This window comes from Acomys minous (assembly GCF_964271855.1).
Source record: "Acomys minous genome assembly, chromosome: 9".
NCBI classification, from domain to species: domain Eukaryota; kingdom Metazoa; phylum Chordata; class Mammalia; order Rodentia; family Muridae; genus Acomys; species Acomys minous.
In genome coordinates, this window is record NC_140490.1 from 92,631,888 (window position 1) to 92,747,919 (window position 116,032).

Consider the following 116,032-nt stretch of genomic DNA (forward strand, 5'->3'; position numbering starts at 1 on the left):
TTGCTGGAGAAAGCACACCAACGGGGGTGGGCTTTCAGAGTTTATAACCTTGCCTACTTTTAAATTTTATTTATTTATTTATTTATTTATTTATTTATTTTATTGGGTTTATTTCGAGACAGAGTTTCTCTATGTAGCCTTGACTGTCCTGGACTCGCTTTGTAGACCAGGCTGGCCTCGAACCCGCATCGATCCTCCTGCCTCTGCCTCCTGGGTGCTGGGTTAAAGGCATGCACCACCGCACCTGGCTTGCCTACTTGCCTATTTCTAATTCACTCTTTCGGTTTTCTCCCCATGGTTGATGACGTGATCTCTTCTACTTCAGGCCCCCGGACGCCATGCCTCCCCTGATGTTAAGGGCTCTCCCTCCGGAACTGTAAGTCAAAAATTCCGTTCTTCCATCACTTGGTTTTAGTCATGGTGTTTCATGACAGCAACAGAAAAGTAACCAATACAACTCTCATCCTCAAATAACTGCCACATATTGTACTGGACCTTTGAGCCCGTGAGGGCCCGGGAGCTTTCTAGGACAGTTGTGAAACAGGAGCAGCTCTGCAGCCTGTGCAGAATGCCCAGCAGTGCAATCATGGCTTCTGGATGGGTGATGTTCTGTCTGAGGGACAAAATAAAATAAAATAAAATATAAAATATAAAACAGTGGAAGGAATTTGATTATGCATATGAAAAGATGCAGACAGCCAGGTACAGTGTTACATGCCTTTAATCCCAGCACTCTGAACGGCAGAGGCAGGCTGATCTCTGTGAGTTCGAGGCCAGCCTGGTCTACAAAGAGGGTCCAGGACAGCCAAGGCTACACAGAGAAACCCTGTCTCAAAATAACTGAAGTGGGAGGGAGAGAGAGAGAGAGAGAGAGAGAGAGAGAGAGAGAGAGAGAGAGAGAGATCTCCAGGCTCTTCTAAAATCCTGGGAATTATGGTTGTATAGGGAGCTACAGGCCCAGAGGATTACGCCAGAAAGTGCTGGAACCACACAGGAAATCTCATTCATACTTGCAAGCCAGTTTAGAGCTAGAGAAATTCAAACTTAGCCATGTGAAATATCAGCTGTATAATTTCACGGCCAACATACATGGATAAAATACATGCAAAAGTCATGTACCCCAAGTATTCACATATGTGGGTCTATAAATGGTTTGTTGCTCCAGTTCAAGCAGCGATTATTTTGGAATTTCTCCTGTCTCTAGAAGAAAGAGAATATTCTACAAGGCTAAACGCTGCTAATTGCTCTTATATTTCAACCCAAATGCATCTTCTGTAAGTTACTACCATTTGGTGCTGGCTGGGACTTTAGGTTTCTTCCTTAGCTCTTTCCCCAACCCCCCCCAACTTTTTTCCCCTCTATCTAGCTAGGGCCATAGGCATATCAATGTTCATGGCTTCTACTGTCTTTCACCCCGTATGTTCACAAGCCTTAAAAAACGTACTTCCCCAGGATACTACATCTCTCTAGTGCTTTACAGATGTACTCTTCTTTGTGCGGGTTCCTAGACATTATGTAAACATGGCGTCTTAAATTCAGATGACAGGCTCATAGTAGCCTGCAAAGAAATGTTGGCTCACTTAAACTATTTGCGTTTGTTATTTTTCTTGCATAGTTCTGCCAAATTCCATTATATCTGGTGCGTTCTCTTGGGAAAATGGCATAAAGATCACATTCCCCTATTATCATGAGTCTTTGGACGTAATTATTGGTGCACCCAAGGAAAAACTCAGTTCCTCTAAGTCTGCACCATTTGGGTGATTATTGAAAGCCCTATACATGTACACAATATATTTTTATCTTACTGACTCTGCTATATCCCACCAACACCCTTAGGACCCCTCAACTTCTCTTCCTCCCAACTTCAAGTCTTCTTTTTTATTGTTATTATCAATAGATCCCTGAGTCCAGTTTGTGTTGAACATATGCAAATGGATGTGGGGCTATCCAGTGGATCATAGGCGGCTACCAATAGTCACATACCCAGAGACAGGTGACTCTTCCTGTCTCCTCAGCCTTCAACTGCCAATAGCTCTTCTGCTAGGAGAGAGACCTCTAGGACTCTTACTCAATACACGATGGATTTTTTTTTCTCCATTAATTTATTTATTTAACCACTTTACAGCCTGATCACAGCCTCCTCCCTTCTCTCCTCCTAATCCCACCCCCAGGCTCCCCTCCCCCACTCCGCCCTTCCCTTCTCCTCAGAGAATGGGAGACCCCCCCCCTCCCCCATGGGTACCAATCCACCCTGACACACCAAGTCACAGCAGGACTAAGCACATCTTCTCCCACTGAGGCCAGACAAGGCAGCCTAGCTGGGGGAAAGGGATCCAGAGGCAGGCAACAGAGTCAGAGACAGTCCCTACTCCCATGGTTAGGGGACCCACATGATGATCAAGCTGCACATCTGCTACATATGTGTAGTAAGCATAGGTCCGGCCCATGCATGCTCTTTGGCTGATGGTTCAGTCTCAGTGAGCCCTGATGGGGCCAGATTAGTAGACTCTGTAGGTCTTCTTGTGGTGTCTTTGACCTCTCCCAGCTCCCTCAGTCTTTCTCCGGACTCTTCCACAAAACTTTCTGAGTTCGGCCTATGGTAACCTTGCTACGATCCACAGATCTAAAGAAGCTAAGTAAGAAGGATACTTGAATCTCACTCAGAAGGGGAAATAGAATAGATATCAGAAGTGGATAAGGAGAGGGAACTGGGTAGGAAAGAAAGTGCAGAGGGAAACGAGAGTGGGGAACAGGTGTAAGGAGGTAGGGTGGGACCGGGAGAGAGGGAGAACGACCAGGAGAAAGCAGAAATTGGCAGGATGGGAGGCATCTCTAGGTCAGGGGAGGCTCCCAGGAGTCTGTGAAGGTGACCCTAGCTGACAGTCTGGACTTCCGACTGACTTGACCTGGTGCTGGTGTTATACAGGAAACCATAGCTGCTGTGAGTGATGTCTGAGCATCATATATCATAGCTCTGAGCGTCGGCTACATCATGTCTAGAAGACGGCGTTTCACAGCTCTCTTTGCATCCTCTGACTTTTACGTTCTTTCTTTCCACGCTCCTACAGTGTTTTCTGAGCCGCAGATGAGAGAAGGTTGATACAGACCCATCTACAGCTGAATGAATGGCTCAGTTGGTCAGTATTATTTATATGACAAATTACTTTTTTAAAAAAGGTTTCTTTAGGTATTTGAAATGGTACCAGATTCATTTAGAGAAGAGTATTTCAATTTTTTTTTTTTTTACATTTGGTTTTACTTTTGGAGGGCATTGGTATGCTTACATTCCCTCAAATATACTTACCAGTATCAGCTTTGTAGGTTTTTTTTTTCATCTATCTCCCAACTTGCCCATGCATGCTTCCCCTGCCAGCTCTCTTCCTTTTTCTTGTGTATAGCTAATAACTTAACTTCACTCACTTTATCTTCATTACTTCATCAGATTGTAAACCATCAGAAGGCCAGAGCCAGCGCGTGTGTCCGCAGCCTTCTCTTTCAACTCTAGCAGGGGCATGTGTTTTGTGTCAGTTGCTTTTTCTGTTAGTGCACTAAAATACCATAACTTAAGGAGAAAGTTGATTTTGGCTTAGAGTACCAGAGGCTTGGAGTCAACGAGGCAAGGAAGGCATGTCATGAGGGGACAAGCAGATACTTCCTGGTTACATGGTTACATTTACACACCACACACACACACACACACAGAGACACAGACAGACACACACACACAGAGACATACACACACATACACACAGACACATACACACATACACACACACACACACACACACACACACACACACACACACACACACACAGGAAGCAGACAGAACAAGCAGGAAGTGTGATGAGGTTGTAAACCCTCAAAGCTCACCCTGCAGTGAATCTCCTCCAGCAAGCCCATGCCTCCTAAAAGTTCCATTACCTCCCCAAACAATGGCATCAGGGACAAAGTGCATAAATACATGAGACCACAGATGTCATTCCTCCCTCAAAACACCACATGCACATATAGAAATGTCAGCTGTGTTCCTGTAGAAAAAAAACCTCAGAGAACAAAAGACGAGGCGGTCAGGGATTACCACGTATTCCGGGTTCTTACAGTTTCACGCGTAGCCTGGAACTAACCACTCAACACTCCTACCCCAATCCTCTGCTGCATAGAGTGTTAAAATCTGAGTGGCAGGGCTTCTGCAAAGATTAGAGGGTCAACCTTTCCTAGACTTCAACATATGCATATGCATAAGGTGACATGAACAAAAAATGTTTACCATACTCCAAAAATCAGGAACAGAATAATTGTCCATCACCAAGAGAATGGATATAGTAATGAACATTAATTGCTAATTAAATTTACTATCAACCAGGTGAAACTATTACAAAGTGAACCAGGGCTTTATGTACTCATATACATAAGACAAAGGCATCATAATGAGCAGAGATACAAAATAACACATATAACTTGGTGTGATTTATATGTGTTTAACGATTTGCAGAACATGCCATATTATCACTGCAGGGCTCAGTGAGCTTATGGCTTGAAAGCCAGGGGACTGACTTGCTCTTTAGACTTTAGTTGATGAAAAGCTATAATGGCAGAGTTGAACAGTTGCAGAAGAGTCCACCGCGTGGTCTGCAAAGCCTGAAGCAGTCACTCCTTCTCTGGCCTTCACAGAAAAAAAAAATATTGTAATCCCTGTTGTCATGATATATGTGAATGAAAGCAATGGCTCCATCACTCACAATGTGAGTGGTTCCTATATCTTTAATGCCATCCTTACTCTGAGTGACAAGTACAAGGGGGGAGTGGCCATAATATTACTCTGCTCAAGGGGAGAGGGGAGAGAGGGAAGAGAGTGGAAGGAAAGGACCAGGAGAAGGGGGGGGGGGACTACTATCACGATGTAAAGTAAATAGATAAATTAAAAAAATAAATTTTAAAACTATTTCATAATGAAAAGATCGAGTGAACTTATATGTACACACTTTGTATGTGATTATATACCCACACACATGCAATGAAAAGGACTGAGTGGATCCTAATGATATTATATAGAAAGCGTGCTCATATAAAGCATCACTCTAGCCCTCCTAAAAAGCTTTGAGAGAAAGTAATTTCTTCCCATAACATGTTTGGACAGACATAACTGTGACCAGTGGGGATATGCTGGATATTTTGAGTGACACAATGAAATCTGTGTTTAAGAAGAACAGGTTGTATTAGTTAATTCCATGTCGCTGTGACAAAACACCATGACCAACAGTAGCTTACAGAAGAAGACGTTTCTGTAGGCTTATGGTTCCAGAGGCATAAAGACTCCTCCGTGAGGGCGGAGTTGAGGCATGACGACAACGAGGAGCAGGCATGGAACAGGAGCAGGAAGCTCAGAGCTCACATCTCAACCCAAAGCAGAGTGATCCAACTGCTGCAAATGGCAGGTGGCTTTGAAATCTCCAAGCCCACAGCCCCACCACGAGCCCCCACCACAGCCCCACCCCCATGATAGGTTTCTTCCAGCCAGGCCACACCTCCCAAATCCCCCCAAATATCAACTACCTGGGATTGTGGGGACGTTTCTCATTCGAACCACCACATAGGAAAAACAAAACAAAACGCGCTCATACACATAAACTAAAAATAAATCTTTATTTTGAAAAGAGGGGTACGCTAATGGAAATGTTGGAAGCAGGAGTAATTCTGTGAATAAGAGAGGAAAAGTGACTGTTGATACAGTAGGGTCATTGGAGTACAAAGCAGAGTGGCATCTGTAGACACAGAAAGGAACTTGAAATAGCACAAGTCAAAGGAAAATGAAAGAAACCTAATAACACAAAGGGTAAGCCATGGGTCTTGGTGGAAGCAGGGACAGACGTTTATTTTATTTGATGTCTGTTCCTCTGACACTGTAACTAAAGACTTAATTTAAGACCTGGAGAATAATTTCAAAACTTGTATGTACTTTTTGTTTTTATTGTGATATGACACATAGTTACTGGTTGTATGGACTGCCCCCCCCCCTGCACTTTCTGGTTATCGGAATTTATTTGTTTAGATACTATGTGTCACAGGAAGTTCATAGTATAAAGAAAGATTACAATGTGACATAAACCATTTGCAAATGGAGACCTTGAATAGATGCAGTCCCGATAAAACAGCACTGGCTGATGTAGAGCAAATTCAAGTCCTGGGAGATGCATGTAAAAGCTGATCATAGGTGTGGACTTACTGTATAAAGTCACACACAAAACTATGTCCTGTGAACACAGGCGCTGTGGACATAGACTGTGGTAGGTACTATGGGATGCATTTGCCAAAGCTTAACTCATCATTGTGACCCCATGCTCAGAGGAGCTCAAGATTTGGTCCAAAGGCATCTTGTTAAGTAGAAAGAGAAATGAACTCTAGGAAAAGAGATAATGCTTCTATTTGTCTAGGTATTTACCCATGGGTAAATAAATTCCACAGTACTGTTCTCTCTCTCTCTCTCTCTCTCTCTCTCTCTCTCTCTCTCTCTCTCTCTCTCTGTCTCTCTCTCTCTCTCTCTCTCTCTCTCTGTCTCTCTCTGTCTCTCTCTGTCTCTCTCTCTGTCTCTTTCTCTCTGTCTCTGTCTCTGACACACACACACACACACACACACACACACACACACACACGGCATTCAAGCAAACTGTATTAGTAAATGCAATGCTATATTGAGCCAGAAGCTAACCTTGACAACCCTCCCATAAATAATTGGTCTATTTTTACAATCCTTGACTGGGCTGTTGCTGTGACTTGGTTTTATGAATACAATTGTACTGCTTCTGAGGTTAGACATTAAGAGGACATTGGACTTCTCTATTTTTTGCCTTGGAATGCTGAGATAGACATATAGAAGAAGAAAAAAGCCAAGAGTGACGGGACATGCCTTTAATCTCAGCATGGGGAAGAGACAGGCAGATCTCTGAGTTGGAGACCAGCCTGATCCAAGAGCAAGTCTAGGATAGGCACAGGATATTACACAGAGAAACCCTGTCTCAAAAAACCAAAAAGAAGGAGGAGGAGGAGGAGGAGGAGGAGGAAGGGAGGGAAGGGGAGAGAGAGAGAGAGAGAGAGAGAGAGAGAGAGAGAGAGAGAGAGAGAGAGAGAGAGAGAGAGAGACTCAGATACAAGTGTCTCAGTCAACATTGAGTCCTGAGTCCACATGTTTGAAAATAAAGTTAGCTTAGCTAACTTAGCTTTTCACAGTTAGTGAAAGTTGCACAATTCAACTCAGGCAAAAACACTTTCAAAGGTACAGAATCAGGCCACTAACTTAGGGAATACAAGGGTGTCTTGTTATACAACCCCTCTCAACAATATGACAAGTCGGCCATTGTCTCATCCAAAGTTACCATTTTCTTTCTTTCTTTCTTTTTCTTTCTTTGTTTCTTTCTTTCTTTTTTTGTTTGTTGTTTTTTGTTTGTTTTTCTTTTTGTTTTCTGAGGCAGGGTCTCTCTGTGTTAGCCTTGGCTGTCCTGGACTCACTTTGTAGACCAGGCTGGCCTCAAATTCACAGCGATCTGCCTACCTCTGCCTCCCAAGTGCTGGGATTAAAGGCATGTGCCACCACACCCAGCGAGAGTTACCATTTTCTTAAAAGTGCTATATTATTTAAAAACAGCATCTCAATATCAATTTCTAACACATTCGCTCAGTTACTCGGCCAATATACATTTATTAACTCCATGTCAGACAACCAGACATATTCAAGCCCCTAGTCTATTGTCATTATTATTGGTTGCAGGATATTTGATCACATTGTGAAACCTGATATTGTGAACTGGAAAAATCTGTTCCTAATTATAGTACATTTCTAATTAGAGGTTTTGATCCTAGAGCTTTTGCTTGCTGTAAACAAGTACTTGTGGTATGGCTCAGCCCTAGCACACACCTTTAATCCAAGAACTAAATAAAGTCAACCATAGGTCAAGAGGCACAAACAGAAGTAAACAGAAAAGAGGGATAAAGAGGAGGAGAGATTTACGTTGTCAGCTGGGTGTTTTCTCTGCCTCTCTGAGCTAGTAGACTTTCACCCCACTCTCTGGCTGTCATGTCTTTACGGGTAAAAATCAAACGTTTGTTATTGGTAAACTCGAACATCTGAGATCTTCTTTCTTTATAGCAACAGTTATTTAGAATAAAAGAAAACACAGATCCCAACAAGAGCATGAGTTAGACACCCATTTACCTAACTCACTCATTCTGTTATGTTTCTTGCTTTGATCTAGGTGTTGGAAATACAGTGGTGGGTAAATCAAAGAGCTTGCTCACATTCCAGCCGTTAGCACACAAGTAAACAACGGGGATCATAATAAAATAAAGGAGATAAATATAGAAGGGAATAGGTGAATGCCAGAGAAGGTGACCAGAGAAGAGTTCTCTTAAAAGGGGATCTTTAACCAAAGGCAGATATTTGCGAAGAGTGGAGAGCAAGCTACAAAGGAGGAGTAAGACCAGGGGAGCAGCCGCAAGTACTACAAGCCTGTGCTTGGAGCGTTGGAGCAGGAGTGCAACTCCAGGTATGTGCAGATGAGCCATCCGGGGAGGGACTCTAGGGGATGAGGCCCAAGCAGGCAGCATTCCCATAGCTGAGGGAGTTTAGAATTTGTCCTAAGTGGGAGTCTTTAGTGGTTTTTTTTTTCAACAGGAGTGTGACTCAGACAAAGAGGAAAGTCTTGAAGAAGGTAGAGGCTGGAGCCAATTATTGAAAGAGGGCTCAAGAGTTAAAAGCATTTGCCTCTCAGAACCCATATGGAAATTCACAGCCATCTATAACTCCAGTTCCAAGGAACTAATGCCATCCTCTGACTTCCATGGGTACCGGGCACACATGTGGTACACATACGTACATTAAAGAGAGAAAAGAAAGTGTGGCCATTAGACTACAGTGTGCTGGGAATGGCTATAAGAACCATGTGTTCTGATCAACTTTAAATAGTTCAGATCAGTGGAAGAGCAGCCAGCTGAGAAATTGTATCATCAAAATGGGTTACTACTTTAGAGGCGAAAACAAAGGTTTCTACCTAGCATTGTCCTTGGAAATCAGCTTCAAATGGATTAGACTTCAAAATTTATCAAAACTTTTTAACAGAATAATGGGGAAGTTGCATTGCTATCTTTATAATATAGGGGACTAGGGACTAATTTACTAAGATGTAAGTAAGAAAATAGTAACTTTGGCAAAATTAACGTTCAACACAGAAATCAAAACACCATATACAAAGCGAAATGTCTGAAATCGGAAGATGATATTTTTTTTTAACACAAACAACCACCAAACCATTAGAACAAACAATGTGTAAATAATTCTTATAAATAAAATCAGAAAAGACAAAACATCTGAGGCAGAAACTGGCAAAGAATACAAAAAGGAATTGACCAAAATGGAAACACAAGAAGCCAGAAATAAAAATAAAAAACTAATTAGCAACTAGAAAAATTAAAAACTGGTATGGCTAGGTACTGATTTACTTAATCAGGTTATCTTTTTAAAAATTTAAGTATTCAAAGATGAGGAACGCACTTGTAAATGGGTGTTTTCTCACGCCACTGGTGGGGGCGTGGCTGTCTAGTCTTGGGAGGGATCTTAGGCAGTGAACATTTGAACAAGACACAATTCCAATTCAGAGGTATTCTCCCTAAAAAAAATATTAACCCACAATGCAAAGATTCCCATTGCAGTGTAGAAACAACAATTTCTAGTGCTGAAAAGTGGAAGTCACCTAGATGCCCATGGAGGGTGGCTTGGATAAACACCCACGCCTGACCTTTTACATGCTGCATTAAAGAATGGTTAAGAAGCTGGCAGCGGCCGTGCATGCCTTAGCATTGAGACGGGGAAATAATTAGAATGGGTTGGGGAGCGGGGGAGGTCAGGAGAAATCTTAGACTTAGTCACACATTCTGTCTTCTAAAAACTGAATTCACCAAGGAATATCAGTCCCCTGAGATACAGCACCAAAGTGTCTTCCGTTTTGCCAACTCTGTGTTTGGATACTAGAAACGTGTACATTTATGTGCTTTCGGGGAATTTTTTTGAGGGTAAGGGTGCAGCTCAGTGGTGGTATATGCACAGCAAGTGTAAGCCTATGTTCGAGAAGTGGGAGTAGCCAACCAATGTCTGATTTGACGTAAGGCCCATTCCACTAGAGGGAACCCGTGCCCAGCACTGCTCGGGTAACCAAGATCAAGAGGCTAAATAGCCCAGAAACCTAAGGTAAAACCAAACACTACTAGCCTTAAAAAAAAAAAAAAAGTATCAATAAAATGACCCCTAATGATGTTCTGCTATACTCATGGATCAGCGCCTTATCCAGTCTTCGTCAGAGATGCTTCCTCTGGCAACAGATGGGAACAGATGCAGAGACCCACAGCCAGGCATTATGTGGCGAGAGAGTCTGAATGTGAGCTCTCTCCTCAGAGCTCAGGGAACTTACGGACGAGAAGGCAGACAAATCATAAGAACCAGAGGGGATGGAAGCCACCAAGAGAACAAGGCCCTCGGAATCAGCTGAGCAAGGCACATAAGGGCTCGTAAAGACTAAAGCAGCAAGCCCGGGGCCTGGGTGGGCCTACACCCTGTCCTCTGCACATGTGTAATTTCACTTCTTAGCTTAGTTATTTTATGGGATTCCTCACTGTGGGCATGACTAGGTCTCTGAATCTTGCCAGGGTCCAACTTTGATGTGACAGTTTTTGCTTCGCCTTATTACATTTTATTTTCTCATGTTTGGTTGTTATCTCTTAGAAGCCTGTTCTTTTCTAGTGAGAGACAGAAAGGGAGCACATCTAGAGGGGAGGGGAGGGGAGGGGAGGGGAGGGGAAGGGAGGGGAGGGGAAGGGAGGAGGAATTGGGAGGAGTAGAGAGAGAAGAAACTATAATCAGAATATATTGTATGAGAAAAGAATCTATTTCAATAAAAGAAAAAGTGAGGAAAGACCCCATATTCAGTCTCGAGTACCACACACAAAATAAGTTAAAATTTTAAACATAATAAAAGTAAAATTGTGCTGGAGAGATGGCTCAGGGGTTAAGAGCACTGGCTGCTCTTCCAGAGGACCTGGGTTCAAATCTCAGCACTCACAGCAGATGGCTCGCAACTCTGTAAGTCCAGTTTTAGGAGGACCTAATGCCCTCTTCTGGCTCTGCCAGCCCTGGCACAGATGTGGTACAAAGATAGGCATGCAGGAATGCATACAAATAAAAATAAAATAAAAACCAAAGAAAAACATTTAAAAATTTATTTTTAGAATTATATAGCATTTTTTGTGCTAGAGTGAAAATTTTCTGTGGGAAAACATAAAATGTGCATTTAAAATACAGTTAACCAAAACTCTGAGAATGTAATATTTTTATAATTCCTGATTGTGTCACAGTTCTTCTTGCCATAGGTAATCTATTGTACAGATGTGTAATAATATAAATGTACATGTACAAAAATAAAATAATTTAAAGAATAAACAAAAAAATAAAATTTAAAAAAATACAATTAATTTGTGATGGGAACAGTTTTAGGGTCAAGGAAAATGAACTGAAAGTTCTGAACTACTCCTTACCTCCTCCGACACAGACAACCCCCTACCATCTGCATCCTCCAGCAGAAGGGTACATACTTAATAAACTGATGAACCTATGTTGGCCTGTCTTTATCTGGCAGACATCATAGTTTCCCCCAAAGTTCACTCTCAGTGTCATAGCTCCTACAGGTTGGCAAATGTGCGATAAACAACTGTATCCACCCCGAAGCTAATGTATTACATGTATCAGCTTTGTTGCCGAAACAGTCTCTGTAAAATGTATATAAACGTAGTCCCAAAGGATACCTGGATCCCAGAACCCAGTCATGGCCTCAGATTCAGAGCTGAGAACCCAACGGAACAAGAGTTTCCTGAATAAGCACGTTAAGAAGATGTCGCTATGTCCAAGCCTGGACTACAGTCAGGATTTGCTTCTCCGGGCCTGCAGTGGTATGGACTGGGGTCTATGCTGAGAACTCTCACACCTCTCAGGAAATCTGCCCTTTCTGGTCTTCTAATCCATCAAGGACAGTCTCAAGGCCAAACAGTGTGGTTAGCGACATTCTTCAATGGGCCTCTTTTCTTCATGGATGAGGAACGTACAGACCACACCTTCCAGACAACCATGTCAAATAGACCAACAAGACTTCAAAATGCAGAGCTGCATTGCTTCTCCTTCCTTTGAACTGACATTAATTAAGATGAGAGAGACTGGGGGAATAGATGGTGTAAGATGGCTCAGAGGGTAAAGGTCTCGCTGTGTAGGCCCAGCTACCCTAATTCAATCCCTGGAAAGCATGGAAAGGTGGCAAGAAAGAGACAACTTCACAAAATTGCCCTCTGACCCGCCGCCCAGGTACCACGGCCCCGACCACCTCGCCCCATGACATATACACAACAAACAAGAATAGATTTTAAAAATCTTTAAGGAGAGAGTCTCAAGAGAAGCTCCCTTTGGCCTACTTTAAATGAGAGGGGAGATTTCAATGTTGTATTAGGACTTCAACTTGGAAAAAAAATGAATTAGTAAAATTCATCTTCTATGTACACTTATTACTTTGAATCATCAAGATGCAGTTAATAGTTCTTGGGTGTAATAAGCTATATTATCTTTTATCCTGCAAGCTATACTACATTAATGCATTGACACAAATGCACAAAATGCAGAGTCTTAAAAACACATATATTTCTTTATGGAAAAAATGGAAAGGGTCAACTAAAGGAAGAAATAACTCACAGTGGAGAGCCACTGTGGGGCTTGCGGGTGAGGGATGTAATTCTGTGTGATGATGCTTGTGTCCCCGTGCAGCTTAGGACTCAGGACATTCACACCCTGTTGCCTTTTAGCTCCATCTTTGCTGGCAGAAAATACAGGGACAATAAGAAATAGCCAGGAGGACACTGGGAACACAGTTTAGTGACAGAGCTTGTACTTAGTGTTCACAAGGCCCTAGATTTCAAATCCTACTCTACCCCTTACATAAAAATACGGGGGTGGGGTGGGAGGGAGGTGCCTCTTTTTCTTCATAAACTATGTCACCAGGACTAACGGAGTAATGAGACAAGAAGCAAAGTGGGGAAAGCTTTGACCCATCAGGGAAAGAACCTATTTCCTTTCTTCCCACCCTAAGAACCTTTGAAACTCTGTCACATCTAGATAAGCTTTGCTGGGGCATCCATCGCCCCGCAGCCTCTGTGAAGCACCGAGCTCGGACCCCTTCCAGAGTGTCCCTAAATCACACAGCACAGCGCTGTCATCCTTCCAGGCTTTAATTAAGACTCCAATAACTGAAGTGTCCAATCAGCTCCTGCAGAGTGGCGGGTCACTGCTCAGAACGCTGCCCTTTCCACTTCCCCTGCGCGAGTCATTAGAAAATGCCCTGTGAGTGAGGGTTCAGGAATCTTCAAAAATATTTGTGGCTTTTAACAACGGGTCCTGTCCGAACTGAAAAGGCCGCCAGCTGTGGATTTCAAGTTTTTCCAAGACTGCAACAGGATCAGGGGAGCAAGGGCAGAGCCACATCCAATTCAAGTCCTATCTAGCTGTCTGTCCATGGAGAGGTAATCCATCCTCTTTGAGCCTTGCTTTTGTTGTCTGTGAAATGGGTACTCGCAAGACTTCCACACCACAAAGAACTCTTGTGAGAAGGAAACAGGCAGTTTAGGCGAAGCCTGGGACATTTAGTAGACACGGAATTAAAGTTAGCTTTACCCCTCTCTGTCTCTTTCTTTATGTCTCTGTCTCTCTGTCTGTCTCTTCATCACACACACACACACACACACACACACACACACACACACACACACACACACACTTCTCCTTTCCTTCCAGAGTCCTTGAGCCTCAATAAGCACTGTGTGGTCTGTCCAGTTTGCCCTGATCTTGGAGCCACAGCAAGGATGGCACCTTGCTCCTCATCCCTGTGCGAGAGACTTGTGTGGCGTGGAACACTGCTAGAAACACTGCAAAGGGGCCCCTGGAGAGCCACGCTCAGCCCTGTCCAGAAGCTCAGCTGTGAAGTGGAAATTACATCAGCCATGTCGCAACAGTCTCAGCAGAACAGAAAGGTCCAGGGTACAAATGGCACTGGGCCACCATTTGGTAGGGGGAGGAGGTGACTCAAAGATGAAAGTGTCTATTTTTTTTTTTTTTTTAGAAAATCAAAGCCAGGACTACAATGACAGCTTCCCAGCTACCCTTTCCTATCTCTCTTGCCCATGTTTAAGGGAAAAATAACACATACACTTACCACTTTATGAAGGTGTGGTTGACATAAAAAAAAATCATCACCGTAATCTACACCATAAACCTGTCCATTCTCCCCTATGCTTTCATCCTCATTTTCTTCTCATTAACGTGAACTTACGGATCCCCACCACCATCTGTCCTCAACATTGCTGCAGTGGCTCTAAGAAAGTACCAGAGACAAGATGGTATCTCTTCAGGTGTGACTTGCTTAGACTAAGAACCTGAGGCAAGCCCTCCGTTATCCTCCCTGCCCCGCCTTTCTAAATAAAAGTCCAATTAGCTGGAAGCCTCGGAGCTCCTCGCTTGCCTGTGTCACCATGTCGGTGAGCAGACAGGCAGGCCTTATCTGCAGCTTCATTCCGGGGAATGCTTTCATAATGAAGTTCTTCCTCGCGTTGTTTCCTATCTCTTTTTAATATTTCTATCTGATATTAGCGTTAGGAAGGCAATAGACGAAAGCACTTTGAAGCTACTCATCCAAGGAGAAAACACTCCCAGCACTGAAGTGTAGGCTCAGTGATCTGTCCTGTCCCCCATGGTCACCTGACAGGATCACTACTCCAGAACAGACACGGAGATGTGGCAAACCGCCAATAGGTAGCGCACGGCACAGGTCAGATTTTCTGTGTAGAATCAGCATTGAATCTTTTTTTTTTTTTCCCCAGAAACTCGCTAACTCTCTGCAGCCCAGCCCTCTGGGGGACCAGAATGAAGAAAGGACATTTAGCAATTATTTCTCGGTAAGAAAGCAGCTTTGGTTCTCATCTTTAGAGTTACTTTCTCTTCTGGAGCCTCAGTACTTTTTTTTTTTTTTTTAAACAACAAGCCCTTCTGACTCTAAGGTTCATTCGTTGACCAAAATCACAGGCATCTAAGAGAAGTCCTGCAAGCGATGAACTTTCTCTGCTACCTTGACCCAGGCATTCCCACTTCTAGACGGACTAGGTACTTACTTGGATTGTTTTGGCGTCAGAGACGTCCTGGGAATATTCAGAGCTGGGTCCTCCTTTCCAACGCCCAGCAGTTTCGCTATAGATGCTCAGAACTCAGTTCTGCTCTGGGGGTGAGATAAGGAGACAGTGGACGGAGCAGCGAGAGGAGGGTGATCAGGAGGATGAGGAGGAGGAGAGGAAGAGGAGGAGGAGGAGGAGGAGAGACTCCAGTAGAAGCCTGGGTGACCACCGACGGCCTTCCGGCATAAGCTGCAGCATCTCTCCCTTGGCCCTGTGCCTCATGGAGGCAGATTAGTCATTAACAACCCTGCTAAATGTTATAAACACTGAAAGGAATCTCAGAGAGCCTCGGAATTCCCAGCACAATCCAGAGATAGGGAAAGTGACCGGGAGCAGAAGCCTCGACCCCCCCCCCTCCCAACCCCCCACCCCAGCTCACCTTTCATAATAAGTCAGCTGGCTGTTTTGTAGGGTCTAGGGAGTCCAGATTTCTGCCATGCCTCCCCCCCCGCCACTTTGAAGCTTTCTTTTCATAGTTTTCTGTTATTTCCCAGAAGTGAAAGCTAGAAAGGCTGAGCCTCCTTCATAGTATTTTTTTTCCATCTTATTTTTTTTTTCATCATATTTTTTTTTCCCATCGGCTGAGCCTCCTTGAGCCTTCTCCCTCCCAGGCTTCGCAGGCGCACACGTCAAGTTGTAGCAGATGCCTACTGATTTTGTCTCTGGGATACCTCCTCTTTTTGAGCCATCCTGCTCCTCTGCTAGGTTGGGCCTTTCCGGGCTTCCTTTCTGAAGAACAACGGTAGTTGATGACTTGACTTCCTTTTTTTTTTTTTTTCCCCTGTGGTCTTCTTCAGTCTTCCAATTGCATCGAGCATGGGCTTTGGTCAGCTGCCCACTCATGGATGAGACACAAATCTTTTCTGAGATTTGGTTCCTTCCTCTGTAGAACTGATGCGTCTGAGAAGCTACCTGAGGAGGCATGTTGATGGTCAATTGTACAAATGGTTTGCTATGCGCCCAGCATTTGGCAACTGCCTAATAACTTTGCACTATTACGTTTTCCTCTTCTTTATTATTTTCAAAAAGCATTGTATACCTACTATGTGCCTGGCAATGTGGTAGGTGCCCTAATGAGAACTCCGAGGTGGGTTCTTATCACTTGAAAAGTACACATAAAATGTCAGGTATCTGGGGACACCTTGATCCCCAGTCACTAACTGTTCCTAATCCACTGACATCCCCTGAGCCTTGGTTTGTACTTCTTACTGTCCCAAATGCTTCCAGCCTTGTATTTTACAGTTCCTACTCAACTCTTCTGCAAAAGCAAAATTTCAAGAAGGCAGGCATGGTGGCAGACCTATTAGTACCCATCCTTGTTTTACCACGAAGTCTCCAGGAAGCGTTGCGTCGTTGCTTGTAATGCCATCAACAAAGGAGCCGAGAAACTAACAACTTTTCAAAGTGGCACGGCTGCAGGTGTGCATCGGTGGGTGTGTGTCTCTGTATGTGTACTTGTGTGTCTCTGTGTGTGCCTGTCTCTATGTGTGTTTAGTAGTGTGTGCCTCTGTATGTGTACTTGTGTGTCTCTGTGTGTGCCTGTCTCTGTGTGTGTTTAGTAGTGTGTGCCTCTGTATGTGTACTTGTGTGTCTCTGTGTGTGCCTGTCTCTGTGTGTGTTTAGTAGTGTGTGCCTCTGTATGTGTACTTGTGTGTCTCTGTGTGTGCCTGTCTCTGTGTGTGTTTAGTAGTGTGTGCCTCTGTATGTGTACTTGTGTGTTTCTGTGTGTGCCTGTCTCTGTGTGTGTTTAGTAGTGTGTGCCTCTGTATGTGTACTTGTGTGTCTCTGTGTGTGCCTGTCTCTGTGTGTGTTTAGTAGTGTGTGCCTCTGTATGTGTACTTGTGTGTCTCTGTGTGTTTACTTGTGTGTCTCTCTGTATGTGTGCTTGTGTGTCTGTGTGTGGTGTGTGTGTGTGTGTGTGTGTGTGTGCGCGCGCGCGCGTGCTTGTATGTGTATCTCCCTGTGTATCCTGATGTAAAGTCTGTTTAATGGGAGGTCTGCATTCAAATCTATTAGCCATGTTACATCGTGTTTGTCTTCTGTATAGGGGTCTTATCCTCCACCACCTCCACCACCTTTGGTGCCTTCCTGGTGTCCTACAGCACACTCCTCTGATTGTGTCAACGCCTTCATATGGGGAAGCATTATACTAACACTTCCTGTGCCCTTCGGCTCTGACCTTCCCCAGCAACTCCAAGCACAGTTCTAGGTGGAGAAGAACCCTGCCTTATGATTTTGTTCTCTGGCATTAGTGCAGGTGATAGCTGCCAACCACTTGGGTTTAATTCCCGGCTCTGCCACTTACAAGCTGGGTGACCTTAACCCTTGTAGTTTTCCTTAACAGCTCTTGGTCTTGGTCTCAGTGTCTCATCTTTAAGATAGAGATTTAACTCCTATGCATTCCACTGAGGGATTTTTTTTAAAAAAGAGTAAATGGATCGATGTGTGCAGAGTGCTGGTATCATAGGCGGTACCTGTTATACAAACCTTCTATGCAAGGAGTAGCTTGCTAGACTTTTCTCTAGAAGTTTCCCCAACAGGACTACCTTGTTCTGTCAGGATAGAAGGGTTTCCACCTCCTTTGGTATGTGTTTTAACTTTATTAAATGAATCTACCAGAAAAAAAATATCTTCTAAAACTTACCTTTAAAAAAAAAAAATATATATATATATATATATACCAAATCTAATACCTTTCACCACCTCTGCCATTGTATCCCTTGTTGTGTCTGTGCCTGGCTGCTTGCACCTGGATTCACACCATAGACTCCCAACTGGCCTCTCTACTAGCACTGTAGTTAGAGTAATGCCATTAAGACAAAAGCATTATCCCTAAATAGGCTATCTTTATCTAGCCCCAACCCTAACCCCTCACGGCTCAGGGAGTGTCAATAAAGAAGAGGTAGAAAGACTTTAAGAGCTGGAAAACAGGGGAGGAATGCTGTGAAATGCCGGTCTCTGAACACTGCATGGCTATGGGACCGTGCACACCCTTAACACCATCAAGCCAGTCAAAATCCCAGCCTAGGTAAGGGAGTGCTCCCTAGGCCCTGCCCATTACTGAGGCACTCTTGAAAGTTGGTATCTGCTGGAGAAGGGAGAATCATTCTTTTTTGACAGTATAACCATAGGTAGGTTTCCAATGTCCCAGTGGCAGGGCCCATTTTGGGCAGCACTAACTTGACTTCGTGGATTATCAAAAAGAAAACTAGACCTGAAGTTGGGAGAGCGGCACAGCAGAAGGATACAGGGAGAGTTAAAAGGGAAATGGGGAGGGGGGGGGACAGAACTTCTCAATAATAAAGAAAAACATTAAAAAGCATCATACCACTGCTTTGCTCAAAACTCCCATGAGTTTTTAATTTCCTCCAGACCAAAGATCAAATCAAACTTCTTACTGTGGTCTACGAAGACCTACACACCACCCCTACCCCCACTCGACTCCATGCCATCTCCCTACACTCTTCTGTCGCTTTCTCTAGCCACAAGGCTTCCTTCCCACTCACTGGACCCACAATACATCTTCTTTCAGAACCCATTGAGGTCAGCAGCCCTCAGGCCCAAGCAACCGCCATCTTGGAGATTTCAGTTGTGACCCTTGCAAATCACTCTAATTGTTTTTGTTGACTGTTTACATTCCCCACCTTAGAGAGGAGGATCACATGACTCTTACCCCAATACCCAGCCACTCCCTCTCTATGTTGCCGTAGTTGTAGACAGCCTGGGGCAAGGATGGGCTAGAGTATTTAGACCCTCCAGCATTAGTGGATCTAGCCAGCTATGAGAAAGCAACCATCCCTGGTGAACAAAAACTATCTGGTTTAGTCTTTGTGGACGAGGCACCCACACTACTATAGGTAGCCAACCCCCCTAATGTATGCTTTGTAAGTAAGACCAATAAACTTATTGACTACCCATAGGGAATTTTTTTTTCTTCACCATGATGCAAACATGACCAAAGCACCAATTGTGTGGGAGGAGTAGTTAGGAGAATTTTCCTGCAAGAGAAAGGAATTTTAGCTAACACCTAGAAAACAGTAAGTGAAAGACATTGAGGAAGAGAAAGAAATGCATTTCTGGGTAAAGGAGGAAAAAAGCCCCAACAAATACTGTGAGGCAAGAAACAGTTTGGAGAATCCTAGAGTTTTTAAAACATGAATGTGAAAGAGAAACAGAATATTAGGTATAGAGTGGGAGATAAGGACATGTGTATGGTAAATGAGCAACAGCCAGCTCTCAGAGGAATAAATGTACACACACACACATACACACACACACACACATACACGCACACTTTGTATTTTATTGATGCAACATATATACATATATGCATATATATGTATATATAAAACACCTGTTTTATAATAATAGTAAAATATATGGTGTTGTTTTCAATGAAAATCCCAAATGATCTATTTTACCAAAGGAGCCAGATGCTGTGGTGAAAATCTGGAGCTCAGAGAGGCAGCAAAGGCACCCAGCTGACCTTCCTACTCAGCTCATGTCCCAATGGAAAAGAACCAAAGGCCCATAACTCAGCTGATAGCCCAGGAGGAAAAGACCAAAAATCCCAAGGCCAAAGTCTTGCTAGCGCAAAGCCCGAAAAACCAAAGGCCAAGGAGCTGAAGAGCTCAAGAGCTAAAAACGAAAACCCCAAGAGCTGAAAGCCTCTACTACTTCTACCCTCTGTCTTAAATACCCCTAAACTAAAGAGTCCCTCCTACTCTTTAATCTCTGTCAGCTGGTTTCTTGCTCCACCTCTTGACCTAGGGTTAACTCTATTAAATCCTGTGTACGGAAAGCTCTCAGATTAAAGGTGTGTGCTAGGGCTCAACAACACTTAAGAAAAGACAGGTTTTTACAGCTCACAATCTCAGGGATAGCAATGGGATTGAATATACTGCCACAATGTGACTTGGGAATAATATAAATTTTATTTAACAATCAATTCCATTGGGAATGTTTTAATTGAGTTTTCCTGAACTCTTAGGGTGATAGGTGATAGACAGTTGTAGGTCAACCATGGTCTGACAAATGGAATTGCATCTCAACCAACAAGTTTTTCCCCAGTACATTTATTGTCCTGAAATTTTACATATTATCTACTCATACTCTGATTCATACTGCTCGATAAACTGAACCATCTTTCATCCCCAACACTACTACATTAGAAATCCATTGTTCGTTAATGATATGAACGGTGTCTTTGGAGCCTAGGTACCCAATGCTAGAGGAGTATTTCTTCCATTCTCATCAGTGCGCTTCCTAATAAAATAGCTACACGTGTAACGCGTTTATGTTTAATCCACAGTAAGAGTTCCCTATCAGCGCTCTTTTCTCTAGGTAAAACGTAAATAGTGTAGACCTTATAGGCAGCATATAATCTTTATCCCTGGAGCTTGATGGCCAGCCAATCTAACCTGATCAGGTTCACTGCGAGACCCTGCCTCAAAGAACAGAACAGAGGAGCGATTGATGAAAACAAACCACTCTGACCTCTGTCCTCCACCTACACACACACACACACACACACATACACACACACACACACCCTTTGATAGAATCCAAACGTACCTATGTCATGCCCCTTTATCCACATGATGGTTCTTTTTCTAAGCAGCTTTCCTGCGAGTTACCTCCCTACCATACCAAGAGAGGAGCCACATGGACAAGCAAGCAGCATTCTACACGGTGTGATGGGCCATTTCAGGGCTTCTGTTACTTGCTGTCTGTGAAAGAGTAGCTGGAAGAACAGCATAGCAAAAATGAGGCCGCTGCACTGCCTGCCGCCCTTGGGAGACAGCTTACAGGGCCAATTAAAAAAAAAGTGGTTATCGATAAATGAAGCTATTGTTTCCCTCATATACGTGCACTGATAAGACCTGGATTTCAACAGAGCATTATCATCGGGCCATTTAGAGAGCTGGAAAAGCACTGGTTGGGTCAAAAGGTCACCATCTCAGGTCTAAGCGAGGAGATAAAAACCAGGGAGACGGAGAAAGCCCACCTACCTTTTCTGCTGGAGCAAGGGAAATGATGGATGTGCTCATTAATAAAACTCTTACAGCTGCAGAAAAGTAGCTACTAGAAGGCTGTATATCACAGCTGGGGAGATGGCTGGAGCAGGGGGAGGGGGTGGGAAGGAGGGGGGAGGGTGGTTACCCTCCAATCACAAGGACTTGAGTTCGAGTCCCAGAACCCACATTTAAAAAGCCAAGAAGGATGTCACGCATTAGCAATCCCAGCTCTGGAAAAGCAGAGACGGGCAGGTGACTGAGAGTCACTGGCCCCCAGCTCAGCTTACTTTATGAGCTCCAGGCCGGCGAGAGACCAGTGGCTAAGGGCGTGTGTCGCTCTTGCAAAGAACCCAACTTTGATTCCCAGCACCCGCGTGGTGGCTTGTCGGCCATCTGTAACTCCAGTCCCATGAGACTGAAAGCCCTCTTCGGGCCAGGCATGCACTTGGAGCACGTACATACATGCAGGCAAATACTCAGAAACATAAAATAACGAAACGAATACTAAAAAGTGGGGGCTGGCACCTGAGGGATGGCACATAAGGCTCTCCTCCAGCCTAATGTACATATACACATGTGCATGTACACACATCCATGTGCCCCTCCATACCCACACAGAATCTGTATAACACACAAGTCATGGCTCTGCAAGAGTTTACATTTCGAGATGTGGGAAAAAAAACACCCTATACCTCCCTTTTCCGTATAATTTAATTTTGATTATTTTATGTTTGTGGGCATGGCTCTGCCTCTTAACCACCTACATTTGATACTTGCAGTCTTCATTTGGAAACAAATAGGAGGCCTCATTTTAATAAGAGGTTTGTATGGAGTCTAATAAACTACGTGGGCAGTCTCATCTCTTAATGCAAACAGCACAGGCTTCCTTTTTGTTTGGTACTTTTGAGAACAAAAGGAGAAACTCCCATCCTGGTGGATCTAGCCGGGCCAGCTTTGTGGGGTTTACGACACAGCCTATCCACAGAGTCAGCTGCACGTGAGGATCACACACAAAGGCGCGCCTGGGATGTGTGCTCTTCTCATGGCTCTTGTTTCAGCCATAGGCAGGATCAGTGGTCCAAACTATACTGAATTCACTTTTTTTTTTAAAGGTGGGATGACCCACTTTATGCTATGTATATGCTATGGTCAAAGTAAGTATGCAATAAGAGACATAATAGAAAGATGAAAGTCGTTGTGGGGTTTGAGCCCACCTGTGTTTAAAAGGCAAAAGTTTCTGAAAGATTATTCATTGGCAGGACAATTGAACAAGCTGAGGATGTGGCCTGCGCTACACTTCAAAAGGTCTCTATCATTTAGGGAAATGGAGCCGACAGCTTTTCCCCCCTTTAAGATAAATAAAACTACTTATCATCACAATGCAAGGGTGTAGACCTCCCAGCTGTACTGTCGTGTTCACACAGGTCCTTTTGTGCCTCGGGCACTGGGAATAAGCCTGACTACAGAACAGAATCAGATGCAAGGAGAATCATGGTGCTCGGCTCCTTAGAAATGACTCTGAAACGCAGGGGCTCACAAGCCTGTATACTGAAAGCAAGCATCTGGGGCGCATCTTGAGCATTGCCTATGGGATCCCCTAGTTAGACACAGCCCACGTTGATGCTCGCTCTGTCCTCTGTGTTCCCAAAGAATGCCACCGTACTCAGAGCACTCCTAAGTCTTTATCACAACTGTTTATTTCCTTATCTGTCTCTTCCACTAGCTGGCACCTCCTTGAAGCTAAAGACTGAGTTTCATTGCTGCTACTGGTTTTCATCTGGCCTCTAGTCCTAAAACGGCACCATGCCTGCCCTAGGTACTCAACGAATCTCTCTATGTAAGTAAAACAACGAGTTGCCTGTAATATATAAACATCTCCTACAAATCAATAAGAGACTAACAGCATCAACAGCACAAAAGAAAACTGAGTAAGTTATATCAAGACAATAGACAGAAACCTTATGTTAAAACATCTGCTAAGCACATAAAGACATTTGATCATAACCAGAGTAATAATGAAAGATAAAAAATAGCACGAATGTCTTCTGGATGTATTAGAGGACATGCAATCACAATAAGAGGAGTGCAAATTAAGACTCAGGTGTCATTTTTCAATGAGCCAATGAGCAAAAGCATAAAGACGCTCACTCACATGTCATGTGGCAAGGAGCAGCACTTCCGTAATTGGCTGACGTGCATGTAAGCCTCCCAGAGGACAAACTGCAAGCGTATCAGAGCTTCCCCCTAACAATTCCTTGTCTACGCATTTATCCTGAAAGGTACGCACACGTGGCTGTGAGAACGGACTCGACTGCAAAGCCACCTTCACTCTGGTGTGTGCCACACCTGCTCCTCTCAGCAAACACTGTTGTCTGAGATCCAGGCCTTTCCCAAGACCCACAACTTGCACAATTCATCAAGCCAAGAGGCAAGCAAGTGCCTCTCGCTACCAGGGCCTTCTGGGACCACACTTCAGCACTGTGGCCAGCATCACTCCTGATTAATCAGTGTCCACGGGGTAAGAGTTGTTAAATATTTGGGTATCATCCCTATGTTCAAGGTTGCTCACTGCCACTCACAGGGTGACAGCCAAACTCAGGGAACAGTCTAAACAGTCTAATCAGTAGCCGGTGCTGACTGGCGCCTGTGCCGCCGCACACTGCTGGGAGTGTTTGAGACTGATTAGCATATTTTATCTTCACAGTCCACCCAAAGTGGAGTCCCCGTCTCCATTTTTTTTTTCTCTACAGTCTGCAGTTATAAAGCGAACACACAAAGAAGTGGGCAGCTGTGCTCATAGAGCTAGTGACAGCGACAGAATTCTGTGAGATAATGTCATTCCAAAGTCCATGCCGTGGAAGCCAAACGTGTGTTAGAAAAGGTTTAATGAAACCAACTAGGATTTATTCCCTTAAATGGAACGCCATAGGCAAGCTGAAGTTCTTTATAAACATCTAACAGAATGCCAACCAAGTTGTACTGCTGAAAAGAAGATACAGGGTAATGTAGCCATCCGGTTTGTGTATAACACACACGCGCCTGGGCATGTGTGTCTATCACAAGGTGCATGCGTAGCACCCACATGCATAAGTATATGCCAAGAATCATAAACTGGGAGCATAGAACATGCCTAGAATGATGCCTGGGAGACCCCAACACCAGTCCCATGGCTCTAAAGGACAACAGGTTAGGAAACGTATGTGCTGTGCGTGTGCCTTCTTATACTGTTTGGTTTTTATAGCACGTGCATGTTTCATAAACTAAACAACAAATTAACAATATATAAAAGGGTGATGACAAGTACATAAACACTCTGAGACAGGAAGTAAAAGGGCACTTAGAGAGAACAAGGAACAACACAGAGACCAATTGCTGTGGAATCTTCAGTCCTCTAAGAGAAGGACGCGCGTGGGGAGCCGTAGGGAGCAAGGAGGGCGTCAGAAGAGGGGACGGGGTAAGGAAGCTGTGACAATTATTAACAGTGAGTCACAAATGACTCAAAGGTTACTAGAGGTGCGTGTGTCCTGCATCACTGTGAGGACTCAGGGCAGTTAACCTGTGAGCGTGGCGGGGCCCAGAAGGGCATGGCAGGGTGCACATGAGTGGTCAGCCCACGGGTCCCCGTCCCACGGACAGAGGAGTATAAACATAAACTACAAATGCCCACACCTCATTCTGGCCCCACAGCAAGGGCTAATAAGGACAAGCTGTGACACTATCCCCACAGGGACAAGGCAAGAAACAAAGGAGTAATTGAAGGCTTGGGAGAAAATTCGGAGCAAGAAGAAAAAAAAAATGGCTCAAGGAGCTGAGATTGCTGGCTCCGAAGAAGGACAATTATGTCCCCTACTTGATGACAGCCTCCTCACTCATTGTCGGGGAGGTGGGGGGGGGGGAATGGTGGCCAGCTGCTCTGTGACACCACAAAGAAGACAAAAGAGGGAAAGGGCTCCAAGGCAGCCTGAGTGATTTAAATGGAACTCTAGAACAATCTTTGTCAGGAGAAAAAAAAGAAAAAAAAAAGCTGAAGCTGTTCTGCAGTGAGGGAAAAGATTCTGGTGGAAGATACGGCCACACAGTCCTCTCTTTGGACTGGACGATGGCCCTGAGGTGGCCTTGAGGATGGAGAAATAGCTGCCCCGCCCTTCTATGTGAGTTTCTTCATCTGAAACAGTAGGAAAACACTGGACCCATAGAAAGGCTGCGTGTTGAGAAAGACATCTCAGAAAGCTGCCATAAGGATTACGAGAGATCCTATGAGCACCGCTTTCAGAACGGGACCTGGCATGTAGTAAATTCTCCACAAAGAGCACCTGTTTTTCTTCCACAGAACAGAAAAGATATCTATCTATTCATAACCAGTGCCTCTTTAGACAGAGGCGTAAGATGTTCCCTGAAGGTGTCTTTAAAGCCAGAAAATATTCTGGTGCCTCCTAAGTTTATGTGCACAGCCTCCATCTTTATTCTGTAGTCTCGTGTATTCTGGGTTACTCCTGAACATCCTAGAATGCCAAGGACGACCCTGAGCTCCTGATGCTCTTGCCTTCACCTGCCAAAGGCACATACCACCACAGCCAGCTTAGGTACCACTGGGGCTGGAACCCAGGGCCTTGTGCTTGCTAGGCAAGCTCTCTACATCCCCAGCCCCTATTTACACTGTGCCACAATAAAAGTACGCCCTTTCTGATATCGATGTTAGACCATTCACCTCACACATTCACCTGTAAGAAGTTGTTAGCCATTTTCCTAAAATTTACACTTCCAAAAACTTAACCCTCTGTAACACTGCAGTGGAAGGCAACAGCGTTTTGGTTTGGTTTGGTTTGGTTTTTCCCTAGTGGTTTAGACAACAGCTTACAGTGATAAGTATATTTCATATTATAGCATGATACAAATTCACATTGATAAGATAGTAACTAAGACTGAAACCAACAGGAAAACAAAATTTTTATTTACAATCTATTTTTGTCTGTTTGTCTGTTTATTTTGTTTTGTTTTTGCTTTTTCCCTGTGTTTTTGTGGTTTTCTCTGTGTAGACGTTGGCTGTCCTGGACCAGGATGGTCTCAAATTCACAGAGATCCACCTGCCTCTGCATGGGATTAAAAGAGTGTGCCACCATGCCCAGCCATGATCTATTTTTATATCTTCTGGTTTATTTTAATTTTTGTGTTTTGAAAACATCTTGATCCCTTAAATTGATTGTGTTGTCCACCAATGACTATGATCCACAGTTTGAAAAGCTTGAGTAGCTTTACATGCATTGGGCAAAGTGTTTGTGTTTTCTGGAGTATCAGGGTCTTTATGCAGGTTAACTGTTTCTGATATCGTCTCATTTGGAAAGCTACTAACCTGCACTTCCGGCATACTCAGGTAACCAAGTTTATTCCTTCTCAAGTCTCTGATGGAGTTGAAAACCAGGTAGGTTAGTTTTACAATGAAGCTTAGTTGTATACGGGGTTAAGATATTTTTAGGTCTAGATAGACGTTTTAAGTTGATAATAGCAAGACGGGATGGAGATTGATTTACATTCAGAATTTTAGATGCACCAAGATAGGGAAAATGTTTTCTTCAAGGCTGTCAAATACAAATAGGCAAAACACTAAGAATGTAACATTTATATAGTTCCTGATTGTGTCATGGTTCTTCTTGCTGTAGGTAGTTTATTGAATATATGTGTAATAATATAAATGTATATATAAAAATGTTTTAAAAAGAAAGAAAGAAAGAAAACACTGTACTGTACCTTCAGCCAAGGCCAACTGTCTTAATTGCTCTGAGGACCTAACTGTTCATCAGCTAAAGGGGAATTAAATGGTTCTTATCTCAGCGTCTCACAGAGTCCAGGTCAGGACACAAAATAAGCTGTGCCTAACATTTAGGTCACAGATCCTCCTGTAACATAGTCTGTGGTTAGAATAGCTGCACAAAGCCGTGACCTGACCTCAGCTGGGCTCAGGTGACAGTCCAGAGACCCTCTAGCTATTATGTGACACTTAAGTTGTCTTCTCACACAGCTCAGAAGTCCTGGTGAGAAGTTAGGCAGGAGCATCGTAAGAGGGGACAGCAACGGAAAAGACCAAGGAACCCACAGGGCGCCCACAGCCTGACCTCAGCTTCAATCCTGAGAACCAAGGTCAAGGGGCCACAGAGAGAAGAAAACAATGCTGTGTACCCTTCCTTGTGAAGGCAGAATAGAACAGGACATATTGGGTCTGGGGAGCGGGGTGTTTTTGTTCCAAATGGCAAAAAATATAAAACAAAAACATGCTAAATGTTTTATTTCTTAAGGAACAAAGATGTGTTGGGTGCAGAGAAGTTAGTCAAAGAGCTGATTCTCCCACTAAGTGAGAGACAAGTCATTATTGTTCAAAATAAGTTTCTACAAAAGCTGCTTGGGCACTTTACCCTGCAAGCGTGCTGCCTACACCCTTGACAACCTGAGCCTGGGTCGTGAAGAAAACAAACGGGAAGTGTTTTCAGATTTTAGTCCGTATGATGTTTATAATTTCTAACCTCGACAAGTCAGGCAGGAGAGTCAAGGAATGGTCATTGTGGGTGCTGCTCCTTCTCCACAAAAGCCATACATACCTCAGCACAGGGGGAGAAAGAGTTTATGCATTTGCTCTACACAGAGAATGGGGGGGACAAGAAGGGAAAGAGGGAGGGGGGAGAAAGAGGAAGACACTGAGAAGAAAACAAACGCTGCTAGGAGACAGACCACTGCAAGCAGAGCGAGCAGTGAGTATGGGGGCAAAATGGAGTTGCTTAAGGTACCCAGTGCCCCATATTTGACCACGCCCCCTGGATGGGGAGACCTGGTGGCACTCAGAGGAAGGATAACAGGCTACCAAGAAGAGACTTGTTACCCTATGAGCATATACAGGGAGAGGAGGTCCACTTCAGTCACACATAGGAGAAGGGAATAGGGTGAAAGCGGGAGGGAGGGTGGGAAAGAGGAGCAGAAGGATACAAGGGATGGGATAACAATTGAGATGTAATATGAATAAATTAATTTTAAAAAGTAAAAATAAAAAAAAAAATAAAGTACCCAGTACAAAAAGGTATAGGGTGCCAAGACCACTGCCCTAGTTTGCTTTGCATTGCTATGATAAACACTATGACAAAGAACAACTCAGGAGGAAAGGATTCAGGCTCACACGTTCCCATCACTGGTTATCACTGAGGGAGTTGAGGGCAGGGCCTTCATAGGAGCAGATGCAGGGGCCATGGAGGAACCCTGCTACCCTGCTTACGGGGTTGCTGTCTGTGGCTTGCTCAGTATGCTAGCCAACACATAGGACCACCTGCCTATGGGTGGCACCTCCTTTGAAGGGATCTGGAGCCCCCTATTTTAATCACTAGTCAAGAGAATGCTCAACAGACATGCCCATTGGCCAATAAGCAATTTCTCCATCGAAGGTTCCTCTGGTTTGTCTCTGGTTTGGGTCAAGTTGACAAAAACAAAACAAAACAAAACAAAAAACCCAACTGGCACAGTTGCCATGGCCCCCAAAGACAACTAGAGACAGAAACAATAGGACTACAATGTCAGTAACAGGAAATGTAATGGCACTTACATTTTTTTTTTATTTGATCAAAGGTCTTTGTGCTGATGAATTCTTCAGAAAGTTCTTGCGCACAGGTGCAAGTGCCTGTGTTCCCTACTGCTTTGCTGTGTGTTTGCTCTGAGTCTCCGTCATGGCCCTAAGACTGGGAAGCAGAAGAGGTCTAATGAGAATGCATGCCCCACCCAACCTGAGTGACGGGAAGATTTCCAGTGAACAGCCACAAGACCCTTCTAGAAAGTTGGGCTTTTGGGCACCAAGTCCCTACGACTTACAGAGGAGTTTGGTACCCCAAGTGCAGTGTGAAAGGCTGCTAAGCCACAAGATCCCAGGCTGGGATGACGGGCAGCCGAGTGATGGGTGATGGCTTGCAGTTGGGAAGGCTTTGACTGTGAGTTAGATCTTGCCACAACCCTGAAGCAAAGCCCTAAGGAGAGCCAAGGACAAAAGAGATGGATGGATAAAATACTTACTATAGAAGCACGTGGATGGGAGTCTGGAGCTTCTGGGCAGGCGAGGCAACCTGCCTGCCTGTAATCTAAGGCCCTAGGAAGCAAAGATGGGGATCCCCTGGGGCAAGCTGTCTAGTCAGGGTTCAGTGACAGACTCTATCTTAGGACATAAAGTGGGGGTGGGGGGTAGTTGATTGATGAAGACATTTGACTTCAGCTTCTGACTTACACACACACACGCGCACACACACACACACACACGGGTACATGCACTTGCATGCATATGCACACACACACATGCACGCACACACGCACGCACCACATCCTTGCCAACATCGGTGGGGCTAGCCACTCTGACCATCTTGAGGTCAATCTGACTACTCCTGCATCCAACATGTGGTAGCTGCTATCTTCCTTCCTGAGGTTCACTCTGTTTCTTCCACATCCGGTACCTTCCCCCCTGGTCCAGCCCACCAGTCAGGCCCTACCCTTTTGGTTTTCTGCCCCCAGGCTGTTGTCTTATACACAGGTCTGGGACACCTGGCAGAAGATCAGCTGAACATCTGCGATGGTCTCTGGGGTTTCGCATTTCAGAAACAGACTCGGACTCTTAGGCCTGTCATTTATCACGGCCCACCGTGTTTGGGGGATAGAAGAGAAGCCAGTGCTCTGGGGAGACACTTGCTGCAGAATGATGAATCACCACACATACGCCCAGCCCTCTATTTCCTGTTCCTAGGGAAAGGATGTGAGCACATCTGTATCAGGTTTGGTGATCAGATAGCACAGACAGAACTAAAATGACTGAATGGCCTGTTGTTTTATCAGAGCTCACTTTAAAATTGTTATCCTTCCCCGTTGTTGTATTTAACAAAGGCAATCAGATTATCATTAGCATAAGGACCAGCACTGCTTTATTAAAAAAAAAAAAAGACTGGATCGCTACTCATTGGATTTTAATTACCTAGTTTAATTTTTGTCATGGATGCCTCTTCCCATTTTCTTCCTTTGAAGAAAAATTTTGGAAGTTATTCCCATCATTTCTGATTTTATTACCTCTCTATGAAAATTAAATACTTGGCTTATTCACATTTTAAACTGATTTTTTAATTCAGTCCTCACATCAGTGTCCATTAATCATTTTGATAATATCTTCTTGGCGAAAGCATAGCCAACAATCAACTACAACTAGTATGAGTGTTTTCAAAAATTAATGATCAATTTATTAAAGTACCACCTTTGTAATATTAAGCACCTACCAGTAAATGTACTGTCCCTGTGCTTAACTATGGAGCATATTTTATTGAAAAACCCAACATTTCTGTGTACATAATAAAATTAGCAAGTGTGTCCCAAGTAACTATATACAAATTCTAGAGTTTTCATCAGAATTTGAGCCATTTCCTCGCTGGCAGAATAATAGGCAGTGGATGGGGGACTAGAAAAAAAAATCAAGCTTGGTTAGAGACTTTATATTATGTGTGGCTATTGTGAAGGGTGTTATTTCCCTAATTTGTTTCTCAGCCCGTTTGTCATCTGTATACAGGAGGGCTACTGATATTTTTTTTAAGTTAATTTTGTATCCAGCCACTTTGTTGAAGGTGTTTATCAGCTGTAGGAGTTCTCTGGTATTATTTTTGGGGTCACTTACGTACACTATCATATTGTCTGCAAATAGTGACACTTTGACTTCTTCCTTTTCCATTTGTATTGCCCTTGATATCGCTTAGTTGTCTTATTGCTCTGGCAAAGACTCCAAGCACTATCTTCTTGTGGGTCCTAAGGGGAGCGGGGGCTGTCTCTGACACTGACTCTGTTGCCTGCTTTTTTATTGCTTTTGCCCATGGTGAGGGGGCTGCCTCCACAGGCCACAGGGCAAGAGGATGCACTTGACGTGACTTGACATGCTGTGGAGGGGCAGGTTAGTAGGGAACCCCTCTTTCCAGTAGTAGAGGAGGCGGCGATAGGGAGAAGAGGGAGGGTGGGACCCAGAGGAGAGGAGGGAGGGGCCTATCATCGGGATATAATGTGAATAAATACATAAAAAGGGAAAAGGAAAACGAAGCTCATCCACAGGCAAGAGTGGAGAAGAAATATGTGACTTTTTCCTGGCCAGTGAGGAGGCCGGAAGAAATCATTGCTCCCAGGTCCTTCAAAAACACAAGATCTCCTGTACGGAACGTCTAAAGGATCGTATTTATGAACCCTCGGCGCATTGTGTGACTTGACGGATACAAACTCTTCCTACTTCGTTCCATCACTCCTGCATTAACTCATTCGGTACACATATGTGGAACCTCTGCATCTCTGGCAGTCCCTGGGGGCTCAGCAGCGCAGAGGCCGGCCCCGGTTCCTGCCTGCCATCTTACGCATCCTATCGTCCAGTAAAAAGGTTAAAGATTTAAAAAGTGCTAAACTGCAAAACAACTGAAAAGAAGAGAGGTCACTATTAATTTTAACCTCCAGGACTTCAGATGAAAGAACCAAAGAAAATTAGATACTCATCTGTATCAGTTACTTTTCTCACCACTGCAGCAAAATATCTGACGAAAGCGATGGCAGCGTTTCTTCCGGCTCCCAGCTCTAGCCTATCAGGTCAAGGCGCGGAGGTCATGGCAGCAGGAATGTAGGGCAGCCGTGACCCATAGCAAAGAGGGAGGGACAGAGAGGCAGAGAGGGTTGGAGAGGGAAAGAAGGGCAGAGAGGGAGGGAGAGAGGAAGTGAAAGAGAGAGGGAGGGAGGAGAGAGAGAGAGAGAGAGAGAGAGAGAGAGAGAGAGAGAGAGAGAGAGAGAGAGAGAGAGAGAGAGAGAGAGAGCCCAGCGATCTGGTTCTCAACTTACTTTCTCCTTTCTATCGACAGTGGGACCCCATCCCCCCATCCCATAGGGATGGTGATAGTCTAAAGTGAGTCTCCCCATCTCAATGAGCCATTCTTCGAACACTTGCACAGACACACCCAGGGATGTCTTTCCATGATGACTCTAACGCCCAAGTTGACAATGAAGACAAACCGTCCAGTCGTCGCTCTATTTGTCATACATGGAATGTCATCGTCACATTATTATTTTAACCGTTACACAAACTTTCCAGTGTGGTTCCAGCTCCCTTCCTTCCCAGCTAAGATAGCTGACACCGGCTTAAGGGCTTGTCTAAAGCCAAAGGTTAGCAAATCCAAACAGCAGTGTTTGAACAGAGGCCTGCCGGTCTCCTGACACCGCACCCTTTCTTTAGACTTTCTTTAGATAGCGAGAGCTCTGGGGAGAAGTCTGTTCTCCACTCTGAACCAGGGACTCTGAGAGTACCTGGTGGCACTAGGACATACCTGTCAATTTAAGCATACCCCCACACACACACAGGATGATGTCCAGGGGCTGCTACATCGCTCCTGTTTACTACTGCGCAAAGTCACCTACTTTGTGCACACACCTAAGCTTGCTCCAGCTGTGCCGTCTGCTCAGCTGGTGGAAGACAACCTTGGTGGTGGCTGGATTGGGGGAAGGCAAGGGTGGTTCTTTCCTGATTAGGTATCAGAAAAAAAAGAAAGAAAGAAAGAAAGAAAGAAAGAAAGAAAGAAAGAAAGAAAGAAAGAAAGAAAAGAAAAAAAAGAAGAAAACCTCCATATCGATGTGGCCACTCTTACTGATTGAGATCAGTATCTGTCACTGTGCTCCACAAATATACAAATGAGAAGATAAAACGAGAAAAAGAGCAAAATTATATGAAAACAGGACTAGATTTGGCCCTTGGTCATTTAAGATCCCATCCATTGAGTGTCTCACCCCCAGCACTGTCGGAGGGAATATTAGCTTACTTTTTCATAAAAGATGTTTCATAAGGTTTGCCAGGTATTTTTTAAGTACTATGAAAATGGTTTTCATGTACAAATAATCTGTTTCTTCTGAACTATTATCCATACATCATTTATGTTGACCTAATATTAATATCCATATGATAAAATGTCTCACTAAGTTTACTTATATGCCTTTTTATGCCAGATATATAACTCACACATTAACCTCGTTGCTGTAGCTTCTAGAGACTCCTAAATTTAATCTGTTTGATTTTAGTTTATTAATCTACATTCTCAATAAACATTTGTATGGAAAATTAGAATTTTGATGACATTGCTCCTCTACCAAAGGGCCTTTGACTTCCTCTCCCTTCATTGTAACCGCTCTCTCTGTATATTTATTAAAGTGTGTTTTACTGCACATATCTTTTGGAAGCGAGAAGAGTATAAATATATATAATAAAGAGCTAAATAGTCTTATTGTAAAGATTATAGGGCCTGAGGCTCGGAATACAAAGTTCATTTCTGCCCCGCTAGTGGCATAAAGTGAGTGAATTGTGCATCCCAAGCCTCAGTTTCCACTTCCCTAAAATGAGGCTAAGAACCCTCACATGCCAAGTTTATAAAGATTGAGACCACATGTAACAAGCTCCTGACACTGCCTGGCACACAAGTTTTAATAGTTACTACTTCTGTTTTGAAAGATAACTAAATGCGAAATGGGTCTGGTTGCTGAGATGAGTCTAGTGTGGTATCAGTGGAAATCGATAAACATTCGTTTATTTGTTTTTCAAGACAAGGTCTCTCTGTGTAGCCTTGGCTGTCCTGGACTCGCTTTGTAGACCAGGCTGGCCTCGAACTCACAGCGATCCGCCTGCCTCTGCCTCCCCAAGTTCTGGTAAAGGTTGCACCACCACATTCAGCTAACCAATAGACAAAAATTTTTTTTGTTTTGGTTTTTTGATTTTGTTTTTCGAGACAGAGTTTCTCTGTGTAGTCTTGGCTGTCCTTGACTCACTTTGTAGACCAGGCTGGCCTCGAACTCACAATGATCTGCCTGTCTCTGCCTCCCGAGTGCTGGGATTAAAGGCGTGCACCACCACGCCCGGCTTCAATAGACATTTTTAAAAGCTGAGATTCTTTAGTTAATTTCGAACCACTCCCTTCCTGTCTTCTCTCGGATTCTTAGCTGCATTCCATCTTCTCTTGCCAGACCCTCTTGTCTAATTATAAACTAAATTTTGGCTTGTAAGCAGCAAAGATTTTCTCAGGCCCTGTTCTATAAACAATACCAAGAACTCCCAGATGCTTTGAATGACGGAAGGGCTCTCCCAGCCTGCAGGGTTTCTTTTCTTTTCTTTCTTTATCAATCTAAAAGATACTACACAAATGACTGTGGCATCAACAGGCATAGCACATTAAGCCTTTTCTATTCTGTAGCAGCTTTGTATTGTCTTATACTTTTTTCTTTTCTATGCTTACCTTACCCCTGGTAAAGTCCTTGCAGACTGGAAGGCTGTCTCATTTCTTATTCATCTACTGTCCCTAGCTCAGTGCCATGGGTATAATAGATGCTCAAAAATACCCATTGGCTATCGCACAGATACTTGATACAGTGTTTATTACAGAGCTATTCACAATAGTTAAGTTATTAAACTGACCTGGGTGTTCATCAATAGAGGAATGGATAAAGAAAATGTGATGTGTATGCACAGTGGAAAAATTTTCCAGCCACAATGAAACACATACACACACACACACACACACACACACACACACACACACACACACACACTGAGAGAACAAAAAGCAAGCTACACCGCAGAGCTCCTTTTCCAATACTGCACTAAGGAGGGGACCAAGGGATGCTTTTCCGTGTTTGAGCTATTTTCTTAGTTCTTGGTGGCAGCCACTAAAACAGCATCCTACTCAAACTCTGGCAAACATCAACAGCATCAAGAGATGTCATGACAAGCATTCTAATTGGATTAGCATAAGCATAAACTCTGTCCATTTATTTTCTTTGTCTTTGTTGTTGTTTTATTCTTTCATGAAAAATCACCCCAAAGGCTTTTGTCAAGTCCACAAAATTTTGTTGTTCTGGTAACAAATAAGAATCTTTTCATTTCATATGCGCCAAGCTATATTTCTTTCTTTTCTTTTCTTTTCTTTTTTTTTTTTTTTTTTTTTTTTTGAGACAGGGTCTCTCTGTGTAGCCTTGATTGTCCCAGACCAGGCTGGCCTCGAACTCACAGCGATCCACCTGCCTCTGCCTCCTGAGTTCTGGGATTAAAGGCGTGCGCCACCACTGCCCAGCAACACCAAGCTATATTTCAATTAATTCTACTTAATGTTGCATGCTTCTAAATTTAACTTTCGCTTACATTTAAGTTCCATTTAAAATTTCTACTTAAATTTCTGCAACCTTACAAGTTCTACTCCTTCCAGACTTGCTTCTTTAAAAAAAAAAAACAGTAAAATGTTTTCAAGCATTCAGAAAAACATATATACATTTTTAAACCCCAAGAAAGCAAAAGTCAGAGGCTAAGGGAATAGCTCAGTAGGTGAGGCCGCTTATATGAAAACCTGAATTCAAATTCAATACCAGCTGCACAAAAGGCAATTGTAGCTGCACGCGCCTGTGACCCCAGCATTTGGGGACAGAAGTGGGTAAATTCTGCATTCTCACTGACCAGCCAGCCTAGCCCAAAAGGTACAGTTCAGGTTCAGGGAGAGATCCTGCCTCAAAGAAATAAGGCTGGCAGCAATACAGAAAGAGACTCAATGTCTTTGTTTGGCCTCCAAACATACCAATAAGGGTATGTACGTGTGTGTGTGTGTGTGTGTGTGTGTGTGTGTGTGTAGTGTGTGGTGTGTAGTGTGAGTTCCACTTATGCCAAATTTTAAGTCCTTTAGAATTCTCTCAAGACTCCTTCATGTGACATGTGACATGTGATGTGTGCTGCTTGTGTTGAACTCAGTTCATGCCCTGCTGAAGATCTTTACTCCCTCATTCACTCTCCAGCCTTGGCCACTTGCCGTTCTGCCTGGTAACAGCAGTCCCAGGGACGGCTCATGTCCCAGACACTGCCACCATTGCCTCATATCCTAATGCCACCAATTTCCTCTCCTCTCAGCTCAGCCTGGGCTTAGGCACGGAGCACTGACTGGATATGGCAGAACCCTGTGACGGCTGCTTCTCCAAGCCAATCACTGTTGCCCCAATGAGGCGTCAATACAAGGGGCAAGTGGAGGAGATTGAGTGCCAGTGCTTGCTTGCTTGCTGGCGTGGGGCAGCTACCGGCTGATTGTATGCAATCACTGCTCCTTAGAACAGTCGACTGTGGGAGAAAGGGGACAAGAAAAAAAACTGATCTGCAGTCCATCTGCTGCTTCATTCATGAGAGCCTGAGCTTCGCGGCACTCAACTCCATCTTTTAAGAAGTCAGAAAAATGCCAATGCCAAAAGACAGAGAAGAGTGTCTTTCCATGAAACGAAAGGGGGTATGAAAAAGACTCGCCCAATGGAGCCTAACACTCTGTATCCCAGCAGCATCACGATTTAGCAACTGTGGCAAAGGAATGGATGAGGAGAAGTGCAACTCTAAAAATACCCCGCGGAGTGCTCAAGATGGAAGACACATAGCCTCGCGCACACATCCCGCCTCACAGAACATACAGTTTCAGAATGACCTCTCTGGGTGGTGATGCTGTGTTGAGTATGGGTGGGAATTCACCAGTTATAACAAATGTGGTGGTAAGTCGGGTGGCATTGACGATGGGGGAGGCTGCCCACATCCGTGGGGAACTTCTACAGCCTGCTCTCGATGTCACTGTGATGCCCAAACTGCTCTAAACCTTAAAGTCCACAGAGTCCATAGTTTTCGAAAATGTGTGTTTCTTAAATTTCTAGTATCTACCCTCACCACAACCACCACTGCACGGTCCTAACCAAGAACTCATTTGAGTAAACAGAATGAGCATCTTTAAAATTGCCTGCTCGTGAAATTCACTTGGCACTGGAAAGATAATTGCTTGTCAACGTTAAGCTAAGCTGGTGAATAATTTTGACAACGCCACACACCAAATTAGTGAACTGGCCAGCTGTAGATCTCCCTTCTAGCTCCTGATCTTGCCAAGTGTTTAATTATGAATGGAGATGATAAGTTAGCCCCTTTCCTTCACTTAGGATAAATATTTGTAAGCTCTCTGATACAACAGCGTGAGTACGATGCATTTACTCTTTGGTGGCTCACAGGAGCTATCTTTACTCTTGCCAGAAGGCAGTGCAGAAGACGAGGTCAGAGGACTCTTTATTGAGATAGTTGTGAAATTCTGGAAATGTTCAAGGTAAACTAATTTAGCCCAAGGGAGAAGAAAGGGCGTGAGAAAGAGTTCTGAAGTTAGACAGAGTTTGGTGTTGGGGTTTGGCCCCACTTGAAAACTGCAAGGTCAAGAAAGTCTTTTTCTAAGTCTCTGCTTCCCATCTGCCAGATGAGAAGGAAAACGTCAACTCCAGAGATCTGCTCTGAGAACTCAGATCATGCCTATCAAGAGCTAGCATACTGCCCAGCACCTCACTGTGGGCCCCCTAGTCAGACAATGGCTGGCTACCAACAGAAGGTCCAAGAATCCAGTTGCTTCTCAGTCCATGAGGCTGGATGTGTTGGCTGGTCTTTAGTATATGCTGGGATCCAGGAGAAGTAGGCTCTAATACCAGGGAGGGGGTAAACTTGCTAGTGAGAGAGAGAGAACAAGCCGGCAAGGAGAGCAAGCTCTCTTCCTCCATGTCATTTATGTATGGTACGCTGCTGGCAACCTGGTGTAGCCTGCAGTAGAGATGGCTCTTCCCACCCCAAAAAGATCTAGGTTAAAAGTGGGTCCTCCTACTTAAAATAATATAATTAAGAAAAACTATTTTACAAGTGTATCCAGCTGCTGCTGGAGTCTTAGTTAATTCCAGATGTAGTCAAATTGACAGCCAAAAATAGCCATCCCAGTTACCATATAGAAAAAAAATGACCAATAGCCAGGCAAGGTGGCACATGCTTGTAATCCCAGAACTTTGGGAGGCAGAGGCAGGTGGATCTCTGTGAGTTTGAGGCCAGCCTTGTCTACAAAGCAAGTCCAGGACAGTCAAAGCTACACAGAAGAAACTCTCAAAAAACAAAGACAAAAAAAAAAGATCAATAATCAAAATATCAATTTTCACTTTAAAAATATTAACCAGGTAGTTCATACTTAGTAGTTTCTCGTGAGAATATCACTGGACTCATGTACCAATATTTATAGATAAAGGTTGGATAAAGGAGATTATTTTAATCTTACAGAAACAGAAGATGTGGGTGTCCAACAATGAAGGCCAGCTTAAATGTTACTCCACAACCACACCATCACAGATATTATACAACTATTAAAATTACTTTTCCAAAATATTTTTGTGTCAAGGAGAAATATTCAAAATACCAGAAGATAATGATGCAAGGAAACTTGTCTGAATTCCAGTGGCTAACACACACACACACACATACATACATACATACACACACACACACACACACACACACACACACACACACACATGGTTTCACTAATGTCAGTTTTTTTAAAGTGGTATAAGTATGTGTGTATATGTTTACATATAAATCCCTAAAATAATTAGTAAGGAAGAAAAAAATAACCAAAAAGAAATAGGTCAAACTGTCTAACAAGGACAAGGTAGATTGTGAGAAAGTATATTTTATATTTTAGATATCATATAGATAATATGCATTCATCACGAGTTACTTTTATTAAGTCTACTTTTGCTTAGACCAAAAATCACATGCGTACCTCTGACCTTCCTTTTTTTACATACACATTTATATTATTACACACACCTACAATAAACTACCTACAGCAAGAAGAACCATGAAACAGTCAGGAATTATATAAATGTTACATTCTTAGTGTTTTGGCTATTTGTATTTGACAGCCTTGAAGAAGACATCTTTCCTATCTTGGTGCACCTAAAATTCTGAATGTAAATCAGTATCTATCATATCTCCTCATTATCAACTTAAAACATCTATCTAGACCTAAAAACATCTTCACCCCTAAACAACTAAGCTCAATTGTAAAACTGAACTATCTGGTCTTGAACCCCATCAGCTACTTGAGAAGGAATGAAATTAATTACCTGAGGATCCAAGGAGTGCAGTTTAGCAGCTTCCCAAATGAGAAGATGATAGAGACAGTTTGCTGCCTGAACAGTCTCCCACAACTCTCTATAACGTTAGAGCATCATCTCCAGTCTTGTGGCCCAGTGTGTCTGACAGACATATTTGTGAGGCAGGAACTATTGAGGACTTCTTACCCTGTCCTGGCAGGGTTTGGCTGTTTACTATTGTATCCAAGATTAAACTTATTTTGCATCTATATACAAAATTGCATACCAGTGTATTAAAAATAACTTTGTGAGTAACAATGAAGGCATTAAGTTGAGGAGTAGATTCACTAATCTGCTTTTTATTCTATCTTCCCTATCTATTTCTATGTTCCCCCCTTCTTTCTTTTCAACCCCTATCTCCAAACCTCAGAATGAAAGACAAAGGAAAAGAGAGACATCCCTGAGTCCAACCTTGTTTTCTCTCTAAACAGGACAGCTTTGAAGAAAGCTGCCCTTCCTTCTTTTCCCATACCCCACACCTGATCGCCCAGCAGAGCCGTCCACTACCTTCAGTCCTGATGCTAGCCACTCAGATTTTGCCTCGTTGATTTTGCTGATCCAAACCTCCAAAATCAGCTGCCTGGGCTCTGCCACGGCCTTCCTTCCTGACTTCCCGTCACCGCCCTTTGTCTCCCTGACCCTACCTTCCGGAAGAAGCAGGACAGCTTATGGAATTGTGGGGCATAAGATTAGACAGCAAAATGTCAGAGTATAAGAGGAGCCGTCTCGGATTGGGAAGTTGAGGAGGGTGGCTACAAATATTTCTAAGGTAAAGGCTGCCACACACAGAAAGTTGCTTCCCTAGTAACACACCCCGATCTCATATTAGCCAAGCAAACCACACAGTAAAAAAACAAAAACAAAAACAAAAACAAAAACAAAAAAAACTCTTCCCCATGTAACTGAGTTCAGGAAGTGCTGCTTTGGCCTGCCTGTGGTTAGGTCTGCTCAGACAGTACAAGCGGAAAGTAGGAAACAAGATGACAAATGAAGAGCAGGACTTGGGTGTGAGGACAGGGAAGGGAACGGGAGTCCTCAGAAAGCTAAGGGCAAGACTCCGGATGCAATGGAGGCGTAAGCCACTTTATTTCAACGTCAAACGCGGTGTTTATGTCAGCCCCCTTTCCCCTAAGGCTGTGGGAACATTTTGGAAGAGGCAAGAGTGGAAATATTGTAAGGACCCAGAAGGTGTGGAGGACATCTGGGGTGGGGGTGGGGAGGGGTGGATAACAGGATCTTCTAGACATGACGGGGACAGGGGCATTGCGCTAGTGAACTCACACGCTGTGGCTACCTAAACAAGACCAGCACAAGATCAGGCCAGTTGGTGTGCTTGCTAGCATTGGGGGGTAGGGGGTCGTTTACCTGACCCTACTCCTAACTAAGAAGTTAGTGGCAGTTAGTGACTGCTGAGGGAGAAAGGGTGAGCTTTGTCAGGAGTGTCACCCTAGTAGCCTGCCCACCTCCCAGTGGGTGGCCCTAGATAATGCACAGAGGGACAGCGCTAATTGAGGCCAACCCAGTGGATCCTTTAAGAAGGAAGATGAGGAGGAAGAGGAAGAAGAGGAGGAGGAAGAGCTGGGAAGAGGCATGGTGGTGGGAGGGCCCAGGAGAAGTTGGAAAAAGAAGTAGAATATGATCAAACTATAGTGTGTGTGTATATACATAATATATATGTGTGTGTGTATGTGTGTATATATGTGTGTATATATATGTGTGTGTATATATGTGTGTGTATATATATGTGTGTATATATATGTGTGTGTATATATGTGTGTGTGTATATATGTGTGTGTGTATATGTGTGTATATATGTGTGTGTATATGTGTATATATATATGTGTGTGTGTGTGTGTGTGTGTGTGTATGTGTGTGTGTCTGAAATTTCCAAATCATAAATGTTAAAATATGCTATTAGTCCAGATATTTAAGGGGAAACTTGGAAATCTAGGGAACTTAAAAGCAACCACTCAAGCATTTATTTGCATTAATGTAGTAATACCATGTTGAGAAAAAGGTTGAAAGCTGCCAATGTCATGTTTTGTTTTGTTTCGTTCTGTTTTGTTTTGTTTTGTTTTTCTTTCCAGTGCCAGGGACTGAACCAGAGGCTCACATTTGCTAGGTAAGGGTTTTCTCACGGAACTACAGCCCCAGATCACAACATTACTTTATAACTGTCATCATGTGATGACCTGCCACAAAACAGGTGTCAGAGATCACTTATGAGATACGTGGGTCGGGGAGGGAGGGGGCTTGCAGTGGTATGGAGGATGGCTAATGCGCGCTTCCTGGGGCTTTTGCTGTCCCCAGTCCCATGTGCTCTCATGTGTTGACTCGCCCCACTAAGTTCAGACCTGGAGTTTCCCTTGCTTCTGAAGCTGCTGGGTCTCACTGTCTGTCCCACCATAGATCAGATATGTGGTGTAGAGAGACTCTCTAATGAAGCTGGCAAGAGAACAGATGTTCTTACATTTAAAAAAAAAATGTTCATCACACAGCTCTATCCAGATGTTGTTGGCTAATGAAAATGTGTTGGGGCACCAGGGGCGAGAAACTCCAAGCAGGCATCTTTGTTCTCCCATTGCATGAACAAGCAGAAATGACAGGCTGAGTTGAAGCAAAGTAATTACCTTGTAAATCCAGGCCTTGCCACAAGCTGCCTGCCTTGACAGCTGCCTTATCCACTACTAATTAACCTGACATAGATCTATGTATTTTTCTTAAATGTCTTTGAGAACATTGCCAGCACTTACTTATTAATAGCCTACTATGTGCCAGGCACCCTTGCTAAGTGCCTTGGCCAGGCGTATTCCAAACAAAGCCACTGTTCTCATGGAAGTCCTATTGCCTCGTAACCAAGGCAGGAGAGTAGCCAATATTTCACAGCAAAAGAAACAAAGACTCAGAGAGGCCAAGGGCTCTGCTTCACCAGTCTCAAGAACGGCCTAAGCACAGAACTAAAGAAATTAGATCCTGATTCTTGGTCTTTTAAAGACTACATTTTATAATGGGGTGTTTTGATGAACTCCTTTATAGTATTTTAAGGTTTTTCTCTGACGGTAGACTATTTATTAATTATGTCGTACACTTCAGGAAGGTTCTGGAACCTTCCATTCCCTTATGGCTTTGTGCTTAGAGGACTCAGTCCAGGGAGAGAGGTGGACCTCTGTCAGGATGGGGTAGGCATCCTTGATTCCTTTCTTTGCCTCTAGTCCCTTAGTAAATCATATTCAAAATCCATCGCTGCCCTCTGCCAGTAACTGCAAGCGCTCTGCTCTCGTCTATTTTACTGAAGACTCTGGCCTGCCCTGACCTCCCTTCTCCCCCTTCACTCAGCCAAGGGATCCTTTTAGTATGTAATCTGGATCCTATTATTTACTTCCCCAATACCCACCAAGTTTCCCTCGTTTCACTGGAAGAACAGGTGTCTGTCTGTACCGCGGTCTAAAAGGCCATCCACTGCCCAGCGTTCATTTTACCTCACCTCAGCACTCACCAGTCTCCCCTTTGGGTTTATGTTTTAGTAAGATCATTCTGCCTGGCGTCCTTCACCTCCAAAGATTGTTTCCATCCTTTGCCTCTCTGTTCTACCTCAAAAAAAAAAAAATTCATCCACTATGTCCACATCTCCTCCAAGCCTTTGTGCTAGGATTGCCTTCCTTGACCATGGATCTTGAAGTTGTCACTAAACGTTTCTAAGCCCCATTCACGTGCTCTTCACTTCCCCCACCACACTTACCATCCTTTGAAAAAAAAAATGACGCAGGTTTATTCTATTTCTTTCTATACAATGCAAGAATGGAAGAAAAGAATCCTTCTTTTAAATATTGATGCATTCCCAAAAGTTAGGATATCATATCTGCTATTACTAGACAAAGCCTATTAAATAAGCATTGCTATCACCACTGCCACCACCAATCACTGGTGAATGCCAAGGGACAGAAATGACAAGGCCCTCGGAGACAGCTTCCCACTTGGACACACCATCATTTAGAGAAAGGCCAAATATTCTCATAGTTGAAGATGACTGAGATCTGAATCCCACGTCTGCCATTTACATGGGACCTTGGGCAAATTATCTAACTTCCATGTGTCTCCACCTCTTGAAGAGTACAAGGGACAGACCATGCCTGTCTCAGCAGGTCGCAGTACCGACAAGGATGACACAGGGGTCAAAGGTCGGCTTTGAACTGAGAACAGATACTATCCAACCTCTCCAATCAGAAATTTCCGTTTACTTCAGCCAGACTTTATTTAATATGGATTTTGAGTCCATTCCTTTGCTCCCTGGGCTCTGGTCACGCAGCTGTACCATGAAGACGGGGTTGACGGTACCTTGGGCCTCCCAAGACATTGCTTCACCCTTCCCGATAGGTTAACTAACCTATAGCTGCTTGGCTACTGAGCTCTTCAAAAGTCAACAGGTAGTAAGAGGAGATAAATAAGACCTTTGCCACTCTCTGTGGCCTCAGTTTAATCCAAGAGCTGCCAAAATGAGGCGCAATAGGGACCTTTGGACAGCTCAGCAAATGGTATGTGCTGATAAACGTTTATTTAGAATGAAGCTCCTTTTCCTGGAATTTCTCAGTAATTACCCAAATGCTCCAAGACCCTCCAAGATGGAAAATTTGAGCAGTTGATCCCAGTTTTCTCAGTCACTAGGCATTCCCTTTTGTTTCCCCACAGTCTTCCCGCCCCCCCCCCAATAAATCCCAGGCTTTCAAACCTTATTATTTCTACCAAATAGATTGATGCATTACATAATCATCTCTGTGTTTTGTTTTGTTTTGTTTTTTGAAATGGGTCTAACTGATGAGCCTGGCCAAAGACTTATCTATTCTCATGAGAATTTTTGACCAGCCTGGGTTGGACTCACACAGTACAAACCATGCTTCCAGCCGAACACAAAGAAATCTGATGTTTTACGGAGGCTGAGCTAGCCACTTGTTTAAAAAAAAAGAAAAAAAAACATGTTCACTCGCTCATTTTACATATATTTAATGAATACCAGTCAACCTGTCAGGCACAATTTTGTGTGCCACAGAGGAAGCAATAAAGAGAACAGGCACATGACCCCTACCTTGAATACTGAATGTTGAAGATTGAAGATTGAAGACCGAGTTTACACCGGGAGGTCCTGAGTGGAGCGCAGCCATGTTTGAGCATCCGTTAGACCGCAGTGAAGCTGATGCACAGCGGAAACACAAAGGAATGAAGTGAGGCCAAACTGAAGACGGCCTGAGGGTGTGCTGAGGGCAAGCTTTTTAAGGGGAAAAAAAAATGAAACATGAACCAATCTTTGTACTCGTGCATAGATGTATGTGTGGGCATGTGTGTCACAGACATGAGGATACGTCATAGAGGCTTTGCTGGACAAAGTTCCAGAGACCTCCGCCTGACCAGCGTGATCTCTAGACAGCCAGAACAGTTGTTGAGGCTTTGCTTGACAAAGTTCCAAAGATCTCTGGCTGATCACCACTGCCCTTAGATATTATGCGTGGCCCAGGTGTAATTTTGTCTAAAAAAAATCTGCCTTTTTCTCCTAAAACTGTCTTTTCTCTTTTATTTCTGAGCCCTAATAAAAATCATACAGGGAAAACTTTTTCGCACAGAGAATGTTGAAAGAGGGCATCTGGCCAAAGGCTTGAGGCAGTGATAGAGGTTTTTGCTCTGACTGTGAGCAGCCAAGCAGAAACTTTATGAAAGAAAGTTAAGATCTTGACTTTTTTTTTTTCAAATTGGAAGTTAATAATCTGTACTTCCTGTTTACTCAGGTAACTAATTTTATTCCTTCTCAAGTCCCTGATGGGGTTGAAGAACAAACAGGTTAGTTTCACAATTAAGTTTAGTTGCTTAGGGCTTAAGATGTTTTTAGGTCTAGATAGATGCTTTAAGTTGATAGAGATGAGATAAGATAGATATTGATTTACATTCAGAATTTTAGACTCGCCAAAATCGGAAAATATTTCTTCAAGTTGCCAAACACAAATAGCCAAAACACTATTAATGTGATGTGAATACAATTCCTTATTGTTTTGTGGTTCTTCTTGCTCTGTGTAGTTTATTTTACTTATGTATAATAACATAAATGTATATTTTTAAAAATTTTAATATCAAGAAAAAATATTTACATTCACTTTTTACATCAGTATTTCTTCTAGGTTAACTGTTGTGGGGTTTTTGCTATTGTTGTTTTGTTTTCCCAAATAAAACTGTTGTAAATCTTGAAAAACAAAAAGAAGACCTTGACATAAGAGTACCTGGCTAGTTATTGTTACCTGCAGAAATGTTTTGTTGTTGTTGTTGTTGTTTTTTAAGAATCTGCTTTGAGAGAAATAGAGGGTAGGCTTGGAACATCATGCTTTACAGATACTTTACAATAGAGGACCCCTTGGTAATGAGCCTCGGCATGAATAGCACACCTGTTGGTCTGGGACTGGCAGTAAGTCAATCCTTTTTTTTTTTTTTTTTTTAATTAGAGAACATGTAGCTCAAGCTATGTTGCTATGAAAATCTTGTAAGCACTATGGCTTTAGCCTGGGGAAATTTATGATTAAACTTTTCCAAGTATTGTTTAAGAAATAATAATCAGGTTATGCTGACCATTGCTTGGAAATTGATTGATTTTTTTGCTGTATGCTTTATTGTGAGTTACAGAACTTTTTGTATTTCCTCGTTAGACTGTTCTCTTGCTTTGTTGACTAGTGAATGCCCTATTGATCGTAAAAGATGAGAAAATCATGATGTAATCTGTAATGAAAAAAATTGAACTTCACCTTAAATAAAATACTGGGGTTGGCCCAAGAAGAACAGCAAGCAAGTAACAGACATGAGAAAGTAAGCTAGAGTGAGATGGAACAGCGAGAGAGAGAGAGAGAGAGAGAGAGAACAGCAAGAGAGATAGATAGATAGATAGATAGATAGATAGATAGATAGATAGATAGATAGGAAGGAGCTGGGTGTGGTGGCGCACGCCTTTAATCCCAGCACTCAGGAGGCAGAGGCAGGCGGATCGCTGTGAGTTTGAGGCCAGCCTGGTCTACAAAGTGAGTCCAGGACAGCCAAGGCTACACAGAGAGACCCTGTCTCAAAAAAAAAAAGATAGATGGGGAACAGCAAGAGAGACAGAAAGATGGGGAACAGCAAGCAAGAAGAGAGATAGAAAGGTGGATGACAACAAGCAAAAAGAGAGACAGAAAAGCAAGAGAACAGCAAGAAGAGTCAGACGGCAAGCAAGACAGAGACAGAGACAAACAGTAAGCACGTGAGAGAGACAGAAAGTAAAGTTCTCCTGGGCTCTAAGACCTTCAGTTTGTAGCATGCACCTGAGTCTCCAAGTATTTCTTTTTCCTCATTTCCTCAACCTGTCCTCAACAACTGGTTCCTCTAGCTAGATGTTCAACCAATGGTTGCTTCCCCTTAACCACCCAGCTGTTCACCAATTCTCCCTACCACAGATCTCTTCTCTCCTCTTCCCTCTTTCCTGGAGCTGGTCTGTGTGTGTGTGTGTGTGTGTGTGTGTGTGTGTGTGTGTGTGTGTGTGTGTGTGTGTGTTCAGTGTATGTGTAGTCTACACAATCGTGCATGCATGCACCCATATGCGCACAAGCCATACGGAGACCACGGCAGGATTCCAGTGTCTTCCTCTACTGGTCTGCCTTGTCGCCTTGAGGCAGTGTCTTTTACTGAACCAAGAAAGTTCTGGTTTGGATCAGCTAACTGGCTGGCAAGCTCTCAGGATCCAGGTCTCAGTATAAAGTTCTCAGGATCTCCCTGCCTCGGCCCCTGCCCAACCAATGCACAGTCATGCACAGCTTTTTGTGTGAGTTCTGGAGATTCGAACCCAGTATACTTGCAAAGCAAGCATCCTTACCCACTGAGCCATCTCCGAAGCTCCCATACTTTTCCATTTTAATAACATCCTTCTAATAACTGTGGGGAGCCAATGAGACATTTTCACCATATCCTTAAAACATTTTTAAAAGTCCCATGGAAAAGGGGTCAAAAGCTTTCTTAAAGAGGCGGGGCTTAAACATTGTTTATAATGTCCAAAAAAAAAATTGGAAACATATCAAATTTCTATCAACTGATACAAAAAATAATGCACAGTGTATCCATACAGTGAAATATTATTCAACCAGGAAATGGCTGTAGTATAAATGAATCTTAAGAGCACGCTAAGTGAAAGAAGCCGTACACAAAAGGCCACGCTTTATACGATGCTAATGATATGAAATGGTCACAATGGGTAAACCCATAGAGGCAGGAAGTAGGTGGAAAATGGGAGGAGGATGACTATTAAGGAGTACAGTGTTTCTTCCTGTGGTGATTAAAAGCCACACAATTAATGTGTGTAATTTGTATCACATTTGTTGTTATTTTGGAGGGCTTGTTTAGTGGTTGCTGGTTTGGTTCAGGTTGTTTTGTTTTGTTTTAGTATATGATTGTTTGCCTGCATGTATGTGCACCACATATGTTCCTGGTGCCCTAAAAGGTTACAAGAGGGTGTGGCGTCTCCTCGAACTAAAGTTACGAACCATGTGGGTGCTGGGAATCAAACCTGGGTCCTTTGGTGAGACTAGTGCTCTAAGCCCCTAGTCCTTTCTTCAGCCCCTTGATCTTTTGTTTATTTGTTTGTGGTTTTTTGCTTTTGTTTTGAGAAACAGTCTTGCTTTGTAGCCCTAACTAGCTTGGTACTTGCGATTTAGGCAACTTGAGGTTGTCCTCAAATTCATGACAATTCTCCTGCCTAAGTCTCCAAATGGTGGGATTAAAGGCATGTGGGCACATGACCTCAGTTCTTTCCTATTTTAAAAATATTTTTTATGGATTCCTTGAGAATTTCATAGAATGTACTTTGATTGTATGCACACATGGTCTTCTTCCTAACTCCTCTGACATCCATCACCTTCCGTACCCTCCCCAACTTCATATCCTGTTTTAAAATAACCAAACAAGTCCAATTTGAGATTCCTGTATTCTTCTGTAGAAGAATGTCACAGGACATTGTGAGACATCTGAGAATTGGCTTCAAGACGTCCTGCATCCCCCATAAGCTCCTCCACACAGCACTGACCCAAGTCCACCCCGTTAAGATGTTACACCTACCAGAATGGAGCATGAGAGGTCACATGGCATGGAATGCAGGAACCACAGTCCACAGACAGCATCAGCTACCAGTGAGGTCAAGTGACTACAGTCACAAGACCATGCCCAGGGAAGGCCAGCAGCAGATCCATCCCACTGAGCATGACCCAGATTCCTGACTCAGAGAACTGTGAGCAAATAACTAGGTTTGTGCCCTGAAAACATAGAAACTTAGTGGCAGTTCATCATGTCTGGGTATAATGTACAAACACTCATTTGTCTCAATATATTAATGAATCCGTCCACAAGAAATATATTTTCAACATTTCTAAAATATGTAAATATATGCCTTTATTAAGGAGAAAGAAAAGCACACCTAGCTGTGTTGGACCATAGAATCACCTCCTCAAAGTAAACATTTTCCTCAAGTATAGGCAAACCACATGGACATACAAAACTAGACAAAATAACTATATAAAATAACGTGTATATATATATATATATATATATATATATACAGTTTTGTTTTGTCTTGTTTTTTGAGACAGAGTTTCTCTGTATAGCTCTGGCTGCCCTGAAACTTACTCTGTAGACCAGGCTGGCCTCAAACTAATAGAAATCCACCTGCCTCAGCCTCCCAAGTTGTTTTTCATTATTATTATTATTATTATTATTATTATTATTATTATTATTATTATCGTTGTTGTTGCTGTTTTGTTGAGACGGGGTTTCTCTATGTAGCCTGGGCTGTCCTGGAACTCAGCTCTGTAGACGAAACTGGCCTTAAACTGAGAGATCCACCTGCCTCTGCCTCCCAGTGCTGGGATTAAAGGTGTGCACTACAACCACCAGGCCATTTTTTTTTAAAGCAGAGTCATTTCAATGAGGGATTTTAAAATTCTGGTAGCAATCAGGATCATATTTCAGATCATAAATGACTATGGAACTTATCCCCAAAGAAGATTTTTAAAAATGAAGTATCCACGCATTCCACAGTACTCTGGTCCCATGAGGTGGAAATAACCAAGGAAGCTTTACATCCTTCTTTAAAATGTGGATTCAGTAGCCAGGAGCAGTGGAGCACACCCAGAGAGAGTCCAGGACATCCAAGGCTATGCAGAGAAACCCTTTCTAGACCCCACCCCCAAAATGTAGATTTCAGTGATGGATCTTTGCCTTAAACACAAAAAGCTATCTTATGAAAAGTTATACAGTTAGTAAGATGCTCCCTCATGCTGTGCGTCATCATCTAATCTGGAGAGAAGTGAGATTCACTTTGATTATATAAATAGTGCAATTTCCAACAGTTCTTTAAGTAGTACTATTTGGCCAGTCTTTATGGCTATGTATTCCCAGGATCTCAGAGTATTTCCCACAAGTTTCTCAAAGACACTAACTTTGTCTCCCTAGATCTGTGGTTCCTAACCTTCCTAAGTTCCTCAGGTTATGGTGACCCCCAACCATAAAGTTATCTTCCTAACTGTAATTTTGCTAGTTATGTATCATAATCTAAATATCTGCTATGCAGTATATATCTGATAACACGACTCCCCAAAGGGATCGAGACCCACAGGCTGGGAACCGCTGCCCTGGACTGTTGTTCATCTTGCTCGGGTATATATTGCAATCAGGTGCTGCTGCCTGGTTTGGGAGGACACTATGGCAGGACTTCCTAGTTGAGTTTAGCCTTTAAATTTCAGTGGCTTATAGTTGCCATATGGAATGGTAGGGATGGGTCTAAAAGAGATACATTGGAGGAATTCTTACCTGCCCAGCTACCCGTGACTAAAGCCACACTTCTGTGACCTGGGAGACAAAGGGAGGCACAAAGGAGGAGGAGGAGGAGGAGGAGGAGGAGGAGGAGACAAGCTCAAATGGAGAAGGAAGCAGTGGGATGGAATAGGAACTAAATGAAGAGAGAAGAAAAGAAGGTAAGAGGGAAAACTGGGTGCTTGAGTCAAAGATCCAGGCTTCCGGAACAGGCAGCGCTAATTGTCTCTGCATCCCACTCAGAGCAAACTTTAGCCTCTGTTGTATCAAGTCAACACTGAGAATATGGCGGCTGGTTATGAACGCAAAGACAAGTGAATGGATCCCCTGGTGTTCCAGTCACACTGTCTGAGTGTGCTCTGTGGGATGTCTGGGCTGGGGACGGGGCCTCACCTCAATGCACTGGAAGCTTCTCTCATACAGGCTGCATCCAGAACACCAAATGCCCCTCAGCTCCAGGGTACGACTGCCATCATTCTTCCTTCTTCATGACGTTCTCAATACATGGCAGCCACTATGGGAGCGTCACCAAAAATCCTGACTCAGCTGCCACACTGCTTTTGAAAAGGAAAATCAATTCTGCCCTGGATGAGGCTCCATGCCATCTGTCTCCTTTGGAGAAAGTTGAGGGGTGCTCCTCGGAGGAGGGGAGGGGTTCTGCCATATAATTAACAGACAAGGTCAAAGTTCTCCCATGTTAAATGTATGCCTTAGTGGTTTCTTGCAAACTTTATCTGAGTCCAGGCATTGTATTTCCGTGCTCACGTATTTACAGATGGAGGGAGGAGCTGACAATTCAACTGAATATGTGCATGGTTAAAGTGCTTCCAAGCCCTGGAGTTTCAGACATCAGTCTACTTCAAATCTACAGAAATGCTTTACAAAGCCAGCTAGAGATCAGTTGCTCTGATCACAGCTGATGCTCTGAGCTTGCGCTGACACCGTGCCTCCTGGTGTCCGAGAGCATCTGTTCCCCTCACAGCTCTGTAGGAAGAAGAAAGACAGGGCTCCATGGACGCACTTTGAGGGTATACCTCAAGGGACCTGAGACCTCCCATTGGGCCCCACCCACTAAGTTCCACCACCTCTGACAGTGCTGTGCTCAGGGCCACGCCCTTAACACATGGGCCTTTGAGGCCCTAAAAAAGCTAAAGTGTCAGAGAACCAACAATTCAATACAAAAGAATGAGCCATAGATCTGAAAAGAGTTCTGGAAAGACGAGATGCAAAGGGCTAATAAACATTTCACCAGCCATAAGGCAACAGGAACCAACACCATCTTGAGTCCTGTCTCACTAGGGTCAGAAAGGCTGTCACCAAGAAACCCAAAACAGCAAATGTTGGTGAGGACGTGGGCAGAAGGAACCTTCATTCACTGCTGGTGGGAACAGTACTATGTGGCCTTGGGAGTCTTAGTACTCACGCTGTACCAACACTCTAACACACAGCAGTCTTCCTGACTCAGTTTTCTGAATGCCCAGATAATAAGCATCTACCATCACAACTAGCTTCTTAATTTTCTATTAAGATGAACACATCCTGGGTTGGAGATGTAGCTCAGTGGTTGGGAACACTTGCTGCCCTGGCAGAGGACCTATAGTCTATTCTCAGCATCCTCAGGACCTATAGTCTGTTCTCAGCATCCTCAGGACCTATAGTCTGTTCTCAGCATCCTTGGGACCTATAGTCTGTTCTCAGCATCCTCAGGACCTATATAGTCAGTCTGTTCTCAGCATCCTCAGGACCTATAGTCTGTTCTCAGCATCCTCAGGACCTATAGTCTGTTCTCAGCATCCTCAGGACCTATAGTCTGTTCTCAGCATCCTCAGGACCTATAGTCTGTTCTCAGCATCCTCACGACTTGGTTCTAGTACCCTTTCTGGCCTCTGAGAGCACCTGGCATGTGCATGGTGCAGTTCATATACGCAGACACTGATACAGGTACACAGAAACAAATAAAGCCTTTAAAACAGTAATAATAAATTAGTCTTCTGTCATATCATATTGATATTTTATTATATTGGTTTTATTAACATCTTGTTTATTTTATAATAATAGAGGCTTAATTAATTAGTCTTATTAATTATATTGCGCTAAGGAATGAACATAAGACCTCATAAATGGTAAACAAATGCTTCCTCGCTCTACTAAACAGCAGCCCTAATTTTTAATTCAACCTAATTGAATATGAAGTTTCATTCAATGGATAAACTAATTAAATATCAAATTTTAGATTAGATTCATATTTTAGTCTGACTTTAATTTAATCGTTGGCTTAGTTCTTCACATTCGCTCTGTTCTCCTCAGCTTCTCTTACGTGGTAGCGACCCCAGACAGTGGTGTCCTCAGGGTCAAGACAGTCTTGCTTAACCTGCCTGGCAGTTTAGTACAGGCCCAGGGACATAATGGGCATGGGCTACATGAGAGAGGGGCCAGAATCTGGGGTTTTAGCACTGATTTTTCTTCTCAGGCATCCAGGGTTAGAAATAACTTGTCGCCATGTCGTATGTCATGCATGGGTGCCCAGTAGGATCATTCCTCAAAATCTTCTGTGGTATTTATTTATGGACGACTGGGCTGATGATTGAGCACTCTGGTTGACTTACTAAACACAACAGATTAGGCTTATATCTGCATTCTAAAATTGTAATTAATAACTTTAAAGCATGTGAGGCGAAACGTTATATTTAGAATGTTTTACGGGGGATGTGTGAATCTTAGCCGACTTCTGAGGAACTGACTCCAAAAAAAGAAGGGAGCTGTCTTGTGTCACAGCCACCTGGAAAGATGCAGAGTCGAAGGCACTAGGTACCAGCACATCAAGAGGACAGAGCAAGGGGAGTAAAGTGGGGTTGGAGGATGAGAGCTAAAAACATTCAGATGGGGTGAAATTTAGGACGGCTCGATTGGGCACTCCCACTGAAAACGCATGAATGGATTAACAGTAGCCCAGACTCTTTCCCGAGGTAGCACAACCAGGAAACTGCTTCTCCCCATCCCTAATTGTCAGAACTAAGATAGAAGCTTCCTCCTTGCAGGCTATCTTTGGGATGTTCTACACAGACTGCTTGTAGGGGGAAAAGTCATCAACATCCTTACACCAGAGTGGACACTGTCTCCTACACTCAAACTGCCAGGCAAGTGGTACGGCAGTGATGGAGATAACATTATCATTGGAATTGAAGCCCAGTTCACAGTAGGAAATTCATGCCTTATACTGTAAAATGGTCAATAAATGTAGGTCCTACTGAGAAAGCTACTGCTACTGTTTTGCTAAATGGAATGATATACCTATCAAATTGCCTTCTAACTCATCTTTAGGCCTGTATATTAATACAGCTGTCACCTTTAGTCACAGGATGTAACTTTAGAAATGCATTACCCAATCAAAGTAACAGTTAATTGCTCAACCTTAAATGTGACATCTATATCGCCTTGTCCAAGACTTAAGGGACACTGTGCAAGAGGAGGTAGAAAGAATTTCTAAGAGCCACAATTAAGAATGCTGTGGAATGCTGTCTTCTAGGCATACCGTGGTTGCTGCACTCTCAAACTCACGGCAGCTGGGACTGTCATCTTCACAGGTTTGAGACAAATTCAACATCCTGTCACAGAGTAGGTGAGAACTCACAAGGCCCCTCCCCTCCCTAAGGACCTACAAGCCATTAATAGTTGCTGGGGAGAAGGGACATTGATAAGAGCCACTGAGAAGGTGCCCATGTTCCTGTAAGCAAACCTAATGAAAGTCATTGGATCACAAAACAACAACAACAACAACAAAACAGCAACAAAAAGTAATGTAGGAGGGGGACTATATGGAAAAGGAGAAAGGAGAGGAAAGGGAGGTACAGTCAGAAAAACAAGGTGACTATGGTCAAAAGATATTGTGTATATATGTTAATAAAACTATCACAATGAACCCCATTGTTACAAATAATTAACATATGCTAATAATTTTTAAATAAAGCCACATCTTGAGAGATGATGGTGGAGTGTTTCAAAGCTGTGTCAGACATGAATCTATAGATGGAAAAATAACCTAAAGGAACTTGGCAGAGGAAAGAGAGGACTCTGGAAATTTTCTTAAGTCAAAGACAGTTTTGAGAGTTCCAGCGTGAACAAATGATGATGTGATTGACCAAGAAAAGTTGAAAGAAATGGAAAAACAAGTTTGTTGAATCTGAGAGGCTGTGGTGTAAAATAGAAATGCTGGGCTCCAGCATTGGAGCTAATGTCCAGGAAAATGTAGCAAGTAGTCCATTATGTTTGAAACATTATTGATTGTTCTTCTTATTTTCAGGAATAGCCAAGACTGTAATTGTTTGGGGGGGTAGTACAACGAAGACTTTATCTCAGTAAATCCAACATCTTAAGGACCCCTCCTGCGGGTATCCACACTCCGCCTGTGGAGGATAGCTCTACAAATGCACAGCACAAGCTACAAACACTGGCATCTGTCACTTGTCAATGCTGGTCAAGTATAGTTAGTGTCCCAGAGCAACCTGTGTGGAAAGACCACCACCACAAGGCAACATGCTTTATAGTGTTTAACGCCATGATCCAGCCCACCATTAAAAACAATACAGTATGCGCAAGTTATAAGCAAAATGTATTTCTGCATGGCATCAACACTAACAATAGATTGTCACAATGTACAGCATTGCCTTCATGATCATCATGAGGATTTTTCATACATATAATTGTTATGCTTTATTAACACAGAAAGAAATAAACACTATTATTTTCTTTTTAACTAAGAAAACAATACAATTTTCATAATAAAACTCTGTGGCCAATGGATGAAATGACACAGCATTCTTTCTTACAGATGATGTTGTCACACAAGAGTTAAAGATAATGCTGATGTGACAGCTATTTCTATATGCTGAGTACTCCTATATGCTGAGAGCTGCTCTAGGGGACTTCATGGATTCATGCTATAGGAGATTTAATGATGTCTGATAACACAAATTATTTACAAATAAATAAAGAATATTATTTAATGGGAAGTCAGCCATTATCTTTTAAAATCTACGATTAGTCTTCTTATAAAGTGCATTATAACTCCTTAAGTATAACAAGGGCCCAGAAATAAAATGGGGAAAACTAGGAAATAAATATTATGTAAGCAAATCTATATTTTATCATCATGTTAACTTTTCTTTCTGAAAATATGAATACCATCCTCAAAACTAAAGAGCAGGAAAATAATTTTATTTTCTAACAAGCTCTTATATGCCAACATTACATTTTAAATGTTTCTAGAGAGTGTCCACGTTCTTGCTTAACATAATCACAAATGAATTTTCCAACACCAATTATAGGCCTGGTGGTCACAGGTATTTTGACTGCATTATTTTTCTATCAAACTACTGCTACCTTTTTATTTTCAATAAACACTCCAGATAGAGTCATCATAACTATTTTGGGCATAACTTTATATCATTTGACCACACTTTCTATTATACTCACCAGCAGAGAAAGCTGATGGCACATATTTGTTTACACAAGACTCTTTCAAAAAGACCATTAGCCAAATAGTCTCTCCCGGACCTACTTCTTAGATTATTCAGTGTCTTTAGGGCATGTAGTTAACTTGGGACACGATTTAACCACATTCCTGATACTGTAGAGGATTTAAATTTAATTTAATAGCCAAGCCTTCATACACTTATTTTAAAGCATCCCTGGAAATTGAGCTATCTTGTTAGCTTTATGTTTTTCACCAGTTTGAGGGTTTTAAAGGGGAAAAAAAGCCATTGATTTACTAAATTGATTGGTAATCCAACAGGTCCAACAGGTAATATAGGACCTTAAGGGTCTTCGAGTCCAAAATTTCATATATTTGAATCCTCTCTCCACATCATTCTAAATATTTACACACACACACACACACACACACACACACACACACACACACATACACACACAACCAAACAGCATTATCCACAGAAAATCTGATTTCATTTTCAGTTTTTGTCATTGAAAATGTTCCTACACTGAGCTAGACCCTTCTTTCCAAAAAACTCCCACCACTCATCATCCGGTCTCAGCCTTGGCCCTGAGAGGACAACCTTGGGGAGGAGGGGGCGGTCAACCTATTACTCTAGTATTCACAGCTGTAAAATGGGTATAATAACTACATGTAATAGGGAGGTTAAAGAGGAGTGGTCATAAAGCACCTGACATGATAGAGGGCCTCCGTGAGTGGTTCCCTTCGCTAGGTTTAGGAAACTCTCCTCTCCGCGGGTTTCCTAGGAGATGAAGTGGCAATCACCATGTGCTCATCTCCAGGGGAAAAGAGGTATTTCTTTCTGTGTTTACTTGTGCGACAAGCTACTCCTGTTCTTCTGGCCATTTCTTCCTGAATAACTCACTCTCTGGGAGAAGACTCAACAGCCAATGGCCACCCCACTCCCCAAAATAATACGACCAACTATGTTATGACCTGAGACCAAGATCCCCAGTCCTATCTCTGTAAGAAGGCAAAGTTTCTCTTTTCTCTGTTGGTGCTGTGATCTCCTCCTCTTCCACTCCCTCCAGCGTCCCGTGATTTGGCCCCCTGGCAAGCCGAGGTGTGGGAAAGCCGATGGGTATGGATAGTTCGCGCTGGCAGCTGAGGAGAAGATGGACAGACGGACGGACGTTAGGATGTTTCAGAGAAGCCTCCCTCTTCGTTCTGGTAGGATGGCGGCTCCTCCTGGTCAAAGGCAGCTTCCCTCTGTTGTCTCCGCTCACTCCTCTGGACCTCACAGTTCTGGGTGGTGGCTCCATAAGACATCTTCTTCCTGGGGCTGACAGAAGCCTCCTGGGTGAGTTCTGTCTCCTCCGCTAATTCATCTTGGTCAAGGATTCCACACTTCTCCTCAGAGAGATTCTCTGGATCCGCCCAGTCTTGTTTTTCCCCGGAAGCGAAGACCCCGTAGAAGATGACTCCGCTGTAGTGCACCAGCGCCGCTATGAGGAACACATTCTGCCATTCCTCTCGGGTCTAACAAAGGAAATGCGGTGCCAGTTACTGTTTTAAGCAACAACAGAGGTTACAGTGAGCCCTAAAGGCCTCATATGGATAAAAGCAGCTGTCCCTCAAAGGTCACATTGTGTGTCCAGGTAGACGTGTGTTAGAACCAACACTCAGAATCTACACTTCATTTGAGTACTAGAAAGTGAGAGCTAAGACCACATATCAAAATAAATATGTAAGAAAAATACAGGCCACATAGGGTTGGGGGGATGGCTCAGGGGTTAAGTGTCCTAAATATTCTTGCAGAGGACCTAGGTTCAATTCCCAGTCTCCATATGCTAGCTCACAACCATCTGTATCTCTAGCCCCCACTTCTGGCTTCCATGATGAGGTATACATATACACAAGCATACAAAATGCTCACTCAAAAATAAATATAAATAAATCTTTTTTTAAAGATCAAAATGAATTTAAAAGCACCAACGGTTCAATAAAGACTAAGCACCACGCCCTTGAAGGTTCAGAGCATTTTTATATTAAGTTTATGGGTGTCTTGTCTGAGAATAGGTCTCTGCAACACATGTATGCCTGGTGTCCATGGAAACCAGAAGAGAGCATCAGTGGTTACGTGCCCTAGATGTTCTTGTGGAGGATCCAAATTCAGGAGCCAGCATGCTCGTGGGGGTCCACAGCTATCTGTACCTCCAGCATCCATGTAGGGCCCACAACCATCTCTACTGCCAGCTCCAGGGGACCTGATGCCAGAGAGACTAATGGTGTTGAGTCATGTGTGTGTAGGGAACTGAATCATTATCCTCTTAAAGAGCAGTGAGTACTCTGAACTTCTGAACCATCTCTCTCGCCCCCTTGAAGGCTCTTAGGAAAGCTTATTAATGCCTTGTTTATTTTCTCCTAAACAACAGCAATGCATGACATTCTGAGTCACGAGTGGAAAAGGGCTATCTGGTTTTAGTACTTAGAATCCTAGAACCATCTTAAATGGAATCACTCATTCTGGGGGTTGGCTGCCTCGGTTTCTTCTTTGGGTCTCTTAACAATCTCTATAACCTTTATTTCTCTCCCCGCCCCCTAACCATTTATTTTCTCAGCTGAGAAGACTTGGAACTAGATAACAATGCGTCCTGGTACCATCAATAAAATAAGCAGTAAGGCAGAAGGAGAGGAGGAAGAGAGGAGGAAGAAGAGAAGGAGGCGGGTGTTCAAGACTCAGCTGAGGACAAACGGCACAGAAACTTACACACTCGGTTAAGTCACCGAGATCCCAAGTTTATGCGGTGCTTCCACCCTGATATTGTAGCCCAGAGCCACAGAGCAGATCATTACCTTGTGCTTGGTCATGGCACCCACAATGAGGGGGCAAACCATTCCGGACAGGGTTCCCACTCCGTTTGAGATCCCCATGAGAATGCTGGCGTAGCGCGGGGCAATGTCCAGGTGATTGACATTGAAACCTGTGGTAAAGCCAAAACCTCAAAGTCAGAGTTGAGAGCCGACTTCCCAATAGCCTCTGGGAGACGGGTGGCTCGGCCCAAAGCTCACCAATCAGTTTGATCTTGTCTAGCGTATGTTTAATGGAGATTCTACCGAGAGGGGCTGCCTGGACATTGCCAGGACTATATGTGCTGGGTTGCAATGTTTCTATAGGCTCTGGTTAGTGAGAATTACAGCAAATGTGTCTTGAGCTCCAAACCAAAAGTCTCCTATGGCCTAGACCATGTTCATTCAAAGCAAACAATCAAATCCTACAGAACAGAGCTTTATCTTCCAACATAGCCTCTTGTAGCCTACCACTGAAAGTCCCCATTGATGAGTCGGCCTCGGTGGCCGCATGATTTATCAGAAAGGACGTTGTCTAATGATTTGCTGAAACGTAGATAGGACTCTCAATTTCCAAGGGATCTTCATGTTTCAAATCTGTATGTTTGGGTTCAAAATATTTCTATCTTGCAATCAAGCATAGGAGTAATATTACTGTGTATCCGTAAAAGGTGCTGTGACAGGAGACCCAGGAGAAATGTAGACGTGAACACCCGTGCTAGACAGCTATGCTGCTCTATCCACACAATACCATGGTGAGCTGCTACACTATCCTAACTACACAATGCCATTGCAAATAGCTATTGTCCTTCTAATGGCGTAATAGTCCCGCTGTTCACGTTATAGAGAGTGTTGGGTGACTGTTCAGACAGTAAACTGTCTCAGCCGGTTTTTGGTTTTTGTTTTTGTTTTTGTTTTTTCATTTTGGAAGTTGCTAAGCTGTACTCCAGGTTCACTCAGGTATTTAAATTTTATCCCTTCTCAAGTCTCTGATGGGTTTGAAGACCAGATAGTTTAGCCTTTCAATTAAGCTTGATAGGTTAGGGGTTAAGATGTTTTTAGGTCAAGATAGATGTTTTAAGTTAATAGAGATGAGACATGATAGATATTAGCCTCCATTCAGAAATTTAGACCCAACAAGGTAGGAAAGATGCTTACTTCAAGTTTGCCAAATACAAATAGCCAAATCACTGTGAATGTAACATTTATATAATTCCTGATTGTCTCGTGGTTCTTCCTGCTGTACGTAGTTTATTTTACTCATGTGTAATAATATAAATGTATATGTTAAAAAAGAAACATAATAAAAATATTAATTAATTAATTAATTCCCACTGCTGTAACCACACAACACCATGTGAACAGCCCTGCTACTCTAACCACACAATAGCTGTTGCTGCTGTTACTGAGAAGCATCTCCCTGTCTCCCTGTCTCCCTGTCTCCCTGTCTCCCTGTCTCCCTGTCTCCCTGTCTCCCTGTCTCCCTGTCTCCCTGTCTCCCTGTCTCCCTGTCTCCCTGCCATTGAGATCTTCTAGCAGTGAAAATGCTGCTGGAAGCAGTGAGGGATAAATGCCACTGCTGTCTCACTGTAAGAAAAGAGGAGTGAACCGAGGGGAGGAGAAGAGGATGGCTGAGCATTGGAAGATGCTCAAGTCCATCGAAACCAACTCTGCCCGTGTAACCCAGAGGCACATTTTAGAACAAGGCCCTCAACTCTGATAGCTTAACTGAGATGCTAATCTGGAATAAGGAGTTAACATCCTTGGCCCTCGGTCTCTTTATCTATAAACTGGGGTGATCATTCTTATAAAAACCGTTGCAGGAATTAAACTAAATGATGACGTGCACTAAGTGATCGGATAGCTAGAAGTGAAAGCCAAGTTCATGCTTTTCGCTTCCAAGTATTTTTAATTTCACTTTTCACTTACTTATTCTATTTATTTAGAGATGGTGCCTTAGGTTCATCTCAAACTCGTAGACTTAAGCTGCCTTCTGGCACCAGCCTCCTGAGTGCCTGGAGCCCCAGGCGCACATCATGTCTAGCAATGCGCACGGGTGTAAGGTGCAGACAGCCACTTGTCCTGTTTCCCACTGTCTTCTCTCCACTCGGGAAGTATCTGCCCTATAGGAATAACTCAAACACTCGTGATCATTTACCAGTATAAGTTATGGGAAGTACAGCAAAGGATTGTGGGTTCTGTTTAGTCCTGCTTCTGCTTTCTTCTGTTCTGCAAGGGTGCTTTTTAATATATTAACTTGTCCTTTGACAATGTCCTTTGGAGAGAGAGAGAGAAAAAAAGGAGCTCGGCTATCTTATCTCTAGTATGTGTGCACGTGAGCATGTGTGTGTGCACGAGCACAGGTACCTGCAGAGGCCAGAAGAAAACATCAGATCTCCCGGAGCTGGAGATACAGGTGGTTATGAGGCATCTGACACAGGTTCTAGGAAGCAAACTCAGCGAGCACCATTAACTGCTGAGCCGTCTCTCCAAGCCTCGCCCTGTCCTCTGAAGATTCCATACGTGCATATAGTACATACTGATTACTACTCTCACCTGCCGCCCCTACCCACCCCCCACCTGCCGCCCCTACCCGCCCCCCCCCTCTCTTCTACAAATCTCTTTCTCGTCTTCTTGTTCGCCTTGTTTCTAGGACCTGCTGAGGTTAAACAGGCCCTCTATCTGAACATGGGTTTGGAGCTATCCACTGAAGCCTCGTGGGCTCAGTGGGGAATGCACAACTGAAAACAATGACTCCAGAATCTATCAGTGTAGCTAATAGTTGAGGAATAAAGGGTAGGGCTCCAGTAGCCCTCCATGGCTGACTATTGGTTTGGTTTTTAATCCTCTGTTCATGGGGGAGAGGGGAAGGACTGAAAACAAGTTTTAAAATAAAACTTTCATTCAATATGGGTAATTTTTTTTTCTCTACCTACATTCAGAGAGAAAAAAAAATCATTTAATTCATTCTGCAATAGATACACCTTCTCTTTCAAATCAAAGTACCAGACAATTGGGACATAAAGCCGCCGCAAGATGAGTTAATCTTGCTGTGATTTGAATGCAATAAATACTTTATTAGAAAAGGAGCTGGAGATAAGAGGCAATTAACGTGATTGTTGAGCATTCTGTTGTGATACAAAGCCAGCCTGGGCATTTGCACCCCGCTAGAGAATTTGAGGAAAGCCACTAGGCTTCTATCCACACATTGCCGTGTTCAGGTGGGAAAAATCATGGGGAAAGTGGGATACTGGTAGATTTTTTTTTGTAGCATATGAAAATATTACTTGAGGTCTGAGAGAACTATAGGCAACCGAGGAAGGCTGGAAATAGGAGAAGTGGCCTTCCTTAGGGAAGAGCACACACCAATTGGTTGTCCAGCACCAAATGATCAGCCATGAAAACATACATACAGGTAGCATTATACAGACTGAACAGTTAGATTATATAGAACTGTATATGCATATACATGTGTGTGTGTACATGCACTAACAAATAGGCCATGAATTTTAAGGAGAGTGGGGAGGTAATACGCAAGAGTTTAGAGAAAGGAAAGGGAAAGGAGAAAGGAGAAAGGTTATAATTAAATTATAATCTCAAAAAAAAAGTTAAAGGGTGAAAACATGGCCAACAGGCGGTAAGTGTTTTAAGGCAGCTGCTATAGTCGGAAGAATGGTTTGTGTCTTGTTTTATTTTAACCTGTGCTTGAGACTTAGTTGGCAGTCCTGCAGAAAGGAAGCAATGTGGGCCTGAAGTTTCAGTGTCTCTGAGGACAGGATATGAATCTATTTTGTATGGCAGACTCATTGAGAGATTTTACTCATCATCTTCCTGGAAGCACATGGGGATTTCTATGTTCTCCCTAGTCAGTGCGTAGACTGCCACCAGGTACAATGGTACACACTCAAAATCCTGGTCTTGGGAGGCAGAGGAGAGAGAATCCAGAGTTCAAGGTTAGTCAGGGCTATATAGGAAATCTAACATCAAGATGAGCTACATAGAAAAACTGTGGTCCAAAAGGACCAGGGCTTGGGGGTGTAGCTCAGTGATGATTCCCAGTGCTGACGAGGACCCAGTGCTGAAATATGATGCCCAGTGCTGATGGATGGTACACAGTGCTAATGGATGTTACCTAGTGCTGATGGATGACACACAGTGTTGATGGATGATACCCAGTGCTGATGGATGATACCCAGTGCTGATGGATGATACCCAGTGCTGATGGATGATACCCAGTGCTGATGGATGATACCCAGTGCTGATGGATAATACTCAGTACTGATGGATGATGCCCAGTGCTGATGGATGAAAGAGTGCTAACCTAGCAAGTAGTGTGAGAGAATGCATGAAAGACCTCAGGACTACCTCCAGACAACCTATACGTATGGTAGTCACATACCTCCAATCTCTATGCCAGAATTTAATTTAGCAAACTATTTACACACAAAAAGTGATCAAGAAAGGTCTCAGAGCCAGTTCCGTGTGTTCCAAACCCAAGTTCTTGGCTGCAAGCCACCTACTGATGAGCTCTGTTTATTTTGATAGATACTTCAAGCCTCTATCTTAGGGTAGTTAGGAAATGGATATGTTTTTCTGTTCTGGTATATTCCTATTCTGTTTGATACTTAAGGTGTCCGAGGCATAGAGAAGGACTTGGAGGCAGGCTGACGGGTGTCTCTGTCTTTCCTATGCCACTAACTATGTGTCAATGGGAAGAACTGTCATCATCATCATCATCATCATCATCATCATCATCATCATCATCATTCAGTGAAAGTTGCTATCACCACTTGCTTCACGGTTTTGTGGGGCAAATGCAATCATATAAACAGATCAGCCATTTTACATTCTCGTTGGGATTTGCATGGGGAGCTTCTGGGGTCTGTAAGCGTGGCGTCTTGCACTCTGTCCCCTCTGCATCATAAAGTTGTTTCTGCTTCTGTCAAATGGAGATTTTGATAACACTGAAGCCCCCTAGGGTAATTGTGAGCATGGCACACAGAGGGTTTTGAGCAACCTCATCACGGACTCTGTGCTTGACCACAGTACGTGCATGTGATGATTTGTATTATCATTCTTACTTGTTCCGAAGGACTTCCACCCCACCCCACACCTAAACCTTCTTATGTAAGAAATGAAAGCAATAAAGAAGACAAAAATGCATTGAAAACTATAGAAACCATTCCAAATGCTTCCAATGCTTATGATCACATGTCAAATGGCATAGCCATTTGAGCTAAAATTAGCAGTCCTCCATCAGGAAGTGAGTCTGTCAGGTAGGGTAGCCTGGGGCTAGCCTGGGACACATGCCTGGGCTCTGATTATGCCTCAGGAAAGTCAGATGCATGTAAGTAGTCTCCCATCATAGAATTAGTAAGGACAATCCCAGCCTGAATGGGCTCTAAGCTCATCCTTGGCGGGGGCGGGGGGAGGTCTTATGTCACCCCACTTGAAACTCTGTGTGGTAGCCCTATTCCATGGGAACCTCTGGGCTATTAAATAAAGGTGTTACAACTGCCTTGTCCTTTCTTCCTCATAAGACTTGGAGAATCTACATATATGATTCAGAAACCCAAAGGACACTTTACCTGAAATAGCAAAGCCACTGAATCCTACAGCGAGCACCAGGAAGGAGATAGCCACTCCTTTGGTATGGGAAAAGCCAACCACCAGGAGCAACGTTGCCTCCATGCCAAAGCCTGCAAATAGAAACAGAAGAGGAGCTGTCATGCTTCTATCCTTCTGCCAAAGCCATTTTGACTGAGCACACGGAACAAACCCATGTTTCAGGCGTTGTTAGTGCATACATCCTAGCTCAGTATCTACAACATTCTGTGGTGTTCATGACTGCATGACTATGCTACTGCTGACATGGTCTGTGAACTTTCTACCTTCCTGCCTGGTGCAGTGTGAAGAATGTGGGGAATATTTAGAGTGGAGGCTTCGTTCTGGAAAGTAGCTGCTGAGTCCACATATCTCCACACAATGGTCCAATAGTTCCCTCCAAGGCAACATGGCTAATCGAATGTCTGCTCCTCTTGTTTTCACTTGGAAAATAGCAAAGCAAACCACTGCTCCCACTTCCTTCTCCCTTTCCCTAGATTTCCTCCAGCCTACCTGTGCTTAGGGCTTAGACCATAGAGTCAGAAAGGCCTGACTTCAGATTCTACCATCAAAACCATGACTCACTGGTTATGCCACCTCTTCAACTCCTCGCATTAAAAGGCAGAGCCATCACAGCCTGGAGGAGCACTGGAGGAGGAAAGGAAGTTGGGTGTACAAGATGTGGAGGTACATGTGGTCAACTGACAACCAAGCAGAAACTTCAGGACCACCATCACAAACTTTCTTAGATCCTTAGCTGTGGGCATAAGGTTATTGTGTGATTTAAATTTTAATTTCTGTCTCAATGTTGTATAAACCCTGGTGTGCCAATAAAGCAACTTACAGCCAATCACTGAGCAGGGGAGAGAATAGGGCTGGACTTCCTGTCAGCCAGGGGAGGAGGAGTTAGAGGAGGAAGTAGGGGATTCAAGCAGAAGAAAAAAATGTCAGAAACAGAAAACAGGTCAAAACAATTACATATCAGAAGCATGTAAGGAAAGAAAAATAAATGATCATGAGCAAAATGCCTAATAATTCTATGATACATTCAAGAGACCAAATCTAAGAACCCACAATGCAAAAGAAGCAATTGAGAGCACGAAATAAACAAACAAACAAACAAATAAGAATGGACAATGTGTTAGATAAATATATAACAGAAAAACTTCCAAATCTAGAGGAAGAAGTAGGGATGCAAATATAAGAAGCATCTAGACCTTCAAACAGGTATGACCAGAGAAGAAGTTCTCCACACATGTCAGAGGTGGGATGTCAAAACTGTATAGAAAAGAAATGATATTTAAAGAAATGTCATCTTGCCTACAAATGGAAACATAGATCTCCTGCCATCAAACCCAGGAAAGCATCTGGTGCTGTTTTAAACACTAAAAGTAACTTCCAATGAAGGTTGCTTTATCCAGCAAAGTAATCATTTTAATTGATGGAAAAATATGAAGATACCCAAATATACACAAACTATGGCAATATGACAACCATGCTGGCATTATGGAAAATACTTAAAGGAATACTATACTCAGAAGAAGACAAAAAATGTCATTTATTCATCTGTGGATTAACCTACTCATGAAATTAATAGCTTCATGGTTCAGTCACTTTACTGTGGTGCTACTAGCTGGGGACCAAGCCTTAAATGTATAATCCTTTGAGGTCATTCATATCTAAACTCTTGCAGACTTGTAGAGAAGACTGTGGTGAGAAAAGAATGTGAGTAGAATTCATGGTGAAGGGGAAGTGAGTGAGCAATGTCATGGACAGAAAATATGGTCACATCTGTCTAGGAGGATGATGAGCTGGTACAAAATGAGACAGAGGACTGAGTCATCTGCTATCTTATTAGCTTCCAGTTGCTGGTGTAACAAATTACTGTAAGCTTTAAAACTCAAAACAGCACACATTTATTATCATACAGTTTTATAAGTCAGAAGTCCTAAATGGGCCATCCTAAGATAAAAGCGAGCTGTCAGCTGGGCATGGTGGCGCATGCCTTTAATCTCAGCACATGGGAGGCAGAAACAGGCAGATCTCTCTGAGTTCGAGGCCAGCCTGGTCTACAGAGAGAGTTTCAAGACAGGATAGCCAAGGCCATACAGGGAAACCCTATCTCCAAAAAACTAAAAGAAAAGAAAAGAAAAGAAAAGAAAAAACAAAAATCAGAGCTGGAGAGATGGCTCAGAGATTAAGAGCACTGTCTGCTCTTCCAAAGGTCCTGTGTTCAATTCACCGCAACCATATGGTGGCTCACAACCATCTGTAATGAGATCTGGTACCTTCTTCTGGTGTGCAGGTGTACATGAAGGCAGAACACTGTATACATAATAAATAAACAAATCTTTAATAAAGTAATTAAAAAAGCAAACAAAAAAATCTGTCAGCAAAGCTGTAGTCATTGAGAAGACTCTAAAGGTGAGTCTGTCCTTGCCTCCACTGGCCGCAAGAGTCTACTTGTCATTCTTCCCAATTCCACTGCCATGACCCTTAACCTACTGCCTCCTCTCTTAAAACTTGTAGCTATACTGGCCCCCACTTAACTAATATAGAATAATCTCTCTATCTCAAGACCCTTTAATTTATGTTATGCTGGTAGACAGCTTACCCAACGTGCACAAAACCCTGGGTTGGATCCCCAGCACCACAAAAAAAAAAAAAAAAAAAAAAAAAAAAAAAAAAAAAAAAAAAAAAACTGGGTAAAGTGGTGCATGCTTGTAATCTCAGCACTCTGAAGGGAGAGGCAGGAGGATAGGGTGGCTCAAGGCAAGCCTCTGCAATATGTTGAGTTCAAGACCAGCCTGTGATACATGGGATTCTATCTCAACAAAAACTGTGAGTTAATCACACCTGCAAAGTCCTATTTGACATGTGAATGCTTAAGATCCTAAACATGACGCTCTAAACCTTCATCTCCTGCCCACCAGGGAGTAAGTCCACCTCTGCCATCCTTCAATGCCCGATATAACAATTATTCAAGCAGAGGGCAGACCAAAGGATCTCTGCTGGCCAGCAGATAGATTCCTGGGATACAAAGTTCTCCCTGTCTTGTCTCATTGGTCACGCTTTAACACCTACCATGCTGCAAGGTCAGACTTCCCCAGCTCTTGTATCTCTCTATATAGTTTCTTCATTTGTGAACGGGTCTGACCCGCTAATCTGGAGTCCGAGCGTGGTCATACCTTCCTTCTGTTTAACATCACACTCATACCCTGGTCGCCATTGGTGATGCTTCTTCTCCTGCCCACTCAGTCACCCTCAACCAGTCCCTTGGAAAGACAACAACAAAGAGTACAATGGGCTCAAGACAAACCTGTTGCGTTGCACGGGACCTGGCTTTTGAAAAGTCATTTTAGTTTAGTTTATCTCAGTTTATTTTTGTTTCTGCCTGTGAACTTCATGGCACAGAGTACCCACTCCACAAGGTAATAATTAAGCTAGAGTCAGGCAGTACATGTGAAGACTTATGTTAGTACATAGCACTGAAAGCATTCAAGAATGCATATTCAAAAAGTAAAATACGGAGATGAACGCTTCCTGGGGCCACATGGCCTGGTGAGAGTGAACTAGAGACTAGAAGAACCTCACCTTGGGCCTGAGACCAAGGGCTCCAGGTGGGAGTGAGCCTGGGATAAACTCCCCACACCCCACATGGAGCTATAAGAGCAGCCTAGGCTAGGAGTGAGCCTGAGACAACCACCAGTCCAGCACCAGAGGGCCTAGACAGAGAGCTAATCTGAGATGACCACCAGCCTGGTACCACAGACCATGCCCAAGATGATCCCTGTCCACTGCTACAATGTACAGGCAGGGCATCACACTCCTGAGACTACTCTAGATATGACCCAGACATCAGAGACCCCAGGAGCCACTAACAGGAGCAAGTAAGTGGTGGAGAAATGGAAGAAAAAGAAAAACTGAAGGATGTGGGCACAATGAAGAGAGGCAGACCTGGAGATTTGAGGGTAGTGAGGATTAGCCTGGTCTGATTCCACCTGGGATCATGGTGGGGTCCTGGCCTGTGCTGCCACTGGGAAACCACATCTAAGTCCCTGGACCTGCAGTAGCAGGGGTCTGATGCAACTTGAGGCCAGGCAGAAGTCCCTGGTCTGAGCTACTACCCAGGGATATGTTGGTGTCTGAGCACTATGTAGAACGGGCCCTACCCCTCACATGGGTATCTTGGGAGAGCTGGCCCTGGAGATGTGAAAACAGAATGTCTGAACCTGCCCCTAGCCTCCTGAAGTGCTTGAGAGACCAAGAGTCACACATTGCCAAGGAAGCAAAATTGAGCTGGTCCCAATTGCAGGAGTTGTGGGTAAGCCTGCCCCAAGTGTATGAGTGTGGGAGAGAGCTAGCCCTACCCTTCTCATGCAGTGGAATGAGTGAAGGAAAGATAACCACCTCCTCTCTCACCCTTCACCACCTGTGGCAGACAGGAGACCTAGCCCTGGGGTCATGAGAGCAGGAGAGCTGACCCTGCCCCCTCACCAGCTACAACACTCAGGAGAGTGAGCCTTGCACCTCACTTGGGCAGCACAGTAGAGCTGGCCTTGATGCTGTGGGTACAAATGAGCTAGCCCCAAGGGCATGAGAGTGGGAGGATTGGCTTTGCCCCCTTGCTGGCTGCAGCATTTGATTGGCCAGCTGAGACAAGACAGAAGAGCTCACATTGGTGGGGAGAGTGCAGAAGTACTGGTGGGCTCAGATACCTCTGAGCACAGATCTAGGGCTTTGAATTGGCCTATCCCAACATCTACCCCATTGGTGAACAGCTGGAATGTGTGAAGGGGCTGGACCTACAAATCCAAAACTACAGGATCTCCATGACACAGGACATCTAAGAGGAGGCCCAGTGAGGTGCCAATATTAATAGAGTAACAGAAGACAGAAACTTCAAACCAAACCAAGGACTCATTACAATGAACATCTGCAAGTAAAGAAATGTGGGCAAAAGGATACCCTGTGAAACACATTGTGAGGAAGTCCTCAATTTCCACAATGAGCTTTCTTTTTTTCTTTTTCTCTTTTGTCGAGGAGGTTGCAAGAGTGGAAGGAAGGTATGAGGGGACAGGAAGATGAGTGGGATTGGGGTACAAGCTGTGAAATTCACAAAGAACCAATAGAAAGTTGTTGGAGGATGTCTTTTGCACTGTGCATTCAAATGCTGATTTTCTGTACCCAGAGATCTGGCTGCAGTCCAGACTTTGGCGTTGTCATTATTGTGAAGCATCCCCTGTCTTGGTGTGTCGTAAACATTGTTCTCCATCACCTTCTGATTGGTTAAATAAAGAGCTGAACAGCCAATGGCTGGGCAAGAGAGGATAAGGTGGGACTTCCAGGCCCAGAGAGAGAGACAGAGACAGAGACAGAGACAGAGACAGAGACAGAGAGAGACTCTCAGGTGAGGACCAAGAATCTCCATCAGAACACAGATGAAGAAGCAGGTGCCAGACCGAGACTAAGATGGCAGGTAACAAGCCATGTGGCAGGAAGTAGGCCAGGCCAGTGTTCAGATAGCTGTGTATCTACCCAGTTATAGTACCTGAATCTTTCGATAAATATTAAGGCCTCCATGTCGTTATTTGGGAGCTAGGGGGAAAAAATAGATGACCTAACCAAAAATGGAGATGATTCATGGTTGGTTTCACTGACTTCTTATGTGAAGCTAACTAACTTCCACTTTGTCTTTGAGAAAGTGAAACATAAAACAGGAACTAAGACAATCAGGAAAGAGATCAGCTTACACGTGGGAAAATACAGGTGAAGAGGATGGAGTTCAGGTGCCCATTCATAATCACATATCCTTTTTTTTTTAACCTAATATATATGTACACATAAAATGAAGAAGAAAAGGAAGTAAACTATGTAAGCAAATAGTGAGTAGACAGGTGCATGGAAAATATAAAATAGCAAGTAGGTACACAGCCAGAAGTTATATCACTTTGGCTTCAGAATCGATGGAAGAAGTGTTTCTTTGGTTTTGAGTGCGTCCTGATTCATCAGCTATCAGTTAAGTTGTGCTGGCCCAGATTGCACAAGCACTGGCCACAGGACAACTTGGCAGGGATATGACGAGCGACACTCAACTATATACGTGGAGATGGACTCAGAAGGTCTTCAGGATCCGTTACAATGTCTAGACTCTGCCTGACCGAGCCAGTCTCCAAAGCTAAGCAGGGTTGAGGCTGAGTTAGTACTTGGATGGGAGACAGTGTCTAGGCTGGCTCTAAAGTAGGCTGTGCAATTCTGTTAGCTCTAATGCTACAGGAACCACTCGAGCCTCTTGTCACAGTACCTCCACAGTTCATGATCTTTCTGACAGCAGTTGTGGTCAAAATCTTCCGGCTTCTTAAATAATCAGCCAGCTGTCCTCCGATAGGCACCACGATTGTCATCACCATGTGTGGGACAGCTGACAAGAGACCCACCTGGAAGGAAAAGAAACAAAGAGGCAACTTAAATTCTTTGGCGTGACCTTCACAAGTCCCTGCTCACTCCCATTACGCAGCCTCGTAGCCATTACCAAGTTTAATCATCTAACATGGGACCCCCCTCTCCCCAGAGGTCTAAACTTCATAACCATTAAGCGATGAATGGTGGGCTGATTCTATGTATGGACCAACTGTCTTCCCCACCAGACTGGAAGCTTCTTGGGGACAGAGACAAATCTTGCTTATCACAAACGTCCCAGTATCCAGAACAAAGTCTAAGAGGGGAAAAACCATCACATGACTATGCTGGCTCTTCTGGTCTCTGTTTGAACTATCAAGCCTGTAGCTAGTCAGATGTCCACCTTTGCCTTGCTGCGGTTCTTTCCCTTGAAGAAGGGAAGTTTTTTCCTTTCATGATGGTCAGTTGGCTTCACTATCAAGACCTCCCTGGAACACAGGCCCACCTACTGACAATGGCTGTGGGGATATTGAAGGACGTTCGTCCTAAACTGTCACAAGCAACTGTTGCTCCTGCTACATTCACCATTAAGGAGAAAAGAGGCTGGTCTGAAACTTAACCTCAGTATTCTCTCTGCCACCTAATGAGCAGTTAATTGCATTTATTTGTTTATTTATTGAGGTGGGGGCAGGGCGGGTCATAACACACATGATGAAGTCGGAGGACAGCTTACAGAAATTGACTCATTCCTTTCACCATCTGAGTCCTGGGGACTAAACTCGGGTAATCAGATATGACTGTAAGCACTTTTACCCACTAAGCCATCTCGAGTGCCCAAAATGAGCAGTTTGTAAGGAGAAAACCCATTCCATCAAAATTGTTTTACCTTTGAACTAATATTCAGTGTCTGCGGTCAGCTTCAGTGGCACCCTGAGATTAGCTAGAGCCAAGGTCTTCAAAAGCAGATTAACAGATCTCTGATTACTATCGAGAAGACACCAAGTGGTCAGAGTATTGTCTGACCTATGGGACGCTGAGTGTCACAGAGCTGTTCTGAGTAATGGCAGCCATTTTAGCTACTTCATCAGGCAGAGTTAGCCTCAGCCAGGGTTCAAGACCGTTAAACCGTTCAAGAATGTTGGCTATGTCTGCGTTTACCTTACTTATTGCAAATCCAAAGACCTCTTCAAAGTAAGCAGGCTGGCTTATTAAGAGCAAATAGAAGGTCCAGCTTCTGCAGAAGTTTGCCACAATGATGGCATAGACAGGCAAGGACGTGAAAAACCTTCTCCACGGTGTGCTGAATTTCTGGGGAGTAAAAGAGACCCATGACGTTTTGAGCAAAGGCGCCGACATCTTGTCGCTACAAGAAGGTGTGGGGAGCGTGAGGTTCTTTGAGCTCACAAATAAGCACTGGCGAAACCAGGAGTGCTAAGCACACAGAAAGGGATGTGCTTACCTGGTTTCCACCCGGAAGGCTGGGAGTGGATGTAGCTAATAGCCTGGTGACCTTTGCTACCTGGAGGGCCAGGCGCTTATCTCGGACTCTCCCTCCCTAGATGTTTATCTCTCAGCATTGTTTCTCAGCTCCCCTTATGGGAGATGGCACATGTACTTTATATTCTGGTGACCTCTATACTAATCTATGACTGAGACCACACTGGATCCTAGTCCCTGAAGCTATAGAAGCCATCTTCATGGAAGAGGCCACGTGTACTTTGCAGAAGAGTTTTGGTGTAGTTATACCTTAAGCTTTATTGTGCACATGGCCTTGAGATCATCAGCAGCAGGAAACTTTTTTCTTAAATATGTCTAACATAAACTGCACAGCGTCAGACCGTAGAAGTTTAAACCAGCACCCACCACTCAATTGTGCTGAACTGGATTTCCATCTTGCCTTGTGTGGATCGCTGCTCTGCCAGCCTTAGTGTTTGCAGGGACCCCCCCACAAGAAGGCAAATATAGCCATGGAGATAAAACACATGCGAGGGGGAAAGAAATCAGAATTTACCTTCCATCTATACTTACACTCAGACTGGCCAAGTTGGCCCCTTCTCCTATGCTTGTCTCTATATAGGTCTTTTCTGCATTGGATATTGTTGGGTGAGCTGCTGGGCACTCATAAGCCTGTAGCAGCCAAAACATGTACCAAACAATCCCAAACATGCCTGCAGATAAAAAACAAAAACAAACAAACAAACAAAAAAAAAACCAAAAGGCTCAGTGACATAGACTCATTGCTTCCATCTCTATAGCTGTAAATTGTTTCCAACATAATATTTTTATTGATTACTTGTTAATTTTACATGATGCACCTTGATCACACTTACTTCCCAGTCCTCCCAGGTCAGTGTCCCCAAATCCTTGTGATTCTTTCCCCCACAGAAAAGAAGAAATGAACAAACCAGAAGGTAGGAGACAAACAAAACAAAACCCAACAAACAAAAAACACAAGTCCTTTTTGTGTTGCCCACACAGTCACTGGAGTATGATCAAACTTCCAGTGGCCAGTTCCTTAAAACAAAACAAAACAAAAGAAAACAAAACAAAAAAACCTGAGTCCTTCCCCAACCTCACCCCTACCAGAAGCCACCAATTGTAAAGAGCTACACTTCAGCAACCTTATCATAATTTTTAAGAGTTTTGAGGGGCTGGAGAGATGGCTCAGAGGTTAAGAGCACTCCCTGCTCTTCCAAAGGTCTTCAGTTCAATTCCCAGCAACCACATGGTGGCTCGTAACCATCTATAATGAGATCTGGTGCCCTCTTCTGGTGTGCAGACATACATGCAAGTGAAACATTGTATACATGATAAATAAATCTTTTAAAAGAGAGTTCTCTTCAATGGCTTCCTATCTAGGTTTATATATATATATATATTCATTGAGCAATATCTTGATGATTTACATCTTTTTAATTGAGACATAAAAAGAAGGCAATATTCTGCTTGTTTAAAATGCCAAGTTTAATATAAGCATTAAACTAATCACAAGCAGACTTCCTGTTTGTATAATGAATTGATTTTTACATTCCTATTTTCACATAGCAAACCCTTAAGCCTACCCTTATATAGTAAAACATATCTCTGGGTGTCAACACATGAACTCATGAAGCCAAATCACTCACCGTAAATGTAAAAGACAGAGGCCCAGCCAATGTACTGTACCAATACTCCTGCAAGGGGCATAGCAACCACCGCTCCAGCATAGGAACCTGGAAGCAGAAAAGATTAAAGGACACTGACCAATCATCATATGAGCCTGGTGAGCCCAGGCAGAGTGCATGTGATGAAATACAAGTCATGCGCCTCCATGATTCAGTCAGGGGTTCCCAGGGAACATTATTGCTGTTGTTAGCATGCAGGGGACTAAAGCAACCTCTCTGAAACTGAGCTTATACCCCAGTCTCCGAAGTGCACCTTAAAACAGAGCATCTAGGAGAGCAAAGTCTTCAGGGTGTTCTTTAACTTCACTGAGAGACATTTCCAGGGATTAGACAATTTTGGGGATGGGGGGATGGGGGCACCGCAGTTTAGAATTCCATGAGCAAACAGAATCTAGAGGTGAGAAAAGGTTTGATGCAGCCAGGCACAGTGCTGGCTGCCAAAGACAGCGAGTCCAGGAACATGGAGCCTGCTTTCAGAGCTCCTAGGAACCCCCTTAAATGCTTTTATAACCTTTTCAAAAATAAAATATAACACACACACACACACACACACACACACACACACACACACACACCCCTCACTCAGGAAGATTCCAAGTTGTTAGGAGGACTACCTCCATTCACTCCCTAAATGGGTACATTTTCAAAATCATTTCCATTGAATAAAACTTGCAGGAGACCAGTGTCCTGGGTGATGTGGCTATAGTGGGACTAAAGATCAAGTGAAGCCACTACCCCCAGGGTTCTACACATCACCAATGTGCCATAATATAAGAACTGCCCAACAAACCACTCGAGTACCATTCTCAATGGGATATTGATGGCTTATCGGTATGCCACACCCCAACACTGACCACGGCAGGGACATAGTGGACTCCGGAGCCATACTATGACCCAGGATTGTTTCAAAGGCAGGTTTTTTTAAATAAGAAAAACCATAAGCACGTCACAACCAGGTAACCAGGTGGAAGGCAAGGGGGAGGGCAACACTACATTATTTTGACCAGTTAAACACAAAAAGAATTGGTTTTGTTCTGAGCACAATGTCCTGGTAGCTAGACAAAATATTTTAAGCTGATTGGCTAGGATTTAGGGTAAGGGAGCTCTTGGAGGCTTTCCAGCTCTCTGGGAGTAAGGACACAGCAGGATGTTGCAGCCTTAACTCTAATAGAACATCATTTATCTTTAACCCAAGCAGAACATGCATTTATCATATATTGTTTTATTCTAAGCAGCAAACATTGAACCTTCCTGGTTTCAGGAATGTAGGGCCTGAGAACGTGAACTTAATTTCACCTTATAATCAAAATGGAGACTCAGGAGTTAAACGGCTTCTGATTCGCTAAGAGCCATAGCTGGTGTTAACAGAGGAGCCACAGTTATGCTAAGAACTAAAGTAGGTCTCAATGAAGGGGCTATAGAGTTTAAGCAGGTTAAATAGGTTACAACAAAGGCGAAGCTAAACTGTTTATCAGATTTCTTTTGGGAAACCCAGGAAAAATAACAGGCTAGTTTCCTTGGGTATAAAAACAGACTTCTTGAGTATCCCTGAATTTACCTTTACATTAAATGGGTTACCTGGTGCTAACTGGCTAGTTTTCTCTTGCTCTGGGTCTTTGCCCTGCTGCCATGCACTGGAAGTCACTGAAATGGTCAATTTGCCTTTTTGTTTTTTGTTTCTGCCATTTGTCAGCCCTTTTCTGCCCATGAACCAACCACTCCTGCTTGGCCCCTTTGTAACAACCATTCTATCTTATGAATTGAACTGTTGATGATTCTAGAAAGGAAAAAAAAAAAAACCAATTGAGATCTTCAAACTTAGACTGTGGTGATTTTGTCCTTTGACATTTCTTGCTTTGTGGATACTGAACTTTATGGACTTGTGTGAGCATATCTGTCCTGTCTGGAAAAGACAGTGGGGACCAGAAGGGGCCACCTGGTTTCCCCATCCTTCTGCAGCTCCTGGACATCTGGTAGGAAAACTAAAGCCCTGTAGATTCCTAGCAAATGCTAACTGGATCTGTGAAACTCGCCCCTGGGCCATGGATGAGAAGTTGTTCCTGAAGACAAACGGTCGCCATGAAAGCAGAGTTCATTGTGCACATCTAACACTAAGCAACATCTTCCGGAAGTGGGTGATGCTCCAGGGAAGTAAGAAAATGTCACACCTGCCTACGCTGGGCCTTATCTCTGAGACAGGTGCAGCCTGGGACCTGGAATATATGACTGTGAGATCTGAGGAAGTAGGAAGACTCACTCGCAGATAAGATAAGAATGAAATCCCCACCTCTTGGGGTTGCTGTGTACGTCAGGATGCTCTGTAAGCTTTGCCACATAAATGCCAAACGCTAATACTTTTATTACATACAGAACAGCTAAGCACGTGTTTTCTTTTGAGGCAGGCTATTATGTAGCGTAGGGTGGCCTTGAATTCATTACATATGACTGTGAACTATTGATCCTCCTGCCTCCACCTGCCAGGTGCTGCATTTCTATTCTGTGTCAGCACATCTGTTCCTCGGTGGTACTGGGACCAAACCCAGATCTTCCTGCAAACTAGACAAGTGCTCTCTCAAGTGAGCTAAAACCTCACCACTAAGGTACATTGATTTTAAACCTTAGAATTCCTCACAGAAATAAAGCAAGCATGGTAGATCATAAATTAGCAATGCAATCGCTACTTCCTCCTCTTTCTCTCTATCTCTGTCTCTCTCTGTCTCTGTCTCTTTTTCTCCCAACCAGCGTGTGCATGCATGGGCACCGCGGGCAATGTCTTCTGCCACAGGGAGCAGTAGGGTGAAAATGACATGAGCAAAGGAGTCCTTGAGACAGAATCAGAAAGAATGAGCAGCTATAGTGCACGCTGTGTGCTAAATACAGAGCCAAGCATTCTGAACCCAGAATTTTTTTATTTAGCTTCTTTCAACCTGATAAGGGAGATATAAATATTCTCCTCCATTTTATAGGGGGGGAAAAAAAAACCAAGGCTGGGGACACATGAGTTGTCTATGGTGACAGAGTGTAAGATCTTACTCTGTGGTTTTGTTTTTTTTGTTTTTGTTTTTGGTTTTTGGTTTTTTTTGTTTTGTTTTTTTGGTTTTTGTTTTTTTTTTGTTTTTTTTTTTGTTGTTTTTTTTTTTTTTTTTGGTTTTTCGAGACAGGGTTTCTCTGTGTTAGCCTTGGCTGTCCTGGACTCATTTTTTAGACCAGGCTGGCCTCGAACTCACAGCAATCCACCTGCCTCTGCTTCCTGAGTGCTGGAATTAAAGGTGTGCGCCACCACTGCCCGGCTACTCTGTGGTTTTTCAACCCTGCCTCCTTCACCATCAAATGTCAACAATTCCCCACCGTAAGAAACATTCCATCACTGGAAAAACTCTACCTGACTCAGACTGCCTCCCCTGTCTATCACTCTCCCTCTTCTACAGTCACAGCTCCAACAGCATCTCCTGACAGCCTCTTGAGCTTGTTCCAAGTGGGCCACCCAGCCCTTGGGCTACCCTAGAGAGCAGAGCGGATGTTACTGCTGAGGGCAGACAAAGCCCTCAGGGAGTGGTGTGCTTGGAGAAGGGATGAAGGTGCTGGAGAGACTCCTGAGTTCTGTTCTCACTAGCCATGTTAATTTCATCTGTTTTCCCCAGTTTCCTCAACTCTAAGACAATGGGCTGTGGTCCCATTTGTAGAGTCTTTTCCAATTCCTGTATCTTTTTGAGACTAAGGATGGATTCACTTCAAGCTTAAGTTTCCTTTTAATGATATTTCTCTTAACTGTTATTTGAGACAAAGCCACACCTTAGCTGGGAAATGTAATAAGGCCTGTAGCCTTGACCAGGTATCTTTCCTTGAATCAAACCATTTTTAAATCAGTCTTCTTAGGGTTATAAAACCACTCCAAGAGTGAGGTGTGGCAATTTTTCCTGGCATATCAAAGTGAAAGATCTTGTCCATCAACTGTCATAGAAAGTAAGGCCAAGGGTCACACCACCCACAGTCAGTAGGTAGAGTTAACATCTTCTGGGGTTGGTTGGAACTTTTATAGGGTAGAGAGACACTCTGGCAATCAAGAGGGCAAATAAGAAACTAAAGGCATCTCAACTATGCACTCTTTCCAACTCCACACAAAACAGGGACACAGACATCAAAGCCCTAGGGAATATTTCATGATGCTAATGATGGCTGAAAGGAGAAGTAGATATGATAAGAAAGATAATTGTTGGAGCTACAGAGATGGATCAGAGGTCAAGGGCATTGGCTACTTTTCCAGAGAACCCTGGCTCAGTTCTTAGTACCTGCATGGCAGCTCACAACCATTTGTAACTCCAGCCTCAGGTGACCCAGGGCCACCTGCTAGCCTCCATAGGCATCAGGCATGCACGTGGTATGTAGGCACACATGCAGGCAAAAATACCCATACACACAAAATAAAAAATAATTTTAAAAGAAAAATTAAAACATTCATATTAATAAAGAGGAAGGTTAATTTCTCCCCTCAGTAAAGAATTTCAAATCAGCTTTATCTTAGGAAAGACATGATCGCTTCAAAGACTTGATTAGATTGACTCATCAGGTTAAGGCAACTGCCACCAACACTGATGACCTGAGTTCAATCCCCTGGATCCACATGGTGGAAGGAGAGAACATATACATATGCCCTGGCACACGGCATCCATGTACATGTGCACAGAGAGAGAGAGAGAGAGAGAGAGAGAGAGAGAGAGAGAGAGAGAGATTGTAATTTTAAAAACAAATCAGATTGCTAGGGGTGGTAGAACACACTTTGCAAGCACAGCCCTAGGAAAGCAGAGGCAGAAGGACTATGAGTTGGAGGCTAGCCTGGGCTACATAGCCAACTCTGTCTTAAAAACACCCTCCAAAGATCAAGTTCCCACAGATACACCAATTCAAACAGCTATTTATGTACCGAACTGCCTTCATAACTGAAGAAGATGGCTGAACCTTGCAAGGATATACTATTTTCTTAAAGAGAAAAAAATTAACATCTTTAAAAAATTTTTAAATTATGAATGAAACATTTGTTATGTGGAGTCATGCTGATAAAATATTGGCTCAAGGAGACAGTGAAGTGGGAATTCAGAGATTTTGTACAAAGGGGCTTTGGCTCCCTCGGTAAAGAATCTAAGTCCAGTGGTTACCTACTGCAGCCCGGTGGTTACCTACTGCAGCCCGGTGGTTACCTACTGCAGCCCAGTGGTTACCTACTGCAGCCCAGTGGTTACCTACTGCAGCCCAGTGGTTACCTACTGCAGCCCAGTGGTTACCCTCTGCAGCCCAGTGGTTATCTACTGCAGCCCAGTGGTTACCCTCTGCAGCCCAGTGGTTACCTACTGCAGCCCAGTGGTTACCCTCTGCAGCCCAGTGGTTACCTACTGCAGCCCAGTGGTTACCTACTGCAGCCCAGTGGTTACCTACTGCAGTCCATGGTTACCTACTGTAGTCTAATGGTTACAACTGCAGTCCAATGGCTAACTTACTGCAGTCCATGGTTACCTACTGCAGAGCAGTGGTTATCTACCGCAGTCCAATGGTTACATAGACTGCAAAAGTAACTGGCGTTCAGTGACTCAATCTTTGCTCCATTATTGAAAATGAGCCCCAAGTCAAGGGGAGGGTGGGGATGTTTGTATTTTATTAGAGTAAAAACCAAGGAGTCACATAATCCCAGCTCTCTGCAGACAGATGCAGAAGGATCCCAAATTCAAGTTCAGACTAGGCTAGGTGGACCCTGCCTCAAAGAAAGGAAGCAGGGCTCAGGGGGTTGCTCAGTGGGCGAAACACCTGCTGCACACGCCCCAAACCTCTGCAAACTGGGCACGGTGGGGAGCACCTGTAATCCCAAGGCTCCTACACAAAGATGGGAGGCAGAGACAGGAGAAACATGGAAGCTTGAAGGGCAGTTAGCCTGTCATGTGCAGTAATGAAACAACAAAAGACCTTCTCTCAAACGAGGTGGAAGGTGAGGACTGATGCCCAACGTTTTTTTTTGGGCCTCTGCACCTGCACTGTGGAATGTGCTCATGCAGAAACCCGCGCGCGCGCGCGCCCACACACACACACACACACACACACACATCAGCAGCAGCAGCAGCAGCATTAACCACACACATAGGCATGCAAAAATAAGAAGCAGTAGTTAAGAGTCAAAAATCATGGGCTAGAGACACAAATGGCTTATCAATTAAAAGCCACAGGTTCGGTTCCCACAGCACACACATGGATGCTGACAACGCTCTGTAACTCCAGTTCCAGGTGATCCAATGCCTTCCTTGGGCCTCCTCAGGTACTGGGAACATGCAGACACGTGCAAGCAACACTTACACAGTAACTCTTTTTTTTTTTTTAATGTCAAAAATCAGTTACAAGTAAAAGTAAATAAAACTCTTTACAAAAACACTCTCTAAGAATATTTGGCTAAAATGTATTCTAAATATAGTAACTGTAGCTCTTTTCATAGTAAATGATTCTTTTTAAGGGTAAAAATAGTTTTTTAAAACTTAGATTTATTTTCATAACTGCACTATAATGCAACATTAATGGTCTGTCTATAGAAAAAAAAAAGTCAGACACACCTAAGTTCTAATCCTAACTGCCCAGCCATATTGTAACGTCTATAAACTAAGGTACTTCTGCCTTCCTGGGCCCCTTCTTCTATGATAAACATTTTAAATGCATTTTATAACTGTGCTGGTGGCTCTCGTTTCTCTCACTGCTCAGTTCTAAGATAACCCCTTTAGTACACTGATTCCTCTCAGCCATGCATAGAAGACCTGGCTTGAAATGAGGAAACTTTGGCAAGATAAAAGTACAGAGACCCAGTCTGTAGGCTGTTGCTTTGCTCTGTTGAGCCCAAGGGACATGTCCCATGAAAGTCTTCACCTACCAGGAAAGTGGGATAGATGTGAGGACATCTAGGTGACTCTAGATGTGGGACTCTAGGTGAGAGAAGCATGGGAGAATGGGGGAATAGAAGGATCCAGAGGGTCCTAGAAACCTACAAGTAGAACATTATGACGGGCAGATCTGGGCCCAGGGATTCTGTTCAAACTATGGCACCAACCAAGGACAATATGTGCAATAAACATCGAACCCCTACCCAGATCTAGCCAATGGACAGGACATTCTCCACAGATGAGTGAAGAGTGGGGTCTGACTTTCACACGAACTCTGGTGCCCCATATTTGACCACGTCCCCTGGATGAGGAGGCCTGGTGGCACTCAAAGGAAGGACAGCAGGTTACCAAGAAGAGACTTGATACTCTATGAGCATATACAGGGGGAGGAGGTCCCCCTCAGTCACAGTCGTAGGGGAGGGGAATAGAGTGAAAGTGGGAGGGAGGGAGAAATGGGAGGATACAAGGGATGGGATAACAATTGAGATGTAACAAGAATAAATTAATAAATAAATAAATTTTTTTAAAAGTTCAGAGACTCAAGAATTGAAGTCATGTCATTACTTGGGGATCGCTGGTCTACTTTCAGCTGAGATGAGCAGACTCCACTTCATTTTTTTTTATGTGGAATATAATGCCCACAATTAGGTCTCCTGGTAGTTACGTGTAGTAAGGAACGTCCCATACCATGAGCCAAGTATTCTCAGCTCAGCTCCATGACAACATCTTTGCAACCTCACGCAAGGCGCTGTACTTCTGCTTCATTGTGAAAATAAGGGGGACACAGAACTTGGCAATCCCATCTCTTCTACTTCCAAGACATCTTATGACTTTCTTGTCTGTTTGTTTTATGTGCGTATGAGGGGCATACACCCACCATGGCACAGGCATGGAGGTCGGAGGACAACTTGCGGAAATTGGTTCTCTCCTTCTACCATGCGAGTCCCAGGGCTTGAACACACCTACGGGCTGAGACAGCTCAGTGGGATGGATATAGACCAGCAACCACTCACCTTAGGAATTCTGTCGGGTGAGGGAGAAAAAAAAATGTTCTTTTGAAGACTCTTGGTAGAGTTCTCAGTTACTTGAAGCCAAAAGAGTTCCTAAACCAATTTATGATTCTAACATGCTTACCACAAAAAGAAGTCGTGGCCAGTCGACTTCTCTCCAGGGGAGGTGCCCACTTACTCCACATCCCATGGCAGGCCGGGTAGGTCACGCCCTGGCAAAAAGATTAAACATTGATGGTTAATTTTTTTCCCACTTCCTTTCTGTGTTTAAAATGTAAATGCTCTGCTTCACACAAACCACGATATGAAAATATCATGTGTTTGCGTTGCCAGCTACAGAGTCTGGGTTCCTCTTAAATTTTTATGCTGAGATCTAATCCCGAGTGTGATGGCGTTTGAATATGGGTGTTTGGGGGAACAAGGGAACAAAGGTGGAGGCCTCGTGGAAGGAATTAGTGCCTTACAAGGAGAGACCCTGGCAGGCCCTGTGAGGCGAGGACCCAGAGATGGCTGCCAGTCAATGGCCCACAAAGCAGGCCCTCATCAGTCACTGAACATGTTGGCAGCACATGTCCTGGACATCCTGGCTCTGGACCATAAGAAATGAATGCCTGTTACGTGTGGTACTCTATTACTGATGCCCAAACAGATGGTTAAAGACATTAATTATATAATTTAACTCATCTTGACTCATAACGCCAATCCCAACATTCAAAAGTATAGTTCAAATATAAGTGTGGTGGAGAATCAGAAAGATGTCATGCTATTAAAAATATGGGTGCAGGAAATGATTTCCACCATCAGCCAATTTGTCTCCTCATTTCCGGGCACAGAATCTGAGGCTCAGATTTGTTGGTCTTCACAGCTAATAATGTCACATTTCTTTGTGCCACATCACTAGTTATTGGAGTACAGCGTATGTCCTCCTAACAGGACTAAAGTTGGACTGGATAGTGAGCAGCAATCTAGATTTTTTCTTTCTTTCTTTTCTTCTTATGGAGGGTAAATGGGAACTGAGCATAGGGCTTGGCACGTGCTAGACACGTATTCTATCACTAGTATGCACTAGCCTCTCTTAAGTTCTGTTTTGCATCAGGGCCTCACTTAAGTTTTCCCAGGAAAGCCTCAAACTTGAGGTTCTCCTGTCTCAGTCTCCTCTGTAACTGAGATTATAGGCCTGCACCGTCCATCACTAGGCCCAAGGGGAGTCTCAGTTACTGCGGATACACATACAACCTATGTTTTATGTCAGAATGTAATGAGTACAGTCAACCCACGGTTTCAAAGATGAAAAAAAGGGGGTCTCTAGAGAACCCCAAAAATTGAGAAAAGGGGGCTTACTTCAGGAGCTGAGCGTTCTAAAACACCCTGATTTCTCTGGCAATGATGAACACTGTAAAGAAAGGGTCTCTCGCCAAGCGTGGTGGCGCACGCCTTTAATCCCAGCACTCGGGAGGCAGAGGCAGACGGATCGCTGCGAGTTCGAGGCCAGCCTGGTCTACAAAGTGAGTCTAGGACAGCCAAGGCTAACACAGAGAGACCCTGTCTCAAAAAAAACAAAAAAAAAGAAAGAAAGAAAGAAAAAGAAAGGGTCTCTCCTACCTCCACTAGACCCTGCAAAATCCTCACACACATGACGCAACCATAATGCACTCTAGCTGCAGAAGGGATAAACATGTTCAGAGTCGACGTCAGGAAGATGGCGGCTCCAAAGACCCTAGGGGACCAAAGCACTGTATTATTGTCCAGTATGATGATGGCTAAAAGTACTTCAGTTAAACATGAGAAAACAGCCTAAAAGGTCATGAAATACCACAATGAAAATGAAGAGAAATTAACTCAGAGAAGTAGACAGTGTGCTAAAATCTGCCCTGTCCCTGGCTAGACCCCTGGGATGCCTTGATTTTCAGCTTCCAGCCGATGGACCATTTGTGCTTACATTCATGGAAGGTCAGAGATGCCGAACCTGCATGGTGCCCTAGAAGTCTGCGAGATGATTGTGCCAAGGGGAACTTCCGGTGCCCCTGAAACCCAGGGATGCCGAACCTGCATGGTGCCCTAGAAGGCCGTGGGATGATGGTGCCAAGGGGAGCTTCCAGTGCCCCTACATCCAACCAGGTTTCGTTCAAGTGACCCTTCCTATTTGTGACTTCTGCATGTTTGGGGCGGTGTCTCCTGCTTTCCACTGTGCTCTCAAAAGACCAAAAGAGCACACTGACCATCCAAGATGCAGCTTGGGACCACGCTGCGATCCTGTCTTACTCCCCAGTTCCCGACGTAGCCACTCGCTCTCTCCTTCTTGCTAGCCCAAAAATCTCTAGGAAAGAACGAAGAAGAAAAAGGCAGGCACCATTTTCTTCTCTCCTCTCAGAATTTTCGTTTAGGCAGAGTCATGTGAGTGTGTGTTGTGTGTCTGTGTGTGTGTGTGTGGTATGTGTGGTGTGTATGTGTTTGCTATACGTACGTACATACATACATAATACATACATAATACATACATACATACATACATACATACATACATATCCCAAGCTAGCCTTGAACTCAACACTTAGCTAAGGATGACCTTGAATTTCAGATCCCCCTACCTCTACCTCCTGAATGCTGGGACTACAGATGTATTCTACCACATTTGATTTTATGCAGTGCTGGGCACTAACCCTAGGGCTTTGTGCCTATTAGGACACCACCCTACCACCTGCACTACATCCCCAGATGCCCCTCCACACATATTTTAATGACACTCCCACTTTTCCTTACATACTAGGAAATCTTTATATGTGTGGTTTTCTCCTAGAGGCAGGAGCGTAAGCAGTGACCAGTGAAGAGTCGGTGGCATTCAGGACTTGATCACTTCTTAAAGGAATACAGTAGGCAAGTAACAGCAGGAAGTGAAAGACACAAGGTAGATGAGGACAGAAGTAAAGACGATCGTATATATGTATAGATATATATTTTTTGATGGTGGCTTTCAAGCATTACGCCTTAACTCTAAAAAAATACATTTCATATTAAGCTGAGTTCAATCCGCTATAGCCCACATAAAAGGCCAATTTTAGTGCGAGCCTAAAGTCAGGCAAAGGAGAGATGAGGACAGGGGAATCTCTGGGATTTGCTGGCCACATAATCTAGTTGAATCCGGTAGCTTTAGGTTCAGTGAGAGACGCTGTCTCAGGAAAATAAGGTGGTGTGTGATTGAAGAAGGCATCTTACATCAACCATAGGCTCCTATGTGCGCGCGTGCACACACACACACACACACACACACATACACACACACACACACACACAGGTATTGTGTGTATATATGTATGTATTTATGTGTGGGTGTGTATATAAATATGTACATTTCATATTACAGCCCAGTCCAGTCTATACTTATATACACACATGCAAGTGAGACCAGTTTCAGAAACCAATACTCTCATGGGTCATATAGTCAGATGTTTCGTTGTCTTTATTCTCTTTAATTACGTTCTCTTCTGTTCCCCTCTTCTTCAGATAAAATTCCCATTGGCAAATCACTATACTGATTTCACAACTGTGTAAGCTGTGGTTTCAGAGATAGAAAACAAAATAACTGCCTCGCAAAATTTGATCTACTTCACGAAGTGGACTTGTGCAACGTCTCATGACAAGCATGCTAGGCAGGAGCTGGAAGTGTGGGCCACTCCTCTTCTGCAACAGGAGCCAGACTACAGCATCTCCCTCAAACGCACACGCTCTTCTCATCCAATACTTCAGTGAGAGAAAACTCCCCCCCCCTTTCTGAGACACTTCACTCTGTTGTGGAGAGTTAGCTCCTCAGACAACTGCGGAGTCATTGGAGAGCGATAAAAGCAGCCTGTGGTCTAAAGGTAAGGACCCGGGGTCCACAAGACACAGCTCCTGCTGTGCTGGTGACAGTAACATGAACACATAGACGTATAAAAGGTCACTGCTCCAAAACACAACTTAAACTAATGTTTCATTTCTCAGATGAGGAAACTGGGGACCCAAAAGAGAAAGAAGTGACTCAGTAGAGGTAATTCGGTGAGCCAGTGAGAGGACATGACCACGCTCTCTGACTCACAAATGATTATTCTTTTTACAACATAATCATGTAATGAATTACAAGGTAAATTACATTGTTGGGGTGGGGGGAAGCAAATCTCTTAAAAATAGCTCCACCGGGGAACAAGGTCTCGGAATTGCCTCTGCCTGCATGGCTCCTGTTTTCCACTCTGCACCCCTACGCTAAGAACAAATACACAGATTTTAAAAGGTCCAAGGCTCTGTGGTATCCGAGGCCATCCTCACCATGTCCTTTACTCTTACCTGTTAGCAGCAAACTTGTTTGAAATGAAGCCACCGGGAATTTGTGTCACAATGTAACCCCAGAAAAAAGATCCGTGGATAAGACCCACAGTCTCTGGATCCCAGTTAAACTGCGCCATCTGGAAACAAGAATTCAGATACAATTATGTTTGAGGAACAGTTGATATGCTGTGTCACCATGTGACAGCTTCGTGAGGCCTTTCATCCTCAGCAAGTACTTCAGGAAGACACCTTGAATACTTAGGCTACAAGGGGTCTCTGGTCTTACAAATTTACCTGCTAGCGAGGGGGAAAAGATGCACAAATTTAAGTCCACTTATGTGTATAAAATGTGACACACCAAATATTGTGTGCTAAGGAGAAAACAAGACAGTTTGTGAAGGAAGCAAAACAAGCCTTGTACATAGCACGTGATTTATGCCATGTTCAGCTGCCAATGCAGTGATAGTCGGAAGATAACTATAGTCTTAGGTCTTTCAGGTCCTTTAATTTTTTTCATTCTTTTTTTTTTTTTTAAAGAGCTACAGACATAGTTTAGTAATTAAAGAACCCACCTTGCATGAAGAAAACCCTGGGCTCAATATCCAGATGGAAAAAAAAACAAAAACAAAAACAAAGTTACCATTGAATTATCAAATATATTTTGTTGGGGATGTGGCTCAGTGGTAGAGTGGTGACCTTGCTTGTGTCAGAACTCTAGATTTAATCTCCAGGACAAATAAGAAACAGACAAGTCCTCTTTTATCATTGTTTTAAGATAGGGTCTCATTATGTAACCCAGGCTGGCCTCAAACTTGTGACCCCTCAGCCTCAGCTTCCTGAGAATTGGGATTAGAGGTATGACCAATACCTGGCTGAGTCTCTCTTTCTCTCTCTCTCTCTCTCTCTCTCTCTCTCTCTCTCTCTCTCTCTTTCTCTCTCTTTCTTTCTTCTTCTTCTTCTTCTTCTTCTTCTTCTTCGTCTTCTACTTTCCCTGCTTATTTATTTATTTATTTTATATCCCATCCCAATCACAGCCCCCTCCCTCCTTCCTCCAAGTCCCATCTTTCCACCCTCTTCCCACTTTCCTCCACCCCTTCTTCTCAGAGAAAGGTGCCCCCACCACCACCACCCTACACCCTATCCCCATGCTGCACCAGGACTAAGCTCATCCTCTTCCAGTGAGGCCAGACAAGGCAGCCCAAGTGGAAGTGACCCAAGAGCAGGCAACAGAGTCCATGCCAGAGGCAACCCCTGTTCCAGTTGTTAGGGAACCCACATGAAGACCAAGCTGCCCATGAACTCCATAATTGTACAGGGGCCTAGGTCTAGCCCATGCCTGCTCTTAGGTAGGTGGCTCAGTCCCTGTGAGCCCCCATGGGCCTAGGTTAACTGACTAACCTGTAACTCTCCACAGATCAGCTAAGTAATTCTCTCGCGCCACTCGTGGGAAGCACGCCGAGTATGTATTTGAAAGACTTCCCTGTTTGTAGTGCTTATCCGGCCCTTCAAATGAGCCTCCCCAAAATATCTTGGTGTAAAATAAATATGTTTTCCCATGGAATAAAACACAGACAGAGAAATGCCAGCCACTCGGAGCACTGTCACCCTGATGGTCACTCTCGGCTGATCCCGGACTTGTTCCATGTGAACAACAGAGGAACAGGCTGCCATGAGTTAGCATGTACATTTGTTGTTGTTTGGTTGGGTTCTGGTGAGGTTATTGTTCTTGCTATTAAGGGGGGCTGTTATTGTTTGGGGTCCATATTTGGGCTTAGGTTTTCCCTTTTATTTCCTTTTCTTCTTCTTTGGTTAGCTTTTGGGGACAGGATCTTGTTATGTAACCTAGTTTGTCTTTGAACTCACCATTTAGCTAGAGCAGGGCTGGACTCCTCCTTGCCCCTCACCCCCACCCCCTACACCTAGGTCTCCTGAGTGCTAGGATTGCAGGTACAAGCGACCATACCTAGTTCCTAATCTCCTACCCTTGCTGCCAGACAGACTGAGAGGAACCATATTTTAGCTCTTAATCAGATCCTCTAAACAAAACCACAGGACCTGGAGAGCACACTGTACCAAAATGTCTTTCCCATAGGCCCCAAAGTAGACCCTGATGACCTGCTGTCTTCTCCCGCACCAGACAAATGCGAACAGTGTCTTGTTTTGATTTGTGTCTCCACAGGCAAGCTCTAATCAGCTAGCCTTGCTCACAAAAGGCTGGGAAAATACCTGCGATACACATCTGAAACCCCACCAGCACTCTTTATTTTAAATGCATTGAGTGTTTCTCTCCCTCCATCTCACCTCCTTACCTCACCACCATCCCCCAGAACAAGAAGGCTATCTGTCTCAGACAGACTCAGCTGAGGCATCCAAAACAGACTAAAGCGTCTCCATGGTGCTGCCTCCCTCCACAAGAACATTCTCTATGAATGACAGGGGAAAGCCTGCGTGCCAGCTAAAGACCTTTTTTTCACCAACTGACATCAAATTTCCCCAAGGCCGGTCCTTGGCAGGGGACTACCGTAGGTGACGCTAACAGATGTGACATCAAAGAGAAGACGACTGTGTTGTTGGCTGAGGAAATAGTACCTCCCACGTCCCCTTCTCACTGTCACACGGCACTCAGAAACAGTCCAGGCTTCGTGTCACACAATATCTTCATATAAAACCATGTAAGCAATCCATGGCTTCCCAGACACCAACATGGGAAACCCAGGTCTAAGCATGCATCCAAACACAGACATCCAGTTATGGGGTGGCTCAAGGGGATGCGTTTTCATTTATTCATCCCATAATTTATGAGGCCTAGGTAGGAAACAAACTAGATTTATGTTTCCAATATTCATAGAGCAGTTTGTTAAAGAACTCCGGTGCTTCTGTATGACACCAGGCCAAACTCAAGAACTAAAATGATGCCTCCTTGCTCATCACACTTTTACCAGGTCTCTGTCCATCGAGCAGTGGTTTTTCTGGGATGTGTGGAGGAGTCCCGTGTGTCTGTAAACTTGGATGGGGAAAAGTCAGGTTTTTTTTTTTTAAGCTTAATATATAATATTTTTTTACTAAAATTTGCTTTCACAAAAATATTGTGCAAAACAATTTCTTGATTTGTTTTTGTTTGCTTTGTTTTTCCAAGACAGGATTTCTCTGTGTAGCCTTGGTTGTCCTGGACTCACTTGGTAGACCAGCCTGGCTTTGAACTCACAGAGGTCCACCTGCCTCTGCCTCTTGAGTGCTGGGATTACAGGCGTGCGCCACCACACCAGGCTTCAACTTCTTGATTTGTATACTATCTGGGGTAAAACCTTGGAATAAAATGCTCTGGGGTGGGTTGCTTTGGTTCATGTTTCTAGAACGCTCCTTTTCCCTGGAATTACTCTAGGTCCATGGGCAATCAGCAAAGTTGCACTCCAGTGTTCTAATAAAACCACAGAAAAGTCAGCATTTTTATCTTCACTACCTACTGACTGAAATTTAGAATTTTTGAAAATATAAACATAGTTTAAAACATGGTAATATCGGTGTCACGGGTGAAAGCCAGAAACATGTTCATATGAAATTATAGTTATTGCCATGTTCTCAAACTAGTATTTATACTTCAACCTTAAAAATACAGCAATTTCAGGCACTTTGCTAGGTTTTTTCATCTAATGCACTAGTAAGAAAGCTTGTTTCTATACCATAAATTTAATTTTAAGTATATTCTTCTACATTTAATACTGCCTAAAAATGGGCACCTTAGATGCAGGCAGAGTCGATGGCTGCACTCTTCCAAGTCAGGGTATGCAAGTCGTCAATAGTTCCTGCCCTGTGAACAAATCTGGCAGAGATATTAGGCCAGAAAGCTAAAGATGAGGCTCCAATGTTATAAAGTATATCGGGTGACTGGTCAGGCAGTAAACTGTCTTAAATCAATTTGTGCATTTTGGAAGCTGCTAACCCACACTGCTGGTTCACTCAGGAATTTAAGTTTTATTCCTTCTCAAGTCTCTGAGGGGCACTGAAGACAAGAAAGTATAGTTTTACAACCAAGTTTAGTTGGTTAGGGGACAAGATCGTTTTAGATCAAGATAAAGACGTTAAGTTATTAGAGTTGAGATAGGATAGATATTGAATCTTATTTGGAAACTTAGACCCAACAAGACAGGAAAGACACTAACTTCAAACTGGACGAATGCAGATGGCCAATTCACTATGAATGTAACATGTACAGAACTCATTATTCTCATGATTGTCACATGGTTCTCCCCACTGTATGTAGTTTGTTTTATATATGTGTAATAAAATAAAAGTATTAAAGATAATAATCGCCTCCCTTTGTAATTGTTTGTCTACTATGCCAAGAATTTCAAACATTATCTTGGACCAAAGGTTCACCAAATTGTTCACAAGTTTCAAGGGGTTCATAGCACAGAAAAAGTGGGGAGTCTCGTGTCCCTAACACATCATGGTTTGTCTGTCTGTCTGCCTTACAGTCCTTTACACACAATGTTCCTTTTTTTTTAACATTTTTCTTCCTATTCCACCAAATCCCTGTCTGGCTCAGCCATCGCTTTCTGTGGTCACAACAACAACATTGTGGTTGGTATACTCACACCTAGAGAAGCCCAAGTGTCTGAGACAGCCACACTGACATAGCAACGGTCACACCAAATTGTCCCTTATGCCATGTGTCTCCTGGACAACGTCCTGGTCAGTCACATTCACCTTACTATCCCTATCACCGTGTCTAGGACCCAGAATGAGGTTTGTCACTCTATGGGTTTGTTACATTAATTAGTGAATTACTCTGTTTGCTTTTACACAACTAACACACATACACACACAAACACACACACACACACACACACACACACACACACACACACTTGCTCCATACCAACCTGGATTTCTGGTTTCCCATCCACATACACAGTGCTATTGTTGACCATTTCCACAATGGCCACTCCAAGGTTGCACCGAATCCCAAAGGAAATGCAGAAGCCCAGCCCGCTCATGACAGCGATGATGTACCGCTTGGGAATGCCACAGCAGCTGCAGTCACAGATGGGGAGATGTGTCCTGGATGTCTGCACGGGCCTCCCTTCTTCATTCAGCTCAATGTTGTCTTCTTCTTCGTTGCTCCCATCGATTTTCCTGTGTCACAAAGACAATTGAAAGCGAATAGAAGCCAGTGTTCAAAGTGAGGGAAAATACACATAGTGAAAATGAGAATGGTGCCAGGGAACAGAAAGAGGAAACCCTGCAGAAGGGTGGGAAGTGTATTTTAAAAGTTATTGTCATCATCATCATCATCAATCATCATCACTATCATCATCACCACCATCACCACCATCCTCCTCCTCACCACCACCATCCTCCTCCTCACCACCACCACCATCACCTCCACCACCACCATCACCACCACCATCATCATTACCACCACCACCACCATCATCACAACCATCATCACCACCACCATCATCACAACCATCATCACCACCACCATCATCATCATCATCATCATCACCACCACCACCATCATCATCACCACCACCACCACCACCATCATCATCACCACCACCACCACCACCATCATCACCACCACCACCACCACCACCACCATCATCACCACCATCATCATCACCACCATCATCACCACCACCATCATCACCACCATCATCATCACCACCATCATCATCACCACCATCATCACCACCACCATCATCATCACCACCACCACCACCACCACCACCATCACCTCCACCACCACTACCACCATCACCACCATCATCACCACCACCACCACCACCACCATCATCACCACCACCACCACCATCACCACCACCATCATCATCATCACCACCACCATCATCACCATCATCATTAAAGTAGACAATATTGGCTAAAATGACTAATGCTCTAGATTTTGTGTTGGACTTTCATGGGCACTAAATCATTCAGATCTGCTGTATTTGGCCATATACACCCGTCATCCCAGCATGTGGTAGGCGAGGGCAGGAAGGAAGGTCTCAAATGTAAGTCTGAGCGATACAGCAAGTCTAATTGCATCCTGGGCTGCAGAGTGGGGCCTTATAGAAAAAATAGAGGGGGAGTCTCTTACAGGTCATACAAACCCAAGGAGATGCAGTATCCTCATTCTGTTTATAGAGGAGGAAATCTCATTTGAGGAGTTATGCAAAGCCAGGTTCTGTGGGAAAGATTAAGCTTTGTCACAGGTGGAAGCAATCTTAGTGGGCTTTACCCTTGGGGCACCCCATGAATACCTTGTGACAGACTGTTTGGAGCCTTCCTGGGCTTGGAATTCAGCTGGGAACCCCACCGTGGCTATTGTTTTCCTAATTGACCCTCGAAGGGAGGAGACCACCCTTTGCATGTGACTGGGAAGGTGGGGAGAAGAAAAAACAAGTTGAGGGGAGGAGAGAGCACGGGGAGAGCAACCGGGCCAGAGCAGCACGCGGGACAGAGAGACACCTAAGGACCCGTCCCGTGGAACGGATACTGGAAGGTTCACTCTTTTTTCCCTTTAACCTTTTTTCCTTCTTGTGTAAGCTAGTTGGGTTGTATAATAAAGTTTAAGTGTTAAGAAACAGAGCCAACAAGGTTCAGAGTCTGAGTCCTTAACAATCACAATGTACTGAATTCCCGCTGAAAGAGAAATGGATGACCCAACTATATGTTGCATGCGATTTTTATTTTAGAGTTACTGGAACCTTGCTAAGATTATATGCAGGAAAAGAAAGCTATGTATAGATGATTTTCACTGACTTCTATAGGTGCAAGTGATGGTATGACTTAAAATTAATTACCTTCTTCTAAAGCAATAAAAGTAATGGAGCAAACAGAACCCAGTCAATTATGAAGAGAGAGGTGTTTGTGTGCACGGGAGATGGCTCTGTCAGCAAAGTGTTCACAATACAAGCATAAGGTGTACCCACGTAAAAATTTGGGCACTGGAGAACATACCTGTAATCCTAATGCTGACAGATTGATGAGCTCCAGCTTCAGTGAGGACACTATCTCAAAAACAAGGTGGAGGGAAGACAAGAAGCTTCAGAAGAGAAAAGTGCCTGCCAGGCAAGGCTGAAGACCTGAGTTCAAACCCCAAGTCCCACAGTAGAAAGAGAGAACCAACTCCTAAAATTGACCTCTCACCTTCACATGCACACAGAGGCAATCTCTCTCTCTCTCTCTCTCTCTCTCTCTCTCTCTCTCTCTCTCTCACACACACACACACACACACACACACACACACACACACACACACAGTAATAATAGGTAAACAAAATAAAGAATAAAATGGATAATGATGGTAGAATACACTTAAAATCAACCTCTGACCTCCACTCCCACCCACACATTCATACAAATATACACTCATACACACACACAAATGTGTAAACACACACACACACACACACAACACAAAAAATAACTTTTTCTATGCCATGATACTGTAATCCTTTTTAATATGATTGTTTTCATAAATATTAAACTAATATAAGTAGTTAATGTAATTACTAACAAATTAGTTAATTTCTAAAGCAAAATCATTTCCCTTTCTCCACGAATGTATACAGAGGATAATTCTGGCAGCTTCTTTTGTTAGATGTGAGGCAAGTATACAGAAAAAATAAACAACCCTTAGATTCAAATCGGCACAGCAGACATTTACTAAGCACCTACTGTGTGCCGGCTACCGTGCTGCTGGCAGAGAACAGCGGCATACGAATGTGGCTTATTCTCCAATCTCCTGCATCGAAGACGCGTACATGCACAGTGACAGTCAGCAGCCGATGCAGTGACCTAAAATGCTCTACCTAACCTGGCTCCCTTCCCTCTCTGTCCACACAGAGCATGTAGGCTGCATGCTCAAACAGACACCCCCCACTACCTTCCTGGATTTCTCTCAACACATATATCCTATGTCTAGTCCTGTCTGCTTCCTAGAAGGCTCAAACCAACACAACACTTGCATCCTCTAGTGCACGGTGCTTGCTAAGATGTGAGACCAACAGGAGCATCCTCTTACACATGATACCTGAGACTTTCCCAAGGAAGCACACGACAGCACGGGGGCCACAGGAGTAATTGAAGAAACGGTGGACCCTTTGAGCAGCTGGATCTGCTGCTCAACTTGAAGCCATTTCTTTATAACAGAGGCAGAGAGGACACTGGGCACTGGGTCCAGTCTCCCCTGTGAAGTGACAGCTGAGCCACCACTTTAAGAGACCACGGGGTCAGAAGGATCCTAGAGAGGACCTCCTGAGTCATGTGTGAGTCATTTGCTCAGCCTGATTGGACGCAGGGGGACATCAAACTGATGAGAGTTTAATTTTTTACTGGGTAAGGGATAACAATCGGATTGATTGTTTTAAAAATATTTAAATACAGGAGGGTGTAATTTAGTGAAAGAGCACTTGCCTGGTATGTATAAGGCCATGTGTTTCATCCTCCTTGCTACAAACAGCAATAACAACAAAGTAACAATGATAAAATTTAAACTGAAATTATATCAGGCCTAGTGAAACATGCCTTTAATCCCAGCATGTTAGAGACAGAGACAGGTGGATCTCAGTGAGTTTGAGGCCAATCTGGTCTGCACAGTGAGGTCCTAGACAGCAAGGGATACATAGTGTGACCCTGTCTCAGAAATTTAAAAGAAAATTACTGGGGTTATGTTGTGTATTGTTGTTGGTTTGGCCTGGTGTCTTTATATATGCAGGCTCAAAGAGGAAGACTAAGAGGCAAAGCCCACTTCAGACAGTGAGACAACCTGGGTGTGATGACTAGCTGTGTGGCTTTAGGCAGGTGCCTTGGCTGTTCTGAATCTCCCATTTCTTCATCTGTACAACAAAACTAATATGTCATGGAGCCATTAAGATTTTATGCTACAAAGAGTCAACTATCACAACCAGTAATGGAGCGAATATTGACTAAATGATGAGCCGTACTCCATCCTTGGCATTTCATGTGTTGCTCTGGCTTATGTTTTGTGCTGAGCACACTCTCTGCATCCTCTGCCACCAGAAGATGTTATATTCCTCTGTCTGAATGCTTATTGCATTAAGTTAGAGGGTTTTTTGTGTTTGTTGTTGTTGTTTTGTTTATTTGTTTTTGTTTTGTTTTGTTTGCTATCTTCAGCATGCGGAGTGGAGACTTCATAGTCCACATCATACGTGTGTGCATGTGTGGATGTGTGCATGAGTGCATGAAGGCCTGTCCCACCTGGTGGGCTCTGGGCGTGCAAAGGGCAGAAGCTGTCTCCTTGTCTCTGTTCCCAGCACTCACCACAGTTCCTGGAGACAGCGAGTCCTCCTCACCCAGCTGAGTGGAAATGGAGGCTTGCCCACACATCACTCCAAACTTGCAGCCCTTAGAGACGGGGTGAGAATCTATTCATCCATGCCTCCAAATAATCTCTGTAGGAAGGATGGAGGGCACACTTGGCCAAGAATAAGAGAGAGGGAAAAAAAAAAAAGAATTCTTTCTGAAGAACTAGAGGGCTTTAATTATCCATAATAGCTCTTTAGACCACTCGGGTTTCTCTCCATGGTTGCCTATAGTGCTTCTTTTAGGTTAGAGAGTGACAGCCAGCATTGTTGTTTGTCCAAATATAGAAAACTGCAGAGCGCGGGCTGGGGCCTTTCGCCCTCATAGGAGGCTCCTTCCGTTGTTCTCACATACATCTGTCTAGTGAGCATCTAAGCCCGGGTCTGGCTGCCCAAGGCTCTCTGAGCAGCTTTCAGGCGTTTTCAGAAAGGTTAACCTGTTAGTGACTCCAAATGTTCCTCGGACTGCGGAGAAGGTTTTTCACTTGGGAAGAAACAACCTCAACACAGTCATGCACAGTGAGCAGAACGCATAAACCCTACTAGTTTTGAGTGAGTATTTGTGGAGCAATTCCAAGTAAGAAGGGGGTACATCCTCTCAGGGCTGTGTGATGAGTTAATGAATAATATACATTTTCCATTTATATATAATATTTATATAATAGATGGGGGCTTAAACAAGTATATGAACATAATATGTGTGTGTGTGTGTGTACACATGTATAATATATGTATATATACATGTATACATATATATGTGTATATGTATATGTGTGTATACATATATATGTAGAGTTTATGTGTGTGTGTATGTGTGTAGAGTTTGTATGTAAAATGTTCTCCACAGGCTCATATGTTCAAACACTCAGTCCCTGGATATTGGTGGTCTTTGGGGAAGTTGAGGAACCTTTAGAAGGGAAAGCCCAGCTGGAGTAAGAGGCTCACTAAGTGGGGCTAAGCCTTGAGCTTTGTGACCTGGTCCCACTTCCTACCCCATCTCTGCTTCCTGATCTAACCGGATGTGAGCCAGCAGCCTTGCACTCACACCTCCACAGCCACAATCCACTCTAGCCACCACCATTCTAGACTGTACCTTCAAGCCGGGAGTCAAAACAGACCTCTCCTCCCTTTAAATTTGGTGGCTTTTTGATGGGTATCTGGCTCCAACTAGACATATACTTGGAAAACAACGCTTCACAGAGGGCGCACAGTGGAAGAGATGGTCAGCACCTTAACTTCCATCTTTCTGAATAGCCAGCCGTATGGGGAAACAAACAAACAAACAACAACAAAAACACTTTCGAGGTAAATGTGACTCTGTGTGAAGGCACATGAGAACACTGTGTTGTTGTTGTTGTTGTTGTTGTTGTTGTTGTTTGTCATGACAAATACCACAGACATGGGGCGCTTAAACAAGTGTATTTTGTCACAGCTCTGGAAGCTGCAAGTCCAAGGTCAAGGTTTTGGCCAGTTGGTTTCATCTGATGCCTCTGCTCTGAGCTAGCAGGTGGACGCCTTCCCCTGGTGGCCCCACACCTATGGTTCTCAACCTGTGGGTTGAGGCCCTTTCAGGAGTCAAATGACCTTTTCACAGGAGTCGCATAAGAGCATCAGAAAACACAGATATTTATGCTACAGTTCATAACAGTAGCATAAAAAAACAGTTATGAAGTAGCAACGAAAATGACTTCATGGTCGGGGGTCACCACAACACGAGGAGCCGTGTTAGTCCCAGCATTAGGAAGGTTGAGACCAGCTGCTCCACACCCTCCATGTCTCTTACATATTTCTAAATGTCTCTTTACAAGGATCTCAACTCTATACAGTCATGTCTGATTAGGACCCACAGGCACCCAGCAATATCAGATAGTTAGGGGTCACTCTGTGCTGTTTTGTGGTTCTTCCCTTTCCTGTCCCCGATCTTTCAAGCAGAGTTGCTGTTTCCTGCCCCGGAGGGAGCTCTTGTCTCTGTGGTGTCATCATTGTCTTTAACAACAAGCTCTGCAGCCACATCTATAGACACGAATAGTATTTTTGGACTCTGAATTAACTGCCAGAGTTTAAAAATCATTAAAGTTGGTCCAGAACCGCATGGAGTTTTGCATTATTTTGAAGGCTTTTGAAGACCTGGAATCATCAGGCCCCACACCCTCTCCAGGCTGCACATGGATCCTCCATTGGCTACAGCCCTCGCCCCTCCCTACTGCCACACTATAGACCTGCATTCTGCTTATAGTTAAACTCAAGAGGAGGGGGGAAGATGTTTAGCATTTTTGACCCACATCACTATCAAAAACAGAAAAAAATAAAAATCCCAGTTAGGAGCAAATGAATTCAGTAAACAAACGTCATCCATAGCTGCCCAGTGTCTTAACTGCCTCTTGAGATTCTGCTCTTGCCCGAACAGCAAGGAGAAGTGCTTTCCCTGGTCTCTGGTGGAGATCTGCATAGTCCCAGGTGAGCTCTTTGGCATCAGAAACAGCTGGGTGAGACTTAGATGAAAAAGAAAGGAACAAGAGAACGGCCTAGGGAGGAGGGAGGGCAGGGCCGGTGTTGGCTGCGCACCTGAGAAGCAGGTGTTGTTCTGTGGTCACAGCCAGAGGGCTTTGAGGCAAACTGTACTTGGTCCCCATCATCACAGGGAAGGTGGTAATGGTGCTCCGTCACCATACATACATTACATAGTATATTCTCCACTGTTTTTCTTCTGTAGGTAGAGCGTCCAGGCCTGGCCCTGCTTTCTTAACTTCCTGTCCACGTCATAAAAAGGTGGCTATCCTTTATCCATCTGTTGATTGTAACTAAGCCCTTTGAGTGGTGTAGTGTGTTGGGGATGGAAACAGAGAGGGCGTCTCTGTTAGTACATTAAGTACCGTCTAGGTCCAAAAATAAAACATCACCTGCTGTCAGTTCTTTATGTAGTGGGACCAAAGCAAGCATTTAAAGAATTTGACTATTATACATATGTACGGAAGAATTTGGACTACATCTATTGTTAAAAAAAAAAAAACTACTCAAAAGACTGGGGGTGGGGGGTGGGGGAACTGAGCCCAGGAGTTTGAGACTTGGCAAAAACAGGGAGATCTGGTGGGGGCTGGTGCAGGTAGTGACACTTGCACCTATTGCCCTAGCCACCCAGAAGGCTGAGATTGAAGTCAACCTGTGCTACTCAGCCTTATCTCAGAAGCAAAGGAACAACAAGCTTCCAGGGCTGGTGCACAGACCTAGAGTAGAGCACAGGTGTCATAAGAACAAGGACCTGGGTCCATTTGCTAGGAAGAGAAAGAGGAAGGAGGGAGGGAGGCTGGAGGGGAAGGAGGAAGGTGGGAGAAATGAAAGAGTAAAGGGGAAGAGGGAAAGAACACGAGGAGGGTGGTTGGAGGAGAGTGGAGAGAGGGCAGATGGGAAAGACGCAACGGGAAGAGAAAGTGGAGAAGGATAAAGAGAAAGAGGGAAATTGGGATGAGAGAGGAGGAAGAAAGAAAAGGGTGGGGTGTAAGGAAGAAGAGGAGAAGGAAGAAAAGAAAGGAAAAGGAAAAGGAAGGGGTGAAGGAGGAGAGGAGAAGAAAGATAAGAGGAGGGTGGAGAGAGGTAGAAGGAGAAAAGAGAAGTCTATTTCCTATCTGTGGTCAGAAAAGAGACCCACGAGTCCAAACCTCAAAGGTTCACATCTGGACCCCGCCTCTAGAGGAGCATCCTTGGCAGTCAACCCTAGTGGTGCACTCTCATAAGGCTATCTGATGAGTCATATTCAGAGACCTTGGGGAACTGCTGTAAACTCTCTCAATGGTCTATTATGACAAGTAGATAACATGCTTTGTAGAGCTCGTCAACAAGAAGTGACAATTTCTCTGGATGCCTCAAATAAGTGCTTCAAGGATTTATGGGTGTACACACACACATACACACATACACACATACATACACACACACACACACACACACACACACACACACACACACACACACACAAATATTTTTTGGAGCATTCCAGAACACTCCCTCCCAAGTAAAGGAAAAACTTCTGCACTTTCTATTTTCTATTTAAGGATACAGAACTCCTAGTGGCTTTCTTTGAGCTTTGGAGACACTGTATTCCTCAATAGAGAATATTGTTAAGACATACTTATTCCATGATCCAAGCTATACACTGAAAACAGTTAGTTTTAAGTAAGCTCCGAAAGCAAGGAAAGTGGCCCCAACTTGTCCAAGATGCAGTAAGAGCCATCTGAGCTGTGAGGGCCATATTATGTAACATACCTATGGTGCCACATGAGGGTAAGTACCATATGAGCTTTCTAACAGAATCTCAAAGAAAGGCAGCATGCATTCTAGAGTCAGGCCTCAGCCCTTAGCATGCAACAGAGCTAGAGGAAGATGGAACACCTCGCCACACAATAGCAAAAGACCATGTAGCCAAAAAAAAAAAAAAACAAAAAAACAAAACAAAAAAAACCTCTCATGAGCTGGTGCAATCAAAGCTATGAAAATATAGTTGGGGGGGGGGGTGGAAGGAGGAGCGGAGGGGGCGCTGGAGAGCCGGTGGTAGTTTGAATGAGAAAGGCTGTCATAGGCTCAGGCAGTTGCATCCTTAGTCCCCGGTTGGTGAAACTGTTTGGGAAGGATTAGGAGGTGTGTTCTCATTGGAGGAGGTGCGTCACTGGGGGTGGGCTTTGAGCTATCGGAGGCCCCGCACCAGGCCCAATGTCTCCTGGTACCTTTCCTAATTTATCGAGATGTAAAGCTCTCAGCCAGTGCTATCCCTGTCTGCATCCCACCACGACAATCATGGATTAACTCCCCTGAAACTATAAGCAAGCTCCTGTTTAAATGCTTTCTCTTTTTTTCCTTTTTTTTTTTTTTTTTTTGTTTGTTTTTTGTTTTTTGAGACAGGGTTTCTCTGTGTAGCCTTGACTAGCCCTATAGACCAGGATGGCCTGGAACTCACAGCCATCCGCCTGCCTCTGCCTCCCAAGTGCTGGGATTAAAGGCGTGTGCCATCACTGCCCAGCATGCTTTCTTTTTTAAGAGCTGCCTTGGTTCTAAGATGTCTCTTCACAGCAACAGAACAGTGACTAAAACAGTGAGAAGTGCCTAAATCTGAGGAAAGAGATGGGACGAGTTCCCCTGCTTTACTGTCACTTCTCGAACACATGGGATGTAACCCAGCGCTTCAGATTTCAGCTCGTGGCTCAACAGGATCCTGGTTCACCAGAAAGAGCTCTCCCATTTGGAACCCAATGAAATCACTTCTTTTTTTTTTTTTTTTTTAATTATGTGAGTCTTCGTATGTGTCTGTGTGGGGGTTTGTACACAGGTGCAGTACCTATAAAGGTGCCAGGGAGTGTTGGATCCCCTGGCACTGCAGTTCCAGGAAGCTTCTAGACATACAAGGGTGCTGGAACTGTCCTCGCGTCCTCTGCAAAAGCAGTAGACACTCCCAACCGCTGGGCCATCTCACCAGCACCTTGGAATCGCCTCTTGACCTCTTGGCTCAGGTGTGAAACACAAATGACCTCCCATTAAATAAAGGGCTATGACTACTGCCTGGCCACTTTGAAGGCCTCATGAAAGACTACAGAAAGACCAAGAGTCACCACAGGGACAAACAGAATGGATCCTGATTCTTAGGAGAGATCAGGACTGAGGCTTGACCACAAAAGAAGAAATACTCAGCACCCCAACACCCCGACACCTACTGAGACATCGCCAGTGCCGCTCAGTCTAGCCTGACCTGCAAATGGGTAGGCTCATTAACTATGGACCAAAGAAGGAAATATTAACTTGGTTTCAGATCCCTTAGGGCTGAATATCAGAGTCAGCCTCCCAGAGGAGACAACGGAAGTGAGAGGAATCAATACGATTGAAGAGGAGAGTGGTTACGATGGGGGGAGCTAGCGTTTATTCTGGTAACTTCTCTGGAAGAGATGAAGAGCACGGAGCCATGGAGCAGATAAACTTGAACAGTGTGGTCTTCCTGAGAGAAGCAAGTAGATCTGAGGCACATAATACCTCACGCGCCTGCAGCACAGCTACATACTAGTGTCTTTTCAGGGCTATCAGGAGATTATGGCTCCTTCCTTCTAAAGCTACCCACAGACGGGTTGCCTTCACACCCTCCGGGGGCAGCCCACAGCCACTGATTGACTAACAGCTTGCTATACAAGGCTGGTCCCCCTCCCCATTCCTACCCTGCTTAACTTCCTGCGCCACATTTTTTTTTTTTAAATGAACAAGTTCTATTTCCACTAATTCGAGTTCAGCCTTGCCCGAACTCCCCTGACTCGGGCTCTGCTTTTAGAGACCCCTGCCTAAACAGAAATAGAATACAATGAAGCAAGAGGCGCTGGTAAGTGGATGGGAGGAGTTAGGTGAGCCAGGATAGCTCTTCCTGGGAACCAGCCCTATGAATGCCAGGATTTGGGGGGATTCTGGGAGTTCCAATAAGAGCCAGGAGGGCTCTATAGTACAGAGTAGACTGAGAAGACACCGGTACAATCAATTGTGCCTAAGGTGATGCAGATCAAGGATGTCACAGCAGCTGGAACTTAGGCTCGCTTGGTCTCAGAGCGTCTTTACCACATAGCTCTTTGTTGGTGGGACAGTGAGTGCATGTGTGGCACATCTGTGTGAGGCCCTGGGTTCAGTTCCCAGTGTCCCACACATACACACTCAAGGCAGGGAAGGGGGTGACGTCACAGAAGCAGCATGTAGAATAATATCCAGCACAGGCTAGGAAGAGTTGAAAAAGACTTGGGGCTTGGAGAACAGGACGGAAGATGATCATAGTTTATAACAATTTACTGTCTCTCTTATAAAGAACAAGATAAAAGGAGCTGGACGTTCAAGGAGATGGGAATGCTAATTTTCTTGATATGAAAAATACATTGTATAAGGCATCAAATCATCACACTATGCACCGTGAATATGCACAATCAGTATGTGTCAATTAAAAATGAAGTAGAAAAAAAATAATTTTCATATAGTACTTCTTGTTTGAAACCTAAGCTATGCTATCTGTAAGCTATGTCCTGTTGGACAACTTACTGATTTTCTCTGTGCCTTGATTTCTTCATCTATAGAACAGCAATGGTAATAGTCTTTTCTCCGTGGGGTCATGCCTTTGCCATAATTATTATATGTTTATAGATCAAAGATCCTGGGAATGACCTCATTGCCACGGAAGCTGAGCAAATTTGCATGCTGATTTTGGGACACACATTCCCAAATTCAAAGCCTTCTGTGTCAACTCTACAGGCCAAGGCTCTACTTCAAGTGTGAGCACCTTCGTTCACTCCACACTTGTAAACTCTTACGGTGCCTTCAGCTGAGCAATTGTTTTAGCTGCTCCCTGCCAAAAACCATTCTCCAGGGAGGCTAATGATACCCGACTGTAATCAACCCCATGCCTAACTCTCAAAGGCTGCCCTGCCTGGCAGACACTCCCTTCAACCACGAGGGGCAGTCCGCGATTTAAAAACCATCTCGGGAATTCCAGATGGGATCCCATTATGATGGGATCGTGCCTGTAACTCCTTTCGCCTGTATCGGCCCTTTACTTGCCCAGACTTAAAATTAGGGCTTCTAACCTCTTAATGCCCATGCAATAGAAAACAGTCCCTGCTTTGTTTTATTCTTAACGCTTGGATTCTATCGCCTGATTTTATGTAAAAAGCCACAAGAGAGGGAGGAAAGGCCCTTTGTATGCTGGGCCCTCGGCAGGACAGGTTGTATGTAATGTCATAGAGGCTTGTGGCAGAGGGGCTCTGGATAATTCTGATGCAAAGATCACTAGCACTGAGGACCAAGTATTATCTTCCCTTCCTTCCTTTCCCTGGCAGCAGTTTCCACCTACGGTCCACAGATAAGCACACTGAGTCTTGGGTTTGGTTTGGTTATTCTAAAGCCATCCCATAGCACGCCAGCAAGGACACTATGCAGAATTAGTTTAGTGTATTCTCTTACCTGGCCTGTGCTAGCTGCTCTATGGAATGAAGGGGTCGTGACCCCTTCGGGAGCCGTATATCAAATATGTACATTATGATTCATAACAGTAACAGAATTGCAGTTATGAAGTAGCAATGAAATAATTCGGTGGGGGGGGGCGGTGCACCGCAACACAAGGAACTGTAAGAGGAACTGTATTAAAGGGCCTCGGCATTAGAAAGGTTTGAGAACCAGTGCTTCAGATGTTGTTTAAAGAGCCCCAGACGCACAGTTCCATCTCAAGCTGTGGCTGTGTGACTTGGACGTTACTAATTCCACCGTGAACCTGAGCCAGCTGGCTTGGTAAACACCATGAGAGTCACCCCAGCCACACTGTAGGAATGGCTCTTAGCATTGAGGTTTCTTATTTTCAAAAGTGATAAAGTTTCTTTAAAAAAAAAAAAAGCAGTCCAGGGGAAGGTTGCTTAAGGTTAACTATGTTTATAATAAGACGGGAAGCAACCTCCCCTCTTCTTCTTGATGTAATCGAGTGTATTGATAATTGAGGGAAAAAATCTGATCATAAGTCACTTATGGAAGAACGGAACCGTGGGAGGGATAGGTGGATAACCGCGTATCTGGGGGCCAAAGTTGCCGTTTCTGATGACTAAGCACTTTTTGCCAAGTCTTGGACGACTTGGGGGGGGAGGGGGGAGGGGGAAGGGCAGTTTGTGTGAAGACAGTGGTGACCCTGGTCAAAGCCGGGGTTTTCACTCCTGATGCTGCCCGATTCCTTTTGTTATCCCTTAGAGAGGCCCATTATACTAATGTGCTTTCTTTCTTTCACTTATAATCAAGTGAGTGCCGCCACAGTGAGCTGCTACCTGAAAAGTGATCAGCAAGAGAGTTAAGCACTCATTAAAAAAAAAAAAAAAACCCCACCATAATCATTTTCTATATTTGGCTGGTTTATGCACTTTCGCTGAGGTGAGCTCTCATCTGCACGTGATGATCTGGCGTCGCAGAGGGAAGCCTTTTTGCTTTTAATTACTAAAGTAAGAAGGTTGCTATCTCCCTCCTCTTATAAGATGATGAGCCTTGATCAGGAGAGACACAATGGAAAACTCAGCACAAAGAGGAACATACGACGCAAAAACAAGAGATAGGAAGATCCTGGGACCTCACCCAGATTACCCAGAACTGGTCTCTGAAGCACCAAAGCTTTGAAATTTGTGGGGGGAAAAAAAAAAAACTAAAAGAAGAAGCCAAATGTCATTTCCCCCTTGCCCCAGGATTAGAAATAATTATTCAGGCACATGAAAAAACAAAAAATATATTAAGGATATTATTCACATTCCCTATGTCAGAGAAATAAGAGAATCATGTTACCTTGCACAAAATGACTACTGATTAATTCATCCACAAAACCTGGGAAGACATTTACTACTGTCTTAAAAAAAAAAAAAACGAACAAATTAAAATGCGACACCGAATCATTCACACATGGCAAGCTCTCCAGCTGTTAGTAATATTATACAATACAATACAATAATACAAATTTAATATTTGTATTAAAATATTTATTTTTGTTACAGCCTAGACACCTCTTCGCGTTTCCCAGCGGCTGCTTCAGGAGATTGTCTGCCTTAGAGAACACTAATGTTTTAAGGTACCATCTCCAAGCCACCTGGCACCCGCTCTCCTTTTGGAGAATGAGGCCATGAAGAGCCGTTTCATACACTTTGTATTATGTATTTAGGATTGAGAACTAAAACAAAACCAAACCAAACCACTGGAAATATTTGATTACCATTTATAGTAAAAACAACTCTTAAGCTACTTCAGCTCAATACGCAACTACATCATTACTGCTGAATTAACATGAAATTTTGCCTCCAAAATTCATTTTGCTTCCATGACGAGCACGCTGTCTAATACTTCCACCAGCTGCGAACGCTAGCGCTAACAGAAAAACAGAACTCAGTGCCTATCCTGGTAGCTCCCTAAGTAGAAATAACCCTCCCACCCCTTCCTAGTGCTGAGGTTCGAACCCGAAAACTTGTGCATGCTAGGGGAGACCCAATATTTTTCGATGCATCTTTTTGGCTCCAGACATAAACTTGGCTCCAGAAACCATCTAGTCTGACCCACCCCCTCCCCGTTAACATGCGGTTTTATAAACACGGTTCAGAGTATCTCAGACTTTGCCAATACGAGGCTACTCTCGAAAATGAACCTAAAGTTTGAGCTCAGAGTCTTTTACCTTTGTAGCATCCCCAACGAATCTCCCACGGCATTCTTCACTCCTTCTTTCCCAGGTTTCAGAATTTTTTCTTTGAAGGTCTCAAATGCTTTAAATGGCATTTTGAATAGGGGCGAGGGGCACCTCAGGGTGGGGGGTCGGGGGGGGGGCTTAGCAGGCAGCCTCAGAAACTGTCATCCTCTTTCCTCTCCGGCCCAGGGGCACTGCGTTTGCGGAACACTCAGTTCTCATGGAGGGAACTACTTCCAATCAGAAAGGAGGTTGAGCCTCCAGCTCAGGTGTTCCAAGAAGAGAAAAACCCTCTCTCTCTCTCCTCTCGCTCCAGAATCAAAAACGCTGAGTGAGGGGGCTGCTGGTTAGGAGTCCGGTCCCTGACAAAAGCTACAGGCTGCTGCTCACTCAGCCTGTGTGGCCGCTGCTGTCTTGGACAGCCAGCCTCAGACTGAGCACACAGCCTGTCTCCCTGGCTGCAGCTGGAGGAGGAACTAAAGTGAGCTCCAGTGAGGGGGTCCCGAGAGCAACAGCAGCAGCAGCAGCAGCAGCAGCAGCAGCAGCAGCAGCAGCAGCAGCAGCAGCCTCCGAGGCCAGCTCCAGCCCTTCCTGCCTCCTTTAGCTTTCAGGTGGTGCTGTCAGCCTCTCCTTCCTCCCCCATTCCGCCAACCCCCACCCCCAGGTGAAGCTATAGTAACCAGCACAACACCTGCCCCTCTGCAGCCCGGGCTTATTAATGGGCTCTCAGCCAGGGCAGGAGCCCAGAGTGAAGTTTATGAAACATTTACAAGGCTTCTGCTTTTCGAAGGACCAGCCTTGCAGACAGGCTCTCTCTTGGCCACCACCTTTTAGGGTAGCTGCGGGCAGGGGGCGGGGGGGGGGGGGGGGTGTGGACGGCAGTTTTTCAGCTGGGCACGAGCATGGATGTGGTTCAAGGCTGAATGCATACCCCAGGCAGCATCATCCAGGAGGGATGCAGGTGCCTTTAGGATTTAGCAAGGACATCAGGACATCGGAGCCTGTCCTACCACCTGCTCTGAGCTCATCACTGCTTGTCCTCAGGATAAGTAAAAGCTTCATTGCGGGTCCTGAAACTTCTCCCAGGACCCTCCCTGACTCTTGTTTTCTTTCCCTCTGCTCTCCATAGCAACGCAAGCTTCTAGGCTTCCCCGAGTGACACCCCTTGCCTGGGTAACCTTCCTTGCCTATTCATCTACACAGCCTTTGAAGATTGCTGTCCCGCAAAGGCATTGTCTCCAAGAGTCACAGACCCAGAGAGCTGGCCCTCTTCTGAGCCACCATATTGCCGGGGCCTGGATGATAGTGGATGTGGCCTAAACACCAGCTGGGTGGGCTCTTGCAGAAATAGCCAGTTGCTTCAATGTTACAGGCTTTTCCGGAAGATGCCTCCACGGCTAATGTTGCCATTAGGAAACAGCCGTGGCACTGATGCTCCAAGCCCAAGGCCCTATGTGACAGATGAGACACCATGTGCAGATGTAGGCCCTCAGGATCCCAAGAACAATTTCCACAAGGCTAGGCATGTTCGTCACACGCTGCAGTCCAAGTCCGTCTTCAGATTTGAATTCAATTAAATTAGGACCTTAGTAGGCTTCCATGGAACTGGGGCCTGCTGAGATCTTCCTCTAGTGAATGCTGTGTCAACACTCCATCCACACACCATAGTCATCGCCCTACTGTTGACTTTGACTTCCTATTTTTTCCCAATTTTAATGGCTGGAAACTGAGGCAAGAAGTTAGTTGTGTCTGAGATTACACAGCTAGTAATTAGCATGTCCAAACAGCATTGTGGTTTTTCTCCCAAAGCAAATGGTACAATGAGTCTTTTTAAAATTTATCAACTTGTACAACCACCTCATGAAGGCATTTTAGAATATTTCTATCACCTAGATTGATCCCTCACTCCCGCAGTTGATCTCCATCCGTACCCCCTAGCTGCCCTTGGTAACCACACGAGTACTGTTTCTTAATGGATGTGCCTTTTCTGGCCTATCAATAAAATCATGTGTGACTTGGTCTCCTGTGGTTGGCGTCTATCACTATGTGAGATGTCCAGGTCGTGGCATGTACTGGTTCCTTTTTGCAGTTATTAACAGTTCATTATGTGGCCACCCTGCATCTGTCAATAGCATTCCATTGCGTGGATGTCCCACACATTGCCTATTGATGGGCATTTCTATACTCTTATTTTGTTACGAATAAAACTACAGTGAATGTTTACGTATGACTGCCTGCTTCTTTGATTTCTCTTGCGAAAATGCTTTAAAACTCTAGGTGATGTGAAAATGTACTCTTCACTTTTTCAGAAACCGCCAAGTTAATTTCAAAGTGGCTGCAGTATTTGACAACTCCTCTAGCACGTGCGACTGCTCCCATCCCTCCGCGTCCATGTCACTGCTTGTCATCTTTTTAAAGTACAACCGTCGATATGGTTATAACAGCAGCCCTCTGCGGTTTTAATCTGCATTTCCCTGATGACTAATAACACTGACCATCTCACCACGCACTTAGGAGCCATTGGCATCTCTTGGGGGGAGGGGCGTGAAGTTTCTCTTCAGATGCTTTCCATATTTTAAACGGGTTTTTGTCTGATTATTACTGACACCATGGGCGTGTGGCCTGATGAATGCAGGTTCTCTGTCAGATATGTGTTTCGCAGAACAGTTTCCCAAGTCTGTTTGTGTTTTTCACTCTCTTCTGCCTATATTTTGAAGGGCAGATTTTTTTTTGAATTTTGATGAGGGGAAAAAAAAAACCTGATGCGTTTTTTTTTTCTTTTACAAACTTCAATTCAGCCGTTCTGTTCAGCCTTTGAGGTTTTCTCCTGTGTTTTAATCTAAGAGCGTCAATGTTTCAGCGCTTAAGTGCAAGGCTATGGGCCATGCTGAGATCATCTGTGTCCAGGTCATAAGACAAATATTCAGATTCATCATGTGAGGACCCAATTGTTTCGGCATCGTTTGTCAGAAGTGCTGTTATTTCTTCTTAATGCATGTGTGCGTGCATGAGTGTGAACACGTGTGCACGTGCATATGGGATCTAGGTGACAGCTTCAAGTGTCATCCTCAGGACACCTTCCACCTCCTTTGAGGCGAGGTTTCTCACTGCCCTGGAGCTCACCTAGTAGGCTAGACTGGCAGGCCTACTGCCTCACTTCCTCACTGCTGGGACTACAAGTGCACACCTCCTGGCTAGGTTATTTGCACATGATTTCTGGAGACTCAACCCGGATCCTCATGCTTAAAATTAATTGCTGTAGTAGCGGAGCCATTCCCTCAGCCTGGGAAGGCTATATTTTCTCCAGTGGATTGCATTGGCACCTTCATTTTAAAAAGCAATTGAACCAAACCCTACTTTTGGACTCTGAATTTAGTTCCATCGATCTATACTTATTTAATATGTCAGTATCGCACTCTCATGACTGTCACTTTATAAGCTTTGGATGAGAAAATGAAAAGTCCTTCAACTTTGCTCTTTTGAAGAATTGCCTTGGCTCATTATATGTGTTTTGTACATGAGCTTTAGGAACAGCCTTTCAGTTTACACACACACACACACACACACATGCATGCACGCATGCACAATCCTTCTGAGCCCTGTACTCCTAATAATTTCTTGTCACCAACCTTGCCAATACAATCCTGCATGACACAGAACCTTAAGGCCCCAGGAAACCACAAGTCCACTCCCTCTACTAAACATTATCCCTCCCACAAAAGGCCATGCATTTGTTCAATGCAAATGCAAGCCAATAAAATATAAGTAGCCTCTTCCACAGAACACAACCCCTAGCAAGACTTCTAACCCGTTCTCCAAGTCCCAAATAGCTTCAGGCTAGTGGCACTATTACATTGTGTACCTGGAACAGAACGCAACAAAGACCGCATCAGCCTCTAGGGCTCGCTCAGCCACTCATGCAGAAAGCACTGGGCGCGGCATGAGGCAAGTGCTGAGTCTCTGGAGGCTACGGATGGTTGATGATAATGACCACTGTGATTTGGAGGACATTTCTCAGGGCCCAGACATCAAGCAGGGCCCAGACAAGTCGCTGGTTCACTAAGCCCTCACAATGACCCCAAGTAGGTTCTATCATCCTATGACACTCGGTGAGAAAGTTGAGACACAGACGGAGGGGTTAAGTGAACTTGCTGCAGCTCACACAGCTAAGAAACTGAACTGCTGGGATAATCAGATTAGGGTTAGGGTCAGGGTCAGGGTCAGAGTCAGGGTTAGGGTTAGGATGGAGGGAGGGAGGGTGTTGGATGGGAGAAGGGGTGGGGAGGGGAGCAGGAGAGATCAGTGTGGGGAGGATGGAAGGAGAGTGTACTATAACTGGGGGGCATCTCTGGGGTGAGCTAGAAACCTAGGACAATGGAGACTCCCAGGAATCTATGAGGGTGACCTTTGCTGAGACTCCTAGCAATAGGGGATATGGAACCGGAAACAGCCACCTCCTGTAACCAGGCAAGACTGCCAACGAACAGAGAGAGGCAACAACCAAAAACACTTTGACTCACAATCTTTCCTGCCTATAAGATCTTCAGGGGCTGGAGAGATGGCTCAGAGGCTAAGAGCACTGTCTGTTCTTCCAAAGGTTCTGAGTTCACTTCCCAGCAACCACATGATAACTCACAACCATCTATAATGAGAGCTAGTGCCCTCTTCTGGCTTGCAAGAATACATGCAGTCAAAACGCTGTATACATAATAAATAAACAAATCTTTAAAAAAAAAAAAAAGATCTTCAGGAATAATGAAGGGGCAGAAAGCCAGGTGCAGTGCTGCACACCTGTAATCTCAGCATTCAGTGAGGCAGAGGCAGGTGGATCGCTGTGAGTTTGAGGCCAGCCTGGTCTACAAAGTCCAGGAGACAGCCAAGGCTACAGAGAGAAACCCTGTTTCAAAAAGGGAGGGGGACAGAAATTGAGGAAATAGCCAACCAATTACTGGCCCAACTAAAGACCCATCCCGTGACAGAGATCCCGCCCCTGACACTGTTAATGATTCTCTGTTATGCTTGCAGACTGGAGCTGTCACATGAGAGGATTCACCCAGCAACTGATGGAAACAGATGCAGGGACCCACAGCCAAACACTGAGTAGAGCTTGGGGAGCCTTGTGGAAGAGTGGGAAGAAGGATTGAAGGAGCCAGAGAGGTCAAGGACGCCACAAGGAGACCTACAGAATCAACTAACCTGGCCTGACAAGGGGCTCACAGAGACTAAAACACCCACCAAAGAGAGCGAAGGAGACAGGCCTGGGCCCCCTACACATATGTAACAGATGTGGAGCTTGCTCTTCATGTGAGACTCTTAACATCAGGAGCAGGAGCTGCCTCCGACTCTGTTGCCTGCTTTGGATCCCTTTTCCCCTAACTGGACAGTCTTGTCTAGCCTCAACAGAAAAAGACGTGCCCAGTCCTACTGCAACTTGATATGCCAAGGCAGGTTGATACCCATGGGAGGTCTCCCCTTCTCTGAGGAGAAAGGAAGGGGAGGGTGTGGGAGAGAGAGCGGAGAGGGAGGACTGGGAGAGGAGGGAGGGGAACTCTGACCGAGATGTAATATAAAGTTACTTAATTAACTAAAATTATAATATCAATTTTTTAAAAATATAGCAGGGTGCAGCGGCACACGCCTGTAATCTCAGCACTCTGGGTGGCAGAGACAGGTGGATCTCTGTGAGTTCAAGGCCAGCCTCGTATCCAATGTAATTCCAAGACAGCCAAGGCTACACAGAGAAGCTCTGTTTTGAAAAACCAAAATTAAATAAATAAAATATATATTTAAAATAGACCTAATTAAAATGAAGCACTGAACGATGTTGACACAATTTGCAAAGCTTTATCAGGCGCTAAGTACTTACTCTTATAAATGTCTGCATCATTAACACTTATTACTAGAAAAAAGTATAGAAAAGCAGTCTATACGTGGCTATAACTATATGTTAAATATAATTTAAGGGAAAATACAGCTCATAAGAATTTTTTAAAGTTTCATTGTTTGAAACAGGGTCTTAGTATGTAGGCCATGCTGACCTCAAACACACAGAAATCAACCTGATTCTGCCTCCCAAGGGCAGGGATTAAAGGCATATGCCAGCATGTATGAAATTATTAAAAGTTATATTGGGTCTCAGTGAGCCATGGACTGTCCTTCTTCAGTAATTCAATACTTAATAGTTGTACCTTTGTTCTACCATTTTTGATTCATTGTGACACATAGCAAACATAATTTTTAACCAATTATCTTTCAAAATTGTTTGTGTGCTTTCTAAGTCATGTATTTATGGTAATGTCTTGATTCTACTTTTCTGAGGAGTATTAAAATTTCTGTTGAAAAATGAAAAAAAAAAAAGCTAGCTTTCAATCACTTCCTCCTGGCGGGGCTGCCTTGCCAGGCCACCACAGAAGAGGATGTGCTCAGTCCTGGTATAACCTGATGTGCTGGGAGGGGTAGGTGGGGCGGGCAGGAGAGGGGGATGTGGGGCAGCAGGAGGGAGGGTAGGACCTGCAGGAGATGAGGAAGGGGGCTACGATTGGAATGTAAAGTGAATACATAAATAAATTAAAATTTTTAAAAGAAAGGAAAAGATGCCGGGCATGGTGGCACACACCTTTAATCCCAGCACTCGGGAGGCAGAGGCAGGTGGATCACTGTGAGTTTGAGGCCAGCCTGGTCTACAAAGCGACTCCAGGACAGCCAAGGCTACACAGAGAAACCCTGTCTTGAAAAAACAAACAAAAAAAAAGAAAGAAAGAAAGTAAGGAAGGAAGGAAAAGGCTGAGTGGTGGTGGCACATGCCTTTAATCCCAGCACTTAGCAGAGGCAAACTCTGTGAGTTTGAGGCCAGCCTGGTCTACAAAGCAAGTTCCAGGACTGCCAAGGCTACACAGAGAAGCCCTGTCTCTGTGAAAGAAAGAAAGAAAGAAAGAAAGAAAGAAAGAAAGAAAGAAAGAAAGAAAGAAAGAAAGAAAGAAGAAAGGGAGGGAGGGAGGGAGGGAGGAAGGGAGGGAGGGAAGGTGGGGGGGGAGCTGGAGAGATGGCTCAGAGGGTAAGAGCACTGACTACTCTTCCAGAGGTCCTGAGTTCAATTCCCGCCAACCAAATGGTGGCTCAAAACCATCTATAATGTGATCTGAGAAGGAAAAAGCTAACTGAAGGAAGAACTAAACAGCAAGACAGTTTAAAAAACAAACAAAAATTTCCCTATGGCCTTCGCATCAGTTCCTGCCTCTAGGTTCCTGCCTTGAGTTCCTTCCCTGAATCCCCTCAAGATGAGTTGTGACCTGGAAGTGTAAGATGAAATAAATACTTAGCTCCCCGACCACCCAAAATGTCTGTGCGTGTGGTAAAGGCTCGCTCCACAGCTTGCTGTTACCAGGTCCCGAGGAGGCGGGGCCGAACAGGAGGGCTTCCGGTCACCGAGGCGCTTGAAGGAAACAGCGGAACTCTTTTCCTACCCTCTTTTCCTTTGTTTCTCAGCCGCAAGGAAAATAACATTTCGGGATGTACTTTCACCACAACAGGCCACCACAGACCCAAAGGAATAAAGCCCAACACATCCAAACTCAGAAGCCCAAATAAATATTCCCTATTAGTTGCTTTACTATAGTAGTGTGAGGTCAGGACTGATCTAAGCGGACCTTTCAGAACTCAGGCTGTCGCATTCACTAGCTCTTTTTTTGGTCTCTTTTCCTGAGGGTCTATGGGTGGCTTCTTAGGCAACTGGTCACAGCGTGTAAACAATACTTCCCTTAACAAAACAAATAAACCTGAACACGGAAAGTGTCCCTCGAGTGTAAGCACGGATGCGGGCTGCAGCCTGCGCATAGCGATGGCGGAGGGCTTCCCCGTGATTGTGATTGGGGAAGCAGTGTAAGCTTTCAGGAAGAGATGGTGAGGCAAACCAAGCCCCGTGGGAACAACCGCATCTCGCCCAGGATGTGCTGTGTGTGCGGTGCTGTACGAAGCTGTTCGGGCGGGACTCCTGTGCGTCCTAAGAAACTTACTGTGCAGTGAATGGTAAGGTAAGCGTGTCGATGTTTTTTAAAAATGGAGCATGGCGCTGGTTTCCAAGATTACACACTAACGCATTTGCTTTCAATAAAGTGTTGGGCTGAAATTAAACTGACAACAAAGTGAAAAGGAATGAACACAGAGCAATGAGTTCCTAGATCCTGCCTTGAGATTTCTACCATCGAGCTCAGACTGGATGAGCTACTCCCAGAGCGAGGCTAATAGGAACCTTTATCCTAACCCGTTGGGACTGCTTCCTTATCTTTTTAGGTTCGGGTTCTCATTCTTATAAAGTAGAATGGAAAAGAGGATATGATTTTTTAAAAAAGGGATGATCAAACAAGTCATTATTCCCATTTTTGCATATAGGGATCTGAAGCCTATTCAAGAATTTATACAAAGGTACTTGGGTTTTTGTTTGTTTGATGTGTGTGTGTGTGTGTGTGTGTGTGTGTGTGTGTGTGTGTGTAGCAATATGTAAACCTGATGCCAAATTCTCCACTTACTCTGCCAAACTTCTCTCACCAATTTCATTCGAGTCCAGTCAGTATTGGAGTTTAATTAACTTGACCGTCAAGAATTTACTTAGAAAAAGACTCTGGGGCTGGAGAGATGGCTCAGAGGTTAAGAGAGCTGGCTGTTCTTCCAAACGTCTGAGTTCAATTCCCAGCACCTACATGGTGGCTCACAACCATCTATAATAAGATCTGGTGCCCTCTGCTGGCGTGTAGGCACACATGCAGGCAGAATACTATATAAATAATAAATAAATAAGTCTTTTTTTTTTTTTAAGCCTCTGGTAGCAGGAAGATGATATAAACACAATACTCATGCATGAAATGCTTCAAATTTTTTATAATAAAAAAAAAGAAATAGGTTGGAGGTATATCTTAGTGGTTAAAAGAACTTACTGTTCTTCCAGATGAGCCAAGTTCTGTTCCTAGCACTTCTATTGGTCAGATCACAGCCACCTGTGACTCCAGCTCTGATGCCTCCTGGTCCCCACAGACACCTGCACATACAGAGGGGGGGGGATTTTCTTTAAAAATTAAAATGATTTATTGTATTTATAAAAACTTTTAATGTCACCCTTCACTGTTCCTTTGTAACTTCCCACAGAACTGCATCAGGCACACTACTGCACATCATGGTTGAAAGCAAAGGAAAGGAGACGGCCAATGATGTTTTGGGGGCACCAGGATGGGCTGGCAAGGAAAAGCACGTACTGTATAAGCCAGAACCCCACATACTGTACGACCTCCAGAGCCCTTGTTTTAATGAGAAGTCTGTTGGTATGGCATGCATCTGTCACCCAGCACTCCTCTTGGGAGACAGACAGAAACAGGAGTAGTACCCAGAGGCCAATGGCAGAATGGCGGAAACAAGACAGACTCTGCTTCAACAAGGTAGAAGAAAAAATTGACTCTCAAAAGTTGGCCATGTAACTTCTGCATAAGCACCATGTACACACTTATGTACATACACACATGCGCCTGCGCACGCACGCACGCACGCACACTGAAGTTTTTATATAAAAGAACTCATACTTATGAGCCAAGAGTATGGCCTGTGCCTTTAATTCTAGTGTCTGGGAAGCAGAGGCACGAGGATCACCACAAGTTTGAGGCTTTCCAGGGCTACACAGTAAAAGCCTGTCTCAAAAAGCAGAAACAAGTAAATCACACCCATGTTCACTCCTGTGCTCACACCCATGCTCACACCCATGCTAACACCCATGCTCACTCTCATGATCACACCCATGATCACACCCATGCACACTCCCATGCTCACTCCCATGTTCACACCATGCTCACTCCCATGCTCACTCCCATGTTCACACCATGCTCACTCCCATGCTCACACCCATGATCACTCCCATGATCACAGGCATGCTCACATTCATGTTCACTCCCATGTTCACACCCATGCTCACTCCCATGCTCCCACCCATGCTCCCACCCATGCATCCACGTGCTTGCTGTCCTTGGTTGCCTATAACCTAGTCCTTGTTTCTGTGTAGAAGACATCACTTCCCATGAAAAAATACCTTAATATCTTACTCTATTTTCTGGTGGTCCCAACAGTGAAATTGTCCTTCTTTCTCCTGCACCACCTGCTGCCTGTGGACTGTGAGCAAACATTGGTTAGGGACTACACTGAACCACCGAACCCTGCCATTTTAGGAAACAGGGAGATGATGGCTCTTTTCACCTCGAGTCATTATACCCTAGAAACAGTGGCTTGGCTTTACACTCCATGCAGGAGGCCTGTAAACATTTCAGAAATGCTTAGTTGGCATCCAAAACCAAAAGAAATGATAAGGTCTGGTAAATTTAGTAAATGCAATTGAAACAGGACAACACAAACTGAAATGTTAGGGGAAAAGTCAAGATTACAAGGCATATTGAAATACTTTATCACTTTCACTTTTCAATTTAGTGTGTCAGCATCACTGTGGAGGTCAGAGGACAACTTGCCTTCTATCATGAGTTATCAGACGTGGTGGCAAGCACCGTCACCCACAAGCCATCTCCCTGGCCCTGCCTTTGCTGTTATTGAGGTACAGACAAAACCTAAGTGACCAGGTGATTTCATTGTGTTGAGAAT

At 44.0% G+C, this 116,032-nt stretch overlaps 1 protein-coding gene across 1 annotated transcript; it reads right to left on the minus strand.

Moving 5' to 3' along the window:
• Positions 1 to 54,820: 54,820 nt before the first annotated feature.
• Positions 54,821 to 105,704, minus strand: SLC17A8 (solute carrier family 17 member 8). Its single transcript, XM_084794638.1, has 12 exons — positions 105,398 to 105,704; positions 90,760 to 91,012; positions 85,895 to 86,013; positions 83,180 to 83,294; positions 81,702 to 81,789; positions 73,621 to 73,707; positions 72,524 to 72,663; positions 71,654 to 71,803; positions 70,401 to 70,533; positions 64,081 to 64,191; positions 58,499 to 58,626; positions 54,821 to 57,181 (listed from the first exon to the last, which is right to left on the minus strand). Exons 1-12 carry the CDS (start codon positions 105,496 to 105,498, stop codon positions 56,837 to 56,839), a joined length of 1,770 nt encoding a protein of 589 aa, XP_084650764.1. The 5' UTR covers positions 105,499 to 105,704; the 3' UTR covers positions 54,821 to 56,836.
• Positions 105,705 to 116,032: the final 10,328 nt, after the last annotated feature.

Coding starts and splice junctions, on each gene's coding strand:
- SLC17A8 (XM_084794638.1), bottom strand. CDS start 105,498: ATGCCATTTAAAGCATTTGAGACCTTCAAAGAAAAAATTCTGAAACCT. Junction 86,014..90,759: donor ATGGGAAACCAGAAATCCAG/GTTGGTATGGAG, acceptor TCTTGTTTCCAG/ATGGCGCAGTTTAACTGGGA. Junction 57,182..58,498: donor GTGCCATGACCAAGCACAAG/GTAATGATCTGC, acceptor TTCCTTTGTTAG/ACCCGAGAGGAATGGCAGAA.